Below are 144179 nucleotides of genomic sequence, written 5' to 3' on the forward strand. Positions count from 1 at the left end.
GTTTACACCCTGTAAGATAAAATAGTAACCCCAAATGTCTACCAAAACCTGTAGAAAAGTGAGTAGGACCTGTGGGTACCGTGTAGTACCTGCACGTGTACTTCAATAATGAAGTTTGTATGTAAATACCCTGCAGTGCCCTATAAAATCCCTGTTTTACCTTGTTTTGATCTTGAAGGTACTTGAGCCTTTTGAAACTCTTCAATCTTCAATTCTCCACTTACTATACCTGTGTGAGGGATAAAACAATAGGACAGGCTCCCTACGCGGGCTCCGAATCACCAGGAGGTGGGCAAAGTTCCCCTCGGGTCAGTTGGTTGTACCCCTTCAGGATCTTTGATAATGAGGGAGGGTCACCTCTCTTTTGTCCAACTATCTCCCCCGGCATCCACCTTTTTCCTCGGTGGGTATATCAACATGGCAATGGCATTCTATTCTAATCAACCAGTATGAAATACATTTCTGAAATATTCATTTAGCCCCTTTCATGAGATGCAATTAGATGAAATCTTGAAAATTTGGATAGGATGAGGGTCTTAGTGATGCAAATCAATGACTCACTAATTGCATGTACTTACCCTTTTACAATTATTAGCTTGGAAAAAAAAAATCAACCAAACAAATCAAGGTTATGCATCAAACTTGGCAAATGATTCCTATGATGAGATTATGATTGGATCAATGCTGAAGTTCAATGAAATGGCTAGGATTAATAGGAATAATACTAATCTCTGATCTATTGATCAATTCAAAGAATTAATTGATCAAGAATCTCTCATCAGCAAGTGAAAAAGCATTAGCAAGTGGATTATTGAGAGATTTCAAAGATTAAACAAGAGAAATACCTTGATTAAGCTTAAAGAGGATGGTAGATGTCAGCTTCAATCCCATTAATGGAAGAATTTTCCATAATCCACCATAAAGCTTGAAATATCCATGAAATCGGTCCATATGTGCTCCAATATGGTCAAATCCATGAAGAATCAATGCCTTAAGCTTGCTTGAACACTTAAATACCAAAGATTCAAGCCTCTTGAAGGAAAGCTCCAAAATAAACCTTCAATATGAGCTCCAATGTCCTCCACGAGCTGAAAACTTTGCACTTTGTTAAAGAATCCTCATTGAAATGGTACTACGGGTTGAATTGATGAAGAATCCTTAAGAAATTGTTGAAGAATGAAAGCTTGGGCTGAAGCTTTCATGGTTGCCCATGGACTGTTCATCTAGGGTTTCAAGAGAGAGAAAGGATGAAGAATATAGCCTCATTTTAGAGTCTACACATCAGAAAGTTGAAGTAAACAATGCCAAAGATCATTGAGAAGCATCAATGCTGGAGATTAGCTGAAGATTGATGAAGAATAAGTTGAAAAAAATCAGCGCAAATTTCGGGTTGCTATCCTACACACGTGGTTGTTCATACAGTCCTGAAAATGGTCTTCAACCTGTAGCATTTGATGCCTACAAGGCCATTATGCATGCCATTGTTGAAGAAGAGCAAGGATTAGTGAAGGAAGAGAAGATCTCTTCTAAAGAACTCCATGGAAGCTTGGCCAAAGCTTGGAGAAAGAGGAAAGGAATACCTCTTTTGAAAAGTAACCACATTTTAACCCCAAACTAAGCATGGTTAACTCTCATTTAACCTTGTTACCTCTAGATTGCATGAATTTTTTATGACGACCTGCTACTTTAGCCTTCTTCTGACATATCTAACCTTGAAGATCTCCAAATGTAGTCTCTTACTAATTGTAGATGGTCTACAACCTCCACTAGTCATTGTCTTTACCAAGTACTTGTCTGAAATTAATTTTTGATGGAGAAAATAGGACTGAAAATAGAATGAAAAATGGATCAAAGACCAATGCTCTGATACCACTTGTCATGAAGTGGACTAGAGAGAGAGAAAGAGGAGAGAGAGAGAGAGAGAGAAAGACTGTAGGAAGAGAGAGAAAGAGAGTGACGAGGAGAGAGCAATACTAGAATTGGAGAGAGAAAGATAGGAAAGAGAAAGAAGCCATAGAAGCTGTGAGCAAGATGAGAGAGAAGGACAGTAATGTATTAATGTATCAAAAAGATAAGAAAATTTACATGTCCTCTCCTTTTATATCAATATCAGTGTGACATGGCATAACATCAATATTATTTGCACACTAAATCCTTATTCTTCCCAGCTTCTTATATATGCAGAAAGAGAATAAGCTACCACATTGTCTTTTCCCCTCGTATGAGTGATGTCAAAATTATAATTTTGCAAAGTATCTATCCACCTACGCTACTTAGGAGTGAGATTGGACTGAGTGAGGAAATAATGGCGCCACTTCTTTATCGCATGTAAGATAGCCAACATCTATTGGTCAAAGACATTCATAGTCATTTGCTTATCTGTAAGCTTGCAACTTTCAAAGGCAATAACTCTATACTCTTGTGACAAAACATCCCTTATGCCACCCACGACCACTGGCATCACTTGTATGGTAAACTCTTACAAAAAATCCAAGCATACTAGAATAGGAGAAAAAATAAGGAGTTCCTTTAACTGGTGTTGAAGCTACTATCTGCAAGTGCATCCTAAAAGAACGCTTCCTTCTTCAATATGTTTGATAGTCAAAGGAGCTGCAATAGCCGCATAATGCTTAATAAATTAGGGTTAAAATGACGATAGACCAAGAAACCCTCGAACTAAAGTAGTGGGAGTAGGTGTTGGTCAATCTTTAACATAATGCACCTTCTTAGGGTCAACTTGTATCCCTTTTCCACTGATAATATGGCCCAAGTACTCCACCTCAGTCTACATAAAAGAGCACTATTAGCAAAGAGTTTGTGATGCCTCAATACATAAAAAACCTTCCTCATATGTGATAAATGGTCCTCTAGAGTCTTGGTGTAAATCAATATGTCATCAAAGAAGACTAGGACAAACTGGAAGAGAAAAGGGTGCAAAATCTTGTTCATTAGACTTTGGAAGGTAGGTAGAGCATTAGTAAGCCTAAATGGCATCACCAAAAAATGGTATAGCCTATGATCAGTCTAAAGGTAGTATTAACTACATTGCCCTCTCACATACAGATCTAATGATACCAAGACCTCAAATCAAACCTGGTAAAGAATCTAGCCCCCTTGAGCTCATCAAGAAAATCATCAACTCTAGATATTGGGTACCTATTCTTCACTATGATCTTGTTTAGATCCCTGTAGTCAATACACATCCTGAAGAATCTATCTTTCTTCTTCACTAATAAGACCATAGATGCAAAATGTTAAAAACTAGATTCAATGACCCCATCTCTATAAGCTCCTTGATTTGCTTGGCTACTTCTTCATGCTCACACTTAGACAATTTGTAAGGTGGCTTATTGATTGGCTTTGAGTTTGGCTCCAAATTGATAGGGTGATCTACTACTCTCTTAGGAGGTAATGAAGTAGGTACTTCAAACAAATCCTTGTACTCCTCAAGAAAAGCTTGTAAGGTCTACTAAATTTTTGGATTGATCTTCAACCTCTTTATTCAGGTGTAAAACAAAAATATGTGAGCATCTCTTGTACTCCTTCTTAAGTTGTTGAATGATGATAAGCTAAAAATCAAATTTAATAGAGATTCCATGTAAATGGATAGACTCTCCATCAAAGATAAAATCCATATACAACTTTGAGAAATCCATAGTAATCTTTCCTAAGATCATCAACCAATCACATCTAAGTACAATATCTACGAGCCCCATTTTCAAAGTAATCCGGTTTACTTTTGCTTCATAATTTTCAGCCAAGTATAAAGAAACTTGTGGACATGTTTGAGTGCTGATTTCTTCTTCACCATTTGCTATTTAAACTCTTATGGGCTACTATAAATCAATGGTTGGGAAGAAAATTCAATATGTCTATAATTGACTAATTCACAAATTTGTGTGTACTACCACTATCTATCAAAATAAACACATCCTTTCTATGAACATTCTAAAGTGTATTAGGGCTCTTAGAACCTACCCAAGCATCCATGGAAATGGAACAATTAGTGACAACGTATGGGTCATCATGAATTCCTTGTGGATCAAAAGGAATACTACCACACTCAGATCAAAAGAAAATGTGTCGGCATGATCATCAAAGTGTTCTTGCCCAACTTCCTCCTCAACATCCTCATTTTTAGTGGTAATCACAAATGCATTGGCCTCATCATTGTCATCCTCTAAGTCATCAAATACTAATATACTATGAACCTTAGATTTTGCATTCTTGTATACATAGTTTGTTGCATGATTAGCTGTATACCTCTCCCCACATTTGAAACACAAGCCTTTTTCTTTCCTTTCTCTATAGAGATCCATAGGAATAGACTTTGGATTAAAATTGTTGTGAAATAGATCTAAACTTGTTGTCCCCTTGTTTAAAATCCACTCTTGGACTATTTGCTGTCTTGAAATTGCCTTGAGGTCTAGAAGCATTGAACGATGGATAACTTGGCACTCTTAATCTTCCACTTGGTGCATGATTGTTGCCATAAACATTGCCAACTTGTCTCTATTTTAAAACAATCCTTAGCTATCCATAACTAGGCTGAAATGAAGACTCTCTTCTATACTTCCTTTCATAACATTCCACAAACTCAATAGCATTAAAAAGATTGGTAGGGTTTTACGCCATAATATCAGCTAAAGAATGTTCTAAACCATACATATACTTGTGGAGTTTAGCTTCATCATTTGTACTCTCTACATACATGGTGAGGTTGAGGAATTGGTTTGCATAATCTCATACACTTAGGTCTCTTTGCTCTAGTCCACACCATCTTCATGCCAATTTCTCTTTTTCAAGAGGAGAGACAAATACTTCAGCCCATAAGTGTCTTGAATGTATCCCAACTCTCTACTAGTATGTTCTCTTTCTTTTTGATATATCTCCACCAAGTATGTGGAAACTCTTCCAAATGTAATGTGGAAAAATGGATCTTTATATCATCAATTCTAGGGAATATATCAAAATAGGATTCTAATTTTGAAATCCATTCCTCTAGATAAGATGGTAAAGCTAACTACCCATTGTACTTTGCCAAAATGATTTTATCCTTCAACTCCTTTTCATGAAAAGGTTACTATCCCAAAATAGACTGCTCATGATTAATAGGCATTGAACCTCCAAAATGAGATGATACTCTTCCAAAAGGTGACTAAAAATTAATGTGGAAACTTCCTAATGAGGAACATAATCTATGGTGTCCCTACAAGAGAACATTTGCACTTGAGAAGACTAACCATCATGTCTAGTACGTACAGCACCATCCATATCCTAAAACTATCCATGCACTTCATTAACCACCTCCTGCACTACATCATTACTATCACCTCCATGAAAATGCTTCTCCTGCAACAAAGTAGCAATGTAATTCTCACTATTTCTCTTAGCCTCCAAAACCTCCTGCAATCTAATTTCCAAGTCATGACATTTCTCCTCTAGCATAGATATATTCTTATGTAACCCTTCATCTTGATGGCCGTCAACTGGCTACTCTACCATTAAAACATCCTTAAACATAGAAAAGGATGAGAAACCAAAGCATGCAAGTTTTGAGCAACTTTCAACCAGGATTGTTTCACTTCCAAAACCAAAGCCTTATGAAGTTCGTCATACTCTAATGTCAGCACTACTAACCCATCAACATCAACAATGTCCAATTTTTGTAATATTTGTTGTTCCACCATTCTTAAGGGATGAAATCTATCCATCAACAATTTATAATCAACCTGTAGTAGCTGCCCATACATATCCATAAAATGCTGCATACCATCAAAACACAGAGACTTCAACTCTTCTATCCATTTTTCAAAAACGTGCACTGAAATTTTGTTGTGCTCTATCACTTGTTGCTATTCTGAAACCTACTCATGATGTTGAATCAACAAAGCATCATAATCAGTTGTTTTCTACCTCAACTGTTGAGCCAAATCATCAGTCTGCATCTTCTCTATTTTCAGCTAATGCTTGAGGCTCATCTACAATGCTTGAGTGAGCTCAATTAGACTGCTGCAAATACATCATGATTTTCTGCATCAAATTAACGATTCTTCATAACCTGCTTGTTGCTTCGAGTCTTGATAAAAATATTAAATTTATCTTTGTCACCACCAAAAATTTCAATACCATTCCCATTATCCTTTCCATTACAAGTATATCCTATCACATTATCAGTATTCCCAGTATCCCCAGACATTATATCAGGAGTCCATGCTAATAAAACATCCATAGTTAAGCTAGGACATTGCATGAAAGCATACTCATACAAGGCGGCCAAAAAACAACCCATGCAGGATTTATGAAAAACCTTCTTGGTCTTGAGCACTTTTATCTCGGTCATTAGTCTATCATTCATCACCCTCCTGCCCAATTCGGCATATCAACATTCTCAACATAATATATCAATCCATAAGTTTCCCAAGCAATAGAATCCATCTTGATAAACATCATAAACCTCTCCATAAACCATCGGAGATGCATTTTTTCGATCAGCATCAATGCGTCTCATTACATATACCTTGTGTGGACTTGTAACCTCCCCAAATCTTTCATGCATTTGCTCATCTGAGCACCTCCACAAAGTTGGATTAACATTCATGGGCAATGCAAAAACATGGCTGACCAAAGTTGTAGTAAGCTCAAGACGACCATCAATTTTTCCCTGAGATTGCCCCGCAGGATGTCAAGTTGCAAAGAAGCATGGACATTAGCTGCCCAGTTTGCCAAGGAAGACATGCAAACTGATACAAACCAATTTTCTCCAGCCATGCCTTGGTGGGGGCATGATCAAGGTCCAAAGCTAAAGTAGAATCCACAAAAGGTGTTGAAGTAGCACTCGAACTAAGTACATGTGATGATGCCTTCAGTGTTTCTGCCTCTTCATGCTGGTTTGACTCTCCAATCGAGTCATACTCAGTATCATCATCATCCTCCCTACGGACCCATTTCTTCATAGATTGCCACTTAGCTGAAGTGCACCGAGTGTGGAGCATGGCAGGGAGTGCAGGCCAATTCGCAAATGATGATGGAGAGAATGAAGAAGCAACAACATAATAAAACTTCTTTTCCATTTCAAAACTTAAGTCCAATTTCAAACTTTTTGTATCATTTGTCATATCAGAATGACACACCAAAGACCACTCCTTGTAATCACTACATGGCACTATGGCATTGACAAACCATGGTAAGATTAAATTTACCTCTACATAGTAATATTGTACCAATATTTTGAGTCTAAACCCATTCGTTGCAGGCTCAACATCTTGCCTTGTAGATCTTTAAGCAAAAATGTGCCATGACCAATATTTTTAAATATCACAAATAGACCTACATAACAGAGTTTTAATTTGCTTGAAAACTTACCGAGTCGGGAATTATAAACCATAACCCAATCACCTTCCTAAAAAAAATTCTTTCGTATATGCCTACTTACCCAAGCTTGCCTCCGTTGTTGAGTAATTCCTGAAATGTAGGCTGCTTGAGCCTTGTCCTCCTCTAACTTGAGGAGTTGCCCTAATCTATGGTGCACTGACTCCTAAGGATCCAATTTCTAAGTAACTAAAATTCTTAAACTTGGTACCACAAATTCCATGGGCACCATAGCCTCTAGACCATACACCAATCTAAAGGGTGTAAGACCTGTTGTCACCTTATATACAGTTCTGAAGGCCCATAATTCTGAATCAAGCTTAGAATCCCAATCCTTCCTGTGATCCTCCACAATCTTCTTCAAAATCTAAAGTTTTTTTTTTAGAACTTTCAATTTTTACATTAGCATGAGGATGATAGGGAGTAGATTTCTTATGCAAGATCATATGCCTAAGGGTTAATTCTTTGATAACTTGATTCAAAAAATGCTTTCCCTGATCACTAGTCAGCTCAATTGGACAACCAAACCTAGTCATAATGTTTGAATACAAGAACTTAGCCACACTAACTGCTTTATCATCCTTTAATGCATGAGCTTCCACCCACTTTGTAGCATAGTTAGTACAAACCAAAATATATATGTTACCTGTCCTTTTTGCTGTTGGTTTAATGGGCCCAACAAAATCAATCCCCCACTTTTGGAATGGCTCAAGTGGTAGTACAAGATGATATTGCATTCTATCCCTGTCAAGGGGTTGGCCTTCCTTCTGGACTTCCTTCAAACATTGCAAACAATCCTTAGCATACTGATGAGCATATTTTAACACAGTAGGCCACCATAAACTTGCCTATAGTATTTTCTTGCCGAAAATCTACCACGTGAAAAATGACCACCTAATAGTCTGAAATGAGCTTCATGCAAAACTATGGGTTGCTCAAATTCAGGGACACACCTTCTTTAAACATTATCAACACCCCTTCTATAGATTGTATTCATAATAACCTAAAATTATCTGCTCTTCAATACCAATCTTCCTCCTTGATCTACTGAAAAATGTGCTAGCATAATCCCTGATTTCAGGAAATGCAACAACTAGTCATAATAGGAATTAAGGTCGAGCACACCTGACCTCAAAGAGTTCAACATCAAGAAGTTGATGGAACCCCTACTTCAACCTCATCATTATCCAATCTACTTGGATAATCAACTATAGCATCTTCTTTCCTGAGGGTATGAATAACCTTGAAATCAAACTCCTATAGTAACAACAACATCCATATTGCCAATCTACCCATCAATTGAGGTTTATTTATCAAGAATAAGAGTGCCTGATGATCCACATGAAAGATGACTTGATTTCCCAACAAATAATGTAAAAAATTTTGCACAGAGAAAACAGTTCCAACTGCTTCTCTTTCACTAAATAGTTCTTTTTAGCCGTACTCAATCTTCTACTTGCATAATAAATGGGTCTATACCAACTCGGCACTTTATCTTGAATAAGGATAGCTCCCATAGCCAAGCTAGATGCATCAACAAAAACATGGAAAGGTAAATCCCATGCTGGAGGTTGCAAGATTGGAGCCACAACTAACATCTTTTTTAGAATGCTAAAAGCTTTCTCATGATCTTCCCTCCACACAAACTTCATCTCCTTCTTGGTTAGAGTTGTAAGAGGAGAAAAAATATGTGAAATGTACCTTAAATACTGGTTATGCCACTTGACTTGCCCCACAAACCTCATGACTTCTTGCACATTGCTTGGAGCTTTAGACAAGATATGACCTCATGACTTCTTGGATATATACTCATACCTTCTTTAGACAAGATATGACCTAATAGCACACCCCTTTTTGCTGAAAACACTAAGTTGAAGGGATTTAAAGACATATCAAATGTTCTACATCTATGAAAACATAATCTGAGGTGTTTCAAATGCTCCCTCTTATTACCAAACACACAAAAATCAACAATAAATACTCGCATAAAGGTTGACAGGTATGGCTCAAATGTCTTATGAGCAACTCCTTGAAACTCAAGAGGCCCATTTTTCAAACCAATATTCATAACTATGCTAACATATACTCCCCACTCTATGATAAAGGCGGTCTTATCCATATCTTTCGAATGCATCCTGATTTTATTGTACCCTGAAAACCCATCCAGAAAACTATACATCTCATGGCCTACCACATCATCCAGAAGAGAATCAGTAAAAGGAGTTGGGAAAGGATCAGTAGTAATAGTAGTTGCATTTAATTTCCTATAGTCCACACACACTCTAATCTTCCCATTCTTCTTTGGAACCACAACAATAGGAGATAACCAAGTAACTTCATTAATCGATTTAATGAACCCAACTCGCAAAAGCTTGTCAATTTCTTCCTTGACCGGTTTAGCATAATTAGGGTTCATTCTATACCTCTTCTGAATGATAGGCTTAGCATCTTTCTTTAAGTTTATCATGTCTTGGCACACAGCTGGGTCAAATCCTTTCATATCCATATAATCCCAAGCAAAAATATCATGAAACTCTCTTCACAGGTTAATAAGATCCTGCTTGAAATTTTCTTCAACAAAAATATTGACCTTAATAGGTTTAGGCTCCCCATCAATATTCAGGTTAATCTCGTGAACCTCATCCTTAACTACCTTGGCCGATCTTCTCATTGTATGCTCATATCTTAGTTCAGCCTGAACAATGGCTTTCTGCCCCTCTTCATCCAATACACCAGAACTGTCCATAGAACTATCCATACCAATTTTTTGATTTTCAAGTACTTTTTGCTTAAAAACTTTTGAATGACTAATACCTGGGTCTTGAATAAATTTTAGGCAAGGGCTGAATTTACAAGGGCTGGAAATTACTAGGTATGGAATTAGCATGATTCCAAAGTACAAAAATATCAAAGTATTTTTCCTTCATGATAGCAATTACTCCTAAGATCCTTTACATGCATGATATATACATGCTTATGGGATGTATGGTTCACTAACACTTTGAACTCCTGATAGTCTTTGGTATCTGTGGTCTATGCATATTCATTTCTAGTTGCATTCTTTATATCTCAATTGCTATATTGCTATCTAGATATCCTTGGAAGTGGGAGCTTGCTATTTTATCTATTTGCCTACAGTTGGATTGATATACACTATTGCATTTACTACATACTACAATGATTATTATTTTCAACATTCTTTTGGAGAGCAGACACTCTAATTTGGTACTCTCTTGATTGCATTTTATGGATAGCTATACCCTCTTTTATTCCCACCAGTTTTTGGGCTATGTTGCTATACTTATAACAGCCTATACTCTTGCACTTTGTAGTTATTTGCAGTCATTATGGTAGGTACTTCTCATGCATTAGTCAATCGTGCTATTTTCAACATTGAAAAGCTTAATGGTAATAGCTTCCAATACTAGAAGATACAAATATGGCAAGTCTTGGTGTAGAAGAAGCAAATTACGCCATTAAAAATAAAGGATATAAAGCTATAAGGTTAGGATAGAGAAGATTGTGATGAGCTTGATGAGTTACACAAGTCCACTATCATATGGTCTTTGTCTAAGTAGGTATACTTCAATGTTATCTCTGTATGAGGGTGGTGCATATGAGTTATGGAAGAAGATCCTTGATCTTTATGACAAGCAATCCTACATCTAAGTTGTATTGGTTGAAAAAGCTTATAGAACTTTGCATGAAGGAGGGCACCCCTATGTTTACTCATTTGAATGAGTTCCACTCTATTTTCAGCCAACTTGTCTCACAGGACATCAACTTTGAGAATAACATAAATTCTTTGTCCTTGCTTGTCACACTACCTAAGTCATGTGAAACATTTCATATTAATATGAGTGCTAATCTCCCTAAGTGTGGTTTTAAATGTAGTGATGTTTAGAGTGCTTTACTCATAGAAGAGGTAAACATGAAGAATATTGATGCAATCTACGTTTCTCATGCACTTAGTGTTAGAGGCAAAAATGATGGTAATGGTAATAATAACCACGATAGAGACTCACAACCCAATAGGCGCAAGCCTTAGTCTTGTGGGCAATCTTGTAGTAAGTCCCACACTCATAAGTCCTCTTTGGCATGCCATTATTGTGGGGATAGCAGAGTCACATTAGGCCACAGTGTCATAAAATGTGCAATGAGAAAGGCAAGGGGAAAGTACATGAAAATCCAAAGTCCGTTGAGATTGTGCCTAAATCTAGTGTGAAGATAGAGGAGATAAAGCTAGGAGTATAGTTCTAATGATTACATCCTTGCTACTTCATCTCTTGATGCCACTTAGTTGATTGATGCATTGTCTACTTATTCTTAGTATTGACTTCTTAATTTGGGGGTTTCATTCCATATTACCTATATCAGCATTGATTTAATAGTTATTGTATAGTTATAGGTTCTGTTAGACTAGGAAATGACACTAAATTGGATACTACTAGCATAGATGATGTTAATGTTGGTACTAGTGCTTCTTTTATGCTTCATAATGTATATCGTGTCCCAGTTTTGACCAAAAGCCTTATTTCAATTGGATGGTTGGATGATGATAGGTACCATGTAACTTTTGGTGATTCTTCATGGAAGATCACCAATGGCAATTTGGTTTTTAGTAGAGGTGCCAAAGTTGGTAGGCTTTACCCTTTGCTTGTTTCTAGGTCTATTGACCATGTATTAGCTATTACCTATTCTACATGTATCTTTATGGCATCGTCACCTTGGGCACATATCTTTGAAAGGAATGAAAGCGTTGACTTGTTTGTAGTATCTCCCACCCTTGGATTACTCTTATTTTGATTCATGTGATCGTTATCTTTATAGTAGGCAGACTCGTAATTCGCATAAGAAGTTTGAGTCTACATGTATGGATGAGCCTTTAGCTCTTGTGTACTATGATGTGTGTGGCTCCATGCCCTATCAATCCTTGGGTGGTAGAAGTATTTTGCTACATTCGTAGATGATTTATTGCATAAGGTTTGGGCCTATCATATTAAGCATAAATTGAATGTTTTGCTTACGTTTCAGTGCTTTCTTGCCATGGTTGAGAACCAATCTAGGTATAGACTAAAATGCCTACAGTTTGACAATGGGGATAATTAAGGATTTTGAGTAGCTCTGTGATGAGAGAGATACTAAGAGTTAGTTGACCACCCCATCAACCCCGCCCCAAAATGGTATTGTAGAGAGCATTAACAAGACTATTCACAAAAGGGTCCGTGGTATGCTTTTGGATACATAGCCTTATAATAACACTTTTGGATTGAGGTAGTTACTCTATTGATGTGTATCTCATTAATAGATCCCCATATACTAGTCTTGATAGTAGAGTTATAGAGGAGGTATGGTCTAGTAAATCTCCCTCATATGCACACTTGTAAGTCTTTCGATGTGAGGCTTTCTACCATATTCCCAAAGAGAAGAGCAATAAGTTTGATCCAAACTCTATCAAATGTATCTTTCGTAAATATGGAGATGCAAGTGAGATGGGCTATTGTATTTGGGATACATAGACTTGGAAGGTTATTTGTAGCAATGATGTTATCTTCCATGAGGATTAAATGCATATGAGACCAAAGTAGGTGATTGAGATATGCATGTGATCTTTTAGGAGAAGCCTTCTATTACAATATAGCTAGCCCTAATGGGATAGCTTGAGTCAAAGATGATGTACTGGCCTAGGATCATGATATTGGACAAAGAGGACATGTCGTATAGGTCTCGCAACTAGTTTTGTGATGCCCGTGGACCTTCACATCCTCCTAAACACTGTGAGCCCTCTATGGATTATGTCATGGTGATAGACTTTGCTGACCCACTTACCCATGAGGAGGCTATGTGTAGAGGTGATTCTCGTTCTTGGGAGAGGGATATGTAGTCAAAGTTTGATTCACTACTAAAGAACCATACATGGGACTTAGTTTCCTTGCCTTTGATGGAAAGCATGTATTGCCATGCAAGTGGTTGTATAAGTCGAAGAGTATCCCTAGTCACCCAAAGATAGTATATAAGTCCAGATTGATTGCTAAGGGCTTTAATTAAAAAAAGGGAGTTGATTTTGATGAGATCTTCTCTCCTATGGTAAAGATGACTACCTTAGGCTTGATCTTGGCCTTGGTTGCTTACTTTAATTTGGATCTTTATAATATGGTTACCAAGATGGATTTTCTACAGGAGAGGAACTTGCATGAAGACATTGATATGCAACAGCCTAAGGGCTTTGTGGAAAGATGCAATAAATACCTAGTGTGCAAATTGAAGAAGAGCCTTGGCTTAAGCAGGCACCTAGGGAATGGTACCATAATTTTGATGCTTTTATGCATTCGCGGGGCTATTCCTACAATGATATGAATCCATGTTTATACACAAAGAAGGCCCATGATGATAGCCTTATTATCTTGGTGATTTATATTGATAATATGCTTATAGCTCAGAGTGCTTACACTGAGCTAGATACTTTGAAAACTTAACTTAAGAAAAGCTTTGAGATGAAGGATATAGGATAGGCCTCACATATAGTTGGTATGGATGTTATCCACAATAGCTCTAAGGGACTTCTCCGCTTATCCTAGAAGGAGTACATTCACATAGTACTTGAGCGATTCCATATATAGGATGGTAAGCCTATTGGTTGTCCTTTGCCTTCTTATATGAAGGTTAGTCATGAAGATTGTTTGCAACCAAATGATGAGATAGCCAAGATGGACAAGTTTTTGTATGCATCTGGAGTGGGCTATTTGATGTATGCCACAATAGCCAATCATCTTGACGTAGCATTTACTGTGGGAGTTATGGTAGATTATATGGATATACATAGTAGGCAACATTGCGAGGCTATGAAGGGTATCATGAGATACCTTAAATGCACTACAAATATGTGTGTTTGCTATGGTAGTCAAGATACAAGAATCGTGGATTACACTAACTCAGATAATGGAGAACAAGTAGATAATATGAAGTCCACATTTGGGTATGCCTTTACCCATGTTGGAGGTGCTGTCTCTTAGATGTCCAAGGTATGGGAATGCATGGCCTTATCTACTATCAAGGTTGAGTATATTGCACCCAACTGAGGCTTGCAAGGAGGCCCTACGGTTAGGCCATCTAGTTCCATAGCAATTATATGACTCCTATGTTGCATTCAGATTCAATGAGTACAATTCAATTGGCCCATAATCTATTCCTCCATGCGAAGACAAAGCAAATTGAGATGTGCTATCACGTCATTAGAGAGTTGGTAGAGGATAAGTCCATTGAGCTTATCAAGATCCCTACAAATACGAATCCTACAAATTTGCTCACTAAAAGTCTCCTAGTGGAACAATATGTCTTCCTTAGGAAGATGATGGGCATAGAATGAGATTATGTCTTTTCTTATCCTATTGTACTCTATGTACATGTTGTATTTTTCTTCTTTTTTCTTTCACTCCTCACTCAAGTACATTTTCCTTTAAGTGGAATATCATTGGAGGTTAAAGGCCACATGTGCCTAGTTGCCTACATTACTTGTATATATACCCCCGCACACATGAACACTATAGGTGGTGGGTGCCTATCACTATCACTTTATTTTTTATTCCTTTAGTGACAAACAAAATAAGGGAAGGGAGGTCACATATTTGTGACTGTTGTAGTTTCCACATATTGATCTTTCTCTTCTTGCTTGAACCTCCATAGCTCTTCCACTCTTCTTGCTTTTGCTTGTGCTTCCATCTTTTGCTCGCCTTTCATCCCAAAATATATTTTTTTTCAACTCTTGATTGGCTAAGATGCATAGCCTCCTGTTGAAGTATACCAAATCCTCCTTAACAAAAAAGTATTGGTATCTAAGTTGTAACTTAGGGTCTTATTCCTTAAGTTGAATATCCCTTCTTAATTATTAATATTTTGGACCTTCATCTTCTTTCTTTGCCAACTAGATGAGGGGATTTCTTGGCATCGACACTACAAAGACTAGTGATTCTACTCTTGAAGGTTCTTCTAGGATGAGAGCATTGAGAAATGTTTTGTGACTTAGTACATCTACAATAATGTTCTCCTTGGGCTCACCTATATTTGATCTCAAGGTCATACTTTTGTAAGCCTTTGATCCACCTTTGTTGTCTTATGCCTAGTTTTGGTTGAGTAAATATCCATTTGAGACTCTTATGAATGGCTACTAAAGTGAACTTCTTTCTAAGAAAGCACTATCTCCATTATTTGAGAGCATGACTCATGGCCAATAGCTCTAGATCATGATTGATTAATATAATTTCTCTCATGTTTTTTTAGCTTTCTTGAGGAGTAGGCGACTGGATGTCCTTCCTACATAAATGCACAACCTAGTGCAAGAGAGCTTACATTTGTTATGATCTCAAATTTCTAGTTCAAAGTAGGAAGCTTTAGAATGGATGCTACTACTAAAATTTTATTGAGCCTTTCAAATCTAGATTATTTTATTGGGATCCATACAATGTAAGTTCATTTCTTGAGCAAGTCTGTGAGAAGGGGTATGGCAATCAAGGCTAAATCTTTGATAAAGACTTGGATGATCAATCGTAGAAAGCTACACACCTCCTCAACCGATTTCAAAGGTGGCCATTCTTGCATATCTTTGACCTTGGATGGATCTACTACAATTTCTTTTCAAATATGCCTCTTGAAAAATGCGCACTTGCCCTTTTCGGCATAGAGGTTATGCGTCCTCTATAAACAAGAGTTAGCCCTCATACTCTTGTTCTCTTTGGAATAAGTTAGGATACCATCGAAAAAGACATGGACAAACTCATCAAGGTAGGGCCTAAAGATGTCCTATAATACCTTGGCTAAACAACAAGAGCATTAGTCAATCCAAAGGACATTACAATAAATTCATAGTGCCCATATCTTGTATTGAAGATAGTCCTCGGGGCATCTTCTTCCTTGATCCTGATTTGACAATACCCTAACCTTAGATTAATCTTAGAAAAGATATTTGCTCCATGAATTCTATTAAGAATCTCATCAATACTTAGATTTGGGTACTTATTCTTCACGATTTTATTTTGAAACACAACTAGAGGTCCCCATGGTAAGTTATTTGGCTAAATGTAACCTTGATCAGATAATTCTTAAGCTATTCTTTCAATTCAATAGCCCTAGGGATTGACATCTAGTAAGGCCTCTTTGCAATCAAACTTGCTCCTAGCATAAGTTTGATCTCATTATTAACGTCTCTCTTGGATGAGAGTTTGACTAGCTCTTCAAGGAAAATATTTGCAAACTCGTTCATTCAAGAGGGTTCCTCTTTTGACCCTTTTTCATGACTAGTTTTTTTTAGCTTAATCAAATATACAAGAAATAATTTCTTAAACCATGAGGAATGCACAAGGCCTTAGCTAGTTGGGTTTTTGGTTTACGAGCTTCACCTTGCATAGTCACCCAACTTTCTTTCAAAATTTAGAATAAGACTTGGCCTTTCGTGCAATGGATGTAAGAATCATTGGAAACTAACCAGTCCATTTCTAATAGACACTCATAGGTGGCCAAGTTTATGATACAAAACCTTGTGCTAGTGGGCTCATTATCTAGATCAAATTTCACTTTCTTGATCTATTGTAAGGAGTTTATGTCCTTCCCATTAGCTAGTTTAAATAAGAGCTTGGATGAAAATGCAATCTCTAAGTCCAATTTCTTTTCACACTTTAGAGAAATAAAGGAATGTTGGTTCAACTTGGGGCTATCTTTTGGAATGTCCTAGCTCATTGCAATGATAACATCTTTGGGTGTCATTACTTAAATTAGTTCGGACAAAGTTTTCAACTTGCATCAATCTTAACCTTCTTTCTTGCATCACCCTATTGTTGGACTTGGGTCCTCTTGCACTAGCCTATTGTTTGACTTGGGCCCTCTTGATAAAAGGTTATGCCCCTTTGTTTGGAAGGCCTTGCCCCAATATCTTTTGCTTCTTGGTTTGGACTAGATGCCTTGAAAAATGGGTTTTGCTTGCATTTGAGAAAAAGTCTTCCCTATGAGCAGGGTTGGTAATGGCTAGATATTTATAGCCCCTAGCTCTAAGCTTGTCCTCCTCCTTTTTTATGAATTGTTTTCTTTTTGTATCAAAAATAGGCCCATTTTTTAAAAGCCCATTTCTCAATAGGCATGCATTTAAAACATACAAAAAATGTGATTCACACGCTTTTTTTAGATTTCTACCTTTCAAACAAGCAATGCTATCTAGAGACATGGTGATTTGTACCATGGGGAGTTACCATGGTAGTTTTACCTTCTTTCTACCTCATATTCAGTCTCTACCCATCTTCTTTGTTTAGTAATTAACTTATTAAGGACACTCACAAAAAGCATACAAAGGAAAACATATCATTTTATAATTCACCATGTGTGAGTAAATTGAGATAATTGTGTGAATTAACCATATAGATATGCAAGTAATAGGAGAGGTGATGCTACATAGAATTAGGGGATGGAAATGGTGAATACTATTGTTGCAAACAAAGAGAAGTGTAGAGAAGGAAAGAGTACAAAGAGGATAGAAATGAATTTAATGAGAATGATTGAGTGAGAATTTATGAGAGTGAATGAGTGACACTGTGAATGAATGAAAGAAAACAAGTGAGTCGGTGAATGGGAGAAAACAAGTGAGTCAGTGAATGGGAGAAAACAAGCGAGTCATTGAATGGGAGTTTATAAATGTGTCAACACGAGTTTATGAGAGTGAATGATTGAATGAATGAGTTAGTGGGTGAATGAGAGAGAACTAGAGGGAAAAAAAAGAGATTATTAGTTTTATCCTCACAATATGCTATATTGTACTTGACAACAAAGGTAGGGTTTGTATGCTAGAAACAATAAATAAATAATTAACTACACAAACGTGGAGGTAATAGTAGAGGGAGATAGTCAAAAGGACAAGTGAACAAAACCAAGTGAACCCAAAAAGGTGAGCAAGAAAGGTAAACGATGTAGTAAAAGTCAAGTGTAGTTGAAAACTAAGATGGGGTTTTATGGAGTTTAGAACCAAGTAAAATTTGTTGAGTGTAGATAATTGTTAGGGATCCTTAATTCTGAAATCTTATATTCCAACAAGACAAATCATACTTATATTAGTGTGACTTTCACATAAGGAAACAACTTTTCATATTTAAAAAAATCTAGAGATTGTTTCAAGAAAATGATTAGGAGCAACTCTAGTCTTTTTTCGTCATTACAACACAAGTAAGAAAGCAATCTAGTCCTTTTTTAAGCTTGCAAGCAAGCACTCTATATTGATCGACAAGGAAAAAGGTGATCATAATTTCATTGCTTATGAAACTCCTTATGCCATGAAGCTCATTGTATGTAAGGTAATAAGCCACTACCTATACCAGCCATTTTCTCTTGCTTACATAATAAAAAGTAATATTCATGGTCAACATTATATCCCACTTTTGTAGGCATCTAATTCTAAGTCCTCACATCAAGACCCAAGTGTGCCTTATTTGCACGTACTTCTTCTACAAGAGGTCAAACCATAATATCAATTATATATTAATGAGAAGCATGGATGAAAAGATGCTTAGTATGTATGCATTGGAGGTGTAGTGCCACACCCCATCTCGAAAACCAACCTCGATGGTGGACATAAGAGATCCAATACATGGAGCAAGAATGTAGGTGATCTTTGAAGACCTCCATACCAAAGAGTTGAAGAAGATGGTCGTGCCAATATATTTTTTTCTGAAAGATAGTGGGCCTAGCAATCACTTGATAAATCAATCTGCAACTTGCAAAATTGAGAGCTGCTCTTTCCAAGAAAAGCAAGTGGATGGCATTTAGTGCAATGAGAAAATGCCAATAGAGAACATTGACTCTACATAAAGGATAAAGGTAAGATATCTTCAACAAATAAATTACAATTAAATTTTTTGAGATCACTTACAGACACTTCTAGATCACATTATTTCCCATAGCCACATGGAAGCTTATCAAGCACAAAAACTCTCTTAACAACTTCAAAACCAAGCGTATGTATGTATTTCTCAAGCCAAGATAATGCATCACATATTTTGCCAAATACAAACTTTAATATCTTGTTTATTTAGATATTTATACCAACACACATTTATCTAGACAACATACCTATCAAAGTAATCGAAGTAACTAACCATCCATTGTCTCCCAAAGAGACAACAACAACTATAATTCCTAGGCAAATATGTGCCTTTGCGAGCATATTCCAAGCAAGTAATATGTTTCTCTATCAATCAAACATCCAGTAGGAAAGTCAATAAAGACAATATCACAAGCCCATTTCACCAACCTATCATTTTGTACATGTCATATAATCTTTAGCAAGCCTAGAAAGGAACTCGTGTATTGTCTTGAAAGCATCATTTATTTTCCTTACAACAAAATTTTGCCCCATAGAGAGGTAGTCACCCACCATGCGCACATAGCTAATCACACCATCATCTTTTTTTGAAAGCATATCATTTAGTAGGCAAGGAAGAAGCATAAATGGAATGGCCTCCTTGATAGAACCCTTTGCCCTATAATAAAGAAGAATGATATTTTATATTTAATTACAAAATAAAAATGCATATATATCGATTTAAATTCCAAGCACAAATTTTTTTTGTGATCTCTAATTATAAAACTTTTACCTCCTTGGAAGCTACTCCTTTACTCCACTTGATGTTGTGTAGGAATATTATCTACTCTCTCTTGCACTGCTACAACACAACGCAATGACAATGCTTCACATAACAATGAGAAAACAATGCATCACCAACATTGTGACCAAAATGTTATCTTACCATCACTTTCTTTTGTTGTCTCTTTTTGAGATTGTGTATTGTGTTGATCGAGAGGAGTACAACCGATTTTTTAGAATACTCTTTGTGTAATTCCTTCTCCCTTGCTAAGACATATCCACTTTCAAGGCCCACCTACCAAGCGTAATGCTTGATCTCCCAATCGTAGAGATTATGCATGCTCTTGGGATACATGCACACTTCCTCGTTGTCTCTTTCAATCCATCCTTTGCAATGATCTTGAAGCCTAGTTATCTTCTTCTCCCTAATCAAATGTAGATACCTTTTGAATCATATAATAGCATAGGTTATTAAAATGAGCAAACATCAACTAAAGTTAAGCCCATTACGATAGTAAAGCTACATGTAGACAACTTGATATGTAGCCATAGTTACTTCATTCCTTTTTCTTTGTTGAGGACCTTCAACATTCTTTGATCCTCATGGATCCATAGCTTTCTCTCTTGATCTTACTTGAGCAAACATATACTTTCTAGCCTCCAATTTCACACCCTCCATATAATCTTGTAATAATCAATATTGTGGAAAATCCAATGGAATGCCTAAAATATGCATTTTTTTCAAGTCCTCCAGTGATTGAATAGCTTTAATCTCAACCTTTTCCAAAAAACACTATTGTGCCAACCACCTTAGTGACAAAAACAAAATCTATTAGCATCACAAAACACACACACTCTAGCAATGTTAAGACTATGAAAGCTTTTGGATTGGCACTCACAATTTGTACTTGTTGTCTGAGGATGGAATACATACATATCTTTTAATCTCTTGTTTAAGTCTAAGAGAGAGAGCAACATCATCTCCCATCTCAGCATTTGCTAGGAATTTCTCAACTTGGCAATAGTAATCACTAAGTCAAGGATGTCAAACTTCAACACAAATATTCTATCCAACCATTGATCACCAAGCTTAAGATTAACACGTTAAGTACCTATGAAGTGAATATAAAAATTACATTTTGATATTTTGCCTTCATGAAGAGCAAAGAAGAAGTGGAAGGTCCATACCATGCCCATCTTGTCTACCAATCTTTTATGTATCTTAGCATGTTCTTTTCTTAATGCCTCCTCTTTGTTCTCTATTGAAATTGTTTTTGATACCAAATCTTCAACTTGTTAAGTTGTAAAGTGTACTCAACCTTCACAATAGATAGAAAACCTTTAAATTTTACCCTCAAAGAGAAAACTTATCTATTTCAATCCCTTTTAACAACAACTAGGACAAATAGTAAATAAAATACAAGTCTTGCTGGATAGCCCCTTGTAAATGGATATTATTGTTGTTTTCCCTGAATACTATTGTCTTTTTCTTTCAAAGGTTCAAGAAATTTCACTTGATCTTAAGGTATGGCACTCAAGAATGCATTGATGTCACACTTGAAGATATTATTGCAGTTCCCAATCACATCCCCCAAGCTAGGTTTCATGATGGCATAGTCGTTCATACTAAGAAAAGAAAATTCAAAAATTGAGATATAAAAATATTAGTTATTGATTCATTATTTAAAAATATTAGTACACTTACATGTTGACCTATAGTTGTGAGTTCAACTCCATCCAAGCAGTTAAGTGATGGTTTCCTTCCCATACATAGAACATTTTACTAGACAAGAACCTAAACTCTAGTTTTGCCATGACCTCTTTCCCAAATGTAGCATCCACATCACACCACAAAGGAGACTGAGTTGATACTATGGTAGGGGTCATTGGTGTTTCTTCTTCTTTGAACTTATATACAAACACAACAAAGGAGACCACATTGATACTATGGTAGGGGTCATTGGTGTTTCTTCTCCTTTAAACTTATATACAAACACAACAAATGAGCCTTTCTTTGGTAAATAACCCTCATACTGAAATGCACTTTTTAAGGAGAACATATCTACACAAATCCCTTTAATAATAGCATGTGCAATCATGTGATACAAGGGGATACGTGGATACACTTCTTGAGATAGAAGTTTCCATTGACTTATAACATCCCCACATCCTATCATTTGCATTTCAATATTGCAAACTTGGCTTGTTGCTTCCTCATCATTCTTTTGAACCATTTTAGATCATTTGCCCCACTACTATACCATCTCTATCTTGCTACTTTCTTCTTGCATTTGAGGATTAGAAGTACCCTCAATAGTTAGTATATCCTCCTCTAGAGCTGTAGAGAGGGATGGTCCATGAGTTCTTTTATGTGGAGTAAGAGTAGATGAAGGAGTGGGTGGCTGGTCTGATCTTGTACGACCTTTGCCTTTGGCCTTTCATGGTGACATAATTGAAATACCACATTAAAAAAACAACATGTATTCTCTCTCTCTCTCTCTCTCTCTGTGGATTACTGTAATCTTGAATAGCTTGGATGCATATAGTATGCAACATGAAACCAAGGAGTGTCCACATATTCATATGTACCCATGGAAATGGAGTAACATTGCATGAGCCATATGCACAATATAGCAACCACTACTTGTTAATAAAAGACAAAAAAGAATTGTTTATAATCAATCCATATTGTTCTAATAATCACAGTATTGATATGCATCCAACAAGTCCTTAAAATGAAAATTCAATCTTCCCTCTACATGGCTCAAGGTATGATGGTAAAATGTGTGCTTGATTGAGCAAGATTCATAAGTTTTCATACCTAACACATTCAAGTTGACAAGGATTCCATCCGCTTATGCTTTTAGGCTTGCATATGGAAGCAACACCCATTTGTATTACTTGGATACATCAAAATATTCAAACAAAGAGTACCAATGATTGGCCTTCAAAAAAGTACCCACATTTTGAAACGCAACGATATGTCCATTGAGATGCTCAACATGAGCAAACACTTGTGAGAAAATGGACCATTTGACCTATGATATTTGAGAAACACAAGCATCATCACATTATTACAAAAATACAAGTGTTTAAAAAGGTTGTTACAAAACGCAAGCAAATGTTATATGTTTTTCATTTTCATTATGTGATCTTGATCACACAACAACATAATACCATATGTTTTGTGCTAAAGGTGGCGGTGTTCAGCTACCTTTAAAGCTAGGGATGCCAACGTCGCATTAATGAGCCAATGGGTGCAAGAGCAATGAAGACCATCTGGCATGGCATGTGGGTGGAGAGAATGTCCCAACAATCAACAAGCTATATAAGAAAGGGAGAGAGAAAATCAAGGGTTCACAAGGGATCAAGTTTCCAAGGGAAGTTAGGATTCAAAGGTTCAAGGGCTCCCATGTTTACCTATTAGATGTCCCTCCAACCACATCTCGAGTACCATCTAGTGCTATTAATACCTTGCCTCTAGATCATAGAGAGCACTTGTTTGTTACAAATAAAATATATGATCTAATTTGCCGACAAGTGCAAATGGAATAAAAGATGTGGCTTTGCTAGAAGCCCATATGATTTTAGAACAAAACGAGAGCAAAATCAAAACTTAATCATGCCAAGTTGATCTTGCTATGGTGCTATTAGGGCAACTTAATGATCAAAAGGGGCAGAGCTATCTCTTGTATTGTCGACAGTCACAACATCTAGCAATAGTATTGACATTGTCTTTGTATTCATCAGTTTTCTTGAGTTTATGAAGGTTATGTGATCCCTCTATTGATTGTCCCCAAGTATTGTGTCACTATCGCTTCTGTCTCTGTTGAGACAGTCATTTGTTTTCATATAACAATATACATTTGGGATTCTTCTCTTGTTGGGTACGTTTGGTATTTGGTTTCATTGTTGTGACTATGTTGAGCTTTGCACACTAGACACAAATTATTGTAGAGTAGGATATCAATGTCCACCTATATTGACTTTGAGTATGACTGCACTCCACTCCGCGATGGTGGTGCTCATACCTGATTACACATGGTGACCACAATTATCATTTCTCCGTGCACTAAATTGAATGCATACACATTTGCAAGGCCTTACGGATGGCTCCTACTAAGCTAGTACTTCAGCAATGATCCATGAGGGATTTAGACTACTAGATAGATACACTCCATGTCTAGATTATGCCATGATTACAAATTGCAATGAGCTTTCTTGTTATGTTGATTCTATGACTAGGGATGACGGCGGTCGTAGGTGAAAGAGGACTATATAGTGAGAGAGATGGATTCTTCAGTGAAAATAACTACTTGGGAGTTAATTCCTTTGCCTAAAGACAAACATACATTGCCATGTATGCGGATCTACAAGGTGAAGGTATCTCCATCTGATGCATTGCCTAAGTATAAGGTAAGATTGGCGGTCGAGAGAGTCAAGTAAGAGAAGGGGATTAACTTTGATGAGATTGTCTCGCTATTTGTTAAGATTACCACCCTTCACACAATACTTACACTGGTTGTAAAATATGATATAGAGTTGGTTTCAAATGGATGTAAATACAACTTTTTTGCATGTGGATATTTATATACAACAACCTAAAGGGTTCATTTCTAAAGGCAAGGAATAGTTGGTGTGTAAGCTATGTAAGAGCTTATATGGTTTGAAATAGGCTCCTAGAAAATGGTATCATAAGTTTGATGCCTTTATAGTATCTCAAGGGTACACTAGAAGTGAGACTCATTATTGCCTATACATTAGGAAAGCTAGGGATGGCAACCTTATGCTTTTGATTATCTATGTGTATGCACTAAAGAAAAAGTTGCATGAAACCTTTTGAAGGACTTGGCGAATGTTGGTTCTTAGCATGTGCATTATATGGGATAGAGAAAAAATGATATCCTATTTGTCTAAAAAGGAATACATTAGGATGAGTATTGCATTGCCTCCATATTTGAAATTTAGCCAAAAGGAAAACCCCAAGTTAGTTGAGCAAAAGACTGAAATGGCCAAGATTCCTGATGTTTTGCCATGGTTGCTACATATCTAGACATCACTTATGCAATGGGAGTGTGGCAAACTATAGTAAAAAGCATTAGGAGGCAATAAAGAGTATCATGAGATACTTGAATGGTACTAGAGGTATATGCATATGCGTCAAAAGGAAGGACACACATGTTCTTGGCACATCGTGATTTTGTAGGGAGTGTAAACTGTAGGAGGTCTACAAATGTTTTGTCTTTACTTTCATAGGTCTCTTGATTGTAACTATGTATGGCTTTATCTAGCACTAAGACTGAGTCTGTTGCAACCACTAGGACTTGCATGGAAGCTATATGGCTTACTCATTTAGTGGGAGACACGGGTATTGCAAGAGAGGTACTTACATTGCATTGTGATTGTAGAATAGCCATTTTATTGGCATAAAACCTTGTCTTTCATGGAAAGGATAAAGCACATTGAGACTAAGTATCACTTTATCAAGGAGGTTCTTGACAATAAGAATATTAAGTTTATTAAAAAGGCACTTTTCATGCTTTAGAGTGCTTATGGGAATGGGATAGTATATTTACTTTTTTTAAACACTCCCTTAAAGGCACATTGCACACATTAGAGTGCTTATGGGAACGGGATAGGATATTTTCTTTTTTCTTATACTCCCTTAAAGGCACATTGGCCTTTAAGTCGAAGCTCCTTGGGGTGAAGGCCAATGGTCGATAGCCAAGTGGGTACCCCTAGCATAATTTCACATTGTATTATCATGTATAAGTGACGGTAACAAATAATAAGGGTGAAGATAACATAGAATAAGGGTACCATTCATAGTATCCACAAAACTATCTTATGTGCTTCTCTTTGTCAAGCCTCTTGCACTCCATAGCTTCTACTTTGCATCCCACCATTCCTTCCCTCTTAAGATCCTTGCTCCTGGATATATATAGAGGCTACTTTGTTTTTGTTTCCTCCTCACAATAAGGATTGTTGTTGTACTTGCTTTGGTTGCATACTGGTAGATTTAGTTCCATTTTTCTCATTTATTTTCTATGCCTCATGTGTTTGTGTCTCAACTCTATGCTCTTTGATCTTGTGTCCCACTCCCCTCATTTTGTCATTTTGACATCACCTCCTCCTTAATGTAGAGAAGTCTCGATGAGACAAAGGCAAACCTCTTCCAAAATCTTAAGAATGCAAGATATTCAAATGGAAACCTCCACATGGTAATATTTGTCACGATTGTGGGAGAGAAGGAAGGAGTCTCACTTGTAGCTCTCTTGCTTGCACAATGGGGGAATACACACACAGGTGGAGGCTGAAAACAGTTTTCCTCTTCTTAGTTGTGTAAGCCAAAAGAACTCAAGTACAGAGAAATAGAAGAACCCTATATATGGGTCTCAAACCAAACTCAACTAACTAAGGTGGCATACTAACCGAGCCACGAACTAGAGTAGATAAGGATAGCTATCATCTAGCTATTATTCATGGGCGGTGTACCAACCGCATCTACAGCTAACAAGTCGGTGACATAAATGCAGAATGGTCACCTTGGCATATCACGAGTGGAGCTCGATATCTCAACAATATTTATGCTATCCTAGTCTAAATACTAAGCATTTGCACCCAATGCAAATCGTTAAGAGGAGCATCCCCACAAAAATATAACAAATAAGTCTAGCAATCAACTAATATTAGCACGAAACTTAGCTCAAAGCACTGAACAAAATAAGATTATAGAACAACAATCCCAAAGCTAGCTTGCCTTTGCTTAAGCCTAACCAAAGAGAGAAGGCAACATTTGCTTTGAGAATTTCTATCGCCAGTTACCAATGTTTTCCTTGTATGCTCATTAAGGCACACGAGGTTTTCATCAAACACTTGCTCCACTTCCCATAAGTCAAGCTAATAGCCATAGTCAAATTTGTATTGCTAGTGGAAATCAACTTCATGCCTTCCATGAAGCAATTGTATGTCCTAAAGAGAAGTGCTTGGAGGAAGAGGAGGATCCCTATAGGAAATAAGACTCACTATGCATCATTCTATGTCTCAACTCCACATTTCTCTTAGGCCAGTTATGCATTAGTTTAGCCAAAACTTTGGAGGGGCAAAACATACTAATTAGCATGCAAAGAATCACCTTTTGGTATTCACACAAGTATGGACAAACGAAGCTCCTAGATCCTACATGGAATGCAAATGTTTATCTAGGCTTGCCACGATTCAAGGTGAGCACAATATTTATTTCTTTTGCAAAGAGCCAAGTGATGTATGGAATTGCTGATCTCTTCTTTTGTAAGCACTTGCATTATAATGGAGTCCATCTTAACATATGTGAAAACACACTAGATACCTCCTATTTATTGTAGTGGATAGGGAGCCTTTTAGAGGCCAATATCTGCCACCCTATTGTAAAATTGATGTTAGTTCTTGAAGCTTGAGACACAACAATTTTGGAAATCTTCATTTCATTGCGCAAGCACATTCGTCACTTGTGCTATATACAAGGGAATTGCATGTGTAGTTCTTTTTTTGGGGGAGGGGGGGGGGGGTGGAGGGAAGCTTAGGTCATCATAAATAATTCAAAATTATGGCATTAATAAAGAAAGTATTAGAAGCCTTTTGCACAAGTCATAGTTAGCCCCTAAGTAAAGTTTGCCTAATTGCTTCGAGTGAGTGGGCTATAAACTATAATTTATATTGTCATGATTTTTCCTTTAACGATGTATGGTGAAAAGAGCAAGTTGACATGTGAGAATCTAGAATAGTTTTTGGAGGGGGAATGTGTAAAGTGTAGTAACAAGTTCCGATTTGCTAGCTAGACATGCTATGAGCCTTGCCATGTGCAGGTCCATCGACTTGCACGTTGTCCAAGTATCATGGACATGTAGAAGTCTGAAGTTTGTAGTGGCGCCCATTACCACCAAGCATGATGACATGTGGAAGGGGAACATAACATAGTGGGAGGAGAGAGAAAATGCATTCTAGGTGAGAGGAATAACGGACTTTCCAATGTCTGCTCGATGCATTGGCATGGGTCCATGCAAGTTAATGGAGCAAACCTTACTACCTTCAATTCTAGCAATGGACTAGCCAAAGTTCTACTTTTTCCGGAAATCAAGTCAATCTGCTCGGCCTCGTGGCATATGTGAACTCGTGCAAGTCAATTCGACTTGTGTGTGACCTTGCTCTAAATGTGGTAAATCCTCTAGGCTCTCAGCCACCTTAACAAAAGGCCGCTGGGTCCGCCTAAAACTGCGCCGACTACACAAAGAAGCCCGAAAACACAAGTATGAGCAGCCATTGGCCAATCCAAAATAGGAGAGACGATATTTGCCGACCGGGCCTTCATAGCGTTAACAAAATTGACAGAGAGCTTGTAAGTCTGCTTTTAAAGAAGAAGAGAAAAGAAGAGGACGGGGATCATGGCTCGCTTCGGGCAGCTCAGCATTGTGCTCCTTATCGCCTTAGCTGCAGCAGCATATTTCGTCTTCTCCCAAGCGTATAGAGGAGACAAACAGGCGTTAATGGAAGACCTCAGAGTTCTTTCTGAGAGGCTTGGCAAGGGGAGTATCCCTTTATATATCGGTCTCCATGCCCTTCTCATATCTCTTTGCTTGCCTTATGCCGTGGTGATGGAGGCCGGGGCCGCGTACCTTTTTGGCTTCTTCCATGGTGTTCTGTGTGTCTTTGCAGCCAAGATCTTGAGCTCTTCTTTGTCTTTCTGGATCGGCAGGTACCTAGTTTTTTTTTTGTTTTTTGTCTTTTGATTGGATGAGCTTCAAGGCTAGATAGTCGCGCACCCTATGCACTGCCATAATTATTAGCTTGGACCTACTTCATTGCAGCCATAGGAGATTATTGCGTGGCCAGTTCCATGATCACCCCTTAATTTAGTCTAAACAAAGCTTTGAGGCTTGTAGATTTGGCCTCTGAAATTTGAGAAAATGAACAAGATCGTTCTTTTAAGTCTTGTTTGGCCGCCCCAGAGGCAACACATAAAATTGCTGATAAATTATTTCATACAAGTGGAATTTGTAAATTAGAGTGACCTCCCCTATTCTGTCATTCCTGTAATGGCTGCATTAGGCGGCTTATAATTATCTACTAGATACCCGGAATCACGGCTGGGCAGACTTGAGGCCTAGGCCGCAAAAGCTGTGTTAATAGCGGAAACTTGGGAACCTTTATTCGTGAGAGACATTACATGTTTTATAGTATTGCCAAGTTTTAAATTGATTTGATAGTTTTTGTTTCTGTGGACTGTGTAGGTTATGTGAAGTACGTTTTTTAACCTTTTCAGTTCTGAAATTGAAAGAAGACCTTCATATGACGGACATTGTAGCCCTCATAAAGGCTGGGAAAATTTGTGCAATAAGTTTGGTACCAAGAACACACTGTTAGTGAGACTAATCATTTCTAACAGCAGCAAAGGCTTTTTGTTCTTTAGTCAGTTTGTAAAGGGCACTAGTGAGTTGGGGCATGGTGCTGCAGAAAAACTGCTGTAATAAGGACTAAAGCTCTATCTAGTTTTGAAGTTGGCCCCAAATTTTTAATCAATTCTCTCAAACATCAATACTCAATATTGTCTTTGACCAAATGATTGAGACAATTTCTTCAAGTTGCTAGAAGGATACCTTTGTGATGGGAAAACTACATTGACTGCCTCATGTGGGAAGGAGTCTCAATTGCCGCTGTTACAGCTGTTCAATCCTCCATGCTTTCATTTCTGTGCGGACAATCTTTTGTGAGATGGTCTTCTCTTCATCCTTGTTATTCTTGATAGTGAAGGCATTGGTAGTGGAGTATGCTTGCTTATCGACTCTTTTGCCTATGCAATTCAACTTAGGTGAATGCTTGCTCAAAAACTAAGTCACAATGCTGGCCTGTCCTCATACTTCCAAAGATTGAAAACTTGGGGAGATCTCATTGCCAAAGTGGAAAAGGGAGTAGTATCTTGTCCCTAGTCCAAAAGGGTCTCCAAGAACTCCTATTTTGGCTCTTAGTCATTTCCTTGTTGTTTTTGGCTTCATAGTTGAACTTGTCCAAAGATTGAACAACTGGGATGATCTTAGGTATGAGGCTTATTGCTAAAGTGGAAAAGGCATTAGTGTCTTGTCCCTAGTCCAAAGGGGTCTCCAATAACTCCTATTTTGGCTCTTAGTCACTTGCTTGGTCTCTTTGGCTTCATAGCTGAACTTGAAGCAATCCTTGATGACTCTTTCTATACCCTATAGTCAACGTTCAGTCTTGGATGAAAGCAAGTTAGGGTTTTGACATGGAGGGGCCATAAGAAATGCAATGTCAACCACCCAACTAAAGTTTATTTATAACTAGCTCCAAGTGTTGAATGAAAGTTCACATTGTTGAGAAGCTATATCATTTAGTACTATTTTCTTCCTCCATTTTTATTTTTGGTTTCCATCTACAACCCCAAAAAGACTTTCTAGGTGCCTTCTGGGAGAGTTGGGGCACCACTTGAGAGACTTCAGTGGACGATGCTCTAGATAGTCTATGCCTATATATATGGCACTGACTTCATCCATTCCACCCATCCCACATTCATTCCTTTCGATGTTCTGTCACTCTCTTTCATCTTTTCAATGTTGCGCACATCCTTTAGAGGACATTGCAACATTGCAATTCATGGTCTTCATCTCTCCTTGCACGAGGCGCCTTGTCTCCTTCACCTTTAAGGCTGCGTTTTGGGCAGTAGATTCTCTTCCTTCACTTGGTGATCATCTCCATCATCTAGTGTTAGATTGTACTTGCATTTTTGGCTGCAGATTCTCTTTCTCCACCTGGTGATCATCATCTCAACTTGGTGTCAGCAGACACTTGCGCTTTTGTTGCTAGATCACCTCTCTCTACCTAGTGATAGTGCTCTCCACCTAGCGTCAACCTCTCATGTTGTGTTAGTGTTTCGTAGTTTGGCACCTCTGTGGCATTGGCGATGGTTGCAGCAAGCACCCGCTACCTCAAATACCTACGGTTTTGTAGCTTGTGCTCCATCAGGGGTTGGATTTCCTCGTCTTGCAAGCATTCTCATTTTGGAGTACGCCTTCGTAGTTGGTGCCACTTTTCCTTGACTTCTATGGCATCGGAGGACTATGTTTTGCTCCCTTGACAGTTGTTCTTCATCTTTAGATTACTTCGACATTCCAGTGCTTGGAGGATTGTATTTCACTCCCTTCATTGTGGAGATTTCCCACAAGTGTTGTCGCTTGATTAGATAGGATAGTGCAATATCTTCAGAGCTTTAGCTCTGTTGTATTAGCTTTGCTCACTTAGCATAATTAAGTGCTTCGTCATTATCTTCTTCTGTGGTTTTTGAGTTTCTCTTCTCTCTAGACTCTCAGTGTTTGCCATACACACTCTATGTTTCACCTGACAAATCCTACTGTCTCTTTGGTTTGATTTCACATCAATCATTTCTTGATATGATATCAAAGCATACCTCATTTCTTAACATGGCGTCAGAGCAAGAGGTGCTTAGAGAGCTACAAAGATCCTCTGCATCGAAGAAGGCAAAGATAGATTGCCGGTTTGGCTTTATCTTATGATTTTCCCCCTTATTTCTGCTGCATCATCCGGAGATATCCTTCTCTTTTTTTCCCTTCCACCCTCCCTTTTCCAGGTTGACACACTGGTACCATGGCTTTTCCCCCGATAGATGGAAAGTCTATTGGGTGCTCCTACTGCAGCAAGAATAGTCATAGCATTGAAGATTGTTGACTTTGATCTTTGCTCCCCACACCAGTGGAGTATATGCGTCTACCATTAGGCAGTTCTTGTGCCACATTTCCCTTTTGGGCCACAGAGATTGTTCTACATTGGCTATCAAAGTAGTACGTTCAAGGCAATACGGCACATTCGATGGCCACTAAGTCCTTTCGAGCAAAAGGAGGATCACCAAGTGCCATGACCTCTTGGAGATCGTCGCAATGTGCTACGGAGGTTTCCCCTATCTATTTTTAGGTCCAATGGCTTCCATGGCCATGGCTTGGAGTTTCACAGTTCATTCCATTGAGAGAGAGTGATTGTTGGATACTGTCTTCTCGTTGTTAGTTTGCTTCTTCGAGAGACAGAGGTTGTTCGTCTTCTTTCTCTTCTTTGGCTCTATAGTCGGCTCCATTGAGAGACATTGATTGTTGTCCACCTATGGCTCCATAGGAGCTATCTATCACAGTACTCCCCAGATGATGCATGACCCTTGTCTCCAATCGTGCCCTCATTGCCTCCCGCTGTTGCCACCATTGTCCTGGAGAATCCGTGGCCTCCTCCCTCAATCTCTGCCAATCCTTTGTATCTAGCCACTCAGGCTTTGAGACACTACTATTGATTACCTTGAGTGCATTTGATCTTCTATGTGACATGTATGTACACATACACTCCATCATCCACCTAGTGGAAAACCTCTCTGTCATTGTAGGTACTGGAACTCCTCATGCGAAGACACCACTACATAGGCCTTGCTCCTCTAGGGTATATTCTTTTAATGGTCTGGAACGTTTTGTCTAAATACTTGTTGGCACAACTCCCTCATGCGAGACATTACCCTTCTCCTCTCATTATTCATGATCACAGCACTTGTCCTGTCATCTATGAGGTATTCGTACCCTACTGGGCATGTCTAAGGTGAGACCTCCCCTCCCTTGGATTGCTCTATGGATAGTGACTCAGATACGGGCATTGAGGAGATTTTGTGTGATACCCATGTGAAGATATGCTAGGGTTTGCATTGAGGAAACATAGCATATATGACCAAGACTGAAACACAAAGACTCAGATAGAGATAAGCAAAACTCAAACCCTAAATACAAAACGCAAACGCAAAACTCAAAACTCAAACTCAAAGACAAACACAGAGAGAAGAAACTTTAAAGTGAATGAATGTCGTAAATGAATATGAGTGTACAGAATGCCCAAGGGTAGAGCAATGAAGTGTCGGAGAGTGACGCCCATCAGAGATGGATCCCAAGTGATGCGACCATCAATTGGAGTGATGGAGTGAGAGGAACACCAAATGTTGATCACTAGAGTGTGAGGAGACTAAGGCGATTGCAGAGGATGATGCGTGATGATGTGGGCGAAGCAGCAAAACACAACGGTAGAATGCTGTAGTAACATGTGGCATAAAATGCAGTTGTAGGACACCGCAGTATAACGCTGTAGTAAAATGTGGCCGTAAAACGCAGCAATAGGACACCGTAGTAGAGGAGCAAATGAGGTGATGATAGTAGTTGCGAAGGCTGGATTGGCATGTGGAGACTAATGGTTGAGATTTGCACACAAGGGTGAGAAACCTGCACTGAAGAGATGACACCGCAGTAGAACGCTACAGCAAAATGCGGTCGTAAAACGCAGCAATAGGACACTGTAGTAGAGGAGCAAACGAGGTGATGATAGTAGTCGTGAAGGCTGGACTGCTATGTTGTGGGAGACTAATGGCTGAGATTTGCAGAAGGGTGAAAAACTTGCATTGAAGAGATAAGGCTGAATGGTGTGCAGCCTATCTATTTATATATCTTGAAGGGTGCCCCAAAAATGAGGGTTTTGGGGGACGATTGAAACTCTCAAACCGTGCACCAAATTTGCGTTTTTCATTAATTAAGCGTGTTTTTGGATTGTTTATAATGCTAATCAACTGTAAGGTGTGTTTTAGCTCAACAACCCCTCCCTCCACTTCCTCTTCTACTTAGGTTCAAGAGGCCACCTTTTGGGAGCTACTTAGCTTCTATTCCATTGGAGCCCCATATACCTTTTTCGGTACCATCGGCGGCATTTCCTTTGTCTTTAGATGTTTTAGAGGCTGTGATCCATGAGTTTCTTGATTCCCTATCTTTCTTCGAGGGGGATTCGGAGGGGCTGGAATTTCTTCTTTAGAGGGGGATCCCATTCCTTCAGCTTCAGAAGGGGTTCCTACTCATCATGTAGTTCTTCACACACCTTTTACCTTCTTGGTGTGGTTGACATCTCCATGCCATTTCACCCATTGATTCCCCTTCCCATTGATTCCCAGTGATACCCAGGATCTATAGGTTCTTCCTAGTTTGAGGCTTTGGATTTTCAACCATGGCTTGGTGGCTAGACGTCCATAAACGTTCCAGCATTGAGTGACAAAGCTTGTGGCTTCTTTCTCGAGGTTGAGTTTTGGGTCATATCAGCTCATCATGTCTATTGCTCTTCACTACAGGTTACCTTGCAGGTGGAATACTGGGATTTCCAGGTTGATCTTCTTCTCTCTCTCACTCCTCTTTTGTGTTCCTTTTTGGGCGTGAGAGGGTATTGAGAAACCATATCATTTGGTACCGTTTTCTTCCATTTGTATTATGGGTTCCATTTACAGCCCCAAAAAGGCTTTTTGGGCGCCTTCCGAGATGGTTGGAGCACTACTCGAGAGACGTCAATGGTTTATTGAGCTCCTCTTGCTTGGTCGGCTGCCCCACGAGCCATTGCCCCTGCGCCAGCTCTACTTTTTCATTGGTGATTGCACACCTAGTGCCGTGCACCTCTACCTGACTGTTGCTAGTTTCTGTGAGTGTCTTCATGGAGTGTGCTTAGATCACTCTTGAGAATTCTACAATTTGTCTTGATTGTTGTGCCACCTGCAACTTGTACAAGGATGCACTTTGATTCTAGCATTTCAAATCGCGTTAGTCTTTGTCGAGTCACCAGCCAAGAGTGTGACGACCTACCCACCGTCCACCCAGCACCTGCAGGTCATCCGCAGGCTGCCACTTGTAGGTTGCTGACCTGGACTTAAAGAGTACTTGCCGTCAACATCATGCTGTCCATGCCGGTCTGCAGTCGTCTTTGGAGACGTATGAATGTCACCTTTCTTGTCACCCATTTCCAGCCAACCTGCTCACTCCTTGTTGCTAGTCACAATTTTGCTGCCTGGGCCAATTGACCAGCTGGGATTTGCCAACCCTGCCCACATTGACACCTTCGGCCTGCTGCTTTTGTGTTGACAGCCTTGACACATTGATTTTTGTCTCTTTCCTTTCTTTACCACGTTTCTTTCATTAAAACTTCAAACTTCATTATTTTACTCCAATGAGAGGCTCCTGTTTACAGATTTGCCCCTTTCCAAGCACAATTTGGGGCAAATTTGTGATTTTCATCTAATTACCCAATGTAGCCCCAATTTGCATAGAGAATTTGGGGCTTTCCATCAATTTCCCCAAATTGGTCATTAAATTGAAGAAATTTGACCCTGGTGTGACAGACAAATTTGGGGCTTTTCTAAAATTTGGTGTTATTCATTGATGTTGAGGCCAAATTGAACCTTAGGCGCAACATTTGGCATCTTTCGGAAATATTCAACATCATTTGGGTAAAAAAAATCACAAAAGTTCTTCAAATTTCTCTTCTATTTCCTAGAAAAATTTGGGCCTTTTTGCCATTTGAGTTCAATTTTGCCCAAATATTTTCAGAAAATTTGGGCCTTTTTTGAAGCTCACAAATTCATCAAAATCTAGGTTTCATTCAGGTTCAAGCGCAACATTCAATATCAATTGGGCAATAATTTCATCCAGTTTCATCAAATTCTCTTCAGTTTTCAGGTAAAATTTGGGGCTTTTGCCCAATTTCATCTCGGAGGCACTTGTAATTTGGGGGTTTTACCTCAAACCACTTTCTTCGGCCTCGACGTGCACAAATGTCATATTACTTGTCTTGCTGCTCCTATTTTCCCCCGACATTGAAGAAAAAATCTATTATTTGGGCGCATTTATTAGGCAAATGCTCTCAAATTCTGCTGCTGTTCACATTATTGGAGCATTTCAGCATCAACATCTGATTTCAGCATATTGCTGATTGCTGCTTGCTTGCGTAATATTTTAATTCAGAAAATTATTATTTTCATCATATTTTTCTCTCTCCTCAATAGGAAAAGAGCAAGAGAAATATAATTTCTCGTATTGTTGGACTCCATTGAAGTGGCCAGCATCTTTTCTATCAGTGGTTGATCATTATTTGGGGATATATTTCCTCTCTCTTCACTTGGAAATTGTCATATTATTGCTGATTTGCACTCATGGCCAGCAATAACAATGATATATTGGGCATGCTTAGCTCTATAACGACAAGCTTGATGGCAGCAATTATCTTATTGGGCATATATGATGTGACATGTTCTTCTCACAAAAAATCTATGGTATATTGTAAATGGCACCAAGCGAAGGCTGGCTTCTCCAACATTGGCACCAGTTTTTGCCTCCACATTGAGAGGTGGCTCTCATGATGAATCATCTCTCTTGCACATTGCCTTCCACTCATGAGCAGACTTGATGGGATAGCCGTGATACCCAAGCTTATGTCTTAATTGCTTTATCTGTGAAGAGGTATCATTCCACACATCTGATCATGCAAGAGAGCCAAGGATGCATGGGATTAGCTTGCCTCCTTGTATCCAGTGTGCAATGATGTATTAGTTGCTTGTGTAAGCAACTAGAAGATATTCATAAGGAAGGAGGTAACATGGATGCCTATCTCACTAGCATCAAAGATCTTCCAAAACAATTGTTATATATTGGTATGCCAGATAATCAGCTTGTTTCTATTGCTTTGAATGGTCTACTTGAATCTTATCAAGGTTCTACTACTACTTTGTGATTGGTAACTATGGGGAGCCAAGTTACCTATACCTTCGACCAACTTGTGTCTCTTTTGTTGTGGGAATAACAAAGTTGTCTCAACTGCAACGCTACTTTGGGGATTGAACAACCCTTTTCCACCCATCATGATGGAAAGGGCAAATCTCAAGTCAAAAACAAGCTTGCTGGTAAAAAATCAGCAAACCTTTATGCTGGCCATCCTTCTATTTACACACTTTTACATCGAAGATGTCCTCCCATGGCGGCCCATCCTCTTCCAACCCTTCAAAAAGTAAATCCATCAAACTCAAGAGGTACAATTATTGCCGAAAGATGGGGCACAATATCATTGAATGTTACAAGGCATTGCATTGAAGAAAAAGGAGTCCGGTCTTGCCATCACACATGAGATTATGAACTATATTGAGTTTTAGGATTATACTTTTTTATTCAATGTCAATATAATCCTTCTATTCATGAAGCTTGTTTTTCTATTATTGATATGGGTTCTACTTGTTATTTTGATAGTGGTGTTTCTAAGTGCATCATCTCTTATCGAGCATTATTTTCATTGATCTTTCATGTACCTAAGTGGGGCATAGTCATGTGTGCTTGTGAGAGAGTGCAAGGCAAGAGGAACACAAACATCGAGAAAAGAGGAGAAGAGAGAAGACAATTGGTACTTCTTATGTTCCCATTTGTCTCAGATTGAGGCTTACAAGTAGGAGATGGACAGTGCATGACAAACATGATTGCTAACACCCCCTCTCAAATCTTGGATGTTGCTGATGGCCAAACAAGATGTGGATTTGAGGGTGACATGAAGAGTGTCAATGCTGAAGAAGTTTGTCAATGTAGACCGCCGATGAAGAAGCTTCTCACGATTCTAGGAATTCCCCCTTTGAGACACTAGGGGGTAGGGAATCCGTAGGTGCATCATCAATATTGTTCCCATTTGAAAGGGGAGGGAAGTACAAGGAAACCACTACAGGAGTGGGTGGGGGATGGGATGGAACTTGTGGAATAGATGGGGGCTGGTGGAGTAATAGACAATTGCCTCAAAGGACCCATGCATAAGAGAAGGGGGATGGAGCTGGTAAAGCCCGCTCTCTTGTCAACTTGTTACTAAAATAACTCTTGAAGAAGCATCCTCAATAAAGATAGCTTGCTTGTGTTGAGCTAAAATACGCTTCTCAGCTGATTAGCATTCTTAAACAGCCTCAAAACACACTTAATTAATGAAAAACTCTAAAAAGGGGAGCGGTCCGAGAGAGAGTTTAGTGGTCTCCCAAAAACCCTAATTCTTTGGGGCACCCTTCAATATCTATAAATAGACAGGCTGCCCCCATTTAGCCTAATTCTCTTATGTGCAGGTTTCAGACCCTTGAGTGTAGATTTTAGCCATCAGTCTATCTCTATATGGCTGTTTAGCCTTCGAGATTGCTGCCACCTCTCCATCAGCCCTTGCAGTGCCCTGGCACCTTCCTCCAGGATATCGCCCACTGTTTGGTGCGTTTGGCATCTTCCAGCCATTGCCAGCATCTTCATGAACTCTAGCTGCTTGCGTTTGGTGTCTCTTCCTCTAGGCGACAGGTGTTGGTGCTCCTCATCCAAGTGACATCCACAGTTTGTGTTTATGCTCATCTGGGGGTTGCCTTCCATCTCCACAGCTTCTTCTACTTGCGTTTGGTGCCCCAGGCCCTTCTGGCATTATCGTTTTGCAGACTATACACTCTGACTGGTGGTCACAGATTTGGGATCCGTCTCTGGTGGACGTTACTCTGTGACACACTGCTTTGCCCTTGAGTATATGTACACTCTTACATTCATTTGCAATATTCATTCACTTCAGAGATGTGTTCTTCTCTCCCTTCTTCTGTTTGTGTTTGAGTTTTGAGTTTTGTATTTAGGGTTTGAGTTTTGCTATGTGCCTGTGTTTGTTTCTTTGTGTTTCTTTCGTGATCGTACACTCTGTGTTTCCTTAGTGCAAACTCTAGCAGTTTTCTTCACATGGTATTAGAGCCGGTGCTCTTGTAAAGAGTATCCTGCGGATATTGTGGAGAGCTAGTCTTTGTGCGAGGCACATAATACGACTTGTAACTGAATCACAATGTCCCAGACACCTTCCTCTCTAGTTCCTATGATGTCCTATTAGGCTTCTCCATCATTGGAGGCCTTGAGACGACATTATGGACTCAGTGAGGCGACACTTCACTTTCACCTTCAATCTCTTTTTCTACTCCTATTCTAAATTTCACTAACATGACAGAAGAGGACTTTGAGGAGTACTATTGCAACAAGTATGGTAATGTTTACACCCCTCCTATAAGCTTTGCTACCACATTCGGATTGGTTGGTGAGGCTAGCCATCTCTTCGATCATAAAGGACATACGGCATTTGGAGTGTTTGGCGATCCATCTTCATCATTTTAGCTAGGTCTAGTGTTAGGTTCGTACAAACCTTTTGAGTTGAATGAATCAAAACCCTTGCTTGTTTGTTCTTTTGAGGTGCAAGATCTGGATGGCTTTGCGTACGTAAGCTTTAATAGAGGGGGCTCACGAAGCAGACAGAATTTAGGTACATCTACAACTTCAGTTTCATTTGAGCATGTAACACACACTTCTCACTTCCCTCCCATCCCACTCTCTTCTACCTCCACCCTTCATCATCTCTCTTCATCCTTTCACAATCTCGGATTACACCACATCCGCTTCACACACACTTGGGGTTGGATCTTCTATCTCCGCTCCTAGCACCTTTTCCTTCTCTACCCCATTCTCTACCTCTTTGCACCATGGTACCCTTTAACACAATGCCTCTCACCTTTCTGCAAATGAGCACACCCATAGCACCTGGGATGGCTGTGATGGGCATCCCCCTCACTACCCCCAGATTCACCTCTTTCATGACTGCTTAGATGTAGGGGATCCCATCCTCGGCTTATGGTGCATCATCCCACTTACCTTGGGCTACATCTACGCATGAATTTCCATCTTTTGCTCCACGTGTTTCCATCCCACCTCCACCATGGGCTACTCATACGACTATCATGTCCATGCCTAGTGAGCTATGGATCCACCTTGCACACTACCTGCCTGCTTGGTGGGCACTCTGGGGCCCATTCCCAAGTGCACTCCCCTCCCCATCTTATCCCCATTACACTTTTCACACTATCCATCTTCGAGCACTACCACTCTTGTTGCAATGGCCAAGAATGCCTTCACGGATAAGACTTGTTTTGACGGGTTGAATTTCACCACTTGGTTGAATTTCACGCAACAAGTGCTTGAGTCTTAGGGTCTTTGGGACCTCATCATTGGTCTAAAGCCTATGCCGGATCCTCAACTCGCTCATCTTGACGACATCTGTCAATGGAGAGCTTGCAATGCCACAGCCAATGTTTAGTTGATGCAGGGATTGCTTCTTGAGTTTCACTCTCAGTTATAGCACTTCCCTCTCGTGTCAGAGCATTGGAGTCACCTTCTCGACTGCTATGCAGCTAGAGATCGTACTTCGCGCATAAATCTCGACTTTGAGCTTAAAGAGTTCTCTATTAAGAAAGGGGATGATCTGAAAGTCAAGCTGGCTGAATATAGGCAGTTACTCATTGAGTTCGCCATTACTAGCTCTCCAAAGTTAGATCAGGTTACGTTCTTCTTGAATAAGTTACCTGAAAAAGACTTCAATTTCATTAAGCACATCATCTCATAGCCTCGATTGCCAACCTTCTATGAGTTTGAGTGTTAGTTTTTGCGTTATGGGGGATTGCATGATCAAGTCCATAAGAAATCCTTATCACAATCTTATTCAGATCAGAGGGGGTTGGTTGCCTCTTCTTTGGGAAGGAAAACCAACAGTGGCAAGAACTCGCAAGATGTGAAGGTAAGTCAATCAAAGGGTGGCTCCTCTTCCTCTGATGGAACGAAAGAATCTAGACCTATTTGGTAGCAACTCCCTAAGAAAAACCGGTTTTGCACACACTGCTAGAGAGTAGGCCATGTGGACGAGGAGTGTCGCTCGAAAGCCCAAGGTCTTTTACCTAAAAAGCCTCAACAGACTGTTGCGACTGTACAGTCAAGTGGGGCTACGCCTTCTGCTCCTGCTTTATCTGCTCCTTTAGCACCCGTTGTTGCTGCTAGACATGTGGCCCGAGCATAGCCTTAGTAGACGTCTCTTTCACTACCCTTGAGGGATTGCTTGATTGGTCTGCAGGTCTCGCTCCCATTGCATTTTATGTATCCATCTCACCTTCCTCTCCACCTCGCGTCAGGCGTTCCCTTGGCAGAGCCCTGCTACTAGATGCACGCGATGGTGGACACCTTCTTAGACTAGCACGTCTCTAGGTCCTTAGGATAACCTAGGTCAGTCTAGCATCCGTTTTTCACACTCTTAGAGTTGAGCCCATAGGATTCATTGTTCTTAGTTTTTGCATTCTTAAGTCTTCCGATGCATTTACTCACACACATACACATTCATTGCATTGTCTTTTCAGTTAAATTTTCTCTCTATTATGTTTTGCCTTTGGAGCATCTCATCACTGACCTTTGTGTTTGTAGATTCTCATCTCTTTTGCAGGGTTTTGTCTTTCAGTGTAGGGCTAACTTGCAGATTGCTTTGGTCGCTAGAGATGTGGGGATGCACACTATTTCTTTCATGGTTTCATAATCCTAGGAGTGCTTGCTCTTCTTCCAACATGGAGATTTCCCCTCCTGAGGCGGATCGTGTTGCATCTCTCTCGATGCTATCATGGCGGTGACTTCTACCTTGCTCTTCCAATGGGGTGCTTCATCCACTTCATCTTCATCATCTTCTTACATTTCTTATGGTTCTTGGCACTATACGAAGACCGATATTGGGCTTCTCTTCCTTCTTCAGCATCTACATCTAGGTTGAGAGGGGGTTCCTACCCTTCTTGGTATTCTATAGGCTTCAGCACTTTGTCTTTGCCATCGGCTTCTCCCCCTTGTTGTACCTTTCCCTTTGCATTGCATGATTTCATTATCTTTGTACTAGGGCGCTTGGGCAAGTAAATAATTTTCCCATTAGAGACATTGTCCAAGTGGCACCTGTTGCACGAGCATTTTTAAGCATGAAGTATACTTTGCATCTCATTTTCAGAGCACCATTGAAGCGGATCCTAAGCTGTTTTCACCAGCGGCTATTGTCACCACACCACCATACTCCTTCATCACATGGGTACCTCATCACTTTTTTTTTCCTCGTTATAGGCACCCTTGACAAGATGGGTAAGCTTGTACTCTTTTGTGATGTGTTGAGTGTACCCTTTCTACTTTTGTCTTGTGGGTCACTGTTACTCAATCGGTCACATCCAATGAAATTTAACTCACTTATTAAAAAAAAAAAAGTTCAATGTGGTTCTATCTACCTTTTTAGGGCTTGGTAGCCCACTGAGTAGTCGACGTGCACCCTTTGTTCGATGCCTTGCCCTCTCTGGGGTGACTACTTGGACTCCCTTGGTAAGATAACCATCGCCTCTGTAGTCTTGGTAGGCCACTGGGCAGCCGACGTGCACCCTTTGTCTGATGCCCTGGTTGCTTTGGGGTGGGACACCTTGGGGTAAGTAAAAATCAAAGTGGCTAGTCTAACCTTTTTGCTCAATTTTGGGCCTGAGAAGGGATATTGAGCTAAAACACGTTTCTTATTGATTAGCATTCTTAAACAGCCCCAAAACACACTCAATGAATGAAAAACCCTAAAAAGGGGAGCAGCCCGAGAGAGTTTTAGTGGTCTCCCAAAAACCCTAATTCTTGGGGGCACCCTTCAACATCTATAAATAGACAGGCTGCCCCCATTCAACCTAATTCTCGTCTGTGCAGGTTTCACACCCTTGAGTGCAGATTTCAGCCATCAATCTACCTCTACATGGCTGTCCAGCCTTCGAAATTGCTGCCACCTCTGCATCAGTCCTTGTAGTACCCTGGCGCCTTTCTCCAGGTTGTCAGTCTTCCCTCCAGGCTGTGTTTGGCATCTTCTAGGCATCGCCAGCATCTTCATCAACTCCAGCTGCTTGCGTTTGGTGTCTCTTCCTCCAGGCGAAAGGTGTTGGTGCTCCTCCTCATCTAGGCGACATCCACAGTTTGCGTTTACACTCATCTGGGGGCTGCCTTCCATCTCTACAGCTTCTTCTACTTGCATTTGGTGCTTCAGGCCCTTTGGCATCATCGTTTTGCGGATTACATACTCCGATTGGTGGTCACAAACTTGGGATCCGTCTCTGGTGGACATCACTCTCCGACATATTGCTCTGTCCTTCAGTATTTGCACACTCTTACATTCATTTGCAGTATTCATTCACTTCAAAGATGTGTTGTTCTCTCCCTTCTTCTGTTTGTGTTTGAGTTTTGAGTTTTGCATTTAGGGTTTGAGTTTTTCTTTCAGTGTTTATGTCTGTCTCTTTGTGTTTCTGTCGTGGTCATACACTCTGTATTTCCTTAGTGCAAACCCTAGCAGCTTTCTTCATAGCTTGATGAAGAAAACTCAAGTATCAGGTCTAGTAAGGCCATAAATTGAGTGGAGTGAAAAGCCCAAGTTTGGAACATGTAGGACTTTTGAAATGGAGCTTGATGAATGGGTTGGCAATAATGGCAAAGTGCTAAAGCCTAACACCACTAATAGGCATCGAATAAATGTCACCAATAGTGACAAGACCCTCAAACGGATAAAGATCCCATAGCAAATCTCCTTGCGGAGTCATATGACTCGAAGCTCCGTTGTAAATAAGCCAAGGCCTCTCGGAAGACAAGACATCCATTGAAGAAGGCTCCTCCAATGTATGGATATGAAGGGACAGTGACTCAAGGTAACAGTTGGTGAAGAGTTAGAGGAAGGCTCAGATGATTTAGCCCAATTCTTCGCTTTTAGACGAAGGTGAGGATGCTTCTTCCAATATTTCTCCTCAAGATGTGTTCCCTTTACAGAATGTGGGCATCTAGGCTTCTCTGAATTTGTGCCAGAGCCTGAAGAACTCTCTTGTATCACCCTCTTGTGGTTGGCCTTGGATTTCTCCTCCTTCACCGCCCCCCCCCCCCCCCCCCCCCCCCCCCCCCCTTCATACCTATTGTGAAAGCCTTCATGGAGCTAGATCCACTAGCTTTGATCCCTCTTAGACATTGTCATGTACCAAGACAAGTGGGGCTAGTTCCTCCTATAGAAGAGTCTCTCAGGTCTTTGATGTAAGAAGGATGGTGTAGAAGATATCGTACTTTGGAGATGGTAGTTGAGTCAAGGGAATCATTGCCACATGCTTGGAAGATATCATCTTGCCAAGGGAGGCAAGCCCATTCCTCATATCTCTCTAGCTTGGTGATGTGATCCTTCATGGAAGGAGAGTCATCAATATTGAGCATTCGAAGTTTCTTCTCCAAGGTGATCTGGTGGGCAAATGTCTTCTGATGATACAAAGAAGCAAGTTTTGTCCTCACTTTCGTCGCTATCTGCAATCAACATTCATGTACTAGGACAGAATTTTGTAGGCTTTGTTGGCCTAGATGTGAAGTAATTGTGCAGTCAATTGATAGAAAATGAAAGATAATGAATGAAATAAATTGAAGTAACTCAATCACAAAATGAGAGGCGATGTATTAATGGAGTGGGAGAGAATACAATGCTTCAAGCGATCAAAATGAATAATGCTACACTTATGTGCAAATGAAGTACAAAGCATCTTTTTATACTAAAATAAAACCCTAATGACTTAACCATCATAGGAAACCCTAAATAAAACCTTAACCCTAGTGTCACTTAGTGCCTAGGACACCAGGAGCAACGACCGCACTTAATGATAGTTTAAATGTCTAGGGAGCTCATAGCATGGATTAAAGAGCATCAGTGCGTAGCTCATGAGATGGCCTATAAATGCCCTAGCCTATAAACCCCCTATATAAAATGGGTGGAATGATTTAGGAACAATGACAAAATCCTAAAAAATTTAAGGGATTTTAAGGTCATGGTTGCACAAGTTCATCCGAGTGAATATAGCAACGTATGACAATACATAGGATGACAAATCATGGAACAATTAAAATCAAGTTCAAGGCTTATTGAAGCCTAGAACTTTGGTTAAGGAAGAGCCTTCATGAAAAGATTTGCCAAGTTGTCTTTAATGGATGTGTGAGACAGCTCCATCTCTCTAGCTGACATTTGCTCACAAACATAATGGTAATGAACTTCTATATGCTTTGTGTGGGCATGGAACATTGGGTTCTGTGTAGTGGCCGAAGCACTCTGGCTGTTAGTGTAGATAAGTGTTGAAGTTGTTTGGTGCACATGAAGATTTGCAATTAACTTGCAGAGCCAAACACACTCCACTGTGGCTATGAATGTTGCTCTGTACTCAGTCTCACAATTGGAAATAGCAACTGTAGTTTGTTTCTTGTTGAACCAAGAAACAAGAGATATACCCAAGAGGAAGCAATTGCCACTATGAGAGAGATGAGAATTTGAGCATCTAGCTCAATTAGTGACAGAAAAGAATCAGCCTTGTAGAAAAGGCCAAGATCTTGGGTGCCTTTAAGATATTGAAAGACATGCTTCATTGCTTGCCAATGAAGTATTGAAGGGTTGTGCATAAATCTACTCAAGTAGGAGACAACAAATTGAAGATCAGGACTCATGTGACATATATAAATCAAGCATCCAACAGCTAGTTGATATAAAATAGTATCAAAGGATCTGCTACCATCATCAGAAGTGAATCTAAAACCGGGCTCCAAGGGAGTAAACATGGGCTTGCAATCCTCAAATTGAAAGCGCTGAAGAAGTTGTCCAACATACTTGGATTATGTCATGATGATGCCCCCCTCAATGGTGGCAAATTGGATACCCAAATAATAATGAAGTAGACCAAGGTTTGTCATGGCAAAGGTTTGCTGAAAATCAGCCTTAAATGCTGTAATTCGACCAGCATTGGTTCAGTGACAAGAATGTCATCAAGATAAAGCACAAGAATAATAAAATCAGATCCCTAATGTCGTATGTAAAGAGTAGCCTCAGTAGGACTTTTTTGAAATCCAAGATGCAATAGATAAGAATGTATGTAAGCATACCAATCCTGTGGAGCTTGCTTCAAACCATACAAAGCCTTCTTGGGACGATAGACTTTGTGCTTAGAGCCTTTATTTGCAAATCTTGGAGGTTGAGAAACATATACCCCTTCAATGAGATATCCATGGAGAAGTGCCGTTTTGATGTCCAAGTGAAGCATCTCCCAATGAAAGTGGGCAGCAAGGGCAATAATACTCTTGATCGTAGTAATGCAAGAGGCAGAAGCAAAGGTCTTCTCAAAGTTGATTCCTTGTTGCTAGGCATAGCCCTTAGCAACAAGGCAGGCTTTGTACATGTCAATAGAAACGTCAGACTTTCTTTTAATTTTATAAACCCATTTGGTATCTATTGCACACTTGCAGTGAGGCAAGTCACATAGCTCCCAAGTGTCATTCTAATGGATGAAATTGATCTCTTTCATTGCTTCCACCCAATGATCATTTGAAAAAGGTTCTTTATAACATAGAGGTTCTTCATTGCATGCGGTAGCCACCAATGGACATGCAAGAAGATTACCTTGTTCCTTGCGAGCGGAGGCTCGTGTGTGGGCAGCCAAAGGAAGAGGTTGCTTGCTGTCTCGAAGAGTATCTAGCAGCCAATGAGGGACTCTTTTAGGCCGCTGAATTTCAGCCCTTGTGTGCTCCAAGTGATCATGAATTGGGAGCTGCCCATTAGACAAAGTATGATGATGCTATTGTGGCTGTAAGTTAGGTTGAATAGATTGCTATAATGTTGCGTAGATTGGATGCGAGATGTGCGCGTAGCAAACAACAAAAGCTCTCCCTCTCACTCTCTTCTCATAAAATGAATAGCATGACTCACTTAAGCCAATATTAGACTAAAGAAAAGTAAAGTAGAATGAGGCGACACAATATTGGATACAATTTCCCCCCATATATGGAGTGGGCTGCTTCTCCATGTATGTATTTATAATATTTTATTGAATCTTGCTTTGCCCAAAGTAAGTCCTTTACATCACTCTTTTGGTAAAGGAGTTTGAGTTCACTAAATCAAAGGTTGCTAATAGTTGCATATCTCTTTGGCATTGAGAGTCTTCCATTATTTATAAAATATCTTCATAAAATCTCTAATAAATTTGTCATATCAATAAATAATTACAAATAGTTGTGTGCACGCCATAGGCTAACCGCCGTTGCGTACTATTGAACAAATACTAAATAAGGGAGTATTCTCCAAATTAAATTGTGCGTGACACGCATATCCAATTTGTCATATCTGCTCTACACATCAACTGTCACAAATGCAAAAAATTATTTTTAGTAAAATAATTAAGCGAATTAAAAAAACTAGCCATAATAAATCATAAATAATCAAAATTTCATTAAATACAAAAAACATGTAGACGTTAATACTTGTGATGTGGATGTTGTGGCATCACTCATAGACGGATTCACTTGTGTTCACACCTTTAAGTCTCACACCCAGAAAGGATAGGCGTCCCCATCAACCTTCCGCTTAAGAGGAAATTCATTCACTCTTAAGAATGTGCCCCGCACTGAAGGAGAACCATTTAAGGCGCTTATCCCTGTAACATGCACACAAGGGAGAACCATTTAAGGCACTTATCCCCTCGTGTAGGTGCCTCTTGGCAACATATAATGTATCTATATGCGGTGGAAATGAAGGCTGAGAAGAAGGATCAGCCATGGAACCATTATGGAAAAGTGATAGTAGGCTGTCAAAGATGTTTGAAGCATCAATGATAGGTCGTTTTTTATAGTCCAGCAAGGGGTGAGAAGCATTTTCAGCAAAGATAATATATTGGCTAATAATAATCTTGCTTGTAGAGGGTTGATAAAGTTGATATCCTTTGCTTTTAGCACTATATCCAATAGATATGCAACGAATAGCCTTATCATCCAACTTGTGCCTTTTTTGATAAGCCACATGAGCAAACGCCAATGGTCTGAAAATCCTCATATGGGAGAGAGAATTCTTGGAGCCAGTCCATGTCTCATAAGGAGTGATGGTGCATAAAGCTCTTGTGCAACACTTGTTCAAAATATAGGCGGCACATAGAATAGCATCGGACAAAAAAAAAGGGTAAATTTTTACTTTTCAGTTTTTGAACGGGTGCCTTATCAGGCTCAAAGATGGAACCTTGTGCCACCAGCTTATGATTTTGCTACTTGCCTTGTAAATTCTTACTCTTTAGTACATCTTGCCATCTTTGTAAGTGACCTATTCTTACTCTTCAGTATACTTCTTGCCATCTCTATAAGTGACCTATTCTTTCGTTCCAATACTCCATTTGTTGTGGGGACTAAGGGACGATACACTGATGATGAATACCTTGAGATGCAAGATACTTTGAAAATTGTTTGAAAAGATATTAACGCTCCCATCAGTGCAAAGGGTTTGAATGTGAAAGTCACATTGGTTCTCCACCATGGAAATAAAAGTCTTGAAGCAAGAGAAAACTTTAGACTAAGACTTCAGCCATACACCCAAGTAAATCGGAATTTATCATCAATAAATGTGACAAAATATAGGAATCCACCAATGGATTTGGTTCGTATAGGACCACAAACATCATTATGAAGGAGATGTAAAAAAGGTGGAGAATGAACATGAGAATCCGTAGGGAAAGAGAATGGATGCATCTTACTAAGTAAACAACCTTCACAAATGTGATTCGATGGCAAGTGAATTTGTGGAAGATCTCTAACCATGTTCTCTAACTAGAGCTTCATTAATTCTCGATTGTTAATGTGGGCAAGCCTTTGATTTTTTGCCTCTCCACATACCCCCTATATTTGTTGTACATTCCACTAGCCTATTACTTTGTAATCATCAACACCGAGTAGTGGCAGGGATAACTTGTTTATTTTATGAAAGCCTTCGAGACTGGCTACTTGTATCCTATTCGTTACTTAATCGGCCGCCACCTTTTCTTTTTGAAACAATGATTATTAAACAACCCAAAAAAAGAAAACAAAAAAGTTCATTGTGGTTCCATTCACCTTTGCAGGGCTTGGTAGGCCATTAGGCAGCTGATGTGCATCTTTTGTTTGATGTCCTAGCCTCTTTGTGTGACCACTTGGACTCCCTTGGTAAGACAACCATCACATTTGTAGTCTTGATAGGCCATTGGGCAGCCATTGTGCACCTTGTTGGGATAAAGGCTCCGTTTAACCTTTCGTGTATAGTACGCACATTATTGAGTTGTACACGGGAATGCATACTTACGTGCCCTAAGTATAAATACATTTTATTCTTTGTGTACCAACACATTGTTGGTACACTCATATCGCATCGTACTTTCGATTTGCTCTATCTCTGACTCACTCTCACCAGACTTCATGCTCTCATGCTCATTCCACTGGAACTTCTGCTCCATTTAGTTGAACTCCAATAACTGGTATCAGAGCTGAAAGTACAAGCCGACAGTCACTCGTCATTGAAACTGACAGGTCAAACAGACTGCTCACGATTAGCACTAGTCGTCAGGTTCCAGCAGTTGCGTGGTCAACAGGACAAAAGGTGCACCCGACAATGATGAGCGTGGAAGGGCTGAGCGCTGGCGACAGGAAACACGGGGGACTAACAGGAATGTGACAGTAGCAGGTGTGACCTGCGACCAGCTACAGCTAGGCAACGGGGACGTCTAGCAAGCGACATGTCCAATAGAGAGCGGCAGCGCGAGCAGCTAGGCAGACTACACAAGCGGGCAACATGCCCGCGTGATGTTTAGTGGGCAGCACATAAGTAATGGTAGTTGTCGAACCGGCGCTAGCGCGACCAACAACACGCAGGTGGCGTCACGTGACGTGATGCCTAACGGGTCAATGGACCCCCTCTGGTTTGCATAGGACCAAAAACATCATTGTGAAGGAGATGTAAAATAGGTGGAGAATGAATATGAGAATCCTTAGGGAAAGAGAATCGATGCATCTTACCAAGCAAACAACCTTCACAAATGTGATTCGATGGCAAGCAAATTTGTGGAAGGTCACTAACCATATTCTCTAACTGGAGCTTCATTAATGCTCGATTGTTAATGTGGCCAAGCCCTTGATTTTTTGCCCCTCCACATATCCCCCATATTTGTTGCACATTCCACTAGTCTATTACTTTGTCATCATCAACACTGAATAGTGGTAGGGATAGCTTGTTTATTTTATGAAAGCCTTCGGGACTGGCTACTTATCTTCTGTTCGTTACTTAATCGGCTGCCACCTTCTCTTTTTGAAACAATGATTATCAAGCAACCCAAAAAAAGAAAAAAAAAGTTATTGTGGTTCCATTCGCCTTTGCAGGATTGGTAGGCCATTGGGCAGCTGATGTGCATCTTTTGTTTGATATCCAAGCCTTTTTGGGTAATCACTTGGACTCCCTTGGTAAGACGACTATCACCTTTGTAGTCTTGGTAGGCCATTGGGCAGCCATTGTGCACCCTGTTGGGATAAAGGCCTTGTTTAACCTTCCGTGTATAGTACGCACATTATTTAGCTGTACATGTGAATGCACCTGACGTGCCCTAAGTATAAATATATTTTATTCTTTGTGTACCAACATATTGTTGGTACACTCATATCGCATTGTACTTTCACTTTGCTCCATATCTGACTCACTCTCACTAGCGGTCATACTCTCACGATCACACTGCTGGAACTTTTGCTGCATTCAGCTGAGCTCCAACAACTGGTATCAGAGCTGAAGGTACAAGCCGACAGTCACTCGTCATTGAAACTGACAGGTCAAACAGACTGCTCGCGATGAGCACTAGTTGTCAGGTTCCAATAGCTGATTGGTCAATGGGATAGAAGGCGCACTTGACAATGACGAACGTGGAAGGGTTGATTGCTGGTGATAGGAAACACGAGAGACCAATAGAAACGTGACAGGAGCAGGCGTGAATTGCGACCAGTGGTAGGTAGGCAACGGGGACATGTAGCAGGTGACGTGTCTAATAGAGAACGACATTGCGAGTAGTTAGGCAGACGACACCAGCGGGCAACAGGCTTGCGTGACGTTGAGTGGGCAGCACAAAAGTGACGGCACCTTACGAACCGGTGCTAGCGCGACCAACAATAGGCAGGTAGCGTCACGCGACGTGAGGCCTGACGGGTCAATGCACCCTTCCCTGGTTCGTATAGGACAACAAACATCATTGTGAAGGAGATGTGAAATAGGTGGAGAATGAACATGAGAATCCTTAGGGAAAGAGAATTGATGCATCTTACCAAGTAAACAACCTTCATAAATGTGATTCGATGGCAAGTGAATTTGTGGAATATCTTTGACCATGTTCTCTAATTGGAGCTTCATTAATGCTTGATTGTTAATGTGGCAAAGCCTTTCATTTTTTGCCCTTTCACAGACCCCCCATATTTGTTGCACATTCCACTAGCCTATTACTTTGTCATCATCAACACCATGTAGTGGTAGGGATAGCTTGTTTATTTTATGAAAGCCTTTGGGACTGGCTACTCGTCTCTTGTTTGTTACTTAATGGGCCGCCACCTTTTCTTTTTGAATGAATGATTATCAAACAACCCAAAAAAAGAAAAACAAAAAAGTTAATTGTGGTTCCATCCGCCTTTGTAGGGGTTGGTAGGCCACTGGGCAGCTGATGTGCATCTTTTGTTTGATGCCCTAGCCTCTTTGGGTGACCACTTGGACTCCCTTGGTAAGACAACCGTTGCCTTTGTAATCTTGGTAGGATATGGGGCAGCCATTATGCACCCTGTTGGGATAAAGGCCCCGTTTAACCTTTCGTGTATAGTACACACATTATTTAGCTGTACATGTGAATGCACCCTTACGTGCCCCAAGTATAAATACATTTTATTCTTTGTGTACCAACACATTGTTGGTATACTCATATGGCATCGTACTTTCACTTTGCTCTATCTTTGACTCTCTCTCACCAGTCGTCACACTCTCACACTCACTCTGTTGGAACTTCTTTTGCATTCACCTGAGCTCCAACAACAGGTCTCTCAGCTGAAGGTATAAGCCGACAATCACTTGTCATTCGAATTGACAGGTCAAATAGATTGCTCGTGATTAGCACTAGTTGTCAAGTTCCAGCATTTGACTGGTCAATGTGACAGAAGGCGCACTCGACAGTGACCAATGTGGAAGAGCTTAGTTTTAGTAAGAGGAAAGACAGGCAACAAATAGGTACGTGACGGTAGCAGGCATGACCTGCGACAAGCGGGAGGCAAGCAATGGGGACGTCTAGTAGGTGACTTGTCCAACAGAGAGTGGCAATGCGAGTAGTTAGGCAAACGACCCCAATGGGCAACATGCCTGCATGACGTTTAGAGGGCAGTACAGAAGTGATGGCAGCTGCAAGTGCTAGTGCGACTAGAACCAGGCAGGCGTTGTCACACGATGTGACGCCTGACGGGTCAACGGACCCCCGTGGTTCGTATAGGACCACAAACACCATGGTGAAGGAGATGTAAAATAGGTGGAGAATGAACATGAGAATCCTTAGGGAAAGAGAATTGATGCATCTTACCAAGTAAACAACCTTCACAAATGTGATTCGATGGCAAGTGAATTTGTGGAAGATCTTTGACCATGTTCTCTAACTGGAGCTTCATTAATACTCAATTGTTAATGTGGCCAAGCCTTTGATTTTTTGCCTCTCCACATATCCCCTGTATTTGTTGCACATTCCACTAGACTATTACTTTGTCATCATCAACACAGAGTAGTGGTAGGCATAGCTTGTTTATTTTATGAAAGGCCTTGGGGCTGGCTACTTGTATCCTATTCGTTACTTAATTGGCTGCCACCTTCTCTTTTTGAAACAATGATTATCAAACAACCCAAAAAAAGAAAAACAAAAAAGTTCATTGTGGTTCCATCCGCCTTTGCAGGGGTTGGTAGGCCACTGGGCAGCTGATGTCCATCTTTTGTTTGATGCCCTAGCCTCTTTGGGTGACCATTTGGACTCCCTTGATAAGACAACCATCACCTTTGTAGTTTTGGTAGGCCATTGGGCAGCCATTGTGCACCCTGTTGGGATAAAGGCCCTGTTTAACCTTTCGTGTATAGTACGCACATTATTTAGCTGTATATGTGAATGCACCCTTATGTGCCCTAAGTATAAATACATTTTATTCTTTGTGTACCAACACGTTGTTGGTACACTCATATCACATTGTACTTTCACTTTGCTCCATGTCTGACTCACTCTCACTAGCGGTCATACTCTCACGGTCACTCCACTCGAACTTCTGCTGCATTCACCTGAGCTCCAACAACAGGTCTCTCAGCTGAAGGTACAAGCCAAAAATCACTTGTCATTGAAACTGACAGGTCAAACAGACTGCTCGCGGTTAGCACTAGTCGTCAGGTTCCAGCAGCTAACTAGTCAATAGGACAGAAGACGCACTCGACAATGACCATTGTGGAAGGGCTGATTGTAGGCAACAGGAAACATGGGCGACCGATAGGAACATGACGGCAGTAGGCGTGACCTGCGACCAACGGCAGGCAGGCAATAGGGACGTCTAACAGGTGACGTGTCCAAGAAAGAGGGGCAATACGAGCAATTAGGCAGATGACACGAGCGGGAACAAGCCCGTGTGACGTTTAGTGGGCAGCACAGAAGTTACGGCAACTGACGAACTGGTGCTAGTGCGACCAACAATAGGCAGGCGGCGTCATGTGACGTGACGCCTGACAGGTCAATGGACCCCCCTTGGTTCGTATAGGACCGCAAACATCATTGTGAAGGGGATGTTAAATAGGTGGAGAATGAACATGAGAATCCTTGGGGAAAGAGAATTGATGCATCTTACTAAGTAAACAACCTTCACAAATGTGATTCGATGGCTAGTGAATTTGTGGAAGATCTCTGACCATGTTCTCTAGCTGGAGCTTCATTAATGCTCGATTGTGAATGTGGCCAAGACCTCCATTTTTTCTCTCTCCACATACCCCCCATATTTGGTGCACGTTCTACTAGCCTATTACTTTGTCATCATCAACACAGAGTAGTGGTAGGGAAAGCTTGTTTATTTTATGAAAGCCTTTGGGATTGGCTACTTGTCTCCTGTTCTTTATTTAATCGACTGCCACGTTCTCTTTTTGAAACAATGATTATCAAAACACCCAAAAAAAGCAAAACAAAAAAGGGCGTTGTGGTTGCATTCGTCTTTGTAGGGCTTGGTAGGCCACTGGGTAGCTGATGTGCATCTTTTGTTTGATGCCCTAGCCTCTTTGAGTGACCACTTGGACTCCCTTGGTAAGACAAACCATCAGTAGTCTTAGTAGGCCATTGGGCAGCCATTGTGCACCCTGTTGGGATAAAGGCCCTGTTTAACCTTTCGTGTATAGTAGGCACATTATTTAGCTCTACATGTGAATGCACCCTTACGTGCCCTAAGTATAAATACATTTTATTCTTTGTGTACGAACACGTTGTTGGTACACACATATCGCATCGTACTTTCACTTTGCTATACATGTGACTCACTCTCACCAGCCATCACACTCTCATGGTCACTCCGCTCAAAGTTCTGCTACATTCAGCTGAGCTCCAACAATTGGTATCAGAGCTGAAGGTACAAGAGAGTCACTCGTCCACTCAACAGTGACCAACGTGGAAGGGCTGATTGCTGGCTATAGGAAACATGGTTGACCAATAGAAACGTGATGCCAATAGGCGTGACCTGCGACGAGCAGCAGGCAGGCAATGGGGACGTCTAGTAGGCAAGGTGTCCAACAGAGATCGGCAGCGCGAGTAGTTAGGATGACGACAATAGCGGGCAACAGGCGTGCGTGACGTTTAGCGGGCAGCACAAAAGTGATGGTAGCTGACGAACCGGTGCTAGCGCGACCAACAATAGGCGGGCGGCGTCACACAACGCGATGCCTGACGGGCCAACAGACCTCGCCAACCACAAACATCATTGTGAAGGGGATGCAAAATAGGTAGAGAATGAACATGAGAATCCTTAGGGAAAGAGAATTGATGCATCTTACCAAGTAAACAACCTTCACAAATGTGATTCGATGGCAAGTGAATTTGTGGAAGATCTTTGATCATGTTCTCTAACTAGAGCTTCATTAATGCCCGATTGTTAATGTGGCCAAGCCTTCGATTTTTTGCCTCTCCACATACCCCCCATATTTGTTGCACATTCCACTAGCCTATTACTTTGTAATCATAAACACCGAGTAGTGGTAGGGATAGCTTGTTTATGTTATGAAAGCCTTCAGGACTGGCTACTTGTCTCATGTTCGTTACTTAATCGGCCGTTGCCATCTCTTTTTGAAACAATGATTATCAAACAACCCAAAAAAAGAAAAACAAAAAAGTTCATTGTGGTTCCATCCACCTTTGCAGGGCTTGGTAGGCCATTGGGCAGCTGATGTGCATCTTTTGTTTAATTCCCTAGCCTCTTTGGGTGACCATTTGGACTCCCTTGGTAAGACAACCGTCACCTTTGTAGTCTTGGTAGGCCATTGGGCAGCCATTGTGCACCTTGTTGGGATAAAGGCCCCGTTGAACCTTCCGTGTATAGTACGCACATTATTTAGCTGTACATGTGAATGCACTCTTACATGCCCTAAGTATAAATAGATTTTATTCTTTGTGTACCAACACATTGTTGGTATTGTCATATGACATCGTACTTTCACTCTGCTCTAGCTGTGACTCACTCTTACCAGCCGTCACGCTCTCAGGCTCACTCCGCTCGTACTTCTGCTGCATTGAGCTGAGCTCCGACAACTAGCTTCAGATTTGAAGGTACAAGCCGACAGTCACTCGCATTGAAACTCAGAGATCAAACAGACTGCTTGCCATTAGCACTAGTCTTCAGGTTCCAGCAGCAGCTGACTGGTCAACGGGATAGAAGGCACACTCGACAGTGACGAGAGTGGAAGGGTTGAGTGCTGGCGATAGGAAACATGGGCGACCAACAGGAACGTGATAGTAGCAGGTATGACTTGCGACCAGCGGCAGCGAGGCAACAGGGACGTCTAGCAGGTGACATGTGCAACAGAGAGTGGCAATGGGAGCAGTTAGGCAGATGACACAAGCGGGCAAGAGGCCCGCATGACGTTCTGCGGGCAGCACAGAAGTGATAGCAGCTGACAAACTGGCGCTAGCGTGACCAACAAGAGGCAGGCTGCATCATGCGACATGACGCTTGATAGGTCAATAGACCTGCACTACCCCCCCCCCCCCCCCCCCCCCCCCCCCCCCCCCCCCGAATCCTTAGGAAAAGAGAATTGCTGCATCTTACCAAGTAAACAACCTTCACAAATGTGATTCGATGGCTAGTCAATTTGTGGAAGATCTCTGACCATGTTCTGTGACTGGAGCTTTATTAATGCTCGATTGTTAATGTGGCCAAGCCTTTTATTTTTTGCCTCTCCACATACCCCCCATATTTGTTGCACATTCCACTAGCCTATTACTTCATCATCAACACTGAGTAGTAGTAGGTAAAGCTTGTTTATTTTATGAAAGCTTTTGGGACTGGCTACTTGTCTCATGTTCGTTACTTAATCGGCCGCCACCTTCTCTTTTTGAAACAATTATTATCAAACAACCCAAAAAAAGAAAAAAAACAAAAAAGTTCGTTGTGGTTCCATCCGCCTTTGCAGGTCTTGGCATGCCATTGGGTAGCTGATGTGCATCTTTTGTTTGATGCCCTAGCCTCTTTGGGTGACCACTTGGACTCCGTTGGTAAGACAACGGTCAGCTTTGTAGTCTTGGCAGGCCATTGGGCAGCCATTGTGCACCTTGTTGGGATAAAGGCCCCGTTTAACCTTCCGTGTATAGTACACACATTGTTTGGCTGTACATGTGAATGCACCTTTACGTGCTCTAAGTATAAACACATTTTATTCTTTGTGTACCAACACGTTGTTGGTACACTCATATCGCATCGTACTTTCACTCTCCTCCATGTCTGACTCTCTCACGAGCCGTTACACTCTCACGGTCACTCCGCTCGAACTTCTGCTGCATTTAGCTAAGCTTCAACAATTGGTATGAGAGCTGAAGGTACAAGCCGATACTCATTCATCATTGAAATTGACAGGTCAAACAGACTTCTCGTGATTAGTACTAGTCATCAGGTTCCAGCAGCTGATTGATCAACAGGATAGAAGGCGCACTCGACAGTGACGAGCGTGGAAGGGTTGACTGCTGGCAACAGGAAACATAGACGACCAACAGGAACGTGAGGGCAGCAAGCGTGACCTGCAACCAGCGGTAGAGTGGCAACAGGGACATCCAGCAAGTGACGTGTCCAACAGAGAGTGGCAGCGCGAGCAGTTAGGCAGACAACACTAGCGGGCAATAGGCCCGCATGACATTCAGCGGGCAGCACAAAAGTGACGGCAACTGACTTATCGGCGCTAGCGCGACCAACAGGCGGCATCATGCAATGTGACGCCTGATGGGTCAACGGACCCCCCTTGGTTCGTATAGGACCACAAACATCATTGTGAAGGGGATGCAAAATAGGTGAAGAATGAACATGAGAATCCTTAAGGAAAGAGAATTGATGCGTCTTACCAAGTAAACAACCTTCACAAATGTGATTCGATGGCAAGTGAATTTGTGGAAGATCTTTGACCATGTTTTCTAACTAGAGCTTCATTAATGCTCGATTGTTAATGTGGCCAAGCCTTTAATTGTTTGCCTCTCCACATACTCCCCCATATTTGTTGCACATTTCACTAGCCTATTACTTTGTAATCATAAACACCGAGTAGTGGTAGGGATAGCTTGTTTATTTTATGAAAGCCTTCGGGATTAGCTACTTGTCTCCTCTTCGTTACTTAATCGGCCGCCGCTCTTTCTTTTTGAAACAATGATTATCAAACAACCCAAAAAAAGAAAAACAAAAAAGTTCATTGTGGTTCCATCCGCCTTTGCAGGGCTTGGTAGTGTAGGCCAGTGGGCATCTGATGTGCATCTTTTGTCTTGTTCCCTAGCCTCTTTGGGTGACCATTTGGACTCCCTTGGTAATACAACCATTACCTTTGTAGTCTTTTTAGGCCATTTGGGCAGCCATTGTGCACCTTGTTGGGATAAAGGCGCGGTTTAACCTACTGTGTATAATATGCACATTATTTAGTTGTACATGTGAATGCACCCTTACGTGCCCTAAGTATACATACATTTTATTCTTTGTGTACCAACACATTGTTGCTACAGTCATATGGCATCATACTTTCACTCTGCGCTATCTCTTACTCACTCTCACCAACCGTCACGCTCTCACGCTTACTCCACTCGTACTTGTGCTGCGTTGAGCTGAGCTCCAACAATTGGTATCAAAGCTGAAGGTACAAGCAGATAGTCTCTCGTCATTGAAACTGACAGGTCAAACAGATTACTCGCGATTAGCACTATTCGTCAGGTTCCAGCAGCTGATTGGTCAACGGGACAGAAGATGCACTCGATAGTGACGAGTGTGGAAGGGCTGAGTGCTGGTGACAGGAAACACAAGCAACCAACAGGAATGTGAGAGTAGCAGTTGTGACTTGCGACCAACGGCAGCGAGGCAATAGGGACGTCCAATAGGCGACATGTCCAATAGAGAGCGGCAACGCGAGTTGTTAGGTAGACAACACAAGCAAGAAATCTGCCTGCGTGACGTTCAATGGGTAGCACAGAAGTGACAGCAGTTGACAAACTGACGCTAGCGCGACCAACAATAGGCAAGCTGCATCACGCGATGTGAAGCTTGACGGGTAGGACCACAAACATCATTGTGAAGGAGATGTAAAATAGGTGGAGAATGAACATTAGAATCCTTAGGGAAAGAGAATTGATGCATCTTACTGAGTAAAAAACCTTCACAAATGTGATTCGATGGCTAGTAAATTTGTGGAAGATCTCTGACCATGTTCTCTAACTGGAGCTTCATTAATGCTCGAATGTTAACGTGGCCAAGCCTTTTATTTTTTTCCTTTCCACATACCCCCCCATCTTTGGTGCACATTCTACTAGCCTATTACTTTGTCATCATCAACACAGAGTAGTGGTAGGGAAAGCTTGTTTATTTTATGAAAGCCTACTGGACTGGCTACTTGTCTCCTAGTCGTTACTTAATTGGCCACCACCTTCTCTTTTTGAAACAATTATTATCAAACAGCCCAAAAAAAGAAAAACAAAAAAGTTCGTTGTGGTTCCATCTGCCTTTGTAGGGTCTGGTGGACCAATGGGCAGTTGATGTGCATCTTTTGTTTGATGCCCTAGCCTCTTTGGGTGACTACTTGGACTTCGTTGGTAAGACAACCGTCACCTGTGTAGTCTTGGTAGGCCATTGAGCAGCCATTGTGCACCCTATTGGGCTAAAGGCCCTGTTTAACCTTCCGTGTACAGCATGCATATTATTTAGTTGTACATGTGAATGCATCCTTACATGCCCTAAGTATAAATACATTTGATTCTTTGTGTACCAACACGTTGTTGGTACATTGATATCGTATCCTACTTTCACTCTGCTACATGTTTGACTCACTCTCACTAGCCGTCACACTCTCATCGTCACTCCGCCCGAACTGCTGCTGCATTGAGCTGAGCTCCAACAACTTGTATCAGAGCTGAAGGTACAAGCCGATAGTCACTCGTCATTGAAACTGATAGGTTAAACAGACTGCTCGCGATTAGCACTAGTTATCAGGTTCGAGCAGCTGATTGATCAATAGGACAGAAGGCGCACTCGACAGTGACTGGTGTTGAAGGGTTGATTGCGAGTGACAGGAAGCATAGGCGACCAACAGGAACGTGATGGCAGCAAGCGTGACGTGTGATCAGCGGTAGGCATGCAACGGGGACGTCCAACAGGCGACGTATGCAACAAAGAGCGGCAGCGGGAGAAGTTAGGCAGACGACACCAACAGGCAACTGGCCCGTGTGACGTTCAGTGGGCAGCACAGGAGTGGCGGCAGCTGACGAACCGGCGCTAGCGCGACCAACAGTAGGGAGGTGGCGTCAGGCATTGTGAGGCTTGACGGGTCAATGGACCCCCCTTGGTTCGTATAGGACCACAAACATCATTGTGAAGGAGATGTGAAATAGGTGGAGAATGAACACGAGAATCCTTAGGGAAAGAGAATTGATGCATCTTACTAGGTAAACAACCTTCACAAATGTGATTCGATGGAAAGTGAATTTGTGGAAGATCTCTGTCCATGTTCTCTAATTGGAGCTTCATTAATATTCGATTGTTAATGTGGCCAAGCCTTTGATTTTTTGCCTTTCCACATAACCCCCATATTTGTTGCACATTCCACTAGCCTATTACTTCGTAATCATCAACATCGAGTATTGGTAGGGATAGCTAGTTTATTTTATGAATGCCTTCGAGACTAGCTATTTGTCTCCTTTTCGTTACTTAATCGGCCGGCGCCTTCTCGTTTTGAAACAATGATTATCAAACAACCCAAAAAAAGAAAAACAAAAAAGTTCATTGTGGTTCCATCCGCCTTTGCAAGGCTTGGTAGGCCACTGGGCAATTGATATGCATCTTTTGTTTAATTCCCTAGCCTCTTTGGGTGACCATTTGGACCCCCTTGGTAAGACAACCGTCACTTTTGTAGTCTTGGTAGGCCATTGGGCAACCATTGTGCACCCTGTCGGGATAAAGGCCTTGTTTAACCTTCCATGTATAGTACGCACATTATTTAGGTGTACATGTGAATGCACCCTCATGTGCCCCAAGTATAAATACATTTTATTCTTTGTCTACCAACACATTGTTGGTACAGTCATATGGTATCGTACTTTCACTCAGCTCTATCTGTGACTCACTCTCACCAATCGTCACGCTCTCATGCTCACTCCACTCCAACTTTTGTTGCATTGAGCTAAGCTCCAACAGCTGGTATCAAAGCTGAAGGTACAAGCTGACAGTCACTCGTCATTGAAACTGACAGGTCAAACAGATTGCTCGAAATTAGCACTAGTTGGTAGGTTCCAGTAGTTGACTGGTCAACGAGAGGGAAGGCGCACTCAACAGTGACGAGCGTGGAAGGCTGAGTGCTGGTGAGAGGAAACACGGGCAACCAACAAGAACGTGATGGTAGCAGGCATGACCTGTGATCAGCAGCAGTGAGGCAACAAGGACGTCCAGCATGCGACGTGTCCATTAGAGAGCGGCAATGTGAGCATTTAGGCAGATGACACCAGCGGGCAACATGCTCGCGTGATGTTCAGCGGGCATCACAGAAGTGACAGTAGTTGATGAACCGGCCCTAGCACGACCAACAAGAGGCAGGTGGTGTCATGCGATGTGACACTTGATTGTCAATGTGGCCAAGTCTTTTATTTTTTACCTCTCCACATACCCCCCATATTTGGTGCACATTCCACTAGCCTATTACTTTGTCATCATCAACACTGTGTAGTGGTAGGGAAAGCTTGTTTATTTTATGAAATCTTTTGCGACTGGCTACTTGTCTCCTGTTCTTTACTTAATTGGCCGCCATGTTCTCTTTTTGAAACAATGATTATCAAAACACCCAAAAAAAGAAAAAACATAAAGGGCGTTGTGGTTCCATCTGCCTTTGTAGGGCTTGGTAAGCCACTGGGCAGCTGATGTGCATCTTTTGTTTGATGCCCTAGCCTCTTTGGGTGACCACTTGGACTCCCTTGGTAAGACAACCATCACCTTTGTAGTCTTGGTAGGCCATTGGGCAGCCATAGTGCACCTTGTTGGGATAAAGGCTCTGTTTAACCTTTTGTGTATAGTAGCCATATTATTTAGCTGTACATGCTAATGCACCCTTACGTGCCCTAAGTATAAATACATTTTATTCTTTGTGTACCAACACGTTGTTGGTACACTCATATCGCATCGTACTTTCACTCTGCTATATCTGTGACTTACTCTCACCAGCCTTCAATCTCTCACGGTCACTCCGCTGGAACTTCTGCTGCATTCAGCTGAGCTCCAACAACTCGTATAAGAGCTGAAGGTACAAGCTGACAGTCACTCGTCTTTAAAACTGAGAGGTCAAATAGAATGCTCGCGATTAGCACTAATCATCAGGTTCTAGCAGTTGACTGGTCAACGGGACAGAAGGCGCACTTGACAATGACGAGCGTGGAAGGACTGAGTGCTGGGGACAGGAAGCAAGGGCGACCAACAGGAACATGACGGCAGCATGTGTGACCTGCGACTAGCGGCAGGCAGGTAACGGGGATGTACATCAGACGACGTGTCCAATAGAGAGCGGCGGCGCGAGCAGTTAGAAAGATGACACTAGTAGGGAACAAGCCTACGTGACGTTTAGTGGGCAGCACAGAAGTGACGGCAGGTGATGAACCGGCGCTAGTGCGAGCAACAACAGGCAGGCAACGTCACGCGAGGTGACGCCTGACGGGTCAACAGACCCCCCCTGGTTTGTAAGTTGCGTGACGCTTGACGAGTCAACAGACCCCCCTTTGTTCGTATAGGACCACAAACATCATTGTGAAGGAAATGTGAAATAGGTGGAGAATGAACATGAGAATCCTTAGGGAAAGAAAATTGATACATGTTACCAAGTAAACAACCTTGACAAATGTGATTCAATGGCAAGTGAATTTGTGGAAGATCTCTGACCATGTTCTCTAACTGGAGCTTCATTAATGCTGGATTGTTAATGTGGCCAAGCCTTTGATTTTTTGCCTCTCCACATAACCCCCATATTTGTTGCACATTCCACTAGCCTATTACTTTGTCATCATCAACACCGAGTAGTGGTAGGGATAGCTCGTTTATTTTATGAAAGGCTTAGGGACTAGCTACTTGTCTTCTGTTCGTTAATTAATCGGCCGCCACCTTCGCTTTTTGAAACAATGATTATCAAATAAACCAAAAAAAGAAAAACAAAAAAGTTCATTGTGGTTCCATCCGCCTTTGCAGGGTTTGGTAGGCCACTGGGCAGGTGATGTGCTTCTTTTGTTTGATGCCCTAGTCTCTTTGGGTGACGACTTGGATTCCCTTGGTAAGACAACCATCACCTTTGTAGTCTTGGTAGGCCATTTGACAGTTGTTGCGCACCTTGTTGGGATAAAGGCCCCGTTCAACCTTTCGTGTATAGTACGCACATTATTTAGTTGTACATGTGATTGCACCCTTACGTGCCCTAAGTATAAATACATTTTATTTTTTGTGTACCAACACGTTGTTGGTACACTCATATTGCATCGTACTTTCACTCTACTGTTTGTCTGACTCACTCTCACTAGCCGTCATGCTCTTACGCTCACTACTCTGGAACTTCTGCTGTATTCAGTTGAGCTCCAACAACTGGTATTAGAGCTGAAGGTACAAGTGGACAGTCACTTGTCCTTGAAACTGACAGGTCAAATAGAGTACTCGCAATTAGCATTAGTCGCAAGGTTCCAGCAGGTGATTGGTCAACAGGACAAAGGCGCACTCGACAGTGACCAGCGTGGAAGGGATGATTGCCGGCGATAGGAAACATAGGCGACCAACAGGAACGCGACGACAGCAGGTGTGACCTGCGACCAACGCCAACCAAGCAACAGGGATGTCCAGTAGGCAACTTGTCCAACAGAGAGCGGCAGGTCGAGCAGTTAGGCAGACGACACTAGTGGGCAGTGCAGAAGTGACGACAGCTGACAAACGGGCGCTAGTGCAACCAACAGGCAGGCGGCATCACGCGACGTGACGCTTGACGGATCAATGGACCGCCCTTGGTTCGTATGGGACCACAAACTTTATTGTGAAGGAGATGTAAAATAGGTGGAGAATGAACACGAGAATCCTTAGGGAAAGAGAATTGATGCATCTTACCAAGTAAACAACCTTCACAAATGTGATTCGATGGCAAGTGAATTTGTGGAAGATCTGTGACCATGTTCTCTAACTTGAGCTTCATGAATGCTCGATTGTTAATGTGGCCAAGCCTTTGATTTTTTGCCTTTCCACATACCCCCCCATATTTGTTTTACATTCCACTAGCCTAATACTTTGTCATGATCAACACCGAGTAGTGGGAGGGATAGCTTGTTTATTTATGAAAGCCTTCGGGACTTGCTACTTGTCTACTGTTCGTTACTTAATCGGCCGCTGCCTTTTCTTTTTGAAACAATGATTATCAAACAACCCAAAAAAAGAAAAACAAAAAGGTTCATTGTGGTTCCATCCGCCTTTGTAGGGCTTGGTAGGCCACTGGGCAGGTGATGTGCATCTTTTGTTTAGTGCCCTAGCCTCTTTGGGTTACCACTTGGACTCCCTTGGTAAGACAACCATCACATTTGTAGTCTTGGTAGGCCATTAGGCAGCCATTGTGCACCCTATTGGGAAAAAGGCCTCGTTTAACCTTTCGTCATAGAAACATGAAATGGGGAACAGGAACGGGGACGGGGATAGTAATGGGGATGCCAAACCTATGGAATGGAAATGTGGGAACGAGAACAACGTTTAAAAAATTAAAATCATGAAAAAAAAATATTTTACTCATAATCCATGTGGACTCTAGAGTGTTAAAACCAAGATATATAATTCACAAGGACAAATCATTTTAAGTTTTAACTTTAAGATATCATGCATCATTCTAAAACTACTCGTTAGAAATTGAATTGCAACTTACAAGGCTCAAGAGGTATGCTATTTAATTATAAATAATAAAATGCATGATATATATGCCATAAATGATAAAACAATGAACAATGAACTAAACTTTAAAGTCTAAGCTGAAAGAACATGCCTATGGTCCCATTGCCAAAAAACTTAAAAGATTACAAATGTGAAGTCTAATCTTTGAAAGAACATGTTGATTGTCCCAAAAAAGACTACAAATATAAAGTGTAATCTCTAGACTGAAGCAAAATGCGGCATGCCAAAATAGCCCAAAGGGCAATTGCAAGACTGCAAGACTCAAGTACAAATATAATATTGGCATGGCACAACTGTCAACAATAGCCCAAGTGTCACATTGTCATCAATGATCATAATATCATATTGCGTTTTGTTTTTCGATCCTCCCGAGGGGAGTTCCCGAGGGGAGGAATCTCAGACAAAACAAGGTTTATTAAGTTTCTCCTGCCACCCTTTTGTTCCACACGAGATTTCTATTCTCGTTGAGCTCATCTTAGGACACTTGCATTATCTTTTAACAGATGTGCCGCCCCCCACTTATTCTACACCTCTCAAGTCATTTCACAAAGTCAGACTAGAGTCAAGCTCAACAGGGTCTTCTTTCCCTGCTGATTCTTCCAAGCCCGTTCCCTTGGCTGTGGTATACAATGTACATGTGTCATATATCATGAGACTCATGATAAGTAAACTAAATCAAAGATTATCATCATGATTTGAGGCTGCTCTAGCTACTCTTGAAGTGCCAACCTCATCATCATATGTACCATGAATTGCTACATCTCCCTCAACATCAGCATGTATCTCCTCTTCTTGCTGCATCTCCCACTTTGTGAATGGATTAGGCTTTGTTGTCATACTATTACATAACATCCTCAAATTAGCACTAACGAATACTAGATCGTTTGCTCTCTCCACACTAAGACGGTTCCTCTTCTTTGAAGCAATGTGAGCGTATATACTCCACAATTGCTCTAAACAAGAGGAGCTAATTGACTGACTTAAAATACGGATGGCTAGTTGCTGCGACTCAGGACCATCCGAACCATAGTTCTCCCACCACAAAGCTGCCCCAATCTTACAGCGATTCTCTTGTGCATCCCAACAACCAAAAGAACCTCGAAAGGTCCTATAACATGAAAGCTGATCTCTGATCTTTCGTCTAGTGCCATGATCAGGCACTAGACGAGACAATATAAGTCTCCATGCATCCATAACCTCAGTGTCATTCTCCTGACCCTTGCCCTGGAACTCAGGATCCACAACAAATGCAGCTGCATGCATGGGTGAGCTATAGGAGTTCCACCTTGTCACAACTAAATGGCGTATCTCCTCATACGCCTCATCATTTGGTGCCAACTCTTGCAACTTTTCATTCAGCCTATCCATAGCCTCATATACCTTACCAATGCAAGGTTGCATAGCATCCATAACCCTCAATAAATATACAATAGGTGATACCATAGCATCTATCTGCTTTACATCATCCCAAAAAGTGGAGTTATTTACTTTCTCCAAGCATAAGATACTTGTAGGAGTATCTGCCAATGTTGATGAGGTAAACTCATCACTAAGAAATAACTACCTCAAGGTACCACTGCATTTTCTCCATCTGCCTAGCGTCAAGAAGTTAAAGGCAAATCTTGTATTAGAGTATTTTATAAGCGTTTTCTTTGACCGCAAAGAGAAGTGATGGCGAAGAAACTGGTGATTCAAAACAAAGCTAACCATTTGAGCTCCTTGCTCTATGACAGGTGCAATCCATGACGGGTTACCAATATCCTTTAGTAGGTTGTTCAAGCAATGAGCCATACAATATGAAACTGTGATATGCGGATAATATCCTTGGATAATAGCACTTGCTGCCCTATTTGTAGGCTCTCCATCTACAACAAATCCCACAACATACTTTGGGCCAATAAGCTCAATATCTATAACCTACTCTGCTGCAAGTACATCTGTTGACTTTCTTGTCCCTGATGCATCATGTGAAGATATGAAATACATTTCCCCACAAGAATAAGCAACCATACCATGAATGGATCGCTTGCCTGTATCACTTCAATCATTAGCAATCAAGGAAACTCCATTTTTAGCCCACATGATCTTTCTAGTCATTGCTGCTTGCCCAACAAGGTGCTTTTCCTTGTCGAGCAAAGTGGTGCGTAAGGTCTCTGATGATGGAGGTATATACGAAGGGCCATACTCACCAATCTTCTTGCACATCAATTTAAAATACTTTGACCTGGTTGTACGAAATTGAAGTGGTCATGATAAAAAAAGTGTGCCACTGATGTATCCACCTCTTCCTTCTTCTTGGGATCCCAACTAGCATCAAGTGTGCTCTATCTACGTGCAACATGTGGCGTTGTTGATTCCATGGCCGATGCAATGCCTACAGTAGGTGTGGAGGTAGCACTTCCTGATACTGGCTCTGCTCTAGATACATCTGATAGGAATGGTGTCACAAAAGTTACAGGGTCAATTGCAACACGTCATGGTCTAGATGCAAGATAAGGTTATTGGCCTTCTACACGGTCACGAAGCTCCCTTTGTTTCTCCAAGGTCACATTCGGACAAAACTGTACCTTTGAATTTGGCTCATGTAGGAGATGAGCTCGAACCTGATTATGCATAAAACAGAACAAGTGGCAATTGGTATTCCATATTCTAATATTTAAGTAACTTTGAAAAATTAAAATCAATAAAAATTCGAAATACAAATGCTCGGCTCAATGGATTACCTTGTTTGCTCCACTAGTTCGCTTGTATGGGCAAAGCTTGCAACTCCATGGTCGAGATGCTCTACCACTCAATGGGCGGTTAGCATTTACTTCTTTCCACCATGACCAATCATCGGACACCTTCTTCCTCGGCCACTAGCCCGACCAGCAGGGCGGGAAGATGAAGCCACTTTAGGCTGAAAATTGAAATAAAAACGGCTCGAGAGAAGTGAGAACTGGAGTCTCGAGAGAAGGGATAAGGCTCAAGAATCAAGACTCACTCAAGAGTCGAGAGAGAAGGGAGAGGAAGAAGAGAAGAGGAGAAGAATGGAGAACTTGGAACTTGGAGAAGAAGGAAGAGTCAAGAGAAGAGGAGAAGAAGGAAGAGAAGAGAGGTCCAAAGAAGAAGGAAAACGAGAAGGGTGAAGTGAAGAGAGGGAGAAGGAAGAGAAGGAAGAAGAAAGAAGAGAGGTTGGAGGTAGGAGGAGACGGGGGGATTGATAGTTGGGACTGGTGTGGGGCAACAGGGAACGGGGGGCACTATGTGGACTAGTCACGGGGGCAGGAACATGCAAACAATCTCGGGCGGAAGCAGCACGTAGGAGGCAGGCGAAACGCGCAGTCGAAGATGATCGGGCGGGAGCAGTAGCCGGCCGAAGGTAAGTGGGTACGATGTGGCGTTCCGTGTCTTGTTTCAGACAGGAAACATTCCACCAATTTGCAACGCATCCCACGACGGCTTCGTGCCGGGGACGGCGATTCCGTGTGTCAGGGGGACCATTCCGGCCGTTTCCTATCACTATGCCTTCTGTGTATAGTACGCACATTATATAGATGCATATGTAAATGCACCCTTACGTGTCCTAACTATAAATACATTTTATTCTTTGTGTACCAACACATTGTTGGTACATTCATATTGCATCGTACTTTCACTCTGCTCTATCTTTGACTCACTCTCACCAGTCGTCACGCTCTCATGCTCACTCCGCTCGAACTTCTGCTGCATTGTTGCATTGAGCTGAGCTTCAACAACTGGTATCAGGGCTGAAGGTACAAGCCGATAGTCACTCGTCATTGAAACTGAAAGGTCAAACAGACTACTTGCAATGAGCACTAGTCGTCAGGTTCCAGCAGTTGACTGGTCAACGGGATAGAAGGTGCACTTGACAATGACGAACATGGAAGGGTTGATTGTTGGCGACAGGAAACACGAGAGACCAATAGAAACATGACGGGAGTAGGCGTGAATTGCGACCAACGATAGGCAGGCAACGGGGATGTGCAGCAGGTGACGTGTCCAATAGAGAGCGGCATTGCGAGCAGTTAGGTAGACGACACCAGCAGGCAATAGGCCTGTGTGACGTTCAGTGGGCAACACATAAGTGATGGCAGCTGAGGAACCGGTGCTAGCGCAACCAACAACAGGCAAGCGGCATCACGAGATGTGACGCTTGACTGGCAACGGACCCTCCCCTGGTTCGTATAGGACCACAAACATCATTGTGAAGGAGATGTAAAATAGGTGGAGAATGAACATGAGAACCCTTGGGGAAAGAGAATTGATGCATCTTACCAAGTAAACAACCTTCACGAATGTGATTCGATGGCAAGTGAATTTGTGGAAGATCTCTGACCATGTTCTCTAACTGGAGCATTCATTAATGCTTGATTGTTAATAGGGCCAAGCCTTTGATTTTTTGGCTCTCCACATACCCCCCATATTTGTTGCACATTCCACTAGCGTATCACTTTGTCATCATCAACACCGAGTAGTGGTAGGGATAGCTCGTTAATTTTATGAAAGCCTTCGGGACTGGCTACTTGTCTCTTGTTCGTTACTTAATCGGCCTCCACCTTCTCTTTTTGAAACAATGATTATCAAACAACCCAAAAAAAGAAAAACAAAAGGTTGATTGTGGTTCCATCCGCCTTTTCAGGGCTTGATAGGCCATTGGGCAGCTGATGTGTAGCTTTTGTTTGATGCCCTAGCCTCTTTGGGTGACCACTTGGGACTCCCTTGGTAAGACAACCGTCAGCTTTGTAGTCTTGGTAGGCCATTGGGCAGCCATTGTGCACCCTATTGGGATAAAGGCCCCGTTTAACCTTCTGTGTATAGTACGCGCATTATTTAGCTGTACATGTGAATGCACCCTTACGTGCCCTAAGTATAAATACATATTATTCGTTGTGTACCAACACATTGTTGGTACACTCATATGGCATCGTACTTTCACTCTGCTCTCTCTTTGAGTCACTCTCACCAACCGTAAGCCGATAGTCAATCGTCATTGAAATTGACAAGTCAAACAGACTGCTCGCGATTAGCAGTAGTCGTTGGGTTCCAGTAGTTGACTGGCCAATGGGACAAAAGGCACACTCAACAGTGATGAGCGTGGAAGGGCTGAATGTTGGTGACAGGAAAGACGAGCAACCAACAGGAATGTGACAGCAGCAGGCGTGACTTGCGACCAGGCAATGGGGATGTCCAGCAGGCGACGTGTCCAACAGAGGGCGGCAGTGCGAGTAGTTAGGCAGACGACATTGGCAGGCAACAGGCCTGTGTGACGTTCAGGGGGCAGCACAGATGTGACAGCAGTTAATGAACCGGCGCTAGCGCGACCAACAACAGGCAGGTGACGCTTGACAGGTCAAGGAACACCCCACCCCGGCCGCACGCTCCCCGGCTTTTTAATCAGAAATGTCTTTAATTTCTGAATTCCCCCTTGTCTTAATGGGGGTTCTCGCATTGGAAGCATAGTTGGCAATTCTGTGGAAAATCATGCAAGAAATTTGGGGCTTTTCCCAGATTTGACCTTGTTTATGCCTGGCAGTGATTTTTAAGTCAGAAATTGCAGACATTGCGTGTGGTGACCTCAATTAATTTGAGGGTTTTGCCGAATTAATCAAAATTTTACTCTTTGGAATAAGATTTCTTGACATTGGATCCCAGAAATTTGGGGCTTTTCAGGTATCGGCAAAATTTTGCTCAACTGGGTCAGATTTGCTGACATTTATGCAATTTTGGACCTGAAATTTTGGGGGTTTGTGCAGAATTTGGTAAATTTCTGCATTTTTGCCCATGCGGTCGCTGGTTCATGTACAAAAAGTAGAGACTTATTTCTGGTTGAGGAAGACCAACAGGGTGTTGGCTGGTTCAGCTTGGGCTTTTGCATTTCAAGGGCATTTACTCTTGTGTTCGTGAAAAAATGGTTGCAACTTCTTCCAGTTCAGACATCAAGAGTTTGATGGAAATCAAACGGTTTGATGGTCATGGCTTTAATCTTTGGAAAGACCGTATGCAGGGCATTTTGTTCCTAAAGGATTGTGAGGATGCTTTGCAGGAAGATAAACCCGCACTAATGTTTGATACAGATTGGGTGAGAGTAAACAAAAAGGTTGTGGCTTACATTAAGATGGGTGTCACTGATGACATCTTGATTGACATTAAGGGTTTAGATACTGGTTATGCAATATGGGAGAAGCTGAAAACTACCTATGAGATCACCACACCTGTTAATTAGGTGCATGCAATGTGCAAGCTAGTCAATATGCGACTGGATGAGTCAAAGCCTATAGTTGAGCGCTTGAATGCATTTACAAGCATTTTAAATCAGCTCAAGGATGCAAATTTGGACTTCGATGATAAGTTGAGGGTATCTTTTTGATCATGACACTGCTTGACTCTTGGGAGACCTTGGGTGTTTTGAAGGGGAGAGAGTGCGCAATGGAGTGCAAGATTTGAGACGTGAGCTGTAGAGCTGAGAGTTAGAGAGAGTGAACACAAAGATAGGTGTACCAGATCGTGATGGTACACAAAGAATAAAAGAATGCATTTATATGTTAGGGTACAGCAAGGGTGTGTTCACACCCGTATAACTATATACACGGAGACCAAGGGACTTTACACCCAACAACCTCCTAGTTAGAGGCCCAAAGTGGTACCTTTAAGCTAACCAACTTTCACTAAACGAATGCAATGCTCATGCCGAGCCTTTGCAAGACACTTGGTGAGAACATTTGCACGGTTATCTTGGGTTTTGACCTTTTAGTCAGTGTGACAAGACCATCATCCAAGACCTGTCGTATAAAGTGATACCAAACATCTATGTGTTTGGTACGTGCATGGAACATGGCATTCTTAGCCAAACATACTGCACTCTAGCTATCACAACCAAGCACTGGAGTACGTGAAGAAAGACCAGAATCCTTGACCAGACGGCCAAGCCAAATAGCTTCCTTAGAAGCTTCTGTGGCTGAAATAAATTCAGCTTCTGTAGTACTCAGTGCCACAATTTCCTGCAATCTTGAACACCAAGAGATAGCCCCACTAGCCAAAGTAAAAACATACCCATTGGTAGATTTCCTAGTGTCAAGATCTCTTTCTATGTCCTAATCACAAAATCCCTGCAGGTCTAATGTACCCTTTCCATAGCATATACACTTTTCTTGTGTACCTTCCAAGTATTTGAAGATACATTTCACTGCTTCCCAATGTGGCTTGCCAGGGTTAGACATGAATCTACTAACAACTCCCACTGCATGAGCAATGTAAGGGCGAGTTGCAACCATGGCATACATCAAAGATCCACAAGTTGATGCACAAGGTATAACCTTCATGGCACTAGCAACTGCATCATCCTTAGGGCAATCAGATTTGCTAACCTTTGTATGTGGCGGTAAAGGCACACCAAGAGGCTTAACATCAGCCATATTAAACCTGTAAAGTATTTTGCTGATGTACTTGTCATGTGAGAGAAACAACAAATGCTGCCCTTTGTCTCTTTTAATGCGCATGCCCAAAAGGAGACTTCACATGTTTTCCATATAAGCAATCATTACAAAATTCGAGACCAGAGCCTTTCACATCAAATCTTCCTAAAGAGGAGAGAATGTGAAGGCCTTTTTGGTTCATATGACCAAGTCTTTTGTGCCAAAGCTCCATCTGTGAATGGACTTCAGCCATAGCCAAGAACTTGCTAGGTAATGCTTTACAATGCAAGTAATATAAAGTACCCCTTTTGCTGCCTTTAACAATCAGCATAGAGTCCTTATGGACCTTTCAAGATCCACCACCAAAGGTAGTAGAATACCCTTTAGCATCAAGCTGCCCAATTGATAGTAGACTTTTCTTTATGCTAGGTACAAATCTGACATCTTGCAAAATCAGCTCTTGGCCATTTTCAAGGGCCAAGTGAATGGTGCCAACACCCTCTATCTCACATGTATAGTTATTACCCAAGTAAACCTTGCCTAGGCAACCTGCAGTGTATTCAGAAAATGACTCCAAAGAGGGGGTAACATGAAAAGAGGCACCACTGTCCACTATCCATGATTGTGACAGCCCATCATGAGCTGAAAGGAAGGCATCAATTACCTCCTTTTTGATGATGTGCATATCACTTGCTGCCGCCATAATATCTGCATCATTACATGAGGCTACAACAAGTATCTCTTCAGTGTCAGGAAGCTCTTAAATGACTACACTAGATGTAACATTTGCCTTTGCAACTTCTTTTAAGGAAGAGCTGTCATCATCTTTCTTATCATCCTTCTTTTTCTTACCTTGCTGTTTCTTTCTTTCTTACTCTTTCTTGAAGTACCAGCAATTGGGCTTTTTATGCTCTTTACCCCCACATTGATAGCATGTGATATCCTGCTGTTTGCCTTGCTTTTGCTTTTGTTTTTGCCTTTACTGGTTGCATTACCCCTCTTTTCAGACCTGTCTCTTACATGGTAAGCTGAGCCACTACTTTCATTGCTAGACTTTCTTCTGATTTCTTCATTAAGGATTGAACCTCTAACACCATTAAAAGTCAAAGCGGGGTTGTTGCTAAGTGATACAACCAAAGATTCCTAGCTGTCAGGCAAAGTCATCAATAAGAAAATAGCTTTCAATTTATCACCCAAAGCCACCAAACTAGAGTCTTGCAATTGACTTAAAACCCTTGTGAAAGCACTCAAATGCTCAGATGCTGGCTTAGACTCATCCAACTCCATGTTCACAAGTTTACGCATAAGATGCACTTGATTCACAGGAGTAGTATTTTCATAAGTATCCTTAAGCTTTCTCCATATAGCATAACCTGTATCAAGACGCTTGATATTGTAAGTACATCATCAGACACTGCCATCTTAATGTATGCAATGACCTTCTTATTAAGTCTAGCTCAATCCACATCTGTCATAGTTGCAGGCTTCAGTCTCCAAGAGAGCATCTTCAGAGTCCTTGAGAAACAAAATGCCTTGCATCCTATCCTTCCACAAAAGCCAATGCCATCAAACCTCTTGATTTAAAAGAGGGATTTAGTGTCACTGCTGCTAGAAGCATTTGCAGCCATTTTTCAGCAAGACACCAGAAATTCAATGCTGCAATTAATGACAACTAAAATGAGCTGAGTATTCAGCTGATTTCAGCCCAAATTTTCAGCAAATAATAGCAAGATTCAGTCCAAATACATGTATAGCAGTAGAACGAATGACTTTCAGTAGTATAACTGCAATTTCAGCATACATTAAATGCATACATCATTGCCAAGTAACTCCCACTTCAGCAATATCACCAAAAAAATACATTTGCGACAATCCCAGATCTGCAAATGATCACTAAGACTGTTGTAACATGAATAATCAGCAATACAACAACTCAATGGGAGCTGCCTAACATGTGTACTGCATACATATGCGCTCATATCAACTTCTGATACACAAAACACCAAGAAATCTCTGCAATTTCTCCAAAATTGCTCAAGCAGGAGATAAAAAATGCTCAAATCACCCTACTCATGGCAACAAGATTGCTTCATTAATATTCCCAAAGTGCATTTTATGCATTAACTTTGCCAAAATCCACAGATTTTGGCAAAAGCCCCAAAATTTTACTGATTGATCTGCCTCGATTGCATTAATACATGTTCTTGAAATCATAAAACGGGCAAAATTAGCAAAAGTTCACAAAATTTTACAAAAGCCCCAAATTTCTTGGGTGCAAATGTGCACCAATGTCAGCCAATTTGACTCAGCTGAACAAAATTTCACCAATACAGCAAAATCCCAAAATTTTATGGGTCAATGTTGAGAAATTTTACTTAAATGAGTAAAATTTTACTAAATTTGGTAAAGTCCCCAATTTAAACGCGCACAATGTTTGCAATTTTTGATGCAGATGTCTCAATTATGCATGAACAACACTAAATTTGGAAAAGCCCCAGTTTTTTGGGCCTAAATCTGCACAAATCTGCGCACTGTGCTTGTGCGTGTGACCTGGAAGAGAGGATAGAAAATAACCCAAAATTTCTGATTTAAAAAATGGCCGTTGACTTGCTCGTCAAACGGATGTCAGTCTGCCGTAGACTTGGCCTGCACTGAGACGCTTTCCTAGTTGTGCACGTGCAGGATTGTTTGTCGATTGATCGCGCATCACCTATAGCCCCTACGTCGTCTACAGCGTGTCGTCTGCCGTCTGCTAGGATTGCCTTGTCACCTGTCGACCGCTGCTTGCCTGTTACGCAACTGCCTGTCTTGCGACCTAACACTTGTACACATGTCACCTCAACTGTCGATTGCTGTGCAAAAGCAAGCTTCTTCTCCTATGCAAACCTGATTCGCACTTCTTGGGAAGCGTGAACACCGTTACCAATGCTTTGATACCAGTTTGAAGGGGAGAGAGTGCGCAACGAAGTGCAAGATTTGAGGCGCGAGCTGCAGAGTTGAGAGTTAGAGAGAGTGAGCGCAGAGATAGCTGTACCAGATCGTGATGGTACACAAAGAATAAAAGAATGTATTTATATGTTAGGGTACAATAAGGGTGTGTTCTCACTCGTATGACTATATACATAGATGAAGGGACTTTACATCCAACATGTTTCACTTAGCAATAACCCCAATCTCTCATATGATGGAGTGAGGGGTTCAATTTTGAATGAAGAAATTAGATGTATGTTTAGTGGGGAAGGTAACAACTTAGCTTATAATATGAGAGGTAGGGCTGAAAAGAAAAATGCAAATATAGGACAAAGAAACATGAGCAAGAGCAAAGGAAAGAAAAAGAGTAACATTACTTGCTATCACTTTAGTTGGAAGGGCCACAAGAAACCTGATTGCAGGCATTACAAGAAGGAACAAGAGAGAAAGAAGAATGCAAGAGATAAGAAAAAGGAGGATAAGACAGATGCATCTGAGGCAATCAAAGGCAAGGAAAAGGCCAATGCGGCCTCTAGTGTGATCATAGAGGAGCTTTTAGATACAGAGGCTGATGTATTATGTGCGGTTAATTATGATGTCCTTGTATGTCACATGTAGGATATGCAGATTACCAAGGCTGATGTGATTGATGCACTTTTGTCAGTTGATGATGGTGTCACTCAAACTTGGATTGTAGACTCTGGTGCCTCTTTCCATGTAACTCCTTGCTTGGAGTGTTTTGCTATGTTCAATGCAGGCAGATATGGAAAGGTATATCTTGGAAATAACCATGCTTGCAACATTGATGGGATTGGCACTATACACTTGTCTTTAGATAATGGGCAAGAGCTTGTGTTGAAAGATGTCAGATATGTGCCTGGCATTAAAAAGAGTTTATTATTTATTGGTCAGCTTGACTTGCATGGTTACACTACACTGTTTGGTGGCCGTTTGTGGAAAGTGGAAAAGGGTTCCATGTTGATTGCAAAGGGAACCAAGAATGGCACTTTGTATTGTTTGCACTGTAAAGCCTTGAATGGCAAGTTTCTTGCAGTTGCTGAAATTTACAGTCACTTGGAGTTATGGCATAAGAGATTAGGCCATATGAGCCAAAAAAGACTTTCTGTCCTTACCTCTCCGAAGAGGGTTGATGGAAAAGGCTCTAAACTTGACTTTTGTAATGAGTGCTAGTTTGGAAAGCAAATAAAAAATTCATTTTACTCTGGTGTCTCTCGTAAGTCCAATGTCTTGGACTTAGTGCATTCTGATGTATGTAGTATGCCCGCGAAATCGTTGGGTGGTGCTGCATATTTTGTCTTCTTTATTGATGATTGTTCCAAGAAGATTTGGGTACACCTGTTGAAAAAGAAAAGTAAGTGTTTGCTGTTTTTAAAGCTTTTTATGCATTTGTGACCACTCAGACAAGTAAAAAGCTGAAATGCTTGAGAACTGATAATGGGGGTGAGTTTACATCTACTGAATTCAAGTCCTTTTGTGACTTGCATGGAATTAAGACGGAGCTTACAGCCCCTTACAACCCTTCTTTAAATGGGGTGGCTAAAAGATATAATAGGACTTTATGTGAAAGAGTGCAGTGCATGCTGTTCACTGCTAATTTGTCTCATGAATTTTGGAGAGGCACTCAAAACCGCAATTCGCATTTGCAACCGCTCTCCAAACAAGTCCTTAAGTAATGGCATCCCTGAGGAGGTTTGGTTTGGCAAATCGGCCTCATATGACCATATACGCATATTTGGCTGTGATGCTTTCGTGCATGTTAGAGATGAGCTGAGGAACAAATTTCACCCAAAATCCACCAAAGGTATTTTCATGGGCTATTGTGATGAGGGTGAATTTGGCTACAGAGTGTGGTTACCTCAGTCCAAGAAAATTTACAGCCGCAATGTTGTGTTTAACGAGGCAAAATTGCTGAAAGGTACTTTAGCCTCTAATGAAGATATGAAAAAGGTCAAATTTCAGAATTTGCAGCCACCTATTACTTCAGAAAATGAGCCTCATAGTGCTGTACCACAGGCTGAAACTGATGATCCGCCAGTTATTTTCGAGCCTGATGATGATGGACAACAAATAGGAGCACAAGGAGGTCATGGACAACAAGATAGGCTCGTTGATTATGAAAATGCAGGTGCAAGTAATGAAAATGAAGGTGTTGTACAGCATGAACAACATGCTGAAAATGGCTTACAATAACCAATCAATGTTGAAAATAATATATTTTCAGATGTAGACCCAATTCCTGAAAATGTTGATCATTGGGTACGCAAGTCTACACGTGCAAGAAGGCAATCGCATAGGTTTGACCCCTCCTTGCATTATGTAATACTTATAGATGAGGGTGAGCCTCTTACATACAAAGAGACCAAGTCATGGGAGTTCAGCAGTAAGTGGAACCTAGTTATGGAAGAAGAGATTAAATCTTTGTATGCAAATGATACTTGGGATCTTGTGTCGTTGCCCAAAGGAAGGAAGCCTCTTCCAAACAAATGGGTGTACAAAGTAAAGATGGTTGATGGGAAACCCAAGTACAAGGCAAGGCTAGTTGCCAAAGGGTATGCACAAAAGGAAGGGATTGACTTCCAAGAGGTCTTCTCACCTGTTGTGAAGATAATCATTCTACGTGTGCTTTTTGCTCTCATTGCTGTATTGGACTTAGAGCTGTATCAAATGGATGTAAAAACAGCTTTCTCGCATGGTGACATTGATGAGGAAATCTACATAAAACAGCCCGAGGGCTTTGTAGTCCTTGAAAAAGAGCAGATGGTGTGTAATCTAAAATGCAGCCTGTATGGGCTGAAGCAAGCACCATGGCAGTGGTACAAAAAGTTTGAACTTTTATGCTATCTCATGGGTTTATACACAACCATGCAGATCATTGTTTGTACATGAAAAAGGATACAGATGGTAGCCCCATCATACTTGTTTTGTATGTGGATGATATGTTGCTAGCTGGGAAAAGAAAGACTAGCTTGGATGCTCTCTAAAATCAGCTGAAATCAACTTTCTCCATGAAAGATTTGGGAAATGCAGAGCATATTTTGGGCATGAGGATTCGTAGAGATAGAATACAAAAATTGTTGTTTTTATCTCAAGAAAAGTACATTGAGAAGGTACTAGGCAGATTTAACATGACTGAAGCGAAGCCTTTTGGGGTACCCTTATCTCCTTATCTTAAGCTTAGTAAAGCTAACAATCCAAAAGATGACGTGGAAGCAAATGCTATGAAGGGAGTCCCTTATGCATGAGCTTGTGGCTCTCTTATGTATGCTATGGTTGCTACTTGTCCAAACATTGCTCATGTAGTGGAAGTTGTTAGCAGGTTTATGTCAAATCTTGGCAAAACACATTGGGAGGCTGTTAAGTGTATTCTTCGAGATACCTAAAGGGTACACAAAGAAATTGTATTTGCTATGGGCAGGGTACACTTAGTTTACAGGGTTATTGTGATGCAGACATGGCAGGTGACTTGGACACTCGTAGGTTCACCAATGGGTATGTCTTTACAGTTTTGCTGGTGGGGTTGTTTCTTGGAGTTCCAGGCTGCAGAACATCGTTGCATTGAGTACCATTGAAGCTGAATACATATCAGCTACTGAACTTTCTAAGGAAGCTATATGGTTGAGCAGACTTGTAGAGGATCTCGGCAAGTCTATGGGTATTGCAGTTTTGGGATGTGATAGCGAGAGTGCTGTGTATGTGGCTAACAATGCCATGTATCATTCACGCACAAAGCGTATAGATGTGCGATATCACTTCATTAGACAGATTTTGGAAGATGGTCAAATCACATTGACTAAGATCAAAACATAGGACAACCTTGCAGATGTTCTCACAAAATGTCTGAGCAAAGCTCAACACTAGCATTGCATACGACTAGTGGGAGTTGGTTAGAGGTTCACTTCGGACCTTTAAGTGGGAGGTTGTTGAGATAAAGGCCTCGTTTAACCTTCCGTGTATAGTACGTTATTATTTAGCTGTACATGTGAATGCACCCTTACGTGCCCTAAGTATAAATACATTTTATTCTTTGTGTACCAACACGTTGTTGGTACACTCATATCGCATCGCACTTTCACTCTGCTCTATCTCTGACTCACTCTCACCAGCCGTCAAACTCTCATGCTCACTCTGCTCGAACTTTTGTTGCATTCAGTTGAGCTCCAACACACCCTTTGTCCAATGACTTGGTTGCTTTGGGGTGGGATGCCTTGAGGTAAAAGTATATAAAAAGAAAAAAAAAAGGCTTCGGGTTGGCCTTTCTTTCTTGCTCAGATTTTTAGGCCTGAGAGGGGGTGTTGAGCTAAAATAAGCACTACATGTTAAATTAGGCTCTTAAACAGCTCAAAAATGCTTAATGAATCAAATCCCTAATTTGGTGCATGTTTGAGAGAGTTTTAAAATGGTGCGTGGTACGAGGTTCTGAAACTTTCTATGAATAGGCCGATTGCTTTCCATTCAGTCTTGATCTCGTTTTTGTAGGTTTCAGGCCCTCTAGCTTCCTTGCCTATGCCTTGTTTGCGGAGGACATGTCAATCGAAGCTGCCCATTGCTGTCTACATGCATTAGGTGCTTGTTTCCAGCCTTGTCATCACGGTGAACACCTCCAAAATGTGTTGCCAGGTGTTGCCCACCTTTGAGCACTTGCATTTGCAGCCTGACGGCATCATCTTCTGCATTTGTTGCTCACATGTCTTCCCCATCTGTATTGACTCCTCTAGAAGGCTGCGTTTGATACCAGCTGGCTGCTTTTTTCTTTATTTCCTGTGTTTATCACTCCTTGGTGCTCTTCTGCATGTCGCCCTGCTCCTAGAGGCTGCATTTGCAGTTTTCTCTCTCAACCACTGCTTGTCCATATCAGACATGGCCTTCTTGGTTGCGTTTGGTGGTGGTCAACTCTTGGAGGATACCTTTGCTGTGTTTTGGGATCCCTTAGGAGTACAACATACTCTCCTGCTCAGCACCTTTGCTTGAGTCCTCGAGACATGAGAGTTCGGGGTACAGTTTTCATTCTTGCACGGTTTGTTTGCTGGATGAGCATTGTATATTCATTAGTCATTCATTCATTCATTCAGATTCACTGTGTGCATTGTCTTTGTGTTACCCTTAACTGGAAATGTGTTCTTTTGAGTTTATGCTTTGTTGTACGCTTTAATTTATGTTTTTGCATTAGGGTATTTCTTCACAATACCATGTCAAGAGATGGTAGCACTGAGTTATGCTGAATGAATCATGTTGATACAATGGAGCTGAGCTCTAAGATGATTGCAATGTCTTGGCTGATCAAGTGGTAGACATGAAGGGAATCTATACTATGGAGGGAGCGAAATGCAATCCTTTGAACAATAGATTATCGAAGTAGATGTTGTAGAAGGAAGGACAACTATAGAGGGAGTGAAACACATGCCTTAGGGGTTGTTGGAGTGGATGAAGATGATGACCAACAATCAGTGTATGCTTCAGGGGTAGGAAACTAGTTGGGTGACTAGTTGATGACAGAAAAATAGCTGCAGCAAGGTTTGAAATTGCAAGCATAGCACTACCTAGATTGTAGAGTGCTGGAAGGAACCATGTACAAAGAAGGCAGCTAAACAACAAAAGTAGATGAAGATTGCATGGAATACAATCATAAGCAAATAGATGAAGGCCCTAGCATGAGTAACAAGTTGCTTGTTAGCTTGGAGGAATTTGGTAGTTGGGCGACTAGAGCTGCCTTGAGAACACAGCGTGAGGGTGAAGGAACATGGCGCTAGCAATAGACAACACATGTAGATCTTCCATGAACAGAGATGTCCCTTGTATCGGGGTGTGGACAATAGTGGAAGGAAGAAGAAGAGATTGTAGAGTAATAGAATCCCATGCGCTATTTATAGGTATGAACTATCTAGGGTGGCACCCAAAATATGTGGCACACAGCCTTTTTGGGTTGTAAATGGAAACCAAATAGGAATTAAGAAAATCTAATGCACTTAATGACTAGGGTTTCTCAACATCCCCTTTCAAGCCCAAAAAAGTGCCCTGAGAGAGAGAGAGAGAGAGAGAGAGAGAGAGAGATGATTTACGAAAAAAAAAAAAAGAGAGAGAGATGATCAACCTTGTAATCCAAGTATTTGACTTGAAAGGAAATATATAAGTTAGAACAATAGGCTCCATGTTGGTAAGAGTATGAAGGCCTAGCCACCAAGTCATGGTTGAAACATTCAAGGCATAGTAACAGGGAACGGCCGTTTTGAGACCCCGGAATGCGAGAACACCGTCCCGAACGGATGGGCCGAATGGGGATGCCAAAATGGGACGAGGACATCCCCTATCCTGTCCCCAACAACCGTCCCCTCGTCCCGGTCGTTCCCTACCCCGTCCCTTTGTCACGTTCCCTGTTAGGGGACGTTTTTGACAGTTTTTTTTTTTTGTTGGAGTGGGTGTCTTTTAGGGGGTGGTTTTTTTGTATGTTCTTTGGTAGTATACATTCACCCACACACATAGTAACATGGGACTGGTTTTGAGGATAGGGATGGGAATAGGAACAGGCCCACAAGGACAAGAATAAAAAATTGCAATTTGCCATTCCCTGTTACCATGAGAGGGGCTCTAACATGGGGATGGGACTGGGATGGGAAGCTAGAAAATGGGCATCCCCTATTACTATGCCCACATATCCATCCACCACATCACATGCATACATTTTCAAATGCTATTTATGTATGCCGTTCCCTCCCGCGTCCCACCCCCCGTCCCTGTTCCTTGCTTTTAGCCGTCCCCTGTCCCTGATCCCGTCTTCGTCTCTGTCCCCGTTCCCATTCCCATTCCCGTTCCCTATTCCATGTTACTATGATTCAAGGCCTCGAACTAGGTAGAATTTGTAGACCTTGGGTATCAATAGGTGAGATGGCAACTTGATGTTAATCATCCCATCCAAGGAAATATGAAGAATACAAAGGCCTTTTGCCAAGGTATGCAAAGGACCACATGATGAGGGGGGATCCCCTTTGAAGTTGGAGAAATAGGATTCCCCTTTGAATTCAAAAACTCATGGATCTCAGCGTTTAACGTGTTTGATGACAAAGAAAGTGCCATTAGTGGTGCAAAAGAAGGTATTTAGGGCTATGATGGAACAGAAGCCTAATAGCTCCCAGAAGTGGCCCCTCGAACCTAAGTAGAAGAGGGTGGGGTAACATATAGTTCATGCGGAGCCATGAGTGGGTAATAGGTGTTGTCTCTTGATGGAGCGGATTGTGGAGCCGAAGGAATGGAAGGAGTTGAACAACCTTCATCTCTTGGAGGAGTGGATTGTCGAGGAGACAGTACCCAACAATCATTGTCTCTCAGTGGAGTGGATTGCATAATTATGGGCTGTGGAAGTCAGTGGACCCAAAAATAGGTGGAGAAAACCTCTGTAGTGCATTCTGGTGGTTTGGAGGACTTATCACCTTGTAAGGTCTTAGAGCCACCTTTTGTTCACAAGGACTTAGTGCACAACGTATATGCCTTATTGCCTTGAGCATGAAACTTTGATAGCTGATGTAGAATTTTTTTTGTGGCCCAAAATGGTGAGGTATCATAAGTAGTGCTTGGAGGTAGATGCATATACTCTTATAACGATAATAGGCGTTGGAATGACCATTCTTGCTGCAATAGGAGCACCCAATGGTTTGTGCGTCCATCTTTGGAGAAGCCATAGCATCGGTGTGCCAAACCTGTAGAGGGAGGGTGTGAAGGAGAAGAAGATAACGGTATCTCTTGATGATGCAATGGAAATAGGAGGGAATCTATAAGTGTTGCCAATCCCATAACTTGTCTTCGCCGAGGAACTTTAGCTCTCTAAGCACCTTTGCTTTGATACCATGTTGAAAGATGGGATGGTATGCATTGATACATGTTGAGAGACAATAGGGTTTGATACCATGTTGAAAGATGGGATGGTATGCATTGATACATGTTGAGAGACAATAGGAACTTTAGCTCTCTAAGCACCTTTGCTTTGATACCATGTTGAAAGATGGGATGGTATGCATTGATACATGTTGAGAGACAATAGGGTTTGCGAGGAGAAACACACTATGTATGGCAAACGCTGAGACAAAGAAACTTAGAAATAGTGAAGAAGACGATGAACAAAGAATAATGAATAGTGAATCATTCTGATACAATGAAGCTGAGATCTAAGATGGTTGCATTGTCCTGGCTGATCAGGGCTGATCAAGTGGTAGTACTTGAAGGGAATCTGCACTGTGGAGGGAGCGAAACGTAGTCCTCTGGGCAGTAGAATATTGAAGTAGATGATGTAGAGGGAGAGAAATGCAGTCGTCAGGGGCTGTCGGAGTGGATGAAGATGATGACCACCCATCACCTCGTGCTCCAGGGATAGGAAACCAGCTGGGCAGCCTGCTGATGACAAAAATGCAGCTGCAGCAAGGTCTGAAACAGCAAATGCAGCACTGCCTAGGCTGTAGACTGCTGGAAGGAGCCATATACGAAGCTGGAAGGCATCTGACTAGCAAAACACAGATGAAGACTGCCTGCAATATGGTCGCCAGAACACAGAGGAAGGTTGCCAGCACGAGGAGGAAGGTTACCAGTCTGATGGAGGAGTGTGGCAGATGGGTGAGCAGATCTGCCCTGAAAATGCAGCCTGATGATGAAGAAACAGGGTGCTAGCAGAAGACAGACAGCACATGTAGATCTTCCACAAACTATGATGTCCTCTGTATCCAGGCGTGGACAGCAGTGCAAGGAAGAAGAGGAGATTGTACAGTAATGAAAGCAGACCAGGCAGACCGGGCAGAGGCAGCAGAATGGGCAAAGGTGGCAGCAGTTGGTGGTACTGCAGGGAATGCCAGGGACGGTGCAGCTGCTGTTAGAGGAACATGAAGATGGATCTGCAAGGAGCTGCTGACCTGGCAGCAACTGGAGCCGCTGAAGAGGCTGGTGAGGGAAGCAACATAGCTGGGTTGTGCTTCTTGTACTGGGGGTGGCAGCAGGAGCTGATGAACAGGTGGCACAGATGAACAAGGCAGCGGCAGCTGCTGATGACTGAGTTGGAGCTACCCAGATGGAGATGGTGGTGGTGGAAGCTGTTCCTGGGAGAGGGGCAATTTGCTGCAAATGACAGTAATTGTGCAAGAGAGGAATAGACGTGGAGCACTGGAACACTCAATCACAATGATGATAATCAATGTACTCAACTACAATAAATCAAAATGCAATTAATTAATAATTATCATAATGATGGTGTGCCAAAATGCACAAAATGTCTTCGAATAGAAATCCCTAGGATAAATGTACTAAGAAATCCTTGGCCCATCTGTGCTAAGTGTATCACCTTAATTGTCTTAAGTAATAATTCGTGTCTAGGAAACCCATACCAAGGGACAAAGGGCATCAATTGGTAGCCCAGGAGATGGCCAACAAGGATCATCTAGATAGATCATCTTTTGTAGCTTATGCTGATACAAATGACTCTTTCTAGATAGTTTGTTGGCTGTTAGTCACTTGCTAGGCTGGCCTTCTACCACATCTAAGTTCAGCTGAGGTTGAAGGGCATTCTAGAGTTTCGAAGGTGGTGGGAGTATGCTACATATGGAAAGATTTATAATGTGGGTTGTGTCACAGGAAAGTCAGGCAAGTCAAGGCCCTATAACATCATGCCTGAATATCACATGTCTATTTGGTCTATGGAAGGGTGGTGGTGTTTTAGGAAGTCTGTTTGAAGAATCAGATTGTTCATCAGGTGGTTTGTGTCTGGCTGTTATAGGTATTAGTAGATGGGACTTCAAACTGAGGGCTCCAGCATGTATTTGTTTGTTGTCCAACGAGATTGCGACTTTATCTAAGCAGGGAAGCCTAGTACATTTTTACATCCTTTTTTTGTTGACGTTCCATATTTACTTTTGCACTAGTCAAATAAAATGTTTCTCTTCAGTTGTCAGGAAGTATGCTGGGCCCTGGCATAACTATAAAATAGCCCTTAGAAGTTTATGATTTATGCTTAGTGAAATGTTTTGCTAACTGTGCACTTTTTTTCTTTGCTCTATTCTAACATGTCCATGATGACTGTAGGACTGTATTTCAAAGCTCACCATCAGCACGCCAATGGGTCCAGGGCAACAAGTTTTTTCGTGTGATAAGCGACGGAGTATCTCAAGATGGATGGAAGTTTGTGTTGTTAGCTCGCTTTTCTCCCATTCCATCATATGTCATCAACTATAGTTTAGCTGCCACAAATGTTAGGTATGGTATTGATTTTCTGCTACCATCAATCTTGGGGTGCATTCCCATGATTCTTCAAAACACTTCCATTGGAAGCTTGACACGAGCAGCCACCCACATCAGGGTGGATGATAAAAAGTCGGGCATGATGGCGTATGTCCTGCCTACAATGGGCCTTAGCTCTAGTGTCCTGATTGCATGGCGTATAAAGAAGTACACGTCCAAGGTTATGTCTTCAGGAACGCCTGTGGTGTCTTCTAATAACATGCCCAAATCTTCTCATGAAAATACCACTACTACTGAGCAGCCAGGTAAAGTAAAGTGGTTAGAAGGAAGTACTGTACGACAACGAAACACAATCATAACCAAAGCATAGGAAATTTAAAATTTTTGGGATGGGAGGCTCATTGGACAGCTCCATGATTTATTAGGCTATGATTTGTCTGGCCACTGATTCACTAACCTAACCCATTGAAGGTCATGAATTTGCAGCCAAAAAGGTTCATTGGACAGCTCCATCATTTATTAACTATGATTCGTCTGGCCACTGATTCACTAACCTGACCAATTGAAGGTCGTGAATGCAGCCAAAATCACATTCTGCCTTAAGGCTGATTTTGCAAGCATCACCAAAAGGAGTAACAATTGCAGCTCTCATCTTTACCTATCTCTCAGATTATCAGGAATCTTCTTGTGCAATCATACATTGTGCATTATCGAGGAAACAAGTCATGGACCCCAATTTGGGATGTGTTCTCATCTCCAGCATAATCTATTACTGGTCAGGCAGGAGTTCAAATCACATGAAAGTTGGGAGTTACCAGATGTATTTAAGAAAATGCTAAAGCTCTGACATATTGAATTACATGCATTTGAAGCCTAACTTCCAATAGTTAAATTGGCTGTTTGATTCTATTTACTTGCCTAAGGTGATATTTTGAAAACTTCCAACAGTTAAGTTGGCTATTTGATTCTATTTACTAAAATTCGGAGTACTCGCCTGAGGTAGTTCCTGTAAGTTTGATGTTTTGGGAGCATTTCAGGGTGCCAAGGGAGTTGGTCAAGTCTTCAAGGTTTCTACTAAGGCTTTGGAGAAATCCTAAATCAATATGCACCCCCCGAGGGGACAGAACTATCCTGAAAGGAAGATATAGTTACCTTTTTTACTTCTATAATGCAATTGCACGCTACAAATTGCAAGAAAATATTTGTTAAGGAAAGAGCTACCCTTAAAAGAGATGGAAAATAAGGTCTTTTAATGTCTCCTAGGCAACCTTAAGGGTTTTCTTTCTTTGAAGCAATTGTAATCAAACCACAATGTTTTGAATGATTTGAGTGGTAGTAGTTGGCCAGAATGCTCTTGACATCCTTGATTTGTTGAAAAGCATTCCATCATGCATAGACCAGATGCACTTGAGAGTGATTGCCTTATTAAGGTCCTAGGTTTCTTGGAGTCTTCATTTATGGTACTTTTGACACCTAGGATTGTTTGCTTGAAACAAGTGACAAGTGACTAAAATTTTACTTTTTGTGTGCTATATATCTTGTTTGGTATTGGTTTAGAAGTTTTGAACTTATGATTTTACTTAGAACTAGTGAAGAAGACGATAATAATCAATACTTAAAGCTTAAAAAATTCATTTTTTAATGATGGTGATGAAAGGAATGGGGGAGGTGAAGGAGAGATGTAAGGAAAGGTGAGAATGGCGAAGGGAGAAGAGCTAGGAAGGGCAAGACGAGAAGAGGAAAAAAGAGAGGTGTAGGGCAAAGGGGCCAATAAAGTTGAATCCTCCAGTAGTGTTGCATTATTCTATTACAAACAGGGTCCAACACTGTTGAAATATTGGATGGCAAAGTGATTATGCCATCGATTAGGTTGGTGCATGTGATTAAGGGGACAAGGGTTCAAAACTTGCTCATTTGGTGGAATGAGTCTATTTGCATGACTTGATTATACATTACACATTTATTTCATTCTTCAATACTTGAATCATTACCTTTGGTTATGATGATGCAAAGAGTGAAGTTATAGTTCACAACCCAATTTTCTATGAAAATAATAACTTAGCAAGGACAAGAATTGTCATCTTACAACTTATGATAGAATACCTTGAAAAAGAAGAATAACTTGATTCTTTATTATAAGAAGTAGAGAATAACAATATATTTCTTAATACAAGATTGACACAATGATGTTTATGTCAAGATTAGATAAATGACATAAGACATGATCTTGGTACACAACTAGAGTGAATATAAATCAACATAAGAATTGGAGATGCAAAGCATGAGCTTGAACTAGAGTGGGCTTACTGCATGGGATCTGTAATTGGTGTTGGCAAGACTCAAGGACTTGTAGCCCAAGTTCCCTACTTATACTGGAGTTAAGGATGTTAAGGTGAAGCTTCTAGATAGGAGATGACACAAGCAATGACATGAGTATAGTTTCACTAAGCATGATGATACCATCGATGATATAAGCATTATTGATATAAGTTCTGACAAGTAATACTAATGTAAGTATGGATTAAAGTTTCATTCTAGAATCCTTTAAGTAATCTTCCACAACATTCTAATATCTTCTAGAACATTTTGGAAGATACTAAATGTCCAAGATACAACCTTCAACTCTTCAAAACAACTCAAATGAAAGTTCCACGTATAAATGGCCCAAATAGACATCTGAGTGTGCTATCATTAAAAATTTTGCGGTCAATCTAAATGATTAGTCTGCATTCTTACATGCGTATCTTTTGACATGCTTGATAGATCATTATAATGCTTTGTTGATGCCTTTATCGGGTATCAAATAACACTCCAAAGCTATTAAACATGATAAAAAACCTATGAAGTATACTAGCTTTAAGAGAAGCACATCAAAACCACCACTTCTAATTCTTGACAAATCTATCAGCTTACACATTAAAGGAAAAAAAAGCCCCAAGTCTAGATTTTTGTTTCAAGACTTAATAGGTCAAAATGTAATTAATGTAACTTATGGAGTTGCTTGCTATGGATTAATTAGAGCATTGTAGGTCACAACCTAAAGCATGCCACTCCCATGATTTGTGGATGAACCAAAAGGGAGGCATAATCATTGCCTCAACCATGAATCAATAGAATAGAAGCTCTATGAGGAGGGAAAGAATCTCAAATAGCATTCCATGAGTTCTAGCAATGAAACAACACATGCGCTTTGCAAGGGAGAGCACAACTCAACCAACTTGCAAGTTTCACCTCCTCATAGCCAATAGCACAAAAGCAATTCTCTCAAAGATTCAAATCTCTAACTCAAAACCCATGCTTCTCTGTGATCCTTCTTAACCCTTCCTTAGTCCATGAGATGATCTTTAGTAGACAACCTTTCTCTCCTTAGCATGCAACTTGTTTAATGTTTTCTTTTAGAGATGGAGATGGGCACAAGGAGAGGAGAATGACATGAGGGTAGGGAAGGGGCAAGCACACAAGAGAGAGAGAGAGAGAGAGAGAGAGAGAGAGAGAGAGAGAGAGAGAGAGAGAGAGAGAGAGAGAGAGAGAGAGAGAGAGAGAGAGAGAGAGAGAGATGGGGTAGGTCTTATAATTTGTTTAGATGTTTTGCACACATACTCATGAGGCTATTAGGCTCTCAATTTTATCATGAAACTAAGTGGCTAGATTAGGTCAAAGTCCTCTTACATTTAAAATGATAGTTATTTAATATGGTTTCCTTATGTGGGTTTATAATCAACCTTAAAATGTTTTGTGCCTTTTTCAAATTAGCCTTACTATCAACTTAGTCTAAGCATTATGAATATTCCAATCTTAGAAGCATTACAAAGTTGGCAAAACAAGCTTATCAAACAAGTGATAAGTATACCATAAAGTCTACCTTGTTCACAAAGTATTAAATTAAATGTTGGTCATACACATACATGCACACAATAAAATAGTAAACATGTGACCAATATCAATTAGGACCACCATGATTTGCTACCAGAATTCTCATGCATAATTTGTGGTTTCTAGCTAAGATGCATGCATATGAAGGTCAATATAGTATTCTAGGTTTAGTGAAAAGCTGCATGTATACATGTTACAAAATTTCATTACTTCTCTTGCAAAAGTCATCTCAGCAATTTATTCCCATGAAAAGTTTCTAGATGCCTTAGCAAAGGTTAGTGGACACCTTGGATGATGAGAGATGATCATTGGTAAATGTTAGATCAATAGAGGCAAGAATCCATAGAATGTGCATATCCTTCCTAGTAATAAAATCTTGCTAGATATTTATGGTCAACTAAATTCATTCACTTTTATAGTAGTTAGAGAACTATGAATTATAAATAGCTTCTTATGCAAGGATAGTACATTACAAGAAACATAATAACATTATGCATGTGAGGTGAACAACAAAGCTTGTCAATGCTTATGTTCGTGATTTATGAGTGGTTTTATAAGAAACCCCATCCCAATCACCATAAGAAATCTCATCCCAATCATCATCATACAAAGCTCCACGTAGATTTGCTCAATAGGCTAATAGGTGTTCCGCACCTAGATTCTCTTGGTGCTTTGCATCGGTTTTAGTAGTAGTTAGGGCACTTTGGATACAAAGGCACCACTTCATATAGCAAGAGGGTTTACACAAAGATATTGTATTTTGGCTCTATGGCTCACAATAAGTAGTTAAGGCACAAAGAAACCAATCGTAAGAGACCCCAAACCTTTGCTCCAATTATTTTTAATAAAAAAAAGTTGATTCCTTGTGTATTGAGAGTAGCAAGTTGTAGATTTAAAGCCCTACACATGGAGTACCAAGTTCTAGTTAGGGAGTCTTTATAATGTGGCATCATGAACATGGTGGGTTATTCGAAAGCAACACTTTTACACCAAAATCCAATAATGTGAATACACATTCATCCAACTTTAGGTTTTTTTTACAAAACAAAGTAGATTGTTGATGCTATGACAATATCGTGGGAATATCCATTTGTGTGTTGTTTCCATCAAGTAGACAAACGTAAAATGGTAATTTACTAATTCATAGAATTGCTTGTCTAAATGAGTAAGCCTTTGTGCTATGCATAAGTATTCGTGAAATATGTATTAACAAAATAAATGTGTATAAAAGAGAGCTTCACACATGTATAAACATGCCTTATAAATATGCCAAGAGATTTTTTTTTCAATACTATTCTTAGATATATACAAGATGAACTCAAAGATATTGTTCACATTGCTCACATAAATTTAACTTACACATGTATTTATATACAAATACATGAGAAACACACACACACACACACACACACACACACACACACACACACACACACACACACACACACACACACACACACACACACACACACACACACACACACACACACACACACACACACACACACACACACACACACACACACACACACACACACACACACACACACACACACACACACACACACACACACACACACACACACACACACACACACACACACACACACACACATATAACAATAAATAGTTTAGTGCATAATACAATTTTGCATATGTCAACCATATGAAAAAATGAATGAAGAAAAAAATATACATTTTTTGGTTAAGACACATTCATTTTCCTAAACCAATTATCGTAAAAATAGCTTACTCTTCCAAAATGTAGTTTCACTTGGAAATCTTTCAATTACTCTTGCAATTTCTTTACATCAGCCTCTTAAAAATCATCAATAAGATTTTTCAATTTGCTCATACAAATTTGACTTACACCTATATTTGTATATGAATATGTATGTAATATCCCTACATATAGTGATATTACAATACCATAAATAGATTAGTGCATAATATACTTATGTATATCTCAACCATATCAAAAGATGAATGAGAGAAAAAAAATTCAATAAGAAGAATATGTTACTAATTGAGGAGTCAATGTGCAAAGGCTCAAAACATTGAAAGCCCTATGGAAGACCCCAATAAACAAAATTAATAAAAGAGAGAGAAAGATTTATAATTAATAATGATAATACATAATATTATTTACAAATTTAATAAACAAAATGAGAGAGAGAGAGAGAGAGAGAGAGAGAGAGAGAGAGAGAGAGAGAGAGAGAGAGAGAGAGAGAGAGAGAGAGAGAGAGAGAGAGAGAGAGAGAGAGAGAGAGAGAGAGAGAGAGAGAGAGAGAGAGAGAGAGAGAGAGAGAGAATAAACTATTATTGGAATACAACAAAACATCGTACTGGAAAAATTTTAAGAAGCAAAACATGAAATGGAGCTCACAATAGCAAATTGGGGGGTATGGGTAGCGCTACATAGACAAAGATGATATAGAGATAGAGGCACATAGCTAGTGGTAGAAACATGGGTCAAGGAAAGGTGAAGGTCGAGGGGAAGAGAGTATTAGGGAAAATATGGACTCAAAAAGGGTATTGTAAGGAATAGATTAAGGGAATATCACTTATAATCTTGACACTAAGGTAGGCCTAAATATCATGATGAGCGTATAAATTGTATTGGAGCCAAAGCCAAGGGTGGTTTTATAGAAAAAGAAAAAATAAAAATCACAAAAATATGTTTATAATTTTTATTTTTGATGTGGCAACATGTGAGTGACCTTTGACATAGTTGTAGGGTTAAGCGGGTAGCAAGTGTTCAAATCCCTACATGAGCAGGTGGGTTACATGGGTCTTTAGATAGTCATTTTTGAGATTCACAATAGAGGCCAAGCCACATGTCATGCAATGCGTCATCCTTGAAAAAGTGGCTAGCACAAACCAATTTTTAAAATCCAAAAGGTCATCATTTTGAGTTTCACATTTGAATTTGTCTTCCATCACCTTTACATGTGGCAAAACATAAATTCTTCTTGGGGAAGTACCACAATTTAAAACTTGAAAATGATTTTTCCTCCCTCACCTTTAAGCATGGCAAAACACTAATTCCTCTTAGGGAATTTCTCTTGGGGAGCTACCACAATTTAAAAATTGAAAATGAATATTCCCTTTCGACAATACTACGTAACTTTTGAGGAAAATTAGGAAGGTGGGCCAAAGGGAGGAAATCAAGTGGATAAAATGTGCACACTAAACCCTCTCCCATTAGTCCACCTCAAATCTATCTTTCTTAGAAATTCTTCTTGGGGAGGTGCCACAATCTAAAAATTGAAAATGAATATTCCCTTTTCACAATACTAGAACTTTTGAGAAAAACTAGGAAGGTGGGCCAAATGGAGGAAACCAAGTGAATAAAATGTGCACACCACCCCATCTTGTTAGTTCACCTCAAATCTCTCTCTCTTAGAAAAGAGATTAACTCTCTCTCTCCCTATGAGAGAGAGAGAGAGAGAGAGAGAGAGAGAGAGAGAGAGAGAGAGAGAGAGAGAGAGAGAGAGAGAGAGAGAGAGAGAGAGAGAGAGAGAGAGAGAGAGAGAGAGAGAGAGAGAGAGAGAGAGAGAGAGAGAGAGAGAGAGAGAGAGAGAGAGAGAGAGAGAGAGAGAGAGAGAGAGAGTGTGTGTGTGTGTGTGTGTACTTGCAAGGTGAAATCAAAGTTGTGGGAACAATCCATCACAATAATAGAGGGTTTAATACCTTCTCTAAGTGGAGCAATGCACTCCATTTCTTGAATGGTGACCTAGGTCTAAGTAACACAAGTTGAGGCTTACTACATGAGACGTAGGGCTAGATGAGGAAGGAGAGATGGCAGGCGGGTGTGGGATCTACTTGAGACACTAGATGGGCACATGCTGGTCTTCTTTCGAGAATGCGTGCAACCCACTTTAGTCAAATGTAGGTAGGACTTCTTTTATAATGCTGGCAATACTTATTTTAGGGCATGTGTGGGTGGGGACTTCTTTCTTAGAGGCATGTAAACTTTTTCTTGGGATGTTGGATGGATGCATAGGAGTGTTTTGTTGGGGGGTGAGAGAGTGCCATATATGGGAGCATTTTGTGAGGGGCCAAGAGAGTGCCATATGGCACACCTACAAAAGCTTTCCATTGTATGCCATCATCACATTGTCAAAGCATGATTGCAATGACTTCATTTATAGTTAAAATGGAATATTGTCTGTAAATTGACGAATTCTAAAAAATTATCATGCTTATTTCCATAGAGGGATTGATATTACCTCAAATTGATCTTAAATTTCTATCATAGGGGACCACTTGATTATTTACCTTAGGGATCTAGTGCTTTCTTGAGTACCATTGTTAGCACATCTTGCGAGATTGACATGCTTTTTTCAAAGCCATGCTCATGCCCTTCCATTTAATTTTCTTGAGAGAGAATCTCAAGCATTTGGTCATCCACAATTTCCAAATCAATAATTTCATAAGCTTTGGCAAGTATTTTGAATGTAGTATCTAACTTGGCAAAGCGTTCAATAGTAGGTAGATTGGTTTTGTATCGTCATGTGATAGAATGAATGTTGGATTGTATTTGGCTTTAGAATTGTTGGCAAATATACCTTCATTGTACTAATTTGCCATAGGCTATTTCCTAAAGTCGTTTCTTCTTTTGCATTGGATTTGCCACTTTTTGCATGTTGTATGTGCTTGGTTAGATTTGCGGCTTCTTTGCTTGTTATCACGGTAGAATAAACTCTAATCATTTTTTAGAATCAAGTTTTTCATTTTGTTGGGAGGCTTGGATAGGGAGAAAAGTTGTGCTTTTGATGTACCTTAGAAAAAACCGATACCAATTCTCCTTCTTGCATTTTTGAGATCAATGTATGTATAGGAGATGTTTTAGGTTTCTTTGGTCTATAAACCCAAATAATATTTTTGGATTGTGTTTTCTTAGTTGCATCTTTAGGCCTTTTGTTTTTAATAGCACAGTTCATTGTCGACTTGCATTGAGATTTTCTTGTTAATGATGGGGAAATTTATTGGCATGTTTGGTGAGTTTGGGGACCCCAATCTAGCTATTACCCTCTTAGTATCCTTGAGCCTTGAGAAAGAACTTAGGTATCCATCTCAACATTGCTTACTATCTCCTTTTGATATTCCTATTACTTTTGTGTTGCATAGGTGCTCTAGTTGTGTTCTTGTAGGTTTTGTCTATTTTTTTGGGTGCCATTGGAGGTTGCTTTGCATCTTGTGAGAGTGGTTAGAATTTTGGCTAATTGACTGTAGCTCTTCTTCTTGAGCCTATAATAACTCTTGCAGAAAATGTTCCTTTTCCTTACTAGGAATGGATAATTAGGTTGATTTGATGAGTTGTTGTCGTTCCTTCCAGCAGCTCCCTTGTATTAAAAGCGGAGATCATTTAGGATCCTAGAAGTGTCAACTGAATCTATTATTTGACATAGTTAACATTTCATTGTGCTCAATATTTGAATGATTGGCCTAACAAAATATAATGCCTAATGTCCTCGCTATTATAAAAGGTTGCATGAATGCCTTTAGTTTCTATTGTTACCATGAGCTTCCACTTGCCTAGTAGAGGGTACATCTTGCCTCTATATGAATGAAGTTGTGTGTTGGTTAGCATATATATTTGTTTGGCCTAACACGTTCCCACATTAATAGGGCAACATGTTGAAATCAAAGCCTTAGTCAATGAGACCATCAATCTTGTCTTCCTTTTGGTAGTGGTTAGTTTAATTCTAAGGTAAGCAATTGGAATAATTTCCTCACCCAGACCCTGGTCGCTAGCCATCACCATCTGTTTGTTAAAGCTTCGTGATTTTGTTGGTTTGCTATTGTTTTTGTGCATTGTGTCAATATCATCCAAAGAATTTGCAGTCTTTAAGAGTTTCTCATATTTATGGTGTCTTGGGGTTTGGTGTTTCTTAATGTGACTTCCATTAAAGTTTCCAATGCTTGTGTGTTCTAGGGTCTCCAATTTGACATTTTTGATTAGGTTGATTATACAAAGTAGGGTCTAAATCTCCCAAAATTCATGTTTTTTTAATGATCTTTGAGTGAGTATAGTAGCACTAAGTCTCTAGCCTTGTGGGTTGTTTGATGCATATGTTTGTCAAGCTAGGCATTTTAAGGAGCCTTTTCAACAATCACTGCATGGGTGGCCAATTGTCTAGTTTTGTAAAGTGAAAATTCGGTAAGGCACTTGGCCTATGCTTTGTTTCCTTCCCATTGCTCCTACACACCTATACATAGGGACTGACTCCACGTGCATAATGGCAGCGATATTGTAGGTCAACTTGAATTCTTTAAGACTAGAGTTTAACATGAGTTTGGTGTCTTTGCTCGTGATCTACAAAACATCTTTGTCAATATGGTAATCAAGGTTTTGTGATTTCTCAATATGGTAATCAATTTTTTATTTGTCAGTTCCATTTGGCCATTTTCTTGTTGATAATATGGAGATAATTTTCTATGAATGTTGAATCATAATATGAATTGCTCCCAAAGAAACTTAGCTGTTGTGGCAATAACACTTTTGCATGTGGCTTTTGTCTCCATCTATTTAGTCATATAGTTTGTTGGAATAATAATTTATTAGGCTTGAGAGTGTTGTGCTGTAGGATTGATTGGACCCATGAAGTCAATTCCCCATTTTTTGAAAGGTTATCTTGCCAATGCAAATTTCTGCTCCATTTTGTTATTCTTTAAAGGTACCTTACTGCATTGCCACTTATAACAATGTTTGAGAAAATGAATGGTGTCTTTGAAGGGGGTTGGTCACCACAATTGTGATTGTAGCACCTTTTGAGTTGTGGTATTGGCATCAAAATGGCCTCATGCTATTCTACCATGCTCACATACACATCTTCGTAGTAGAGCATTATGTATTAATGTAACTGAATTGCAATTAGTTGATAAAATGTAGTCTAGAGAGTGAGATGTGTGAGTTTAACTTCTCTATTGGGCATTAGGTAAGCCATTTTTAAGTATCTACATATTAATGTTGTCTATCCAATAAGGTCTTATATTGGCTTTAAAGAGTTGCATTTTTCATTGTACCATGAACAAGTGAGAGTCAAGAAGATTGTCATTGATTCCAGTTGCCTTATTTTCACTCATTACATGGGACATATGCTCAACAATATAATGTTTTTTTCCCTTTCTTACACCTACACTACTATAATCAAATTCCAACAGCAAAAGTAACCGCCTTGCTATGCAATATGTGGCACAAGGTTTGTTCATTAAGTAAGGAAAATGAAGATCACACACACACACACACACACACACACACACACACACACACACACACACACACACACACACACACACACACACACACACACACACACACACACACACACACACACACACACACACACAGAGCATGTTAAAGGTAACATGTTTGTGGTGCCTCCAATAGCTCTCTTGTGAGTAGCACCTTATTGCCGTATCATTATCACATGAAGAATGAGTATGTACATATATAGTTAGGGTTAATCAACGAGATGGGCGACTAGCTACATTAGCCTTTACCCTAACAACCTCCCACTTAAATGCCAATGTGCCTTTAAGAGAGACAAACGAATTAAAAAATGTGTGAGATAAATACATGTGAGGTATCCTCACCTAATGCCCATCAATTCCTTGTAATATACAAAGTTCTATGAGGGAAGAGTCTTGATGAGAAAGTTTGCAACTCTCGCCACTTAGCTATCCCAATTTGAAGTGGCTCCACTCATTTTCATTAGATCCTTGTTTTGCTAGTTATTATCATTATGAACTTTTACAAGACCAATGCACATATCCTCAAGCACTTGGAAAGATGAAGTGATAATTCACTTATAATTATTACCCTCAAGCACTTGGATGGATGAAGTGATAATTCACTTCTATGTGCTTCGTCTTTGCATGAAACATAGGATTCTTTGCCACAACATAATGATACTCTAGCTATCATTGTGTGACCCCTAAAGCTAAGCTGAGGCAAAAAGCACAATTTTAAATGAAAGGCATCTCCAAAAACTCTAAAAACTCTTGTAAAAGAGCACTAGGCTCCCTCCTGTGCCATTTGTAAAAGAATAGACGGGTATAGGCTTAGGGAATGAAGCAAGAAGAGGGAATTAGAAAAAGGGACCTTGCCACAATGGCCGATCATGTAAAAAGGGATGGGTGCCCATGGAATTTTAGGGTTTTGTATATAAAGTTGAAAAGTGAATGAGAAGCTCATTCTTTGGTGTGTGGCTAACAAGAGTCCTCTCTTCTTCTCTTCTTCTCTTCACCTTGCTTGTGTGTGTGCTCTTGAGAGAGGGAGTGTGAGAGTGTGAGGGAGTGAGTGAGTGTGTGGGAGTGAGGGATCAAGAGGGTGAAGCTCTTCACCATCTCCTCTTCTCTCTTCTTCTCTCTTCTCTTCTTTTCTCTTTTCTCGCGTACGCAGCTATGGTGGATGGAGCTTGGAGATGGAGGAGGCTTGAGGATGCTTGAGCTAGCATCCCTTTATGCCTTGGTAATGATCTAGAAGCTCTGGTGTGATATGATTGCATGTGTCGCAAGATTTGAGCAAATTAGTGTCTTTGCTTGCCGTCGTCATGCGCTGTTTGGCTCGTTCGAGTGACTGATTCCTAGGTCGAGTCCCAGAATTGGCCCTCGGCCCACTTACTCTCGACCGACTCAGCCCACTACTCAAGTCACCCCGTCCGAGCATATCACTCAGTCCACTCGCAACTCGGCCCTCGGCCAATCTACCCCATTCGGCTCTCGGCCCGTCCGAATGAATCCACTCGGCCCCATATCAAAACTCGACCCTTGGCCTACGTGCCTCGGCCCGTCCAAATCACCCCATCCGAGTCACCCTATCCGAACTTCCCATTCGGTCCTCGGCCACAACAACTCGGCCCATTCGAGCAACACACTTAGCCCACAACTTCCAATTGGCCCTCGGTCCGTCCGAATCCATCACTCAGGTGCTACAATTCAGATGAGTTGGGATGAGTCAGGATTTTTCCAAATTTTCAAGAAGTTAGACCAGACCCGGCTAGAGTTTGGCTGCATAAACCTTCGTGAGTCCTCCCGATGCGCGTAGAACTCAATTCTGGCGTAGGGAAGAGGCAAATTCGTAGGATGCAGTCACTTCGCAGGTCGAGTAGGCTTTTGCGAGACCTAGAGTCCTAGCAACAACAGCCAGCTGAGCCAAAGACCCTGAACAAACCTAAAATGGGTAAGACAACACAACGAGAAACCCTAAAACTTAGCTGACAAGACAGCCAGAAGTGAGTCAACAAGCCTATCAGGCCTAAAACGAAGTGAGAGTGCATAAGCCGCTTAAATACTTGTTTTTCACACTCACCCTGAATTTTCACACTTGAAGTACACTTAAGGACAAGTGAAAGCTTGATTGAGTAAAGTGCACAGGAAAGAACACACACACACTGAGTAGAGATAAATTGAGGATTGGATGCAATAAGTCAAGGAAATCACTTAGATAAACACCTCAAGGAACCCACCAATAGGAGAAGATCCTAAGACATAGACAGACGACCAAAGCACAGATTAGGACTAAGCAAGCAGCATTAGAGAAGTGGATTTGACCAACTGATTGACAGCTTGGTGGAGCACGAGAACGTGATCATGACAGAGGAAAGCTCAGATTGCAGGCCGAACAAGGAACTCAACTTAGGAGTTTTTCCAGAGGCAATTCAGCAGCTAGTAAGTAGCTACGATGTGCATGCTCGATATGAGCACCACAGTAGAATGGGAAAGGCCATCATAACAGACCTAGAAGAGGAACGAAAGCTAGCCCACACAAGGCGCTGCAAGGCATAGTAAAATACAACCAAGACCAGCATGCTAGGAGCTTAAGGCAGAACACAGAATTGCAGGAGGTATAGCGGGTGTTGAACCTAGTAGGTGGGAATTAGACAGATCATGAGAGAGCCCTGGAAGGAGACTTGACTTTGAGTGAGCTTCTCATGAAGCGACTGCTCGATAACACAGCAGTGGAGCAGAGTGATGCAACACTAGCGACATCATTACTAGCAGGATTAGGAGCAAACCAAGGCTCTAAGGACTAGTCTAAAATCCCAATTGTTGCAAAGCAACTCGACAAGTACCAACCCCACGACGATCCATATAGCTTTATAGAGCAATTTGAGCAAGTCTACAAGGCCAATGGCCTCACCGACTTGACTCAACACTCTCAAGCATTTGGGCTTTGCTTAGGCGATAAGGGTAGGACTTGCTACATGAGTCTAGATGCCGGAGAACGAACGGACTTTAATGGCCTTAAAAACCTCTTCATCATGAGATTCTCCGAGCCCGGATACTCTGACAATCTGCTAGTAAGATTGATGAATGCCAAGCAGAAAGAGAAAGAGGATATTCGCAACTATGTCACCCATGTGAGGAGCCTCTTCAAGAGAATCCCCATGGGCAAACGACCTACTGAAAGAGCGGTGTCCATTGTGTTTATCAATGGAATACGAAGAGAGGAGCTGTATAAGGCCTTAGCAGGCAACTCAAGCTTGCAGTAAGACTCGCTAGCTAGGGTGTTTGAAGAGGCCATTTGAGTAGACGACCAATTGAAAGAGCGGAGCTCCAGGAGCTCAAATTCAGAAGAGACCAACTCGCGGAGTTCAGAGAGAGCATTAGCCTCTAGTGAACAATTAGGTCCAACGGCCTAGGACAAAGGGAATGCCATTGAGACAAACCAAGACTTGGCTGAGGTAAAAATGGAGATAGCCAAACTGCAGGATATGTTGAGACAACCAACGCACCCACACGTCGAATGCGTGTACTGTGGCAGAAACCACTTGCCGGCCGAGTGTCAAGACCCTAGGTCACGACCTTGCGCTAATTGCGGTAGATTCGGCCATGATGTTACGCATTGCAGATTACCAAGAAAACTTTCGTACTCACAACCATACAGCCAGTCATATCTAGTGAGCACACCCCAGCAATTCTTCAAAAAGGGAGCCCCATTGGCCCTTCTTGCGCCTAACGACATTAAACCGGTTGTTCTTAGAATGGACATAAACCCTACAGGCATACCTAGACCACCTGGTCCCCACGTGACCCATCCACCGAGTGATGCTCCAGTCCACTATGTGGAGGAGCCAAATGAGGAAGAGACTTACGTATATGCCCATACATCTCGCACGACGACGAGGGCAACACTGTCCTTATGGACTATTGAACAGTACCGGTGATTGTGTTAGGAAGAGGCTGAGGTAGGGGCCTAGGAGGGCAGACACAGGATCCAATCATATGTTGGACTTGCAGTCATCTAGGGCATGCCTCATCACGTTGTCCTAAAAGGGAGAAACCAAATAAAGACCATGTAGACCTAAGGTGCCCTGAGTGTGGAATCACTCATCTCTTCATAGACTGTCCCAAAAAGCGAAAACCATCCTCAAGTTCAATCAACGTGCCATCTGTCCCATTGGGACTGTTCGATGTCAAGAACCTTGATGGGGAGGCCACAACTATCCCATTGCATGTCATGACCTGAGCACAGACGAAGCAGGTTGGCATATCATTGCCAGGTCCTAGCAACCTTGATGTAGTCTCGATCGAGAAGAAGAGCTGTATACAGAGAAAAAAGAAACCCGAAGCTAAGATCACGTTGAAAACCGAGAGTGCCATGACTCTGCCTGTTGGAAAGAAGGTCAGTGACGCAGAGGTAGAAACCTCAACTTCTAAGACGGCCGAAAAGAGAATTGCTAAGGTAGGGGAATACCCACATCCGAAGCGCCAACTAGAGGCTATCGAGAAAGTGAAGGAATGGGTAAAAGAGGCCCAATAGCATCTAAAAGATGCTGAGCTCATCCTAGAGGACGAGATTGAAGATCTCTCTAGCACAAGCATGCCAGTCTCACCCCCTAGATCAAAATCAAGAGATGCGACTGCGCCGCAAGCGGTACCGCTTAGGCAAAGCCTTGACGCTACAGGCTAGCAAATCAGTCACGGTCATTGGCCAGGACAATCTGGATTAGGAGAAAGATGAGCAACCAATGACCTCCTTATCATGCTAGTGATCACCCTTGTGATGCAGAGCCTAGGAGACCTGTTTAGGCAGCATTTCACCCTATGGAAAGACATGAAGTAGTGGGTTGAAGGATCACGAGAGCAAAAGCTACTGCAGACCTGCACGACCATGATGCAAAGACACAAATACCGAGTTTGACATTGCAATCTGTGCCTAAGTTCTTGCACGTTAATGCTTTCTGGGAAGGCACCGAGATGCATGCAGTCTTACATGTTTTAGCCCTAGGTGACACAACAAAGGGGATTGTAGATACAGGAGCGGGGGTTAGTAGATACAAGAGCAGGGATTGTAGATACAGCCACGCAATGCTTTAGACTTGGGGAAACCCGCCCGTCGAGACCGCCAGGTTCAATGTCACACTAGCAAACGGTATGAGAGTGAAACCATTCGGGTTACTTAAAAATTGGCTGGTGAAAATTGCAGGCATCCAGTTCTCGGTTGACTTTATAGTCATGAAGGGAGTGGACTACGATATCCTATTAGGCCGACCCTGGATGCGCAATACCAGAGTCATCAAAGATTGTGGTAACTGGTTAATCTTCCTTGGCAATAGAACAGAAGCTATGAGGGTAGAGATGGACACTTGGAAGACCTCACCAGTTGACTTGGATGCCATCTCCACGATGCTTAAAGGTAATGCTCAAGTCAAGAAGTCCTATGGGCCCTTGACCAAGTATATCCCATGCCCGGAGGATGAGCGAGACTAGATGCATGTCCTTGCTATGATCAACTTGCCATTCTTGGATCATGAGGCATACGAGCAAGCCATCAAGATAGTTGGTGAGCCAAAAGACACACCCTCCGTACCAGTCTACATGATGGCAGGAACCCTTGGTGGGTGACCTAAACTTGTCACATTCCAAGTGCCAAATAATAAGAGGGAACTTCAAGAGATTCTGGAGTATTTGACTGGCAAGCTAGCTGGCAATCCAGCAGCAAACTTCAAGCCACTCCAAGATCTGCTAGACGAACCAAGGTGGTAATGGAACATGGTGCATGACTTGAACCTCATGTACAATTGGGCCCTAGTTCCCAATCAAAGACAAGAGATATACCAAAACCTAGGAGACGATGAGTAGTCAGACGAAGATGACTCCAATGACGAGTACAAAGTAGTCTCTGCTTCGCATAGTGACTGGGATAACAAGCTGATGGCAACCTTGTGGGCTTACCATATAGCTTATAAAATGGCTGTCGCGATCCGACTCCCTTTAGGTTGACCTATGGGACTGAGGCAATTCTACCAGTAGAGTTCTTCATTCCTAGCTTGAGAATAGTGCTTCAAGAATGATGGGAAGGGAAGGAGGCATAGACGCAACACCTGGTTGAACTTGAATGCCTCTCAGAAACTCGCCTTCTAGCCACTCATGCGCTCATATGTTAGAAGGCACGGCACAAGAGCTAGTTTGACAAGCATGTCAAGCAGCGCGACTTTGAACATGGGGACTTAGTGCTCCTGTACTCAGCTAAAGGACACAAGCAGAAAATGAAGTTTAGAGGTCTTAGGCCTTTTAAAGTTCGTACAATCAACCGAACTGGCAACGTTGAGCTTGAGACTCTAGATGGCGAGGGGATAGGCTTTTTCAATGGCAGTTGCATTAAGAAGTACTACCCTCCCACGCATCTGCTGCATGATCCACCAATGTTAGAACCCCCTGTTAAGGTAAGAGTTGCCACAATCACAAAAATTGATGATGAGGATGAGGAAGATGTAGAACCTGCATACCTCCACATCACAATCATTGCCAAGCAAACATGCGCCTTCAATGCCTTGATCGATGAGGGAGCAGACTCCAATGTCTTAACTCATGATCATGGAAGCCAACTTGGTAAACCACCACTACAGCCCACTAATGTCAAATTAAGCCCATATGAGGGCCGCTCATATGCACTTCTTGGCAAGTGTAGGGCCATTGTTGCTATTGAGTCCATCTCAAACTTTGTGGCCTGGATGCAATATTTCATCAATAAATAATTAGCCCAAGGGAAGAGCATGGAAACCACAGCCATAGGGCAAAAGAGGCCAGCCACCACATATGCCAAATCTAGACAAGATCCAAAATGCCAGAAAGTGGAGGCCTCAACTACTCCAATCCACCCAACGATGACGCCACTAGCTAGCTATGACGAATATGTTGCTGAATTGCTCTCTCAACTAGAGAAAGCTAAAGAGGAGAGGAAGATAGCTATGGCCGAGTTGGCTGCGGAAAAAGAGTTGGTAGCTGCTTTTCAGCTTGAAAAGACCCGATAGATAGCCATGCAACAAAAGGAGATCTTTGATCTCAAATAAGAGCTAAAGGGGCTAAGGACAATAGGGAGGAAAGTTGGAGGCAGCAGTTGGAAGATAAGAATCAGGAGTTGGTAAAAATGCAAAGGGAGTATAAACTCTTGATCATGCAACATCAAGAGCTAACCACAAGGACTGATAAGATCGAACAAGGCATGGAGAAGTTTGCCGCTAAAAAAGAGGAAAGGAAGCAAGAGGAAGAACAACATCACAAGGAGATGGAGACCATGACTGAGAAGCTGAATTTAGAACAAAAAGAGCAGGAGAGAATGAACAAAGAATTGAAAGACCAGGAGCAAAGACTCATAGCTCTGGTGCAAAGGTAGGGGAAAGGCATGGAGGAAATGAAGAAGAGAGTCGAAGTATGTGCGGGACAGAATGAACAGAGGATGAAGACCTTGTCGCGTCGCCTGGCTCTCGTGGAAAAAGAGGAAATCCTCGCAAAGAGCAGAGCATAGGCTGCCCAATTAGCCTTCAACACTCAACAGAAAGCCTTCTTGAATACACTAATGGATACCACCCACTCAAAGGAAGGGTAGTCCCTTGAGGTGGCAAAGAAGAAACTAAGCATTGCCCGTAGGGCCCTGCAAGCAGGACTGCACATGCCACCCCAACCCGATGTCGTGGGGCTGAGCCTTGATGATCAACGAAAGTACTTATTGATGGCCGACTTAACCCCCCAGGAGGTTGATGCACTAGGCTTTGAAAAGGAAACACAGCAAGCAGACTGACGGAGGGATGAAGCTGAACTACAAATTGATATGGGCAGATTTAAAGAAGAGGTGATCCCACAACCCCCCTCGCCACATTTCCAAGAGCAGCCATCAATTAACACATCTGCGGAAAGACAAGCCGCCCTCAGGGAAAGGAGAAAGAAACTGGTGGAGGAAACCAGGAAACAAATGAGAGCCAAGCCAGTCGTGCAACCATCCACACCCCTACCACCATGCCTAGATGACCTCCTAGCAAGTTTCCACGCTGAATTAATAGTTTGGGAGTGACAGGAAAGGGACAAAAAACCATTCTCCTTTAGCTTCCTTTGACCCAGCATCTTGAGGAGAGTCATGTCACTTAAAGTAGTGGAGGAAGTGATTGCGATTGGAAGCCGACTAGGCTAGCAATGGCTGGAAGAGAGAGAAAAGAATCCCACTCTCTAGGGGACTGAAGAGGCAGAATTTTGGCAGAATAAGGTCTTTGAAGTGCCACATTAACTGCCAGCCCATGTGGAGGAGATGGGTGTGCGACATTAGCATGCTTGCCTGGATGGCCTTTTGCAAAACCTTACCCTATGAGAGGAACACCCCTACATTTATGGCGTACCCTCATAGGGTAGGAGTGAATTTTGACACTACCCTCCATGGACGCTATGACTTCCCCATTATCTATAATCCTAGCTGTACCTCTTTTGAACAAGCTCTCATCTTCACATTTGAAAGCCTAGACGTTTCCATGATTCACTTCCTCGCCGACTTTTCCTCTGCCCCGATCTAGCCTTCATAACCACCTGTAACTACCTAAGGCTTCTTAAACTCTTACTTAAGCAGGACCCTACCCCATAAGAATGTGGCCTTCCACTCCTCTCTTTTTATCCTAACGCCATCGATAGCTGCACCATGATGCGCTTGATGATGAGAGCTAGCCTTCTACCTTCTTTTTGCCTAGCTCTTCTTGAAGATATGAACGATAGCTAGTTCACCCGATGTAACCACCCCTTCCTCTCCACCACTTCACTCCATGTTCTCATGAATCTCAAGGGATACATGCAGAGCTGGTAGTTTTGAGCAAATCTATTCGGCCCCCTTCTCCACCTCACTCTAACGATGAAAGTTAGAAACTGGCTGTCATCCAGACTTAGTAAAAATTTTTAAAAAAAAGAGAGAAAAAGAAAAGGAAAAGAAAGAAAGGCAAGAAAACACATCACAAAAAGAAAAAGACATGGAAAGAAAAACTCACATGAAGACACAACCAGGCCCACACATGACACGATCATTGCACCTAGGGGTCCTCAAGTTAGGCGTGTCTGGTGGCTTTGATCGGCTCGCTCCACTCTTAAACCCCTAGCTCCTTTTTTACCCCCCACTTCACACTTAGGGCACATTAAGGGTAGGACATACCTAGGGAGGTAACACTTGCCTATAGTTAGACCTATCACCCTATGCTACACACACCGCACCTCCCTACTGCACGAACGGGGTCCTTAAGTGTGGGACATCACCTGGGCTGCCTGTGATTAGACCTAGCTCCCTATTCCACCAGTACGAGCACAATGCACCCCACAATAAGGTAGACACTCCCCTTAGGTAGAGCACCACACCTTCTCCTTTCAGGTACTACAAAATGCGGCAAACCACCAACTTCAGAGGCCCCATCATCCACTTGACATATGATTGGCTTCTCCGTCAACCATCATTGCCAAAGCTTCCAAAGCATGTGAGTCCACATGTGGCCCTACCATCACCTGATCAACAACTTGCAATTGCCTACCCTTTCCCAACAAGCAACTAGAAGTGCCATAAGACTGGCACCCGACTGGCACCCATCTCGGAGGGGGGGTAATGTTAACCTCAATCCGAGATGGCGAAAAAATGAAGGAAAAAGCAGAAAAAGGATGGAAAAAGAGCAAAGGCGTAGAGGCGGCCCCTAAAGCTAAGCTGAGGCAAAATGCGCAATTTTAAATGAAAGGCGTCTTAAAAAACTCTAAAAACTCTTGTAAAAGAGCGCCAGGCTCCCTCCTGTGCCATTTGTAAAAGAATAGACGGTTATAGGCTTAGGGCATGAAGCAAGAAGAGGGAATTAGAAAAAGGGACCTTGCCACAATGGCCGGTCATGTAAAAAGGGATGGGTGCCCATGGGATTTTAGGATTTTGTATATAAAGTTAAAAAGTGAATGAGAAGCTCATTCTTTGGTGTGTGGCTAACAAGAGTCCTCTCTTCTTCTCTTCTTTTCTTCACCTTGCTTGTGTGTGTGCTCTTGAGAGAGGGAGTGTGAGAGTGCGAGGGAGTGAGTGAGTGTGTGGGAGTGAGGGATCAAGAGGGTGAAGCTTGGATGGAGCTTGGAGATGGAGGAGGCTTGAGGATGCTTGAGCTAGCATCTAGGATCGTGGAGCTACCGGCATGTGCGAGAGAGGAGGCAACTCATTTTGGCATCAAGGTAAGCTCACTACACCCCGAGAGGATCAATAGCGCGTCGGTTAGGTGAGAGCTAGCCATGAGAGCTCGCTTGAAATGCTTGAAACAATAAGCGGTCCGTGGGTCTTGGTGGTTGAGCATGAGCTCCCACTACAATAACATGTCTTCTTTAAGGCCTGAATCTCCCATTAGACAAGTAAGCCATATACATAGGTTCTTTGCATATCTTTATAGTTGCTACATACTTTGCCTTAATAGTAGATAATATTGCACATTTTTGCAAATGAGACATCTATGAGATTGCATTACCATACAAGGTAAAGATATATCATGTGGTTGACTTTCTATTATATTCCCTACATAATCTTCATTTGTGTGCCTCAGATATATCATGTTGTTGACTTTCTATTGTCAACATTCCCTACATAATCTACATTCGTGTACCCAAGTACACCACCACTTTCTCCTCCCAAAACTTATGCACATATATTTTGTAACACTCAAGTATGTCGATATTCCTTTCACTACTTTTCAATGTTTCTTGCCACAATTTGACACATATCTACTCACAACTCCCACTAAATGCAATATTCACACAAGTAGCAATCATGGCATACATGAGCCTTCCCACACATGATGCATGAGGAACCTTGGCCATTTGAGGATTTTCCACATCATGTTTGTGACAATAATTAGTATTAAGTTTCACTTATGGAGACAATGGAGTATGCATCCTCCCCCCCGTTTTCATATATGCATCCTCCCCCCCCTTTCCATATTGAAACATGGCAACACTTTGCTTACATAATCCTTTTGGGATAGATAGAGCAATCTTTGTTCTATCCTTGATTATATGCATATCAAGAATGTGATTAGCATGTTGCAAATCCCTCATCTCAAAGGTTTTCATTAACCTTTTCTTTAGGGAATCAATCTCACACCACTTTGTTCCCAACCATTAGCATATCATCTACCTATAAGATCAACACTACCAAGTTTCCATCCTTAGCTTTTCTAGTGTACAAGTAGTGATTTGTTCCACTTCTTTTGTATTGACAAGACTACATAAATGCATCAAACTTGTGGGGCTTGATTCAAGCCATAGAAACTCTTTTTTCTTGTAGATGATATTTTCTTTGCCACTTCCTATGAAACCCTTTGGTTATTGCATGTAGATCTCATCATCAAGGTCACCATGTAAGAATACATCTTTATATCGAATTGTATAAGGTCCATATCTACAAAGGGAAGCACAATGCAAAGAGTAGTAATTCTCACCATAGGTGAAAAGAAGTCATCCAAAGTCCACACCTCTCTCTTGTTTGATACCTTTGGCTACCAAATGTGCCTTGTACTTTGGCTTACCATTATCAGCTATGTGACCTTCAATTTGTAAACCCGCTTACATGAAAAAATATTCTTTTCCTTTGGCAAAGAAACAAACTTGAAGTTTGATTTTTCATCAGAGAATCTCTTTCTGACTGCGTAGCTAGTTTTCACTTGCGCTTGCCATCACAAGTAATGATTGAGTTTGTAGCAAGATGGCTCCCTATAATTTTTGACATCATAGAGTCAAACCCAAGTTGAAATCTTAGAGGGGAACAAGAGATATGAGTAGATCTAGGTAGCACAATGGGCTAACTTGGAGTGGGAATTTTAATCTCCACTTTTTTTTCCTAAGGCACCATAGGACTCTCAACCTTCTACTCAATAGATATTTTTACTTTCTACTCACTAGTAGAAGCATCACTTGTGTCATCTTTTTGCATACTTGATGCACTAGCACTTTCCCTACATGAGAAAATAATAAGTGGCAATGTATCTTGGAAAGTAACCTTTCTTGTTTCCACTTCTTTAAGAGGCCACTTATGCATCTTCTTCTCATTGAAGATCACATCATTCCTATGGATAATCTTTCTACCTTCTAGATCCCGAAGGGTATGGCTAATGAAACATATCCTTAACCTTGATTTACTAAAAATAGCTATATCATGAAGAAAGACCAAGTTGATCCAAACAAGGCTTTAGAATACTATTATGGGAGTTTGAATGTACCTAAAGCATTATCCAATCCACAAGTTATGACTAAGAACCCATCATGTCCTTAATTGGCACGAAACATAAATACAGGTATATCCTCGACTTTAATTTTAGCTCGATCATTGCTCTAATCTAAATCTATCTTCTTGAAGACCTTTGCTACTTACAAAAATTTTCAAAAAATCTTAGTGACTATAAATATGGAAAATCTGTAATACCTCTATGGTGTGGTCAACAATGCCCTAAGAGACAAATCCTCAAGCACTTATGTGGAAAAAATATTAGCATGCAAGATTAAACAATCCAATGCCTCAACCATTTAGCTTTTAAAAATACACTAGCAATTCATAAAAATACAATCACTATATATTGAACATGTGAAATATAAAATGTATGACAAGTAGGGATGATGTTATTATCTAATGTTTTCTAATTGGGTAGTTTTATTATGCTCAATAGAAAGTTTTGAAAGAGGATTTGTCACACCCTTTTAACTATCACTTAATCTATATTTTTAAGAACACATGTGAAGTATCTTTTATATCTTTTGTGTGGAATCAATTAGGATTTGCTGCATATTTTATAGCTTTATATAATGTGAAGGTTTAAGAGGCAAGTAGAACTACTGTGTGCAATAGCCTCCACTGCTCCAAAAAATAATAAAACCTAGGATATTGTATTAATACTATGATGAAAGAGATATTTTTAGTCAATAAATGCATTGTAAGCCCAAAATGGTATCGTTCTTGTCCCTCCACTTATAGAAATCCATGATTTGAGAGTTTAATGGTTGTTTGTAATCCTAGATATAAAGTTTCATATTCTTGACCCATGTATTCTAAAATATTTTTATTTTTATTTTTATGTACTCTACCACTTATACCAATCCCTATTGGGGCTTCTTATTACGACTCGAGCTTCCAAACTAGAGCATAGCTTAAGAGATTATGTGATACATTACATTCTATATCAAGATGCATTATTGTGTTTAATATAACCCATCAAACAATCTTAGTCATATGAACCAAAGGTAGCATATTTCAACCACATAACAAGTGAAATTGATTTATATGTCTTACAATTACATCATGCTATATAAAGTAAATGTGTTAATGGTTTCTAGGTCATCGTCCATGTCAAACTTGTCTCATTTTGGATTTGGATATCTTGGATTAGAAATTATAGGATTAGATGTTGGGCTGGATCATTGATGATCCTTTTCCTGTCTCCTAATAAATGACATTCAAAGTTGATGCCATACTAATGGTTTGCACCTATCCCAAGAATACAAAATCCATTGAAGAATAGATATCCCAAAAAAACACATAAAATCATATCATCCATATTTTAGATAGAACATTCACCTCTTTTTGTCATGGATTATTGATATTATCTTATAGACCATGAGGAAAATCTATGGAGATCATATGCACGTTTATCACCCCAAAACCATATGCAAGGTTGGATGATGAGTTGTCATGTAAGCCAATAGATTGGGGCGTACATTAAAAATAAGTGTAGGGAGACAAGTGATTCTTCATTATTTTCACCCTTTAAGTCCTAGTAAACCATAGACGAATAAAATTATTGAAAGATTACAGCTAGTAAAGAGTTAGTTGTTCCCAAAGAATTGTGCAAGTCAGAATTGTCTTGTAGTGCTACTAAAATATTCATGTGTAATCACATGCTGGAAATGTTATATCTACATTCAATCTTAGTGTTGATTAATTGCCACCTATTGCAAATTCACTTGTTATTTATAGACAAATATGTGCACAACAAAATTTAATGAGTGACTTGCTTGTATATGCATCTCTTTAGGCCTTTTGATCAATTTATATTGTCATGCATAAAATAGATGGGAAGATGTCAAAGCATTAGAGGCCCTGTTACCATAATGTCCTTTTTCTAAAGAGTAGGCTTCAAACTATTAGTTAGAAGCTAGACAACACAACCATATATGCTATATTAGTACCTAATTGTGAGACTTTAGAGAATTTCTCTTATTTGTTGTTTGTCATGTTTTCAAGCCTCACTGATTATTCCTTGAATGCTTATATGGTTGATGATAGATTTCTTACTATGTATTGGATTTCAACGCTCTTATAGTTCATTGTATATCTTTGTCTCAAATTTCATCCTATTCCTTTCATCCAACACAACGTACGATCCATCTAGCCTTGACCTTGTTGATATTTTATTTAGTATTGATTGAGGTATTAGTATTATGAGAAATGCCTTCTTGTATTTCATTGAGGTGCTACCTTCCAATGATTTTGATCCCAAAGGATTAGGCTTATAGGTTTATGAGAATAAATGTTTAGACAATTTAGAGGAGGCTTTGACTCTTATCTTTCATTTTGTACAAGTCCTTGATCATTTATTTGATTTGATATTTGTTACTTTTGGGGGTTTTGAGTGTCTTATTATTTGAGGTGAGTGTCTAGCTTGATTTGTGGTCCCATAGAGCTACAATCATATGAGTTTTTGCTCTATGAGTTCCATTTCCATTATTGCTTTGTTTAGTTCTATATCACTTTGTTTTTTGCTATACATTGGGGCATTATATGATGAATCCAACAATCTTTAGCATCTCTCTAATGCATCTAAAAAAAAAGCACACGTTCTCATGTTATCTAATTGCTTCATGGTGATATTTCATAGTACTCATGTTCTCGACACTTTTGAAATGAATTACCATAAAAGTTTTGCCTTGATGATTGAGTTATATATCACACCTTAACTCCACATAATGCGTCTTTCAATTCCTTTGCATCACCATCAAAAGAATGTTTTTTTGTCATTCTTTGAACTTTCTAGCATATCCATGATTAGATCCTTTTTTCTATTTAGACGCTACACTAAATAAAGTATGTTGCACTTAAGGTGGGCAAAAGTTACATGTAAAACTTACATGAAGTCTATGAGAAGTAGGGAAGGAATCTTTCACCCCATGAATTGATTAATGAAATCACATGAATGTCCACCATCTTTCTTGAGTCATGCTTGTAATCTTGATGTCACCTTGAATCTAGAAAAATCTATGACCATTGCTTTCTCTTTCTAAGCGTCACATTCATCAACAAGGACAACCTTTTCAAAAATATCAAAGCTTGGGAAAGAAATTACCAAAAATTGTCAATGATATTTATGAACGGTACACAAGAAAAAGTCTTTAAAACCTTGTAAAGGTGGTTGTTTGTAAAGGAACTTAAGGTAGTGTCCTTTTGTCTTGAAAACTTTCACATGCTATACCAAGTGAGAGTGAAATCATTAATTAAGAAAGCCAAGTTCTCATATAGTCTTATTCACTAAACGTTGAACTCAACTTTTCTTCATTGTACTTGTAAAAATATCAATGCATTTGATGCGGACTTCAATTTTACTACAAATAATACATTGAGGACTTAGTCAAAAAATTTCTTTCTCTATCACATAATAGGTGTGTCATTAAGGAGAAAAGCCTACCCTTTGGAGTATAGGTATTCCATATATCGTTATCTCATGCTTATACTATCATAGGTAAAAAGAATCATTAGAATAAAGAATAGTTCAAATTATTTTAATGTTTTGTCTTTGTGTGTAAGGTTTTCTCATAGCTCCATACTTCACAAGGTTAATTTCCCTTAGTAGTCAATTCAAGTTGTCTACATGCATATTAGGAAATATGCATATTATATACTTAATATGATGCTTTGCACTAATTGCACAAAACATAGATTTCTCTTAATGTTGCATATTAGGAAATATGCAAATTATACACTTATGATGCTTTGCACTAATTGCACAAATGTAGATTTCTCTTAATGTTTCTATCTCCCTTTTAATGTCATTTGATGTAATTCTATGATTGAAACTCTTGATTATCAAGAATAAATATAGCTTGAAATATTTATAAGTGTGTGAGTGTGTGTGCATGCACACGTGTGTGAGTGCACGTGTGCGTGTGTGCATGCATGCATGCGCACGTGCGTGTGTGTGTGACCAAAAAATTACTTAGAATGGAGTACAAAATTTTAGATACCAATGCTTCAACATAGTTGGAAATGACTAATGCTTACATAAGTACTCGTAAATTCTAAATGGAAATGCAAAGAAATAGTCCAATATGAACTAGCAAGGGAGGTGTACTTAGTAGAGAAAAAAAGATAATTAAAAACAGGAGTAGATTAAATACATTTCTTCCAAATAAGCACACCATGATAGGGGAAAAGGAAACAATGTGTGTGTGTGTGCATGCACATGCGCACATGTGCATGCGTGTGTGTGTGTGTGTGTTACCCCTTCATAATTTCTATTACCTCGATTGTTATCCCCTTCATACCATGTGGATAATACTTGACTTAAAGACAAGGAAGACATACTTTTTGTGGTATATAGCAATTGCCGTTTGTCTCTAAATGTGAATCGATCCAATTGCTATTGTAGATGAGCCCACCATATGGGAGTTGCCATAGTTTGTGAAAATCTATAGTTCCCATAGAAGCTTGAAGAGTTCTTGGTGGTATTTTTCAACTTTTTGCTATATCTATTGTGCAATTTTCTCCAACCACAAAAAACTATTAGTTAATTGCTAAGAGAATTGATTAAGTCCAAATGAAGAGAACCATTTTAGCTAATTACTAAGCAAGTTGATTAAGTCCAAATTTTGTAGAGCAAAGGAAGATGTACTTTTATGTAGAGAAATAGAGGGAGAGAGAGTTAAAGTACATCGAGACACCGTCTTTCAGTATGTATGTATATATTTATGTATTTCATTTTTGAATCTATATACACATTTGTCTATACAATGCATGCAATATTAACCATAATAAATTGACATTTATTACCCAATAAATAAGATTCTACATAATACTAACCTTAATCTAAATTTTGTAGAGTTAGGAAAGCATATATGTATGTAGAGAAAGAGAGGGAGAGAGAGAGAGTTATAATTCATCAGTATACTAGACTTGTAATATGTATGTATAAATATAGGTATATGTACAAACTTAAATGTATTACACTATTTTTCTATATTGTGCAACATTAATCATAAAAATTTGACATATATGACCCCTAGAAATAAGATTTTTAAATGATTGATGAGATTATCAACATATTAAACGAGTGCATGTTGTAAGTTGATGTGTATTTTATTAGAAATACTATCCATGCAGTATGTGGGAGCATTTTTATGTAGAGAAAGAGAGGGAGAGAAAGATAATTGCATGTTTTTGAAAAAAATACAAATCAAACTTAATAAAATTTTCCATTTATTGGGAGTATAGAAGCCACAAAAGAAGCATAAGGTTAATAAGATGACTAGTATTTTCTATCCTACAATTAAAAGGGAGGTTTGCCCAATGAGGAAATTGAAAGGATGATTAAAGAAAGCAAATGGGTTACCTGAGATCTACTCAAACTAAGATTTGTGAAGCTAAGATCTTATAACCAGTCATCAAGAGGAATATGATGGTAATGGCATGGAGAGGAAAGAGAGGAGAATGCGGGGTTAGAAAGGAATATTTAGCTCTTTATAAGAAAGCAAGCCACTTAAGATTATGGGATATTGAAAGGGATGCCATTGTGACATGTCAAAATCCTATCCATATAGAGGTGACGAGGTCTTGCTTTTAGAGATTTGTTTCTATCGCATATGCTCCACCTTTGGCAGTCTTTGCCAGGGCATACATTATGGGGTATCATGGTCATGATTTCTATTACCACTTGGAATTTGTGTGGACAAGGCAAGAGGTGTAATTGCTTTGTAGCATAATTCTAGATGGCCTATTGCTTGCATTAGACGTGGCATATGTAAGGAGTTTAGTTACAATTCATTTCATTAAAGAAAATAAGAGATCACATGTAAGAATTGAGAAATAATAAAGGGATGGCATAGTGTGGACTAAGGTAAAGGCACGTGCCGATTAGAGGAAGATGCATTATGAATTGACATTTATCTAGGCATTCTATGTGTTTTAAAAAAAGCTATTTGCTATCATATTTATATGGTCATATTTCCAAATATTAGTAATCATAAGGGAAAAATAATTGGAGACATCCAAGCTTGTTATGAGGATCTATCTAAAGCTCGCAAAGTTAGTTTTGAAATACTTATGTGTGTGTTGGTTGTTTGGGGGGGGGTGTGCATGTAATCATACATGTGTATACATGTCTACATCCATACTTAAGCATATGAGAGAGAGAGAGAGAGAGAGAGAGAGAGAGAGAGAGAGAGAGAGAGAGAGAGAGAGAGAGAGAGAGAGAGAGAGAGAGAGAGAGAGAGAGAGAGAGAGAGAGAGAGAGAGAGAGAGAGAGAGAGAGAGAGAGAGAGAGAGAGAGAGAGAGAGAGAGAGAGAGAGAGAGAGAGAGAGAGAGAGAGAGAGAGAAAGAGAGAGAGAGAGAGAGAGAGAGAGAGAGAGAGAGAGAGAGAGAGAGAGAGAGAGAGAGAGGGAGAGGGAGAGGGAGAGGGAGAGGGAGAGGGAGAGGGAGAGGGAGAGAGAGAGAGAGAGAGAGAGAGGGAGAGGGAGAGGGAGAGGGAGAGGGAGAGGGAGAGGGAGAGGGAGAGGGAGAGGGAGAGGGAGGGGGAGGGAGGGAGGGAGGGAGGGAGGGAGAGAGAGAGAGAGAGAGAGAGAGAGAGAGAGAGAGAGAGAGAGAGAGAGAGAGAGAGAGAGAGAGAGAGAGAGAGAGAGAGAGAGAGAGAGAGAGCAATCATCTTACTCAATGAGTTATTGTAGGATCTTTCTCATGTATGAAAGCATGTGTATGTGCGCTATGCAAGGGGTTTGCATGATATTTCATCTCATACATAATGAACCATGTGAAAATTTAAAATATCTATGTGAAATTAATTTCAAAATACTTTGAAAAAAAGATATAACTTGATAAAGATGCATATCAAAGTTAAATTTTGATATAAAGGCTTGAAATTTGTACATAAGAATATAAATGACCTATCCATTTTGAACAGAGGATAAAGTTTTGGAGCTTGTAAGAGGGAACATGTAGCTCTTTTGGTAGTTGCTTTACCAAGCCTAGCAAGTCAAGGCTTTGATAAACACTTACATATCTAAAAAGTATATTAGCATTAAATAACTAATATGTAGTATAGGCTGCTAAAGCCACATGCTACTTTGTTATCCGTGCCAAACTTCCTAGGTATAAATACTTATTAAACCCCCACTTAAAGCACATGTTGAATCTTGAGGATCTATTCTAGAACAATCTTGACCATAATGATAGAAAGAAACTTTGATATCAGTATCAATGTTACTGAAATAAGCTACGTAAAGAAACCTAGGCTTGATATAAATGTTATTGAGAAAAATAGGTTGATCAAAGGGCTCCCATAGAGAAGTCAATAGCATTAATAATAAAGTTTTGTACTTTTTTCTCAATGTGGTTTTTATTGTAATTGAAAACTTATCGAAAACCTTTACATCATAAAAATGACCCATATTTGATTTTATAAATGAATTCATATAATTGGTTCCATATAGTGTGTACATCTAGGAGAGGTCTATAGTTGTAGAGGAAGAAGGTTAGAAACTTACAAGTAATGTGTGTAGTAAGTGAAGGAAAAATCTACTTGTCATCCATGTGACACCTAGTGGAAACCCCCTTGGTGGCATACTAAATCATGCTAATGTCATTAGAGTGTCATCTTAACAATACTATCATAGAGGTAATACTACATTCAAAACAATGACTTGATACTTGTATCAATATATTAAAGTAGGCTTGTTGAAAATACCCAATAGTAACAAAATATTACAAAACAAAATAGGCTACACAAGAGCTCTCATTTAAAATTCAACAAGATTAATCTTAAAGTTAGAGATGACAAATATCATATCAAAAGCTTTGCTGTGTGAAAAGTGTGAGAACATATGGGCTAGTCAAGTATACAAAAAGAACAAACTCCTCAAACAAAAAATGAATGCTCAACTCTCTAGGATAAAGGAATGTATGATGAAGATGGACATGAGATAATAGGTATGACCAACACCTCTAGTGGTGTATATAGATTGAAATACAATATAGTATAAGGAGTGGTGGTGATCATGCTATTTTTTCTAGAAGCTAAGTGAGGCGTGAAGGCTCAAATTATAGGCATGTTGGGGGGTCACATATGAGTTAGAGAGACTCGAAGAGTTGGTCTGTACTATAGATTTTTAAAGCTATAACAAAATGGTAGACAATGCAACAATATCATGGCTTAGCAATCCCAATAGTGAAGTTGTGTTTAGTTAGAAATTGAAGTCATGGAAACAATTTTCATTAGGATGGAGTAGGATGTTGTATTTTGATTGCAACCTTAGTAGATGATATCACCTATGGAGGATGTGGCAAGCTAATGAATGTATCACTAATCACAATAGTAGTCATGAAGGCAACATGAATTGCCAAGGTAGAAGCAAGGGCTAGCATGGATAACAAAGGTTAGTGTCACTAGTCACAATAGTAGTCGTGAAGGTAACAAGAACTATCATGTTAGTAGCAAGGGCTAACATGGATAACAAAGGTTAGCGCGAGGTTTGGTTTGAGTGATGTCTACTATCGAGGATGATGATGAACTTGAAGAATGGTTCCTGGGGTAATTTTCAGAAACATAACTTTGACATTAAATTGCCATTGTTAAATGCTAAAAAAAAGAACCTAGTTGTGTAAAAAATGTATTCCAAGCATTCAGCTTGTGAAAACCCATGTTCATAGAAGAAGACAAAAATCATGAAGTCAAGTCTTCATATGCCCCAAATCATTAGTTTAAACATGTTTCAAAACTCTTAATGTGCATCAAACATTATGCTGCCAAAAGTATTAATAAGGCATGCATCCATGGTTTGAAATAATCAATAGTCTAGAGTGTTTGGGTAGTGTAGTTCAAGTGTCCAAAAACATCACCTTTCATTATAGTCATGGTTTGAAGTAGTAAACATTCTAAAGTTCTTGTGTGTAGCATAATTTGAGTTTCTTAAAACATCAACTTTCTATTGCAATAATGTAACATAAAGGATTTAAATATCTTCATAGCCCATAGCTACATTAATTAAGATGGAAAATAATTGCAAATTCCAAGAGCACTAAGACCAATATCTATTTTTGGAGTGGATATGTCTATAAATAGCTAGAATCTATTGGAAACTATTATAGCATTTAGTGATGGCCACAATGTTGTACCTAATAATTTATAGGAAAATTTATTGATAAGATAATTATCATAGTGAATACAAATGATTTGAAATTCTTTAGGTGTTATATGCTTTTAAACAAATATATTTAGAATGAATAGAACACATTAGAAATGTTTTATTATGTAATATAAGATTTAACTATAATTGAAATGCATGCCTTGAAGATGATTCTAATGGTAGGATTTAAAACCTATAACTAGATAAAAGCAACTTTGTTACTCTCTATGGGAAACCAATAATGTGATTGAAATAGATTAGTAGCAATTGGTTCTTGGCTAGTTGTATCGAAGACTAGGAATGTCATTGAGATAGATTAAGTTGCTAGTATGAAACACCCTTAACCACACACAAATTGACATTAAACCTCTTGTTCACAAACTATGTAAATAGAAACCACAAGAACTAAATAAGCCATGGTGGAATAGACATTTAAAATCTAATTGTTCACAAGTTGCAACTAGCCTTAGAGAAGTGAAATGAAATTCAACTAGTTGGCGACTTCTAAATCAAATATCCCTATGCATGTTTAAACATTTTCCCAACATGCACCCTTAACCATGAATGATATTAGTATAAAGAGTGTAACTACTAATCCTAGTTATAGATGGTGAAGTACGAGTCTTATATAGTTTGAGTAGACTCATGATTGTAGAAATCAATCTTTCACATTTTATTCAACGTATTATGTTTACCTGAAGCTTTCAATGATTTGAAAGGTGTTTTGGTGTTTATTATGACTATGCATCAAAGCCAAAAGGGTTTGGTCTTGATAAACTCTCTCTATTATTGGTATTAGAGTTTTCTTGTATTTTATTGTAATTATAAGCTATATGTAACATGTTTGTAATGGAAGTGTCCTTTTCATATATGTTTGCACAATTGGTATTTACAAATACAACTTGGATTTACATTAAAAAATGTAATAGTGGGTGTAGTGGTTCACATAAGCGAATAAATAACAATTTTTTAATTAATGGTTAGATTTCAAGAGAAAAATAATACATATAAAGACCCCTAAAAAAAGGGCACTTCATACAATATGGCATCTATAAATTAGCTAAAACACATACCTATAGTGGATTTGTTTGTAGGGGATCGAGTGTATGTAATATAGGGATTTTCTTAATAATGCATGCCGAAGGATGCAGTTGGGATCGCATTGTATATGGACTAATGTATCTATATGCATCACCTATCTATTTGAGAGACAATATTCTTAAGAAGGCATCATTGGTTAGCCTTCTTGATAGAATGCATTTATAAAAAGTGACCCACCCTTAACATCCTCTCTCAAGATTATAACATTTTTAGTAGGGACTATCACAAGCATGTATAATTTTAGAAGATGACCAATAGTAGTTACATGGAGATTCAATCATGGGAATGAATAAGACCACTTAGTTCTTTATTGCATAAGTTTGTTCCTCTCCTTGCATGTAATTGACTTCTGAAATATGAGATAAAAGATGTAATCCATACTGCAAGATTATTACTAGTAGGAGAACTAGGTTGTGTACCTCTATGTTTAGAGAATACGGGTTCTCTTTTGGCAAGAAATGTCAAGACTTGAAATGGGCCTGACACTGGCTCTCTAGCACTAGCCGGACCTCTAAGACACACAAGACACCCCACACTGCCTTGCAGCTAGGAGCATCTAAGGCTCACACTACACTAACCTCTAATATTGATATTGCGTTTGTAATAGGACACAGTCCAATGTTTACGTTCCCCTACTCCTCCCCAAGGGAGATCCCATAACATATAGGTATGATACCCCATATCACATACACAAGAGGCAACCTCTCGGCTGAAACATCATGGCCTCACTGCAGCTCTCCCACATCTCGGGCATTGGCCCCAAGATGCGCTACTCAACATAAAGAACAAGCGTACAAGCTCCACTCTTTGATTTATCGAACAATCCAGGAGTTGATGTTTTCTCACCAAGGAATTGATCATCTAACCTACAGCAAAGGACTTCCTCACACTCTCAGTGTTGGTCAGTGTTCGGCATACAAGTGTTATGCATCTAGGATTTTATACCATGTGGCATGCAAAGTGCAAAGGTGGATGCCTATTTTGCACAAACATTTTATTTTAAAACAAATTAGCAAAGTGGAGTGTAAAAATCATTCCTTTAATGATTTTCAATCTACTCTTTGTTGCTACGTTGCTAGAGACTAGCACCGAGTTACCTTGTCCTACTAGCCTCTTTAGACTTAAATTATTATCATCCTATATGACGTGCACAACCAAAAGATTAGACTTTACTTCATCTTCAATAGTTAAACGCTTCCACAACCCTTTTTTCCCCTATCACTTATGTGTTGCATCATTGCATAGGTGTAGGGTTTTGTTTTTTTGTCATTTTTGATGTATAAAGCAATAAAAACACACTAAAACATACAAAACAAGGGTGAGCTGAGGCTTAACCTCATGCCTCAACCTTGCCAATCATGCACGGACATTATCCATATTTTTTCGCATTTATTTTTCACAAAAACCTAAATTTCCCCCTTTTTACTAATTTTCACTATTTATTTATCAAGAAAATAGAGCATTTACTGGTTTTTTTGATTATGACAACTGAGAATGACAAAAAAACCCATTTCCTTTGTAAAATGCGTGTTTTTTGGGTTTTAGAAAATTATTTTTAGTATTATGGCATTATGTATTTTGATTTTTCTAACATGGAATCATCAAACATACAATAAACAACATTCCTACCAATTTTCATCCAATATGAGCATCATTTGGCCAACCAAACCTAAAAAAGAAGCATTTTTTCCTTTATAACATAAAATTACCAGTTTTTTTTTGATTGTGGGTTTCTAAAATTGGATTCGACACGTCAAAATAGTCCATCATTAATACTCAGCCCATCTCCAACCATCCACCTCCAGCCCCAAGTCGACTCGAAAGTAATCCAGTACCATGCCAGACAAGCATTCACCACCCGGGCTTCATCTCCCTTCACATGTAGGAACTACCCCTTGCAGGAGAGAGAGGGAGGAGAGAGAAATACTAAAACTGGCACTCAGCTCAACTGGGCAGCCATTGGAGGAGTGGAGAGTGGCATTGGAGAGCAAAGAAATAATGTAGATCACTGTTGCAATTGGTGGGGGTGGGGTTGTTCTTCAGCCCCCACACATTTTTTTTCCATGGAGGGGAGAGTATGTCGCCATTTTGTTGCCGCGTGCAGAAAAAAAAGCGCCCCCCCTACGAAATCAAATTTTTGGGGTGGGAGACCCCAAGGGTCACCCCCCTTCCTTCTAAGTCCATTTACATTTGGCCTCTTTTGGTCTTGGCCCTCGAGCACTCCCATTCTCGAGTCCAACCTTTGATTCCACTGCCGAAAATTATTGCATGTCCATCTTGAAGTCCTCCACTGCGGGACATTTCCTGAAGTCTTGTCTGACATTCCGAGAAATTATAAAAATTATGCAAATCGTCACTTGGTCGGTCTTTAGAGGACTTTTGGAACCTGTCAAGTACTTGCTGCTTAAAATCGACTCAATTGCCTATGCCGCCTTCAACAGAGCTTATTTTTCCCTTGAAATTTGGATTTTTTGATAATTTTTGGGTACTTATCGGGCTCAAAAATTAGGTCTCATTGGTGACCACGGGATAAGGCGACACAGCTCGTCGAATCCCACGAACAAATCTGTACATCAACACAACCACAAAGAGCATCACGTTGATATAGAAAATACTCAACGAAACACATCACAACTCTCACCCTACCTCTGTCAAAATCAAGGCATGGAATCGACGAGGAGTAGATTGAGCATAATCTGACAGAAATCCCAAAGCTAGTCACTAACCAATTGTTCCAACACAGCCATGCTAAAAAGAACTGTCAAAGACGTGTTCCTAAGTGGTGGTCTGAACTACTTTCCTAACTGAGGACAACTCAACCAGGAGCTCCTCCTAGAGGCGAGGACTCCTATAGATTGATCAAGAAATATTTTCTTTTAGCACATTTTCCTTTTTTACTTTTATTTTCCCATACTTAGGTATGTAAAAAGGAGGGAGTTGAGCGTAGTGACGCAAGGAGAATAGGGCATCGGCCTTAGATCCTGTCTCGGTACCCAAAAACCTAGCAAGCCCTTGCAAGGCGACACTTAATCCTCTTCTAATGCTCACTTTTATTTTTGCTTCAATCTTCTCTTATTCTTATTCTTTCAGCTAGATGCCACCCCTAGGAAGACAAGGCATCAGCCCTGGGTAGGTGGTCGACCCCGGTCTTGTCTCGTACCCAGGAACCTACCAAGCCTTCGCAATGCGATGAACAATTGCTCAAGGATTTTTCTTTCTTTCCTTTTCTGTTTTTATAGGGGTTAGAACCCCTTTTTACACACCTCCGTATATTTATATATTTTCTTTCAAATATTTTGGGTTTTTCTTATTTGTATCATCATTTTGTTTGGCAGGCTTTTCTAGCTGCCTCACAACTAACAGAAACTCCTAGAATAGCCAGGCTAGCAGAACAGGGTCACTAGAATTGCCTTCTAAAACATGTCTTTTAATGCTTGACAATGCTTGTATAGGAGGCAATGACTACTCAGACCTCCCTCAGACATATATAATCTAAACTAGGTACTTCATGCCTTGGTTGCTGGTCCCCAATAAGAAAAGAAATCCCTCACAAGTAACCAGACATATATAGTATAAAAACAAGGTACTCATAAAGGAAAGATATCACTTGGATTGATGAGAAGTGCCAGCGTAGCAAAGGCCCCCCCCTAGGTTCCATGTAATCTGTCTAGTACAACACTAAAACTGAAAAAATGTTAACCGCACCCACACTAAACAAACAAATGGCCCTCTTGGCCTAAAATGGATAGGTCATTCTAATCCATGCAATACATGGTCTTCTTGGCATATACATCACATCCTATCAAACTAACCAAGATACCAAAAGCTAACATAAAATATGAGGGCTAGCCTCATGCTACTCATGAGAGTCAACTAAAAGCTTGATCTACGCCCTTTGTAGATCCACTAGCCCAAGCCTTTCTATTGATATCTCAGTAATAATGGCTACCTCTTCTTGGGTACTATGAGCTAAATGAATGACATCATTAGGTTGATATATTTCATCTTCTTGGTGGTCATTCAAACGGATCGCTTATCCCAACTTTCCAAAAACTCCTCCTATAGGGAGAATCATGGATTTATGATGATCATTCAACTCTTCTCTAATTGGATCATTACCTATGTCAATGATATGATCCAAACTAGACAGAGCTTCAAGCCTAGACCCATCACGTAGATGCATCTCAGGGCACGGTCCCTATTGTCAAATGTAGCATTATGGCCTTTAGTTGCATCCTCTTGGGAATCTATCAAAGCATGTCCACATGCAATTCTTGGCCCTTCATCTAACAAACCAATCATACACTTAGGAATTTTTGGGTCTCCAAGCCCACCTCATATTCCTTTTTCATATTCTTAGACTGCCTCATTTTGCCACATTGGTGAAATGGACTCAAAGCGGATTTATTGCTATAGCCAGATGGCCTCACATCCTTAGGGATTCTACTCAGCATAGGTGGACTTTGGGCATGGTACATCCTCTTCATATGACATGTCTTCCCTTTTCTTTGTCCATTCTTCAATTGCTTAGCCATAGGAACCATGCTTTTACTAAAAGGAATAGCATCTACTCGAAAGCGTGATTCATCTATAAATTGGAAAGGTCTCTCAAGAGCCTTACTAGTAGCACAACTAGGACCACTCATAGCACGCTTATCCATACTCATAGGCCCGATGGTCCTATCAATTTCGGCATCGCAACTACCTAGGGTTGCGAGGATTCCTTGGTTTCATTGTCATCCTCATGGCCAAGACTTTAATAAGTTTAGTGTAACATCCACCACTTCAAGCCATCTATCAACTATAGAATATAGCTAACAAGTCCCTTATAAGACCAAGATTTAGAAACCGCCACTTATAGGCAGCTTCGGGGAAATGCACCACCTGTTGCGACTTGAAATGACATTGGCTCTCTAGTACTAGCTAGACCTCTAAGACACACAAGACACCTCACATGGCCTCGCGATCAGGAGCGTTTAAGGCTCACACTACACTAACCTCTAATATTGATATTGCATTTGTAATAGGACACAGTCCAACATTTATGTTTCCCTACTCCTTCTCAGAGGGAGATCCCATAACATATAGGTATAATAGCTCGTATCACATACATAGGAGGCAACTCCTCGGTTGAAACACTGTGGCCTTACTGCAGCTCTCCTACATCTCGGGGATTCTCCCGAAGATGCACTGCTCAACATAAAGAACAAGCGCACAAGCTCCACTCTTTGATGTATTGAACGATCTAGGAGTTGATGTTTCCTCATTGAACTTATCCCAAGGAACCGCTTGTCTAACCTACATCAAAGAACTTCCTCACACTCTCAATGTTAGTCAATGTTCAACATACAAGTGCTATGTATCCAGGATTTTATACCATGTGGCATGCAAAGTGCAAAGGTGGATGCCTATTGTGCACAAACATTTTATTTTAAAACAAATCAACAGAGTGGAGTGTAAAAATCAATCCTTCATTGATTTTCAATCTAATCGTTGTTGCTACGTTGCTAGAGACTAGCACCGGTTACCTTGTGCTACTAGCCTCTTTAGACTTAAATTATTATTGTCCTATATGACATGTACAATCAAAAGATCAGACTTTACTTCATTCTCAGCACTTAAACGCTTTCACAACCCTTTTTTCCACCTATTGCTTGTTGAGATATTTGTAATCACACCTACTTCACTCCGTTTGTAAGGAGCAGTGAGGGCTCAGGACCAGAATCCTATATGCACAATAGGAGAAAGTACCACCACTCAATTCCTATAAAGCATTGTACTTGCACTCTTTTTCTAATGCAATGATAGTACTCTTTTCTTTAGAGTAAAGTGTCTTGTCACTATCAACATACAAGATTGTGTTTATGAGTCCAAGTCTCAATCTTGGAACCTAATTCACTTGTGTGCCAATTTGTCTTTGTTAGGGTCAATGTCTTCATGAGTCTCTTCTTCCTCTTTCAACCTCCATAACTTCAGCATCTACCATGCTCTAGTTCCATCGTATTTTAACATAGTGTCAGAGCATAGATGAGCATGGCTGAGCTCTTTTTAGTAGCTCTTCACCTCTGGTCCATCTTTACTCAGCTTAGTCTCTATTGATGAACTCACTTTCCATCTCCACCTTTAAGCTTGCCTTCATGGCTGCCATAGCCAGTTGTACCCTGTCAGCTTGAAGCTCTTGTATCTCACTCCACATGCCAAATCTTACCAAGATTCCTTGTGGAGAAGTGTTCTTCCGCTATTGATGCTTCTCTATATCATCTCAAAACTTGATATTGCCCCATCCACTACTCGGCATTGTCAATTTTCTCAGGTTTTGTTTTGTGGCCTCCATAGCCAAGCAGTACCTAGGTATCTTAGAGCTTATGGATCTCCCACTACAGGCCACCATTCATCATGATATCTTCTAGGGAAATCTTTCTCAACATCAGATGCTTCTTTGTGGCACATCACGTTGTGACATTGGTGATTCTATGCTTGAGCATTGCTGAAGATTCGTCATGCTGTCAAAATCTGTGTCCGTGCTGATCGAAAGCTTTGATCCATCTCTACACAGTGCGATTTCAGTTGTCATCATAGGGCAATGATAGCCCTTGAAGTAAGCTTCATCCTCATATAAAAAGTTTTTAAAATGATCAAGTATAGCTCCCACAATCATCAAAAAACCAGGGCTGGGTCAAAACCCTAATCCAGGAAGCCATAGCCAAACTTCATCAAGCTCAAAAATCTCATCATTTTCTCTCTTCTACCATCCAAAACAACCCATTGTCACTCAGATTTGAAGGTCCCAGCATCAAATCAAGAAGGGAAATATTTGGATCTGAAAGATCTTGAAGGATTTTGCATATTTGGAAGACTCAAGGAAGAAACATAGTAATTGACACTCATTTTAGTGCTCTAAGCACTTGTGTCTTTTGACACATCTCAACCAACTCTTCTGCTCCTTAAATGTGATAATTTTAAAACAGATTTGCTATTGTTTCCGCAAGTCTAACATGGGCAAAGATTCTCCAATTTCTCATTTCAAAGGAGTCGGGTTTCATACATGGTAGACCCGCATCAAACTCATCCTGATGGAGAAGGGCCTCTGGGCCATTACCACTAGAAAAGAAAAGAAGCCTCGTGATGTGGACCTTGTTGTCACTTGGCAAAAGAATGATGATAAGGCTCATGCCATTATCAAAATGCAGCTAGATGACAGCTATATCCACCACGTGGATAATTGTGAGACTTCACAGGATACATGGAAGAGACTTGACACTTTGTTTGATGCATAGTCTAAATCATCAAAGTATGGTTTCTTGGTTGAGTTTTTCAACCTTGAAATGAAGTCCAGCACATCACTTGCCACACATTTGAATTACATGGAAGGACTTCTAACCCAACTTGTAGGAATCAACATTAAAATGGAAGAATATGTTTGCATCGGTGTTCTACTTAAAAGTTTACCTCCCAAATATAATAATGTATCAACAAATCTAATCAATATGCCAAACCTTGAACTTGTCAATATCCAAGCATCACTGTTAGAGGAGGAAAAGAAGCTAAAAACTAAGGAAGAACCAAGCATCTCCAGAGATGAACATGCATTATATGTTGGCAACAGGTACAAAGGCAAGAGGGATCAACTCTTCTATGACTTTTGCAAAAGGACCGGACACATCAAGAAGTTTTGCCACACTAGAAAGAGGTCACAAAAGGTATATCTAGTTGCAATCAAAGAAGAAGAAGAAAACAAAGCAAAGGACGAAGAAGAAGAAGAAGAAAACCAGGAGAAGGACAAACCTCATCAATCCTTCTATTCAGATAGACTTTTTTAGCTTTGTATATCCTAGCTCTAATGCTTCATACGTAAAATTGTGAACTCCTCAGTTAGCCTTGTACTACAACCTCTGTACTCTTTTTGAGGCCCCTGCTACAACCTCTGGATGACCATCATGTTTGTGGTACCCACACTTAGCGTATTTTGCAACAGCCTCTGGAGTTTTGCCATGTTTATGGTGTGCCCACACTTTGCAGGTGTTGCTTTCACTAAAGCATCTACACACTTAGTACTTCTGGTTGTGATTGAGGAGGGGTGTTGACATATTTGCAATCACACCTACTTTAGTCCCTTTGTAAGGAGCAGTGAGGGCTCAGGACCAGAATCCCATATGCACAATAGGAGAAAGTACCACCACTCAATTCCTATAAAGCATTGTACTTGCACTCTTTTTCTAATTCAATGATAGTACTCTTTTCTTTACAGTAAAGTGTCTTGTCACTGTCAATACACAAGATTGTGTTTATGAGTCTAAGTCTCAATCTTAGAACCTAATTCACTTGTGTGACAATTTGTCTTTGTCAGGGTCAATGTCTTCATGAATCTCTTCTTCCTCTTTCAACCTCCATAACTTCAGCATCTGCCATGCTCTAGATCCCGTGTATTTTAACACCGTTTATGTGTTGCATCGTTGCATAGGTGTAGGGTTTTGTTTTTTTGTCATTTTTGATGTATATAGCAATAAAAACACACTAAAACATACAAAACAAGGGTGATCTGAGGCTTAACCTCATGCTTCAACCTTGCCAATCATGCACGGACATTATCCATATTTTTTCGCATTTATTTGTCACAAAAACCTAAAATGTCCCCTTTTTACTAAATTTCATTATTTATTTATTAAAAAATAGAGGATTTACTAGTTTTTCTATTTTTTTTTTGGTTTTTTAAATTATGACAACTGAGAATCACTCGTTTTTCACATTTCATCCCTCATGCATCATTTTTACCTAAGCAAAGATGACAAAAACCCCCATTTCCTTGTAAAATGGGTGTTTTTCAGGTTTTAGAAAATTATTTTCAGTATTATGGCATCATGTATTCTAGATTTCTTGACGTCGAATCATTAAACATACAGTAAACAACATTCCTACCAATTTTCATCCAATATGAACATTTGGCCAACCAAACCTAAAAAAGAAGCATTTTTTCCTTTATAAAATAGAATTATCGGTTTTTTTATGGTTGCGGGTTTTTAAAACTAGATTGGAGACAACAAAATTGTCCACCATTAATGCTCAGGCTGTCTCCAACCATCCATCTCCAGCCCCAAGTCAGACTCGAAAGCAATCCGGTACCATGCCGGACAAGCATTTACCACTCGGGCTTCATCTCCCTTCACATGTAGGAACTTCCCCTTGGAGGAGAGAGAGGGAGGAGAGAGAAAGATCAAAACTGACACTCAGCAATCGGACAGCCATTGGAGGAGCGGAAAGTGGTGTTCGAGACTGAAGAAATAATGTAGATCACTATTGCAATTAGTGGGGTGGTTGTTCTTCAGCCCTCACACCTTTTTTTTCCACGGAGGGGGGAGTATGTCGTTGTTTTGCTGCTGCACGTAGAACCCCCCCACCCCCGCCCCCCCTTTCCCAACAAAATCAAATTTTTGGGGTGGGAGACCCCAAGGGTTAACCCCCCTTCCTTCTAAGTCCATTTACATTTGGCCTCTTTTGGTCTTGGCCTTCGGGCACTCCCATTTTCGCGTCTGGCCTCCAATTTGACTCCCGATTACTGCATGTCCGTCTCGAAATCCCCCACTATCGGGCATTTCTTGAAGTCTCATCTAACCTCTTGAGAAATTATGAAAATTCTGCAACCGTCGCTTGGTGGGTCTTTAAAGCACTTTTGGAACCCGTTGACTGCTTGTTGCTTAAAATCGACCCAATTGGCTATGCTGCCTTCGATGGAGTTTATTTTTTCCTTGAAATTCGAATTTTTTGGCAATTTTTGAGCACTTCTCAGGCTCAAAAATCAGGTCTCATTAGTGACCATGGGATAGGGCGACACAACCCGTTGAATCCCACGAACAAATCTGCACATCAACACAACCACAAAGAGCATCAAGCTGATATAGAAAATACTCAACGAGACATATCATAGCTCTCACCCTACCCCTGTAACACAATATTAGTGAGTTTGGGAATCTCCAAGTTCCCATTTTTTGAATGCTAAAAAGGTGGCACCCGGATAACATGCCCATAAGTTTCTCAAAACCATATGATCTGACATATCATTGGAAAGTTCTTGAAAAATGGAATCTATTGAGCTATAGAGCACTCGATTTGGAGTTCTAATGTTCAAGTTATGACAAATACAAAGATTTGACCACATGTCTTAAACTTATGGGAAATTTCCATATTCCCCAATATGGTGTTTTGTAAAAAACCAAGGCATAAAATCCATGAGAAGTAGGTCGAGCATAATTTGACAGAAAGCCCAAAGCTAGTCACTAACCGACTGTTCCAACACGGCCATGCTAAAAAGAATTGTCAAACAGGTGTTCCTAAGTGGTGGTCTGAACTACCTTCCTAACTGAGGACAACTCAAAAAGGAGCTCCTCTTAGGCAAGGACTTCTATAGCCTGATCAAGAAATATTTTCTTTTGGCACATTGTCCTTTTGGGATTTTATTTTTCCATACTCGGGCATGTAAAAAGGAGGGAGCTAAGTGTAAAGACCCAAGGAGAACAGGGCATCGGCCTTAGGTTCTGTCTCGGTACCCAAGAACCTACCAAGGTGACACTTAATACTTTTCTAATGCTCACTTTTATTTTCGATCCAACCTTCTCTTATTCTTATTCCTTTAGCAAGGTGCCACCCACCTAGGAAGATAAGGCATCGACCCCGGGTCTTGTTTCATCCCCAGGAACCTACCAGGCCTTTGCAAGGCGATGAACAATTGCTCAAGGATTTTTCTTTCTTTCCTTTTCTATTTTTATAGGGGTTAGAACCCCTTTTTGCACACTCCATATATTTATATATTTTCTTTCAGATATTTTAAGTTTTTCTTCTTTGTATCATCATTTTGCATTGCAAGATTTTCTAACTGCCTCACAACTAACAGAAATTCCTAGAATGGCTGCCTAGCATGTCAGCAAAATAGGGTCACTAGAAGTGCCTTCTAAAACATGTATTTTAATGCATGACAATGCCTGTATAGGAGGCAATGACTACTTAGACCTCCCTCAGACATACATAACCTAAACTTGGGACTTTATGCCTTGGTTTCTGGTCCCCAATAAGAAAAGAAATCCCTCACAAGTAACCAGACATATATAGTATAAAAACAATGTACTCATAAAGGAAAGATATCACTTGGATTGGACCATGAGAAGTGCTGGTGCAGCAAAGGTTGCCCCCCAGGTTTCATGTAATCTGTTTAGAAAAACATTAAAACAAAAAATGTTAACCGCACCCGTACTAAACAAACAAATGGCCCTCTTGGCCTAAAATGGATAGGTCATTCTAGTCCATGCAATACATGGTATTCTTGGCATATACACCACATCTTATCAAACTAACCAAGGTACCAAAGATAGCATAAAATATGAGGACTAGCCCCATGCTACTCATGCGACTTAACTAAAAGCTTGATCTACGCCCTTTGTAGATCCACTAGGCCAAGCCTTTCTACTGATATCTTAGTAATAATGGCCATCTCTTCTTGGGTACTATGAGCTAAATGAATGACATCATTAGGTTGATATATTTCATCTTCTTGGTGGTCATTCAAACGGATTGCTTATCCCAACTTTCCAAAAACTCCTCATATAGAGAGAATCATGGATTTATGATAATTCAACTCTTTTCTAATTGGATCATTACCTATGTCAATGATACGATCCAAACTAGATACAATTTCAAGCCTAGACCCATCACATAGATGCATCTTAGGGCACAGTCCCTATTGTTAGATGTAGCATTATGGCCTTTGGTCGCATCCTCTTGGGAATCTATCAAAGCATGTCCACATGTAATTCTTGGCCCTTCATCTAACACACGAATCATACATTTAGAAATTTTGGGTCCCCAAGTCCATCTCATATTCCTTTTCATATTCTTAGACTGCCTCATTTTGCCACATTGGTGTAATGGACTCAAAGCGGACTTATTGCTATAGCCAGATGGCCTCACATCCTTAGGGCTTCTACTGAGCATAGGTGGACCTTGGGCGTGGTACATCCTCTTAATATGACATGTCTTCCCTTTCCTTTGTCCACTCTTCAATTGCTTAGCCATAGGAACCATGCTTTTACTAAAATGAATAACATCTACTCGAAAGCATGATTCATCCATAAATTGGAAAGGTCTCTCAAGAGCCTTACTAGTAGCACAACTAGGACCACTCATAGCACACTTATCCATACTCATAGGTCCGATGGTCCTATCAATGTCACCATCACAACTACTTAGGGTTGCGGGGATTCCTTGGTTTCATTGTCATCCTCATGGCCAAGACTTTAATAAGTTTAGTGTAACATCTACTGCTTCAAGCCATCTATCAACTATAGAATATAGCTAACAAGTCCCTTATAAGACCAAGATTCAGAAACTGCCACTTATAGGCAGCTACGGGAAAATGCACCACCTGTCAGGACTTAAAATGGGCCCAACATTGGCTCTCTAGCACTTGCCGGACCTCTAAGGCACACAAGATGCCCCACCACATGGCCTCATGGTCAGGAGCGTCTAAGGTTCATAGTACACTAATCTCTAATATTGATATTGTGTTTGTAATAGGACACAGTCCAACATTTATGTTTCCCTACTCCTTCTCAGAGGGAGATCCCATAACATATAGGTATAATACCCCATATCACATACATAGAATGCAACACCTTGGCTGAAACACCGTGGCTTCACTGCAACTCTCCTACATCTCGGGGATTGGCCCCAGGATGCGCTGCTCAACATAAACAACAAGCCTACAAGCTCCATTTTTTGATTTATGGAACAATCTAGGAGTTGATGTTTCCTCATTGAACTTATCCCAAGGAATCGCTTGTCTAACTTACAACAAATGACTTCCTCACACTTTCAGCGTTGGTCAATGTTCGGCATACAAGTGTTATGCATCCAAGATTTTATACCATGTGGCATGCAAAGTGCAAAGGTGGATGCCTATTGTGCACAAACACTTTATTTTAAAACAAATCAACAAAGTGGAGTGTAAAAATCAGTCCTTCAATGATTTTCAATCTACTCGTTGTTGCTGCGTTGCTAGAGACTAGCATCGAGTTACCTTGTGCTACTAGCCTCTTTGGACTTAAATTATTATGGTCCTATATGATGTGCACAACCAAAAGATCAGACTTTACTTCATTTTCAACACTTCAACACTTCCACAATCCTTTTTTCCCCCTACTGCTTATGTGTTGCATCGTTGTATAAGTGTAGGGTTTTACTTTTTTTGGCATTTTTGATGTATAAAGCAATAAAAATGCACTAAAACATACAAAACAAGGGTGAGCTGAGGCTTAACCTCATACCTCAACCTTGCCAATCATGCATTGACATTATCCATATTTTCCCACATTTATTTGTTGCAAAAACTTAAAATTTCCCCTTTTTTACTATTTTCCACTATTTATTTATCAAGAAAATAGAGCATTTACTGGTTTTTTTGATTATGACAATTGAGAATTATTCATTTTTCACATTTCATCACTCATGCATCATTTTTATCTAACCCAAAATGACAAAAAATCCCATTTCCTTTGTAAAATGCGTGTTTTTTGGGTTTTAAAAAATTATTTTTTAATATTATGGAATTATTTATTCTAATTTTTCTAACATAGAATCATCAAATATACAACAAAAAACATTCATACCAATTTTCATCCAATATGAATATCTTTTGGCCAACCAAACCTTAAAAAGAAGCACATTTTCATTTATAAAATAGAATTACTAGTTTTTTAATGGTTGTGGGTTTCTAAAACTGGATTCGGCACAGCAGAACAAACCACCATTAATGCTCAGCCCATCTTCAACCATCCATCTCCAACCCCAAGTTGAATCGGAAGCGATCCGGGGACAAGCATTCACCACCCGGGCTTGATCTCCCTTCACACGTAGGAACTGCCCCTTGTAGGAGAGAGAGGGAGGAGAGAGAAAGACTAAAACTGACACTCAGCAACTAGGCAGCCATTGGAGGAGTGGAGAGTGAAGAAATAATGTAGATCACTGCTGCAATTGATGGGGGGGGGGGGGGGGAAGGGTTCTTCTTTAGCCCCGACACCTTTTTTTTCCATGGAGGGGGGGGGGGGGTATGTTGCCATTTTGTTATCGACGCGTGCAGAAAATGCGCCCCCCAAAACCCCCCCCCCCCCCAACGAAATCGAATTTTTGGGGTGGGAGACCCGAAGAATCACCCCCACTCCTTCTAAGTCCATTTGCATTTGGCCTCTTTTGGTCTTGGCCCTCGAGCACTCCCATTCTCGCGTCTGGCCTCCGATTTGACTCCCGAAAATTACTGCATGTTCGTCTCGAAGTCCCCCAATGTTGGGCATTTCCTGAAGTCCCATCTAACATCTTGAGAAATTATGAAAATTTTGCAACTATCACTTGGTGGGCCTTTAAAGCACTTTTGGAACCCGTCAACTGCTTGCTGCTTAAAATCGACCCAATCTCCTATCTCGCCTTCGACAGAGTTTATTTTTCCCTTGAAATTCAGATTTTTCGACAACTTTTGAGCACTTCTCGGGCTCAAAAATTAGCTCTCAAGAGAGCATAGTGATCCAATGGTTGACATAAAATGTGTCTATTTGATTGTCTGCTTGCTTAATCCCTTTTAGTATTCACACACATGCGTGCACACGCACGTGTGTGTGTGCATGTGCATGCGTGCACACACACACACACACACACACACACACACACACACACACACACACAGAGTGATTTGTGTGATTTAATGACCAAATGTGGAAACATATTTTTGTTCACCGAATTGCTTTGGCACTGTACATTGCATTTTTGATAAACCCAGATATAACAAAGGTCTTCCCTTCATATAACCCTACTTTGCTTTGCCGTGTGCATGTGCATGCGTGCACACACACACACACACACACACACACACACACACACACACACACACACACACACACACACACACACACACACACACACACACACACACACACACACACACACACACACACACACACACACACACACACACACACACACACACACACACACACACACACACACACACACACACACACACACACACACAGAGTGATTTGTGTGATTTAATGACCAAATGTGGAAACATATTTTTGTTCACCGAATTGCTTTGGCACTGTACATTGCATTTTTGATAAACCTAGATATAACAAAGGTCTTCCCTTCATATAACCCTACTTTGCTTCGCCCATTACTTTTGATGATATTAGTAGTCCTAAGCAGGCATTAACCTACACGCTCTTAAAAGAACCCCCCCTAAAGATGAATGCCAAGAGTCTAATAGTTAGTTGTGCAGACCCAAGATCCAAGATTTGTATGCTCAAGAAATATCATGCTAGGTGATACTACTCATTGAATATATGCACTTTGGGTTGTTGCAGCTCACATTGTTTGTTAATGCCTACAAGAGATATTGTAGATAGTATATGGTTAGACTCTACTGATCTACTTGAGGTCACACTAATAAGCTTTGTGGTACTTTAAAAAACCTTATGTGCATGTCTATAGGTGACCTTACCACACATTAAGTGAGCCATGTCTAAAATCACTTATATTTTTTGTACAATGTAATAGAATTGAAAACATGCTTTAAACACAATCAAACTGTAATTTTCATGCAAGTGTGCTTTGATTGCACTTTTTATGTGCTTATAAATGTGAATATAAACATTCAAATTGATGTGACACTTGTAGGGAAAAAACCAAGGAGCGATTGATGATAGGATTATAGCTAGAGCCATAATTCTACATTGCAACCATTAGCTCCCTTGTTTCCTTTTACCCCTTCCTACACACACATATTGAGTATTGCTTGTATGAATCCAACCCACTATTAAAAACAAGAAGCAAAAATATATCTACAAACAATAAAATGTACAATGCAAATGTGAAACAAGAACAAGGACAACTAAATAACAGTCCTTGTTGCACTCTAAAATATAGAAGGGTATATGTAAAAGTTTGGAAGCCAAATTGGCTTGAAACATAAGACAAGAGAACTTAAAAGCTACCAAATACTTTCATTTGTTACTACAAATAACAATTGATATACATGAAGATTTAAAAGCCAAAATTTGGCTTGCATTACAAAGTAGAACAACTACAACCTAAGGTGGTTTATCTCATGTATTGTGGGGTGAACCTTTGGATCCACTATTGTTGGTTCCACTACCCTTATTATAAGTATTGATATACATGAAGTTTTAAAAGCCAAACTTTGGCTTGCATTACAAAGTAGAATAACTACAGCCTAAGGTGGTGTATCTCATGTATTGTGGTGAACCTTTGGATCCACTATTGTTGGTTCCACTACCATTATTATAACTATTAGGCTCACTCGTTTTTACTTTCTTTCCTCTTTATTACCTTGTGCCTACACAAAAGAGATTTTATATACCAACAAATAAGAAAAAGATTACAATGGTTAACGATAGAAACATACAAGCCTAATGCATTAGATCTTGCATACTTATAGACTTGGCTTCCAATGATGTTCATGTCCTATTGATTCTTTTGTGTGGTGATCCATGTTGCACCATCTACATTTGTCATGCCCCAATGTATTGTAGACTACAAACTCATTATGTTGCATGCTTCTTCACTTCATCATATACAATATGGTACCTTAGATTGGGTGACTCATAGGGCAATGTGTAGATCTAAGGAAGTTATGCACCTTTGGCATTGGTTATAGCATAGTGGACCACCATATAGTTACATACTTGATTGCTTGGCTCATGCCAATTCATGCCTCAAAATTCTACAGCTTGACCCAAGTGTCTTTCTTAGTCTCAATATTCTAAACATGGTTAAGACTGTTGGAATAGGAAAAGATACTTAGGTAAAGGTGTAATATTTCAAAGCATGGTTTGGAATGAGCTAGGCAATTAATTACGTAGGTCTCAAAATGACATTCTACCATGCCACATTAAGTTTATTCATCATAAGAGATGAATAGCTTTCTAGGCTCTACACATTGCCCTATAAGCTAGACTCAATGGTCAATTCCTTTCTCTCATGACTATGTCAGTTTACATGGAAAGTCATCCTTTATGACCAAGAGTTGTCAGTTTACATCAAGTAACCAAAAAGGAGTTTCCAAAAAAAAAAAAAAACAATTGTAAGTATATGTGAAGATTGTTGCACAACATCATGTATCATTTTTAAAAGAAAACTAGTACACATTAAATATTATATAGTTTTTAGAAAATTATATATATAGACACTTGATTCATGATGATCAAATACTGCAAGTTTTCATGATTCAAGATTCGTCATGTTAGGGAAGCAAAGAAGCCTATATATGTTTGTGCAAATCTCCAAAAAAAAATAATTAGGGAATTTCTCAAACTTAAAAGCCCTTGGATTCAATAACATATACACTAATTCGGTGAATTTACACTCCATTTACATGGTTTACGAGACTCCAAAATATTTTGCTAGAAGAGATAGAAATTAATAAGTCTAGTATAGAACTCTACCACCTTTATCCTAAGCCTAAATTGAAAGCTCTAAACAAACAAAATAAAACTATGCAAACTATGGATTCTGAAAACATAGGAAGTGAAGCATGCCTCGGATCTTTTGAGAAGAAGGTTCTCTTGGCATTGGTAAGGCTCTTGCACCTTAGATTTGTTCAACACCTTACAACAACTTGGATCTCTCTCTCTCTCTCTCTCTCTCTCTCTCTCTCTCTCTCTCTCTCTCTCTCTCTCTCTCTCTCTCTCTCTCTCTCTCTCTCTCTCTCTCTCTCTCTCTCTCTCTCTCCATTCCTTTTGCTTTTGGGAATGTGTGAATTCAATGAGGGGGATATTTCAAAATTTGCATGCATATTTATATGGACAATTGACTTTTTTATGTGTTTATAGGCATGTTTAACCACATGTACTATACTTTTTATCAGTTGCAAATTTAATCATGGTTTTAAATGCATACTTAAAGACACTTGCTTATGTGCATCTTTCAGCCATGTCTATGCTTCCATTTAGTTCTAGTGCCAAAAAATGTAAGAGCAATATTTTACAATATTTCATTGTTGTTTGCAATAGTAGCTTGTCATGAAATGGATATCATACAACCTAGTAAGAATACCTCATCTAGATCTATCTGAGAAAATCCACAACATTAGGACCAATTTGAAATGTTGGGAATCTATGCTTTAAGATCATGATGGCTAGATGCCAAGTTTTTTCACAACACACTGAAAGTGAAACCAAGAAATCACATGCCTACAAAAGAATGTTCACAGTTGATTGAAGAAGTAGGAAGGTTATCCTTTCAAGTAATTGCATGGATCATACATGGACCCTCATAAGGCATTGCAAGGGGGCTCATTGAAGTGCTAACAATGATGGTAAAATCTTCTCTTGGTGTCTTCAGTCTTTAGCACAATAGCCATAGTGAACTAAATCATTCTACGTCAAGTAGATTTGAACCCTTTGGGTTTACCAGGCACCATGAACCCTTTTATGTTATGGGTTTCAAAATTTATACTATGGTTTAAATGAAGTTTGGTTTTACCCAAACTTTTAGCATTCCTCCATAAAGGGCTTTTATTCACCCTTTGTTCTCCCACAATGTATTTTTTATAAGAAAAGTTGAAACTTATAATATGTTCACTCAAGTGGACTTTATTTTGAGGATGTGTTTTATTTATATATTTGTTATAAGCCTTTTGTTGGGGTTGTTGAGCTCAATGCTTTTGTGTGCACATGTGATGGGTTTGCAATTACCATGTCCTTATGAAATTTTCTACAAGATAAAATGCGTGTGGAAAAAAAAAAAAAAACTACCACACTTAACATGTAAAGTGGGAGGCTTTTGATTTGATAAGTATGTGTATTAACATATGACAAATGAACTTCATTTTTCTATGGCGCGATGCTTTTTGATTTACTTCTAATATTGTACACCCCCTTAGAAAGGAGATGGTAGAACCTCTCTATGTACATAATCAGTATCCTTGTAAAATAGTAGACTCTATTTATGTACTCAAAGGTATCGACTTGCTCGTAAAATATCAAGCACTTCTTGGGTACTCAATTAAACAGTACCTCTAAATAAAATAGTAAGTACTTGCATTTGTAACCTTTCTGGGCTAAAAGTACATCCTTCAAAAAAGGCAGGTGTGTGGATCTAAAGACATAGTACCAAAGACATGGCATGGCTAGTGAATGTAAGGATTGTGAGAAATAGACATTGAGGCCACTTGTCAAGTGTGGAGCTTTTGATGTGACTAATGTACAAAAAGCAAGAAAGCACAGGAAATTGATGAGGATGTGCTGTTATGCTTTAAACTACAAATCTTTGTTGGGTTTTGGGTATATAGCTCCATTTTTAAGCTTTTGAAGCTAGAGACAAAAATGTGTAGGTAGGCTTTTGGGGCCTGGGAAGTAGAGGCCAAACACGTATGCTTGACCTCCTTTTGAGGTATGCTTCTATTCGTTCTCTTCATTAATAAAATCATTTGAGCTTGTCAATTATGACTTATAATTCTTTGTTTCTTTTTGTAGACTACTGTGATGAGAGAATGGAAAGAAAATGAAACTTTACAAGGTGGGTGGATGAGAAAGTCTTTTATTACCTTGTATTGTGTACAACTTACCTCATTTAAAGATCTTGGCAAACAATGGATTATTCTTCATAAACTCACATTCTTTATAGACTATTCTTTGTGGACTAGTCAAAAGTTTTAGGGGTTTTATGAGGGTGGCTTTGTGTTTAAGCATTGAGTTTCCAACTAAACGTATGCTACTTATGCTAAGATAATGTGAAGTTGAAAGACTTGCTATGGGTTCTAATGTCTCCAACATATTATCCTTGATATAGTTGATCTATTGAAAACAACATGTCAAGTTCTAGTATTTTGGTAAATGATAGATTAACCTTTTTTTCTTAGACTAATAGGAAGAGGGAGATAGTTGATGAGTAACTAATATATCTCTTTAACTAAAGACTTATAAGCAAGTGCTTTTCCTAAAGGGTAAGGTGAAATCATAGTTAGAATTTCTCATGCTTTTTAGCAACCTTTGATATGCATTCTATGTAGAAACTCAAATAACTAGGAAGGAGTCCCATTATTGCACACAGGCCAATGGGCACTAAAGTAAGGAAAAAGCAATCACTTAGTTTAACGATTCCGTGGCAGCGATGTGTTTACACACCTAGCATAGACACAATTGGCTTGCAACATGTTGTGATTGCGAATGATGATGAATTGTTTAGCATAGGGAGTTCTCACCACCCACATTGGGTCTATAGGGGGATGGCATGTATTGTAGATGGGGCCAATTAACGCACTCACTTTGTTTTTTCCAAAGTCCCGATTCGCTTTTTTCATGTGTAATGGGAGATTAGACCCATATATGAGTTTATGACATAGTAGGTCATTTTGCTCGCACTTGATACATGAGCAAGAGATGGGCACAAACACGACGGTGTATAACCACATTGAGAACTATCCCATCACATCCTAGGTTCAACTGGCTTTTCAACATAACGTTTTCTTGGAAACACAAGCTTAACCCAATCGATACCAAACTTCAAAGTAGTGTGTGTTGTTGCTCAATACAATCGAATCGAAGTATAGATGCAGTTGCCAGGCACGTAATTACAAGCATGTTTACAACGGCGATGAAATACACATCGTTGTATATGCATTGATACAAACTGAACAATTTGGAACAAGATTTTTTACACATCTTCAAATCATACGTCATAGATTATTAGATTGAATCGAGAAGTATATTACTTGTGTGTGAAATGGCCTCAAATTTCCTGTGATTTGCTTGTCACTATTATTACTTTTTACTATCCAAATGAATTAGTTTGGAATTCAGAAAAGAATTTCAGCCTGTTAATATTATTTAAATAAATTAGCTTGGAATTTCAAAAAAGTTTGAGGCCACTAAACATATAGATTTATAGTGTGCGATGGATAAAAATGATTGGTGTATATTACGGTTTGACAATGGAATCACATGACTGATGAATGGTTAGCCATTTTGAACTGCAGGTAAGCGGGGGCGGGGGGACCCTTTCCTATAAAGCGGATCCAGTGCTTTACTTCTCTTCCCACACAACATGCGATCAGTTTCACTGGAACTGCTGCAACTATCACACTGCCACTGCAACTACTCGTCTAAACATCACTGCTGCTGCCTGCGAAAGGTGGGCGCACCACTTCTCTCTTTTCTCCATCGTCCTCTCTGATCTGTCTCTCTTCTGTGCTGATATCTCCTTTCTTTTCCATCCTCTCTGTCTCTCTGTGACGATATATCCTCCTGTCTAATTGCTCGAGCCAAGGTGGCGGGTAATTACTTCCTCTCTCTTCAATTCCATTGTCACGGTCTCTTCGTCTCTCTGTGTGTGATATTTTCCTGCTTGGGAAATCTCCCCCATGATCCGAATTTCCTTTTAATTTCCTCTTGTGATCCCATTGCAGACAACTCCCCTACCCAATCCTCACCGACTCTTTTTGGATTTTTTCTGGATAATCTCTTCTTCAATCATTAACTTACCTCATTGGGTATGGATTTGGAAGGAGGGGATAACCCCAGACCAGACCAAGGGAGGAAAGAATTGCAATCTCTTAGTCCTTTCAGTACTGATCAGACGGGCAGTAGCAGTAGCATTACCAGATCAGGAGGCAAGAATTTTCTCCACAGAGGAACCTCTGATTCCTTAGTCTTACAGCAACACTCAGAAAACAAGAAGAAGAGCTGGCTTCATTCGATTCTATATGAGGCTAGTGCACAACATATCGATGGCTTTGATTCGAGAATTACACATCAAGAGGACGAGACACAGGAGAAAAGTTCACCTGATTTCAATCCCAAGTCTAGAGAAAAGGCAAGGAAATCAAGTGCAAATCTGGAGCACATCACAAGCATTGCCTTGTTTCCATCCTTTGAGCATACAACAGCAGGGATCATCAGCAGCAGTATGTGAATTCCTTGTACTCTCTCCACCTCCTTAATGTACTTATGCTACTTTGCTTCACACTCACACATACTGCATTTTGGTGATTATAGTCCACGCATGCTTGCAATCTACTAGTTGGGCTTGATTGTGTCAGTGAGTACTGAGATAGTACACATTTTGGTGATTAGCAGTCCATTCATACATACAATTTAGTGACTGACATAATATACATTTTGCTGATTAGTAGAGTCCATACGTGCATGCAATTTATTAGTTGGACTTGATTATGCCAGTGGCTCAGCAATCGAGAAGGGAAACAGAAATACAGCCATGCGATAGGGACTGCCAAGAGAGCGATGATAATAACAGTATTTATATCAGCATGCCAAAAGCAGACAAGCCTCTTCCCATTGCCTTAAAGGTATGGTTTTGGTCCCCTCCTGATTGCAGTAGACATTTTCTGTGGGAGAAATTCAATAACTTTGACAGTAAAAATTAGCTTTAAATTGGAAGGCAATCTACTGTTTGGATTGCTATCAAATTCAATAATCTTGACAGTAAAATTTAGCTAATTGGAAGGCAATCTACTGTAACTTGGATTGATATCGTATTCAATAATCTTGACAGTAAGTTTAGCTAATTGGAAGGCAATCTACTATTTGGATTGATATTGGCAGTACGTGGATGTCCACTATCATATCGCTGTCCAAGGCTACCCTAAATTTGGTTTCCATAACCTGCAATTTCGCAAACTCCGGAAACAAGAGAAGCACATTCTCTATGGCATAACAGGGTATGCCTTGCCTGGAGAAGTGATGGCTTTGATGGGTCCTTCTGGGAGTGGCAAAACAACACTCATCAACCTTCTTAGTGGTAGATTAAAAGTCGGGAGTGGGACCATAAGCTACAATGATATGCCTTACTCAAAGGCATTAAAACGAAGGTAATCTTTTGCTACGGGGATGTTGGTGTGAGATTTTTGTCTCTTTAACAGTTTCTGTCTCTTATAGGATAGATGTCCTTGAATGAATTTAGGCAAAAATACATGTACAGCGTAAATTACCAAATACTCTTTTAGATTACCAATTTACTTGGTGTAACTTTCACTAATTTGTTCATATGTTCATTGGGTCAGGATGGGATTCGTGATGCAAGATGATCTTCTTTACCCACATTTAACAGTACAAGATACTTTAACATATGCAGCTCTTTTGAGGCTACCTAGACATTTCACTAAAAAGAAGAAAGTTGAGCGTGCAAGGGAGGTGATCCAGGAGCTTGGGCTTGAAAGGTGAGTTGGTCCTTTTTTCAAGCTGCTGATCTGATGTCTAACTTCCTGTCATTATGTGATGGGATTACACAAACTGTATATTCCTGCACTAATTTCTGCCAGCAGCTGGTAATCTGAACTGGTTTCTCCACTGAAAACACAATGTGTAGGTTACTTATAGAGATAATGCAGTTGGGCTATCTTGCTGTAATTACTGTGTGGGTAATTAAGGTTGTGGATTGCAACTGCAGATGCCAAGATTCCATAATTGGAGGGCCTTTCTTACGCGGAATATCGGGGGGTGAGAGGAAGAGGGTATCTGTGGGCCATGAAATCTTGATTGATCCCTCAGTTCTATACCTTGATGAGCCCACATCAGGATTGGACTCAACGACTGCCTTGCGCATGATAAAGATGTTGCGGCAGATGTCACAGGTGTGGATCCTCTAAATTCATTGGGCATGTCACATCTGTGTGTTCTGTGATGACAAATGCATTCATGTCCACCATACAATGTTGCTTTTAAAATCTGCTTTCAGGTAACTGTACCACAAGAAGTTTTAGACTGATTTCCACATTGTGAATGAAGACAACATCATGAGCTTTTGCGAGGGAGGGATCGTATACCTAGCTAGGTGCAGTTGGGGGCAGGGGCACCAGCAGCCCAGTACCCCCAACCACACCTAGCTAGGTATGTGGTGCCTCCCAAGCAGAAGCTTATGATGTTGAAGACTAAAATAGGGAATGACAAGGGAAAGGAGCCCGGCCCCTTCTCCCAAATGGGAAAATGTCAAAAACTGCTTGACATATTGACAATGCAGTTCAACTATACAGCAGTGAGGATTTTGCCTTTGACATCAGTCTGCAGTACATTAGAACCATTCTTTTCAACAAATACATAATGAATAACTATTTAAAGGACTTGGACTAGATGTTACTGATGATTCTAAGATAGAACTGATGCATGCCGTACAACCAGCTTCCTTTTACAGTCTGCTGCAAGGCAATTGTACAGTGCTGTAATGCAACCATTCAACAGCAGTGGGAGTTTTTGCATGTGGCATCAGTCAGCGGCACATTCGAACCATTCGTTTTTGACATATGCATAATCCACGTAACTAGTTGAAGGACGTGAATCATGATGAAATATTGATGAATCTGACATTGTACTGATACATGCAGGGTGGGCGCACGATAGTGCTGACCATACACCAGCCATCGAGCAGACTGTTTTACATGTTTGACAGGCTGATGGTGCTTTCAGAGGGTCGCATGGTCTATTTCGGAAAGGCTGCAAGCACAATGGAGTATTTCTCATCGATTGGGTTCTCACCCTTGATAACCATGAATCCGGCTGATTTTCTCTTGGATCTTGCTAATGGAAATGTCTCTGATGTATCGATACCAAACGATTTAATGGAAGCAAGGTTAGATCTTTCCTGCTCTGCAGTAAATGGGCCAGATGAGGATCGTGGCGACAACACCTCCATGCATAAGCCTTCTTCCAAGGACGTCAAAAAGGTATGCTTTGTGTAGGGCTTTTCTTTTTGTTTTAAATTTTGAATTCTGAAAATAAAAACGAGGTCGAATTTAAAAAAAAAATGAATTACTATTGACACTTCAAAGACCTTAAAACACCTGATTTTTAAGTATGCTTCATCTTATGGCATAATACCTAACTATTTAGTACAAACATATTTAGCTAGATCCAAAGAAATTAGCAGTACAAACCCAAAGTTGTTTCAATCGATGATGGTATCTACAGAAGAGCACACTGTAAAATGTAAAAGATAAGAAGCTAGGCACTTCATGTTTTTTTTTTCATATTGTTTAGATTTGTTATTAGAAAAGGTTGGACAATCATGCTTGATGCGTTTGGCTTTCTAGGGACTCATCATTTCTTAATATGTGCTTGCAGTACTTGTTTACATCGTTTGAGACCACCTTAGAACCAACAGAGAAACACAACCTACTTGAGTTGGGTATCTCTTGTGAGCTCAAGGAAGCTATTTCCATTCGCAGAGAATGGTGTAGTCTTTGGTGGTCACAATTCTTAGTTCTCTTTGTTAGAGGACAAAGGGAGAGGTGCCATGATCACTTGAGCTTTTTGAAGATTTTTCAACACATCCTCTCTGCTTTGATCATGGGCACTCTATGGTTCAAGTCCAATTTGCAAACGGACAAAGATGTCACCGATCAGGTGAGTTTGAAATGGAAGCGAGCATCATGACTTAGTTTTAATTTGTGGCTTATATAAGAGACCATATTTCTTAAATTTATCCAAAGGATAAATTACAATACTTTATATGCTATATCATGCGAAGTTGCTATGAAGTGGCATACTGTTCCTTGCACGAGCATTACTTAACAATATTGTGCAAAGGAAGAGTAGCAACATGCTCTCTATGCCCATCTAGCTTGTAGATCCTTAGACTAGGCCTCTCCAAACTTGACCCCACCATAACACAAAATATGATGTTGTAGTGATTCCTTTGATAGTAATGAA

At 40.3% G+C, this 144179-nt stretch overlaps 3 protein-coding genes across 6 annotated transcripts in view; 2 read left to right on the top strand and 1 right to left on the bottom strand.

Moving 5' to 3' along the window:
* The first annotated feature begins 28257 nt into the window (after positions 1 to 28257).
* LOC148011070 (SNARE associated Golgi protein family) lies at positions 28258 to 86095 on the top strand. 2 transcript variants are annotated; one of them, XM_087671964.1, is made up of 3 exons: positions 28258 to 28718; positions 84693 to 85153; positions 85335 to 86095. In XM_087671964.1, exons 1-3 carry the CDS (start codon positions 28408 to 28410, stop codon positions 85391 to 85393), a joined length of 831 nt encoding a protein of 276 aa, XP_087528090.1. In that variant the 5' UTR covers positions 28258 to 28407; the 3' UTR covers positions 85394 to 86095. The 2 variants fall into 2 exon arrangements, with proteins under 2 accessions (XP_087528090.1, XP_087528089.1); XM_087671963.1 differs by having other exon boundaries at positions 28261 to 28718; positions 84693 to 86049.
* LOC148011071 (uncharacterized) lies at positions 61521 to 65679 on the bottom strand. The gene is made up of 5 exons (XM_087671043.1): positions 64966 to 65679; positions 63032 to 63116; positions 62862 to 62949; positions 61680 to 61938; positions 61521 to 61589 (listed from the first exon to the last, which is right to left on the bottom strand). The coding sequence occupies exons 1-5, from the start codon at positions 65677 to 65679 to the stop codon at positions 61521 to 61523; spliced, it is 1215 nt and encodes a 404-aa protein (XP_087527169.1).
* Positions 86096 to 139551: 53456 nt separating the features above from the next.
* Positions 139552 to 144179, top strand: part of LOC148011072 (ABC transporter G family member 22-like) — a 6497-nt gene continuing 1869 nt past the window's right edge. For 2 of the 3 annotated variants that reach the window (XM_087671843.1, XM_087671842.1), the window contains exons 1-6: positions 139552 to 140422; positions 140697 to 140824; positions 141081 to 141346; positions 141539 to 141694; positions 141925 to 142108; positions 142856 to 143194. In XM_087671843.1, the coding sequence (XP_087527969.1) occupies positions 140011 to 140422; positions 140697 to 140824; positions 141081 to 141346; positions 141539 to 141694; positions 141925 to 142108; positions 142856 to 143194 (1485 nt within the window). In that variant the 5' untranslated portion in view covers positions 139552 to 140010. Of the gene's footprint in view, positions 140423 to 140696; positions 140825 to 141080; positions 141347 to 141538; positions 141695 to 141924; positions 142109 to 142855; positions 143195 to 143591; positions 143874 to 144179 lie in introns of all 3 variants that reach the window. The other variant, XM_087671841.1, reaches the window with a different exon arrangement.

This window comes from Lygodium microphyllum, chromosome 29, assembly GCF_053477565.2.
Source record: "Lygodium microphyllum isolate KBCC chromosome 29, Lygodium_microphyllum_v1.1.10, whole genome shotgun sequence".
Taxonomy (NCBI): Eukaryota; Viridiplantae; Streptophyta; class Polypodiopsida; order Schizaeales; family Lygodiaceae; genus Lygodium; species Lygodium microphyllum.

Bases quoted from the DNA above. Each gene is read 5' to 3' on its own strand.
- LOC148011070 (XM_087671963.1), top strand. From the start codon at position 28,408: ATGGCTCGCTTCGGGCAGCTCAGCATTGTGCTCCTTATCGCCTTAGCT. The intron at 28,719-84,692 runs GTACCTAGTTTT...TGATGACTGTAG, and splicing joins TTGTCTTTCTGGATCGGCAG to GACTGTATTTCAAAGCTCAC.
- LOC148011071 (XM_087671043.1), bottom strand. From the start codon at position 65,679: ATGGTATCACCTATTGTATATTTATTGAGGGTTATGGATGCTATGCAA. The intron at 63,117-64,965 runs GTTGGCACTTCA...CGTTGGTCGCAG, and splicing joins ATGGTACATATGATGATGAG to GTCACACCTGCTGTCGTCGC. The intron at 61,939-62,861 runs GTGAGCGTAAGA...TGCTCGCACTAG, and splicing joins ACAGCAGAAGTTCCAGAGTA to CGCCGGTTCATCACCTGCCG.